At 42.8% G+C, this 144,179-nt stretch overlaps 1 protein-coding gene and 2 non-coding genes across 7 annotated transcripts; all 3 read left to right on the top strand.

The window, feature by feature from the left end:
* Positions 1–98,234: 98,234 nt before the first annotated feature.
* Trnad-guc (transfer RNA aspartic acid (anticodon GUC)) lies at positions 98,235–98,306 on the top strand. The gene has a single exon. It is a non-coding gene; the product is annotated as a tRNA-Asp (tRNA).
* Positions 98,307–98,863: 557 nt separating this feature from the next.
* On the top strand, positions 98,864–98,935 carry Trnaw-cca (transfer RNA tryptophan (anticodon CCA)). The gene has a single exon. It is a non-coding gene; the product is annotated as a tRNA-Trp (tRNA).
* A 14,220-nt stretch (positions 98,936–113,155) lies between these two features.
* Tmpo (thymopoietin) lies at positions 113,156–137,465 on the top strand. 5 transcript variants are annotated; one of them, XM_021626880.2, is made up of 9 exons: positions 113,167–113,680; positions 119,793–119,919; positions 121,550–121,705; positions 126,496–126,593; positions 131,435–131,554; positions 131,654–131,749; positions 132,174–132,284; positions 133,245–133,333; positions 135,318–137,465. In XM_021626880.2, exons 1-9 carry the CDS (start codon positions 113,405–113,407, stop codon positions 135,598–135,600), a joined length of 1,356 nt encoding a protein of 451 aa, XP_021482555.1. In that variant the 5' UTR covers positions 113,167–113,404; the 3' UTR covers positions 135,601–137,465. The 5 variants fall into 5 exon arrangements, with proteins under 5 accessions (XP_021482554.2, XP_021482555.1, XP_021482556.1 ...); XM_021626881.2 differs by lacking the exon at positions 131,435–131,554; XM_021626882.2 differs by lacking the exons at positions 131,435–131,554; positions 131,654–131,749.
* The last annotated feature ends 6,714 nt before the right edge of the window (positions 137,466–144,179 follow it).

Genomic DNA, 144,179 nt, shown 5'->3' with positions numbered 1-144,179 from the left:
GATGTCATTAGGATTCTATGCTCACACTTAATGCTTAAGCTCATCAGCCAGGAAATACGCCCCTGGATGTCTAGATTATGATTTAAAGGAAACCTAAATTCCAAGTTGCGCCTAGCCACTTTCTAGCTGCTTACACCATTCTCTCTGAGGTTTGCAACTTTTTCTTTTTAGCCACAAGTTCACACGCCATCTCTCTCGGTTAAGGATGGGACCTGGAGGCTGGTGGAAAGCTTAAAGAGGCACATGAGTGAAGAACAGGTTGTTAAGAGGCCATTATGAAGGGTTGGCGGGAGGGGGTCGGATGCGCGTAATGATTTTGCCATTAAGCTCTCTTTCCATTTTACAGCTTGGATTTATTTATAACAACAGGTGGTGGTATTTGTGGGGAATTGCTTGTTTTTTCATTTGAGAAGGGCAGTTCTGTACATCTGCTAGACAGTGAAACAAAACCTTTCCAAACGCCGGTTCCTTGCTTTGTGCCTTGCCATTAGGAAGGAGGAATTTGTAGCAAAAGGCCACCCTGCCATTATTTCTTCCTGATGACACTCATTTAGCTCCCATTAAAATGCAAATCGAACTATGATTTTTTAGATCACAAAATTAACATTAACGGTGGGATGATTGATTAAAGGTCATGGAAATGGTGTAACTTAATTTCTTAGATAATTGTGTTCGGTTTTCCTGCAGATTGTTTGGGTTTCCGAATTAATTTTATCTGTTGTTGAACACTGACAGGTGCTGTAATTGGCACAGTCTCCTTTGGGCTTCTTTCTTCCCATGAACCTGGCCTCCTCTGCTCCCTAAAGCCATCGCCTACAACATGGAAAAGAAGACTACACTGGTCTGCTCACATCAGCCGCTTGAGAACTTGGGTAGGGTCAGTGCAGGGGTATATTCATAGAGTATTGGAGCTCCAAATAGAACTCGGCTCTGTGGCTGACCAATTTTCCCTTGAACTCTCCCTGTGTGAGCGCACTGTGGTGTAAAATGGTCCCAGCCTTCCCTCGGGGGCTCAGACAAGCCTCCTCAGACCCTGCTGAAGGGTCTTACCTCAAATCTGTTTTGCTTTAATGCAGGCAATAAAGCCACGGACAGAATAGGTGCAATAAAAATGCTGCGGCTATCTTCTTCCTCCTCCACGCCAGAGTTCAGGCAGTGACCCAGGCAGCGAGGATGGAAAGTGACCTGAGATTGCTTCTATCTGCTCTGCTTCTCAAATATCATTATGGAACCCTGAGTTTTAAAACCAAGAATTCATAGGGCAGTCACTGCGGTGGCAAAAGAAGAAAGCTATCTATTACCACTGTTAGGTCTTAAGATTATTTCTCCTGCCTGTTGCAAAGGATTGTTTTATCATGACTTGTTTGTTGTTTTATTTTTTATTTGAGATGGGCATATAGATTCTAATTTATAAACTTCCATCCATCAGCTAAATTCTGACTCTAATCATATCCTTTTATGGGATTTTAGGCTAACACTGCACAAATAATTTGTAGTGAACTAGTCATACTCCCTGGGGGCTTACATCTTGTGGGAGGTACCCATGCACATAAAGTAATTAAAGAATAAAGGGGAATGCATGATTGACAGGATGGCTCAATGGTAAAGGCATTTTCCACCAAAGTTAACCACCTGAATTAAATCTCTGAGATCCATATGGCAGAACAAAAGAACCAAATCTTATAAGCTGTCCTCTGATTATAGATGTGAGCCACACAGATACACTTACACACACACACACACACACACACACACATAAGTGCATACACAAATCAAATGTAATTTTTTTAATTCAATACAAATCAATATTGAAACAGTGACCAAACAGGCCAGCCATGGCTCAATACCATTATTCTAACCCAACACCAATACTCAGCCAGACCATGTTCCTGGGACTTTGGATCCTCCATTACATAGGATGTCCCTTCAGAATGTAGCTGTGCCTCTCATGGAGACAGGGGGATGAGCAATAAGCCTATTCATGTTTCCAGATGAATTTTTTCTGATGTTGAACACTGAATAATGAACTGAAGTGCAGGTGGACGTCACAAAAGCACAGAACTGAGAGAACTTAGAGCAGGTTTCACATTCTGGACACCTTGGCAGAGCACAGAGGGTGCTGTGTGCGGCTGGTGAAGCCAGCATGTCTCCACAGCATCGAAGGCCAGGCTAGCGAGTTCACATCCTTATAACTCCTGAGGATACAGAATATAGATCTGGTCCTAGAAGGGTCCTCGGAAGGAGTGAGACCGGTAGACCACCACGTGACTACTCCAATGAACAACACTGACCGTGTTCCTGTGTGACATCCCCTCTTCCCGTAGTCCTTGTGAATAGTCATGCCTGCCTCAGCCCTCAGCCCAAAGACTGGGATTGGCTACCCACACCTACACACACACCTCACACCCCACCCCACCCCCACCCCAACACACAGGCACACCATCTCCCTGTCCACAATCTGACACCAGAGGCCCAGGGACTCCTTAGATGCCCACTTGCAGAATCCTATAAATCCCATTGCCCAACCCCTAATGCTACCTCACCTCCCAGATCCACCCCTGTCCCTACCCCATCCCACTTTCTATGCCCAACCTACACACACACACACACATACACACACACACACACACACCCCTACCTCCCAGCCCACCCTACCTACCCAACCCCACCCATCCCACCACGCTCAGGTTGCACTTCTGTTTCTGCGATTAAAAAAAAAAAAAAAAAAAAAAAAAACTCACAACAAGCACATAAAGGAGGAAGGGTGTATTCGGTTCACAGTTCCAATTTACAGCCCATCATGGCAGGAGAGTCACAGAGGCGAAAGCCTGAGACAGCTCATACCACATCTCCGCTGAAGAACAGAGAGAATCGAGCACCCCATGCTGCCTGCTCACCTGCCTTCAGCTAGCTTTCCTCACTCTTGCACAGCTCAGGGCCCTGCCCATGCAACGTCGTCACCCAGAAACTGAAGATTCTATCGATTCTATAACAATTAGCAATCAAAACACTACTCCTCAGACACGCCCTCCTGAGCTATCTAATCCCTCACCAGGGCTCTCCTCCCAGATGATGCTAAATTATGTCGAGCCGACAGTTAAAACTAACCATCACACACACACACACACACAGCTCCCTTCTATTTCCTACAAGACCCGCACTGTACAGCATAAACACTTGTTAAATGTGATGATGAAGCATGCTGTACTCAGTTTTTTAAAATGGGATGTATCCAAAGAAGTGAAGATGAAAAAAGACTTGTGTAGATCCCACAGGGCTGTGCAACACAGATGTAAACTGTTCAGGATACTGAGGGCAGGGCTCCAGGCGTTAACCCTTTAGTTCCTTGTGGTGGGAGAATGTGCTGTTCTGAAGCAAAAGCAAGCCTTGCAATGCTCTGGGGAGGCAATCATCCATCAATCAACATTTCAACAAATGGAAGATCCTATCAGAGGCTTTCAGCTGGCCGAGAGATCTCAGAAGGGAAAGGCGCACCCTGGGTACTACCTGTGCGTTTGTGGTCAGAAAGGGAGAGAAAGCATAACTCTCAAGCCGGGGCTTTTGATCTTGAGTTCAGCAGGCAACTCGGGAAGTCACTGCAGATCCCTAGAAGGGAGAAGAGGATACAGGCCAGATGCAGGTGGGACACCAGGAAACTGGAGGCGATACGGAGGCATCAGGCAGTACAGAAACAAGTTTCCTACCCTACAAGACCCATCTGGATTTCTCCTAGGACTTAATCTCCATGCTCACACACCGAGAGGCGGGTTTGAGTTTGTCCTTTTCTAGTCTGGACCCTAAAGGCAATTGTGCTCGTCCTCCCATGACGATGGCCGTGCTCAGCCCTCGGTAGACGTTAGTTGAATACCTAAATAAATGTTTGTGGAACATACATGAAATGCATCCCCTGGAGCCCATATTACTAGAGCCTGTGCTCTAACCCTTCCTCAAAAGAATCCCCCAGCTACAGCTTGTCTTTGATCACTTTGCCAAAACTAAAGGCAGCCTGAGCTTTCTCCTTACCGCCTCCGGGAGAGACCCCTGCCCTCTCTGAGAGTGCTGGAGACCCGCTTTCTGGCGCATGCTAACCTGGCGTGTTGTATTTCATAAGGTTAACCAGACTCATTACAGAGAACATATTTCCAGGAGAAATGTTAACGTCTTCCTCATACAAAGAAGAAAAATCAATGTCGTAAATCCAGGAAATCTCTCCTAAATGTCTCCCCCGTCATGGCTCTCCCACACTCTGCGTAAATACCACTTTGACAGGTGGGCTGTATTTCTGCTCCGGCTAGGCAATAGTGCACCGGCTGCCTCAGCGGTCAGCCGGCTGAAGGAACGCGTGTTGGGTGAGAAGTTTTGTTTTGCTTTGTTTCTCAAGATACTTTGTGACATTGGAATTCCAACATGTGCTAATGACTGTACCTTTATCTTTCAAACAAACCCCAGTCTTAATGGGTCACCTTAGGTCGAGATGAGCTTGGTTGGATGACCTGTAGATTTTCAACATGCATTAGAAGTAGATGAAAAGGAGCCATTTCATAGGCCGTGTTTGCGTCTCAGTGTATTCATTTTCCTCAAACATGCAGCAAACACCATTTATGCATGTTGACTGGACAACGAACTAAAAAAGTAGGGGCAGTGACATCAGTTTTTGCAGGAATGTTCAACTGAGGCAAGCGAATAGATTTTTAAACTGAGACTTTGGTTTCATTTAAACACAGGCACCCTTCAGGATCTAATAAATTCCTGTTCAGAAATGTGAACTCTCCAACTAATGTTTGGTTCCCCAATTCTGGGATTCCCCTCAACTTCATTCAACCCAGGGGGAAGAACATAGCTTCATTTCAGGTATAGACAAAAATCTAATCTTGGAAATCCTCCAAGATGTTGACCTTTGTTGGTGAGGATCTGTCAATCTGAGACCCAGGGTCTTGGATGGGTTATTATAAATTAAAATCTAATACTCCTTCCTTCTCTCTGGATCTATAATGCCCCGCTCAATCAGCAGCATCTGGCTTACATGTGCAATTCAGACCCCCTGAGCTGGACTGCAAAAGTAAGCACCGTCATCATCCCAAGGGCACGAGCAAAATTAATTATGGCATTGCCACCAAATATTAGCCCTCCTTGAGTCCCCTCCCCCAGCTTATTTCTAATTATCTCCCATTGAGTCATGTCCCCAATGAGCCAAATATTTTATTAGATTTTTAGAGCCTATCTCCAGACAGCTTCAAAGGATTTTTCTATTTTAGCATAGTTGATTCTCTAATATGCTTCTGTCTCTCGTCTAAATCTCTGTCCTGAACCATATTATAAAACCACAGAATGGGAAGAGTCCTCTGAGGTAACCTAGTCCAATTCCATCTGATTATAGACAAGGAAACTGAGGCATGAGGAGTTTGATGTCTTGAAAAACAGGCGTAAGTGGGCATTCCAGAAACTCAGCTCTTCGGAGGTAAAGTGTGAAGAACCATCAGTGCCAAATGGAAAGTGACCTTGGGCTAAAGGCCTGTGTGGGGCTGGGGAGTCGTGCAACCTAGGGAGCCAGCCTGGAGCAAGAGTAAAGTCGAGGTGTGTCAAAACCCAAAAATCTCATCTTGAGAGCAGCAAGAGTAGGGCTGTTCCCTCCCTGTCCTGGGCCTGCATGTCCCAGCACACAGAAACCTGACAGCCCACACTTTTGATACCCATGGGGCAGCCATGTCAGCTGGTGGCCAGGTTCCAGGTTAAACTTCCTCTCTCCTTATAAGGTCAAGTCCAGCAAGCACCTGGAATTTCTCTTCATGCAAATAAGGCATTCCCAGCACCTTGGCCCGGGCCAGGGATGTACACTCACCACAAAAGCCTCTACTCACTCCCCAGAAGTTTAAGTAGTCTTTGTTCCCACAATTAAATGAGCTTTCTCACTGAAGCTGCCTCCCGTGCTAACCTCCTCACCCCAGCCATTCTTCCCCTCAGAATCTGCCTGAGTGCACCTGGAAAGGTGTGGAAACAGAGCTTGTATAGGCCTGTATGGGATACTATCCAGAGGTTGGTCTGTCATCCAATCATCCTATATCAGCCATTCTATCAGCAAGCCCAGCCCCCACATTCAAGCACTGTAAGTGGCCTTTTGTGCCAGCCTCATGGGGACAATTCTACCAAGGAACTATCGTAAGAGGTATAAAACACAAAATACACACACACACACAAATAATTAAAAAAAAAAACTGGAGGGAAGGATAAATCTAGAAATAAAAGGAAAGTCTAAAAAATTCTCTAAATAACATTCTGTACATATATATGATGGAATGAAAGGAAATCTATGAGTGAGCTGAGCACTTAGATGTTAAAAATGTGGAAGCAACTCAAAAGGTGATAAAGATTTGGAGGCCAGGGAGAACCACCTTATAGAATGCAAAAGAAAGAAATAGAAAGTAGGAAAAAATTAAAAAATAAAAAAGAATGCTGTTAAGACCAGGCTGTGCCCTGTTTCTAAGTGACTCCATGTTCCGAAGGACAGCGATTCTGCAGGCTGCCCCTTGCCCTGAGAGGCTCCATTCTACAAATGACACCATTTTGAGGATGGAGGATGTCCATCCTCAAAATGCACCTGGGTGGACACGTGAAGGATGCCATCAGTCCAGCACAACCCACGCAGCACCGACTGATAAATGGCTTGTTCTTGAGAGGGGAAATATCCACCCCATAAATTCATCAGGATGAATTGAGCCTGCAGGAGCACGCGTACATATTAAAACTGTATCAGGGAAACCAGGCCTGAGAACGTATCAGACAGACCATACAAAGGAAAGGACGTAACTCACATATGGACCCCATAAAGAGGTGGACACTCAGTGCCGGCCATATATCTGTCCACCCCTTCCTTCATCTGGACATGAGCCGGCCCTCCTCCCTCTGCAGCTGCCCTCGACTCTACAGCTTTTCTCTCAAACCTGTGAGCTGAATTGACCCAAACTGACCTGAATCTGAGCAGCACCTTCTTCCCTGTAACTTGGCAGGTTCGTTGTTATCTTATCAAGACAGAGACTCTAGCATCCCTATTTCCCAACTATGGCTTCTCAGGTCTCTTTGAAACTCCTGCCTCCTTAGCCCTTTGTAGTCAGTCTGGAACCTACATGTATACACATTATATAGACAGATAAGTTTACTGTGTAATGGGTGATATAATCAGAGAGTTTATATTAATACTTAAGACTGGAATTTGCCTGTGTTTGGCCCCAGCCAGGGTTATCAAGGAAGTAGAAGTATATGACAATCTGCTCCCTTTGAAACTGCTGTATCTTGTGAATGTATTCTTATCCAATAAAATCTGACACCGAAGAAAGATGCAAACATATCCACCTATGCTTCCAATACATCACCCTCATGACAACGAAAAGTGGATAACAGAGAGAGTGTTCTACATAGCCAACAGGCATTCCTGGAACTCTGGGGGGGAAAAGTGAGAAGAGAAATATCAATGGCATTTTTTTAAGATTTATTTATTATGTATGTATTTATTATTATTGTGTATACAGTTTTGCCTGCATGTGTGCCGGCATGCCAGAAGAGGGCACCAATTTCATTATAGATTGTTATGAACCAACATGTGGTTGCTGGGAATTGAACTCAGGTCTTCTGGAAGAGCAACCAGTGTTTTTAACTGCTGAACTATCTCTCCAGCCCCTCAGAGGCATTATTTAGAAATAGAAGAACATATCATCTAGGGCTGAGGATCAAAGTCTCCACTTCCCACAACGTGGGACAGTTTGTGGGATTCTAGAAAGCCAGAGATCAAGATGAAAAGCTGGGAGCTGAAGATAGGAGTTTCTTTTAAAAAAGAAAAAGAAAAAAGAAGGAAAGAAAAAGCACTAGGAATCAGTGTGGTTTGGGTTTCTAATGCTGTAAGTAAAGCATTCACAGAGTGATGCCTCCAAAAATTCAGAACAGACTACTAATGTCTGACATCCTGAACCACCAAATGATGGATCAAATGAGAGGAAGGAAATGCCAGCACTTTCACAAAGCAAGATTCAGAACATGCATCTCCTAGGCATTCTTGAAGCATTGACCTTTTCTAAAGAAAGAGGGAGAGACAAAATAGAAGAAAACAGGAGATTCAGGAAAGTGACCCAACAATGGAGAAAGAGACAGAAGCCCAAGGGGGAAGCAGTGAGGCCTGCCAATGGAGAACAAAAGGAAAGGGGTCTAAACCAATAGGACAAGAACTAGTTGGTTCCCTGGCAAAGATGCTGCTGCTGACCACCTGTATGGCAGCCACTGCCTCCTTTGTCCATTCCACTGGCTTTTGTTGGGGTTGCAATCTGACCAGCTTCTAGAGATGAACAGAGGTTGGCCTAAACCAATCATGCAATCCAAGCTGCCAAGAGTTTATCTAAGACAGACTTGTGAGCAGGTCTGGTCTATGGAATAGAAGGGTAGAACTCAAGGGGGCGGAAGAAATTCTAAAAAAACACTCTGGCCTATAGTAAGAGTAAGAGACGAAGGTTCGATTTGGCTTCTACCATTTCCTTCCTACTTCTCACTTGTGTGGTAGGAGGACATGGCTGGATCTGCAGCAGTGGTCTGGGGATGACTGAGAGAGATGTGGACACTGATGAAGGCAGAGAAGGTCAGCGAAAGCTTAAAGGGTCCCCATAAACTTTGAGTCCACACGAGAACCATCACCAGCCAAGATTCTTCTGCTAGATAATTACAGCTATGCTTAGACTTCTAACAGTTCGACTTAAGACATTTTAGCTTTGCAATGACATAAAACTGAGAGGCACTCGGTAGGATTTTGAATTTTAATCTCCTCTGTCCTGGTATGATATGCAACCCTACTCTGTAGCCATGCTAAGGAACAGGCCACCACTCCATCACAAGGGTAAATAAGTTACTCTCTAGGGCATTGGGTTGCCTCAGCAAGCAAAGTGCTCACCATGCATGCATGAATGGATACCTGAGTTCAATCTTCTGAAACCACATTTAAAAAAAAAAAAATCCAGGCATAATGATGAATACTTGTACTGCCAGTGGTTGGGGGAGGGGCTTTTTGGACACAGGAAAGACCCCTGGAGTGTTTTAGCCAGCTAATTTGGCCTAAACCACAAATTCCAGGCCAGGCAGAAGACCTTGTCTCAAATAAACAAGATGGATGATACCTGAGGAACAACACCAAGACATTAACCTCTGGCATCCACATACACACTTTCACAAATACACACACACACACACATTCAAAGCCAAGCATGATAGCATATACCTATAATCCCAGCACCCAGGAGACCGAAACAGGAAGATTGCTATAAATTCAGGGCCCAGGTAGACCACACAGTGAATCACATGCCAGCGTGGGCCACAGAGTAAGATGTCCACATGATGGCTCATGACACTGGAAAAAATAATAATAATCACCTTAAACATTCCAGGAAAAGATACGCAGTTCTGGTAGGTATTTCAGCCTTTTCGGATAACAGCTTGACGAAGCTGCCCCAGTCGTAACCTCCGTTTCAGAACATGCACTCGGACTTTTGAATGTGCACCCAGAAGACACTTAGAAAATGTTCATTGCAGCACTGTTCTCATGGCCAAAACATGGAGAAAAACGTACTTTTACCAGTTGGGAAGATGATTCAGTCAAGAAAATGCTTGCTCTGCAAGTCTAAGGGGCTGAATTTGATACCCAAAACCAACATAAAATAAAATTTAAAAAACCTGACATGGTGGCACAGACTTGTAATCCCATTGCTGAGGAGGCAGTGGCAGAAAGACCCCCAGGCTCCCTGGACAGCCAGCCTAGCTAAGCTGGCAAACTCCATGCTCAGTGACCATCTGTCTCTCAAAAAGGATGGTAGACAGATACTAAAGAATGTCACCCAAGGTTGACCCCTGGCCTCCATGTGGACATGCACCTGTACACACACAAACACACATATGTACACACACAAGCACACACACACACATTTATACTAGTTACAGAGTAGTTTAATATATATTGGTACAATGTATACAATGAAATACCATCCATCAGCTTTAAAGAAAAAGTGACATGTATCAACATGAATAAAGTCCTGTCTCAAAACAAGACAAAGGTTATCTCCAAACTTAACAGCACTGAATTGTGCTCACAGGCTCTGTAGGCCAGGAGTTCATGAACAATGCAGCATGGATGGGCAACTCCACGGTGATAGAAGAATCCCTTGTGTGTCCAGACCCAGGAGGGGAGGAATGGGAAACCACAGTTTCTAACTCAGGAACCTACACCTGGCCTCGACCTGGTCCTCGCAGCCTGGGGTTGCAGGACAGTCATCCTTGAAACAAGGACCCGAGAGCTGCAAAGCTCTAAGAAATACGGTAGGAAACACATGAGCAGCCATAGCCCAACCTTCTGCCCTCACAGCATTCTCACTCCTGCCCTTCTCTGTTGTTCTAGCTGGAATTTGGATGGAAAAGACGCAGCGTCCATCTCCTAAACGGTCACGCAGCTACCTAGCTGGTGTTTTCCCCTGCTGCCTTCTAATAAAACTGCAGTTTCAATGGGCACAAGAATGGGCCCCCACTCCAGACAACGGATCATAACGATCCCTTTTCACTATGTCGGTCACTCTTGAGGCCAGGATTTCTGAAGAGTGGCTCTGTGAGCTGGCTCTGGCCAGTGATCTGTGAGGGGGGAATGTCTGCCGTGGGGTAGGAGGCATTCCTAGAATACAGTTCTTGCTTTCTGGACAAGAGGCTCAGACCTTGGCTGAGGATGTGTGAAAGAGCCCTTGCAGAGCCTGGGGTACTGAGTTCAGTCCTCAGCGCTGCACCAAACAAAGGAAAAAGAGGAGGAGGAGAGAGAGAAGAAATGAAAGGTGCTCATCACAAATATTTCCAATACTTGGAACTGTGAAAGCCACTTTGTATTCATGTGGCCACAGCCTGAGAATGAAGGTCAGTGCACTAGGAATGAAGGGCACAGTACGTTTGTGTGTGTGTGCGCAGGGCAGGATCCTTGTACTTGCTACTGAAAGCATTCTCTGCTAACCCACTCACAATTTCACTGAATTCTCCAAACCTATGACTCTCTGTCTCACACACCGGAGTGAGAGTAATGTCTCCACGGTCACAGAGCTGGAGATGGACGCCAGAATTCCCACCCAGGAACCGTTTCAGTCGTCAAAGGATTCGCTGCTGCTGCTTGGTGTCCCCTCGCCCCGGGAGGATCCCATTCTCCGGAGCCTGCTAGAAATGCAGACTCTCTGGCCCTCCTCACTGTATAGTCAGATGGGCTCAGACTGTCCAATAATTTAAGACCCATGGTGCTGCCGGTATGGCCCTAGAAGGAGGAATAGGGACCGACCGTTGAGACCTACAGGAGGCAAATTCAACTCACGGAGAATGGGAAATTTGTAAATGATTCCACCTCATTCTCATCGGGAAAGAAAGCGTGTGGTGGAAAGCAGTGAGCTCCCAATAACGATATGTCTGTCCATCATCAGCAAGTACCCCGGCCCCCGGCTGCCGAGGACGCTGCTGGGATAACCTTGAGGTGTTTCTGTCCTTGTGATTTTTTTTCCCACTGACCTTTCCTGGACCTGAGGTTTTACCATTAGAAACATCCCTAGATGTCATTATCGCTGAAGCTAACAAACAAATGCCTTTCTGGAGGCGCGTGCCCTGCGTAACAAGTACAGGTTTTCAGAGCCATGTCAGCAGACAGAGAAAAGTCAGAGAGGCTGCGAGTGGGGAGATGAAGGTCGTAGTGCTGGACTCCCTGACGGCCAGCCTTCTCCACACAGCCCTGTAGAAAGCAGAGGCAATGAATCGGGAGCTGGGACAGCTGAACCAGGGCAGCAGGCAGCAGCGAAGGGAACCTCAGGTGGCCCGGGGAAGCAAATTCGCACTATTGCCTGCTGATAACCACCTGCCGCTGGGTCTGAGACTTCCCCACGCTTTTCTCCGTGGCTTCCCCACCCCTGACTGAGCCCCGGGCGAAAGCTGTGAACTCCGCACAGACTTTGGAAGCATACACATGTAACCACATTCTCACCCTTTTGAATTTAATTCCACAGTATAATTAAGCACATATACTGCACACACATGGCTATAATGCCAGCTGTCTGTTCAATTTGGAAGTGTGCATTAAACAAATCCAAGGAAGGAGCAACAATCTCTGAGCCTTAGGCCTGGGGGAGGAGCCCCTCAACCAGCCATACAAATAAATATTTTCTGTGGCACACTGCCACCAAGTGGCCAGACTGGGGATGACAGCACAGTGATGTACTTAAATGGACAGTCAGTTTCTTGGCTGTCCTTGGACCCCTGGCACCTAACAAGCACTCAGAAATTGTTTTTGAACCAAATTAAATTTAACTGGGTTGGAATTAAGTGAAGTGAACTGATTAAGCATAAAATGAACAGATGTGTATTGGAACAATTATTAAGGTTTATTTGGTGAGCCTTCACATGTGCCTAGCATCATGATGATCTCCTAACAGAGAAGTAGAGGGAGGGAGGGGAATGGAGGTGGGGAGAAAGGGAGGAAGAGAAAAAAGACAAGTACTTTCACCGTCACACTGACATAAATTAAAGTAAGCCTATGGCCTTCTTTTTCTTTCCTTTTTTTTTTTAATTTTTTTGTTTGTTGTTTTTGTTTCCGAGACAGGGTTTGTAGTCCTGGCTGTGTGAAACTCACTCTCTAGACCAGGCTGGGCTCAAACTCAGAGATCGCATCTGCCTCTGCCTCCTGAGTGCTGGGATTAAAGGTGTGTACCACCCCCGCTACTGTGGCCTTCTTCACAGCACTCCATGGGGCGCTGGTGGCGGTGACAGGCAAGCTCTCCATGTCCTTATCTGATTTCAGTCAGAACCTCCCTTTGTTCTGCATTTTTGTGACCTGCCTGGCTTCTTCCTGGTTTTATGTAACTTCGGAACCCCCCACATGACGTGGCTTAAATACATGATGGTGTGAAATATACTTTGCAGTTGACAACCAAATCATTTTGGATTAACCTGAAACAGAGCTGCCGTTTTATGGACACGGACAGGGAGCCTGAGCCTCCTCACCACACACATGAAGTCTGCAGGTCTCCCTGGGCCCTGGGACTCCGCGCCTGCAGGTGGAGTGTGGCGGTGCCCCCTCACAGGCGAAACCAATGTGGGGCTGTGAGATGGTTAGCTGTGAGCAGCCTGAGGTCTCCAGCTGCAAAGCGGAGTCTCCTGCCTACACCAGGTCCCTCCAAGGCTGACCCCCTGCTCGGCCATGGCTGACTCAGTCTCCTCCTCCCAGGAGCTCACAACAACACCACAACCCTTCCAACCCATCTGAAGCTCCAAAGAACCCCTGCCCTGCACGGTCACCTTGAAAACTATTCACCAGAGAGACACTGACAGGCTTGCTGTTGTTGTTGTCGTTTGGTTTTGGTTTGGTTCTGGTTTCTTTTTTGGTTTTCTTGTTTGTTTTTGTTTGTTTGTCTGTTTGTTTTTGGTTGGTTGGTTGGTTGGTTGGTTGGTTGGTTGGTTGGTTTTTGTTTGTTGTTTCGGTGGTGGTGGTTTTCTGAGACAGGGTTTCTCTGTGTAGTCCTGGCTGTCCTGGAACTCACTCTGCAGACCAGGCTGGCCTCAAACTCTGAGATCCGCCTGCCTCTGCCTCCTGAATGCGCCATCACCACCCCATTCCACCCCAGCAGCTATTAGTCTTTTTTAAAAATATAGTAGCCATTTGAGGAGCTAGGAAGAACAATGAGGTATTCCTGGGAAGGATATTTAAATAAGCTTTTCATTTACCATGCTGATGAGTCCAAAATTAGAAGCCATTGCATAGTGAGAGTTTATCTAGCTATGTATCCAGATGTTTATATTCATCTTACTTTTTAGGAGTCTTAATTTTTTTAATTGTGGGGGGAGGGTGCACATGAGTATGCCCGAAGAGGCTAAAGGAGTCAGTTATCCCAGGGGCTGGAGTTACATTCGGCTGTGAACTACCCAAGGTGGGTGCTGGGAGTCAAACTCAGGTCTTTCAGAAAAATAAAATGCTTTATTAACCACTGAGCCACCTCTCCAGTCCTCATCTTGGGGGGAAAAATGATTCACAAAGTCTACCTTGCTAATCCAAAAGCATTCAAGGGCGACCTGTACTGGCACCTGAGGCAGAAGTACTCTCTCCCTGGCTGCTGCCATCGTCTCTTGTATACCACCTGCCTGACCAATGACTACACACGTGTTTGCCTCGCTCGTCCAGAGGTTTCCTAAGATCAAGAACAGTGTAAAAAAATAATAGTAATAACCTCACGCACGCTTCAGAGTAGAGAGAACAACCAAGATGATTCTAGAAAGGTGAGGAGATAGCTCAGTCCATAAAGCGCCGCCTAGCGGTGAAAGACTGGAGTTCGATCTCCAGAAAGCACAAGCATGAGCTTGTGATCCCAGCTCCGGCGAGGCAGGGACTGGCACATCCCAGAACCTCGATACCCAGCTAGACCCAAGCCGGTGAGAGACTGCGTCTCAAAAAAATAAATAAATAAATAAATTATGGTTGACTTTGAGGAACACCGTCCTTCAAAGCTGGTCATAAGCTCACAATTTTATCTAAACCCAGCCCTGATGCATAGGGCTAAAACTCAAATCTCTTATAAGTCTGTCACCCCCCCACCCCCAGCTGATGTGGCTGCTGCTAGGGTGGGCATGTGCCCTGGGAGGCTGCCCCAAAGACAATGACAAAAGAGCCTTTTATAAAGATAAAAGAGCCATCTGTCTCCAGCTGAGTCTGAAGGCTCTGGTTAACTCTTGTTGTTATTGTGCTTTTCTGTTTGTTTGTTTGTTTGTTTGTGTGTCTGTGTTTGTTTGTTTGTTTGTTTGTTTTTCAAGACAGGGTTTCTTTGTGTGTAGTCCTGGCTGTCCTGAATTTATTTTTTTAGACCAGGCTGGCCTCAAACTCACAGATATCCACTTGCCTCTAGGATTAAAGACGTGTGCAAAACCTGCAAAATAACAGTGTCTTCCCCACACACACTGTTTTTGTTTGTTTGTTTGTTTGTTTTGTTTTGCTTTGTTTTTCAAGAAAGGGTTTCCCTGTGTAGCCTTGGCTGTTCTGGATTTTTAGATCAGGCAGGCCTCGAACTCACAGAGATCCCCCTGCATCTGTCTCCCTGAGTGTTGGGATTAAAGGCGTGTGCCACCATGCCTATATGCTGGTAGTGCCGATTTTCAAGTTATGAACTTAGAAGCCCCTTGTGGGCAAGAATAGATTCTGCTTCAAAAATTTGTCGGTGGTCTCTACCTTTCTTAAGGCATGGGAACTATTGGATTTTAGAGACCCCAGTAAACAGCCCTGTGTTCTTCTCAATTCCAAATAAAATGAGAAACAGGACTTGGAGGTTATGGTGACAGAATTACAATAGCAACTGCTAATAAATGTTATCAAAACTATATATTGAACTGTGTGATGGCTCTGCCTGCACTTTGCAGGATAGGAAACGGTCCCTGAAGCCGAACCAGACGCTCAAGGCCATGCACTGAGCAAGAAAGGGGAACCGGGATTTGTCTTTGGCAGCAGCCCCACCCACAACCACCCTTCTGCACTTCCTCCCACACCCACAGCACGCAGGCGAGAGTGAGGCTTGGCTCTGCGGTGGAATGGGCTTCCTGAAACACCCTCCTGAACGGAGACCTAACAGCCCACCCTCCAAACTGTGAGCTTCCCCTGCAAGAACTGAATCTGGGGATGTATCTCCTCAGCAGGACTGGATACTCAAACTGCAAAGACTAGAGGAAAGAGAAAATACAGAACACCATGTTTAAAAGTCACTAATGATTTCAGACGTGACAGGAGCAGAGCATCGTGCCAAGCACGGAGCCCTTCATGGCACAGTGTTGTGTGCAGTGGCACAGATCTCACACCCATAAAGCTGCAGAGGAGCTCAAGCATACACCCAGTTCCCTCCAGAGAAGTTGTTCCGAGGGGCAGGAGCCAGGATGCTGAGGAAACAGAGGGAATGGTGTTCCTGGGCTCATCCCCCTTCCAGGGAACGGAATGAAAACTCAGGTCTGACAAAGGGGGACATGTGGGAGAAAGCAAGTTGCTCACATGCATGACATGCTGCATTCTGTGCGCTTTCACAGGATCTCAATCCCCTCAACTATTTCTCTATAAATTTCTCTGCTGCTGCAAGCATAGAAAGAGAAAAGGGTTGGTGAAGATCCTTTCCCAGTCTGTAGGCTGTCGTTTTGTTCTAATGACAGTGTCCTTTGCTTTACAGAAGCTTTTCAGTTTCATGAGGTCCCATTTATTGATTGTTGCTCTTAGAGCCTGTGCTGTTGGTGTTCTGTTCAGGAAGTTGTCTCTTGTGCCAATGAGTTGTAGGCAGGCTCTTCCTCACTTTTTCTTCTAACCGATTTAGTGTATCTGGTTTTATGTTGGATGTAACCTAGAACGCCTGCTAGGATGTAGCCCATGGTAGCTCAGTAACCAAGTGGGTTCTCTAGTAAGGAGAACAAGGACTATTTCTGACATGAACTCAATGGCTGGCTTTTTTACCTCCCCCCGCCCCCGAGGGAGGAGCAGCCTTGCTAGGCCACAGAGGAGGACTTTGCAGCCAGTCCTGAAGATACCTGATAAGCTAGGGTCAGATGAAAGGAGAGGAGGCCCTCCCCTCTCAGTAGACTTGGAAAGAGGCAGGGAGGAGATGAGGGAGGGAGAGTAGGATTGGGAGAGAATGAGGGAGGGGGATACAGCTGGTATACAAAGTAAATAACCTGTGATTAATATAAAAAAATAAAAATTATTAAAAATAAAGAAAGAAAGAAAAAAGGGGAGGTGGCATGGCTCTGCAGGTAAAGGTGCCTGCCGCCAAGGCTGACAGGCCTCGCAACCAGGGTTCAATCCCAGGCCCCATACAGTGTCCCACATGCTTCGTGGTAGGCACACACCACAAATGTGTGCGCGCGCACACACACACACACACACACACACACACACACACACGAAGTAAATAAATGTAGAAAAATAACTATTAATGTAATGATATCATCCTCAATTTTATCTTTTTTAAAAGAGCTGATATATATCATATATATCAAAGATATACATGTATACACACATGCACACACTTGAGAGACCCTCACAGCGTCTTTTCCAGCTCTAATTCTTTGGTAGTGATCATTATAACTTAATCCTCAGCTAATCTTCCTGAATCTTTAATCTCAGTAGTACTCTAACTGGCTCAGAATGAGTCATCTCACATTATCCCACAGGTAACTGCTATACTGCATCTAGGAATTTTCACCGTCACCCATGTCTGTCAATCCAGAAGGCCGGATTTACACTCGGTGTGGTCCGAGTTCTCATGAACTTTAAATTGCCTCCTCCTGCCCAGAGCTGGGACATTTAAAATCCTATCAAAGTAGTCAAAAAACAACCATCAATGGTTGAGCAGTGGGGGGGGGGGGGTGTTAAAAATGAATGATCCATAAGCCTAGAATGACAAAATAAATAAATAAAAGCAGATCTTGGAGAAGAAAGGTCTCCATTGAACACCCCACGGACAGCACCTGATTCTTTGTTGCTCTCCATTTGTGCTACACGTTGGTGAGAATGATGGCCATCAAGCGTAACTATTCAAATGTAGTGCTGGTTCTGAATGCCGCCTTGAAAATGTGACCAATAAAATGTTCCAGCAGTGTAGACTGTAACTTTTAACGGTTTCCAAAACAAAAAGGTCCCAAGGACTGGGACCTTAAATGTATTTTTAAGTGATGGTTTGCCTAGGTTTGTATAGGTCAGTTCTAAATAGATCAGTTTTCCTATACAGTCAGCCCTCCCCATCTACGAGGCCTGAATTTGCAGATTCAATCAAGTTTGGATAAAAAAAATACCTTTTTAAAAGGGGGAGATGACTCAGCAGTTAAGAATGCTTACTGTTCTTGCAGAGGACTCTCATGACCCACGTCAGGGAGCTCACAACAGCCTGTAACTCCAGCTCCAGGGCATGTGCATCTTCTAGCCTCTGCAGGGATCTGCGTACAGGATGTGCATAAACTTACCCAGCACACACACGTACAAATAAATAAAAACGATCTTTCCAAGAGGTCTGTGGCACCAATAAACAGTACAACCTCATGGAACCATCATTAAATACGTAGCCCATTATTAGCTGAAAGTTCGTTTTGTGATATGTGACTGTCTGTGGTAGTTTGAATAGGTATGGCCCCCATAGGCTCATGTCTGTGAAGGCTTGGCCCATCGGGAGTGGCACTATTTGGAAGCCTTGTTGGAGTAGGTGTGACCTTGTTGGAGGAAGTGTGTCACTGAGGAGGCGGTCTTTGAGGTCTCACATAAGCTCAAGCCATGCCCAGTGGGACAGTCTCCTTCTGCTGTCTGCGGATCAAGACGCAGAACTCTCAGCTCCTTCTCCAACACCATGTTTGCCTGCACACTGCCATGCTCGTCCCTAAGATGATAATGGACTAAACCTCTGAAACTGTAAGTCAGCCCCAATTAAACGTTTTTTCTTTATAAGAGTTGCCATGGTCAATGGTGTCTCTTCACAGCAATAGAAACTCTCGGACAGCGCCTTTCATGGTAAAAACATGGACTCAGGATCTCAATATGAGAAAGGGACCCTGTAGATAGCTGGCTCAAGACACTCACGGCAAAATCGATGCTCAAGAGGCAGACATGGCCAGCAGCAGCCCAGCATGAGCCTCACTGGAGTCATGGACACTAGTGTTGATGCCTTCCTGCTTCCTGGGCTCTGCTTGGAAGACTGCATGTGTGGGGCAAGGGAGCCAAGGGGCAGGGAAACCAGCCTAGAGCAAGAGGAAGGTCAAGACATGTCCAAACCCCAAAAGTCTCATCTGGAGACCAGCAAGAGTAAGGATTGCTCCCTCCTTGTTCTGGGCCTGCATGCCCTGAGCATGTAGCCCTGTGACCCCACCTCTGCCAGCCTTGAGGTGGTCACGTAGCCTGGTGGCCAGTTTCAGGTGAAAACTTCCTGTTTCCATTTAAGGACATGTCTAGCTAGCACCTGGAATTCCTCTTCATGCAAATGAAGCGTTCCTAGCACCTAAGCCCTAGCCAATGATGTACACTCACCCCAAAAATCTCTACCCACTTCCCCAAGGTTTATGTAGCTCTTAACCATTCTCCCCCACCCCCAATAAAGGAGAGCTGTTTCACTGAAAACTGTCTCAGAGGAACACACACACACACACACACACACACACACACACACGGGCACTCCCCTCTAGACTGAAATCCTGCTAACCCATCTGCCCAGTTAAACTTCATTCTTTCCAGCACCAGTGTGAAACAGAGTCCCAAGGCCAGAAGCAAACCCGGAATGACATGCATGCAGCTTACTTACATTTGTTTGCAGTACAATAATGATATCCTTTTGGTAGAGGAAGAAACTGAAACTTAGGAAGGTAAATAGCTTGTCCAGCAACTCAACGCTAGTGCAGGGCAAAGCCAACGCTTAAGCCCAAGCCTTTCACACTCTGTACTAATAATATGGATATAGTGTTACCATTAGCTAAAGCTTCTTTTTGCTTTTGCTTTGCTGTTCCCTTTCTCCCTCTTTGACTACCTTTCTTGACATTAGAGCAGACTGCTTCTAAATATCTAGAGTTTGCTAAAGTGGTTTAAATAAATCTGTGGGTCTCTGTCTCAATTATTTGGGTGCTAGCCAGGTCATAGAGTAGACCTCTGGAATTTAATAAATATTCCACAACAACTAGCATTTACAGTTCTAAATGAAGAATGAGGGACATCTTTCTGGTCTTGTTGATTGCTCTCTGCAGACTTGGTTCATGAGTGTCCATCCCAGAAAGGTGCACACTCAGGATGCCTGTGCACAATCAGGTTTCTGAGTATACAAAGCTAGGACTAGATACTGGACCATTATCAAATCTTCATGTGTTTCTGACAACCACCACATGCAAAGAAGGTAGAGGACACGAAGAAGTCGCTGGCCTACTTTTTAGGGACATGGAAGATTGGCTAAGTTCTGAAGGTGGGACAACCATATTATTTATTTTAATGGGAAAAAAATGAAGTGGTGCTTTGGGTGTGGAGAACTGGGAGACCCAAAAGGGACCTGTGGGCTCTTTAAGAGCCAAGACTATGCCTCACTTACATTCTAATATATTTCTATATCACCACCACCTTGAGGCATGGTAAGTGCTCAATAAATAGTTGCTTAATAAGTAAGCTGATTGGATGGGCTGGAGGTTTTCAGAAGTGTCAAAGAAAGAGTTGTTTGCCTAGGAAAATGAGCTAAGAGGACCAACAGGAGATGTTAATGACAAAACACCAGCTATCCAGTGCCGCTTTGTGTGCACCTGCCAGGGGAGGACGTTTTCTCCTTCACCTTTGTAGCTCTAGCTGCAAGGGACTCTGGAACATATAGTCTATCAGCCTCTGGCTCCTGTGGCTCAGAAGGTTACACAGTGGTGATTGGAAAGCGTAATGACTTGTGTCCGTGTGCCAAACCCCCACAAGCCCAGGAAAGTAAGCATTGAGGTTGCAACATCTCTTTTTAATAGATGAAAAACCTAAGTCCTAGAGATATCAGATTGCAAGCCCTGTTGTCCTAGACAGATTTCATTGTTAACTGAATTCATTGTTAATCATCTGAGAGAGAAGCTTTCATTGAGAAATCACCAAAATCAGATTGCCCTGAGCCTGTCTGTGGACAGTAAGGCTCCAGCCCCTCTGGGCAGCACCACCCACGGGCAGATGGTCCTAGGATGTACAGGAAAGCTAATTAGGATGTGAGGAAAGGGAGAAAGAAAGCAATTCGCATTCTTCCATGGTTTCTGCTTCAAGATCCTGCTTGATTTCCTACCCTGACTTCCCTCCGTGATGGACTGTAGCCTGTAAGATGAAATAATTCCTTTGTTCCTCTAAATTGCTTTTGGTCAAGGTGTTTTATCAAAGCCCCAGAGATGAAACTGAAAGACCTGTTGATCAGTTCCCCAAATGTTTTATGGAATGTGTGGTGATTGATGAGTAAGTTTTTCAGGCTCAAAAAGCAAGCTCCAGTTGAGGGTGTAGCTCAGTCGGTAGGGTGCTACCTAGCATTCACAAGTCCCTGAGTGAGAGCCACAGCACCACATAAACTGCGTATAGTGCACACACCTGTAACCCCAGCTTGAGGCCAGCCTGGACCAAATGAGATTCTGCCTCAAAGAAAACAAACAAAAAAGAAAACTCTTATCTTTTAAAACCCAAGTGAAAGAGTCATCCCTTGCAATGCCAAGGTTAATTAACTCCCAAGCCAAAGTTAATTCTTCTGTGTGTATATATATATATATATATACACACACACCAAAACAATTATACTTTCATGCTAGGAGATATCATGTGGTGATTTGAATATGTATGGCCCCAGCCTATAGGGACTGAGCAACACTAATAGGAGGTGTGGCCTTGTTGGAATAGGAAGTTTCTCTGTAGAGGCAGGCTTTAAGGTCTTACATGCTCAAGCTAAACCCAGTGTGACACACACTCTCCTGCTTCCTGTGGACCAAGATGTAGAACCCTCAGCTCCTTCTCCAGCACCCTGTCTGCCTGCATGCCGCCATATTTCTTGCCATGACGATAATGGACTAAACCTCTGAAACTGTAAGCCAGCCCCAATTAAATGTTTTCCTTTGGAAGATTTGCTGTGGTCGTGGTGTCTCTTCACAGTAATAAAACCCTAACTAAGACATATCACAATATACTTTTAAGAGCCAATTTACAGATCTACCTTAAATAGACTGTAAGGATCTCAAGGGCAAAGAGGGCATCTTAATCTACTCACCAACCAAGTGACTGGCCTTCTTAACTCATTAAAGGTTACGCTAGTAATTGGCCCGTTGACTTAGTAACTGTAGAGCATTGGGCTCTTTGCACAAAGCCATTCATCTTTGCATACTCTGTAGCTCTGCTTTTACCTAGCTTTCCCAGATACTCATTGACTTTGTTATTTGCTTATTCATTTATACCAAAAATTTCTAGAGAGCACCACCAACGAATCTGTGTTTGCCATGGGAAATGTAATAATGAGCAAGAAAACATTCAGCTTCATCTCTCATGGAGAATGTAGTCTAGTGAGACAGACAGATAGTAATCAACTTCTCACAAGAATAAATGCAAAACTACACCACAAAAGGAGGTGCACAGCTGTCTGGGGGTGTCTGTTGGAAGATTTGAACTGTACTGGGACATTAGGAAAGACTTTGCTACAGCAATGATGGCAGCTGAGATCTAAATAATAATAGAGTTATACCATACAAAGGGGATAGGAAAGTAAATCCCACAAGAGAAGGAATAGTTATGCAAAGACCAAGTGGAGAAGGTGAAGGAGCACAGCATAAAGCTGTACCAGATGGAGACAGAAAGCAGCAAAAGGCCAGGCCCTTCAGGACCCACAAGTCAAATGAAAGTCATTTTCTTTATTGTGTGAGGGAGAGGGAGTGACATGTGTACAAGTGACCGTCATAGAATTTCAAAGTGAAAAATAAACTGAGAGCTAGAGTTTGTACATTTAACAGCACACAGTGCCCAGGCCCTGAGCTGGGCATAGATGAATGGCCATCTTCAACAGTAGCCCCCATATTCTTGGTCCCTCTTACAAGAGCGAATTATAATTTGAGCATCACATAAATATATGCCAGCACAACAAAAGCATGCCCTTCCAAAGACTGTTTTGGAGAGAAATGACTTGGTTATGTCATTCACATACAGATGTATAAAGAGGTTTATATTGGTTTTTTTCACATTTAATTTGTTGTGCAGAAAGAAATTGAAAAGTCTTTGGGACTGGAGATTTTCTTTGAACTAACATCAAACCACCAGGCTAGCTAAGGCAGGTTCAGCCAGGCTTTGATATGCCTCAGCACACACAGCACCACTCCTGCCATGGATGTGCCAAAGGGGAGAAAAATTGTACCCGGCACCACGAATCACTGCTTATTAAAAATAATTAGTGGAGATAGTGCAGAAGCCACTTTTAAACTCCTCCTTTTCTCTAATTATCCCCTTAAATACACAGCAAGAATAATCCGTGAAAGACTGCTCAGGATGTTTTTTAAAAACTATCTTTTTATTCTACCCAACAAAAACTTAAGCAAGAAATTGCACTTGGACCAAACAAAATCATAATTAAAATGATTTTTTTTCTTGTTTTTAGGCCTTACTCCTTTACAGTTCTTAAGCTTTGACGCATGTGTTTTAGCTGTGAGATGTTTTGGTTCCCTCAAAGGAGAAAAAAGTTCTTTAGGAGATGTTGCCAGAACCACAGCCACCAGCATATTCTAATGGTGTTTATGTTTTCGGGAATCCAGCAAAACTTTAGTAAGCTTCGTACCATACGTTTGTGGGTTTGGGCTTTTGTTTGTTTGTTTGTTTGTTTTAATTATCCAAACCTTGAATTTCCATTCATCTTACCATCAATGCCACTAAAATCCATTTCACCTGGCTGCTCTCCTGACTAACCATGGAATCTACAACTCCTTTAACCTAAGTTTACTTGGCTTCCCTTTAAAATGAAAATAATAGATATCGTAAGTTTAAAGAAATGCTCAGGCTGGGCAGGGTGGTGCACACCTTTAATCCCAGCGCTCGGAAGGCAGAGACAAGTGGACTCTGTGAGTCTGAGGCTAGCGTGGTCTGCAGAGCTGATTTCAGGACAGCCAGAAAAAAGAAGGAAGGAAGGAGAGAGAGGAGCTGAAGTTGCTGCATCTGTCTTTCGGAGGAATATGCTACAAGGCTGAATTTTCTAGAACGCTGCCACGTGCCACCCTGTCCCATGGTAAAACAAGCCAGGCTTCTCACTGCTCGGAAGCCTCTGCAGACCCCTTCCTCTCTACCCCAAGTTCCGAACCTGTCTGTGTCTACATTTATGATCTCCTCTACATCCTCCCTGCTCTACATCTACGATCTCCTCACAGCTTCTCACCAGGTTATAATCTTTAGCTACAATCTCTGCTATTGCCCTTCCCAACTAGGTCGTTTGTTTTAGGGGGCATTAAGAATGGCTTATTTGGGGATCTGCGAAGATGATTCAGTGGATAGAAACACCTGTACACAAGTGTGAAGACCTGGGTTCAAATCCCCAGAACAAATATAAAAGCCAGACAGGTACATAGTGTGACTGTCTTAATTTGGGTTTCTATTGCTGCAACAAAACACCATGATAAAAAAAAAAAAAGCTGGGGAGGAAAGGGTTAATGTGGCACATGCTTCCACAGTGTGTTCATTGAAGAAGTCCAGACGGAAATTCAAACTGAGCAGAAACCTGGAGGCAGGAGCTGAGGCAGAGGCCATGGTGCTGCTTACTGGCTTGCTCTTATGGCTTGCTCAGCTGCTTTCTCATAGAACCCAGGACTACCAGCCCAGGGATGGCTCCACCCAACATGGACCAGGCCCTCCCACCTCAATTACTAATTAAGGAAATGCTCTACAGCTAGATCTCACGGAGGCATTTCCTCAACTGAGGCTCCTTCCTCTCTGATGGCTCTTGCTTGTGTCAAGTGGACACAAAACCATCCAGCACGAGTGTCTGAGATTCCAGCATTCCTTTGGGGAGATGGGAGTCGGAGACTGGAGAATCCCTGGGGGGTCACAGGTCAGCCAACATGGCGTAGACAACGGCAGAAAGAGACAATCTCAAAATAATATGGGAAATCAGGACCAATAGCTGAGGTGATTTTCTGACCTCCACACATGGGCAATGGCACATGAATACCCACATTCACACCCACAAATGCACACACATCATACACAATAAATAAATAAATAAATAAATAAATAAATATCTTATTTTAACTAGGAACATAGCTCAGTGGTAAAGCTCTTGCCAGGCATGTGTAAGACAGTTCCCACTATTATACACAAACAAGTCTTATTCATCCCTGTATCCTTAGCCCCTGTCATAAAATATGCATTGACTAATCAAAATTCCATTGTGGATATGGGAGGGGCTAACTAGGCCCCATCTCTAACTGAGGAACTCTTGGCAGTTGACAGATGCTGCAGAAGGGAAAGCCATTCTTCTTTAGGGGTGTGGCCAATGGCAGGTGGCTCCAGTGGATGACCCCACAGTCATACACATATGGGGAGAACTAACAGCACTCAGTAGGTTATGAAAGAAAGAGATAGGAGAGGGAGAGAGAGGACATGAACTTGGGAGGGGACTATTTAAAGGCAATCCAGTGGGAGTTAGAGGGATGAAATGAGAGTGTGGGGTATGCTCATATTGCACTTAATACGTACATAAAATCCTCAAAGAATAAATTTTTAAAGCATAAAAAGCTATCATTAACCAGGTACATTAATATGTGACAATGTGTAATAATAAGTCTAGCAGAATCTTGCAGATCAGGACAGTCTGGAAGTTGTGATACCATCCATCAGAGATTTACTGTGGTAGAATTTTAGCTCAAGGCGGACAGCCTCTGTTATCCAAGTCCACTGCATCTAAAGGCAGCTCTGCCTGTCTTATTCATCTTATTCAACACCCTCGTATTCCATCATAAGAACAATCATAATTTATAACAACTTCTTGTATTTGCTATTTTCTCTCTACTAGCTCTTGGTGACAGGGGTTTGTATCTGTCTTGATGAGGCCCAGTACCTCACAGGTGTTTAAAAGATGTTTGTTTAGAAAATGAGTGGAAGCCAGAACTCAAGCAGCAGCAGCACAGAATCTCTGCATTTCCTCAGTAACAGCATTATGCATGTCTATTTCTCTCTCTCTCTCTCCCTTCTTCCTTCTCCCTTCCTTCTCCCTTCCCTCCTTCCCTCTCCCTCTTCTCTTCTCTGTCTCCTTCAGTCATTCCTTTTTGGTTTGTTTTTGTTGTTGTTGTTTCTCATGCCCATGTAGTGCTGATCTTGAAGTGCTGATCCTCCCAAGTTCTGGGATTACAGGCATATGTCACTGTGTCCATCTTGTATTATATTTTTAACATAACTAAGAAAAACTAGGATCTCATTCTCAGGGGAAGGCTGTAAGGTCTCTTCCCCTCTTGTGAGCCAGCTTAGAAGCAAAGCAAAGGGTTTTGTAATTAAGGAATCAAAATTTGGGAAGGCAAAACTGTTCTACAGATTAAAGGTGCTTGACACAAAGTAGGACAGCCTGAGTTTGGTCCCTTAACCACAAGGAAGAAGGAGAGAACCAAATCCTGAAAGTTATCTTCTGACTTCTATAAACATGCTGTGGCACAAACATGCACAGGGGCACTCGCACACACACACATTCACACACACACACACATGCTTTTAAATTATTTTAAATACATAAAAACAATGGCATAAGCCAGGAGAGAGAGACAGAGAACTCATCCCCAAGAGCAGAGATTTAAGGCCCAAGCACAAAGCTTTTTCATCCATGTGCACTAAGCACAAGATGCCCTCACTTGGCAGGCAGAGTGAGTGAGGAAATTGGGATCCTAGCCCTGCTCCCCCTCACCCCACCCCCATGCGGATGGACACAACAGAAGTGGAGATGTTTCCCTCTCACGCCCTCACTTTTCCTTAACTCCTAATAGACTGTCAGATGTAAAGACTGAATTGGTCACATTCCCTAAATCTACTGGATGGATCAATATTGAAGACCACAAATTAGCATCACTAGCCATAGTGACATTAGCCAGATGCTCAGGTGCCTGAGGTATTGCAATGCAGGCATTTGACCACAATATCACTATCTAGTAATATAACTAAAGGGGAGGAAAGCCTACAAAATAAGTGTGTCACCTCTCCTTCATCTAGCTTTGCTTGCATGATTTGACAGCTGAAGGCTCTCCCAGACACCCCCCACCCGCAGAACCAGATGAAGGACAAGCTTTGCTTTTGTCAGAGAAACCACACGCACCCCTTTCTTAAACATTCAAGAACCTCTGTGCGAAAAATGGTTCTTCTCCTAAATTAATGGCTTAGATAGTCTGGAGAATTCTCCATAAACAGTAGTACTCATGCTGGCAAAATAACGTAAAAGCAGACGGGAGAGGAGCCAGAAAGATATCCTTAAGACTCTTACAGCCCAATAGGGTGAGAAGGTGGCTGTCTTAGAGTTTCTGTTGCTGTGATGAAACACCATCACTAAAGCAGCCTAAACCCCGACCCCAACCCTAACCCTAACCCCAACCCTAACCCCAACCCCAACCCCAACCCTAACCCTAACCCCAACCCCAACCCTAACCCCAACCCTAACTCCGACCCCAACCCTAACCCTAACCCTAGCCCAACCCCAACCCTAACCCTAACCCTAGCCCAACCCCAACCCTAACCCTAACCCTAGCCCAACCCCAACCCCAACCCTAACCCTAACGCAAGTTAGGATTTAGTTTGCACATCCCAAGTCACAGTCCACCTAAAGAAGCCAGGGCGGTAACTCCACCTGGGTGGGGCTGATGCAGAAGCTGCCGAGGGGTGCTGCTTACTGGCTCGCTCCCCACGGCTTGCTCGGTCTACGTTCCTATGGAATCCAGGATCAGCAGCTCGGGGGACTCCCACCCGCAGTGGGCTGGGCCTTCTACCCTGGACCTTAATAAAATTCCCTGGGGGCTTGTCTCCTTATAGGCCAACCTTCTGGAGGCATTTTCTCAACTGAGGTTCCTTCTTGGATGACTACAGCTCTTGTCAAGTTGGCATAGATCTAGCCATCAGCTTAGTGGACAAAGATTGATCCCAGGAACCCACATGGAAGAAGAGAATCCACTCCAAGTGGCCCTCTGACCTCCATGTGCTAACACTGGTGCCCATACTACACACATAATAAATATGGAAAAATAATAAAACACAAACAAATAAAGTCTAATTAATATAAAAAATAAAATTTTCATTAAAAAAATAATAGTAATAATAAAACACTAAGATTCTAGAAGCAAAACTCTAAAAAACATTTTCCCAAGATTACCCAAGCTACTGGGAACAGAGCTTTTATGGAAGGGATAAAGAGAATTACAGTTTGGACAAAACAAAGTGAAAAAGAGAAATTTTTGACAATTTACTCTTTTCGGAGGCCCACTTTTTAGTTAAAAGGGAGGGTGGGAAACAATGGGAATAAAGCTCTTAAAACTTCGAAATACGTTTGGTTTTTGTTGTTTGGTTTTGCGTTCACCTTTTCCTTGCGCAAAGCCCAGACTGCTCTTCCGGGCTAATGATGAGTCGCCGGGAATGGAAGTCGCTGCTGACCCTAAAGGAGCACCCTCTCCGCACCCTTCGCAGTGCCGTTTGAAATGTCTGCGCGGATTCAAGGAACGGTCTGCCATCGATTTCTCCGCGTTCCTCCCGCAGCAGAGCTCGAAAGCGACCCGGAGAGCATTGCTATGTGTTTTCTCATTACTGGGTCGACACCATCGGAAATGGTGATTAATGACTCTGTCCTGGAAGCTGCACTGTTGGCCTGGTAATTACCGTGAATCGCGTCCAGGCAGCCGCAAGCTTAACGTGTACACAGCGCCACCCAGAAGTGTGTCATTTAAACTTTACGGTTCCTGACTAAAAGCCTGTGTATGATGGGAATATCAGTTCCTTGTGTTACAGTTTATTTTAGTACTGTCTTCTCCCTTTTCTGTTAGAGTTAGCCTTCTATACACTCAGGTTCCACAACCATTTTTTTTTAATATTAGCCCCGTACTGAGCATGTGCAGACGTTTTTTTCTTGTCACTATTCTCCAAACAGCACAGTCTAACAGCTGCTGAAACAACATTTACCTTGTGATCAGTCATCTAGAGACAATTTTTTATATGAGGGAGGATGTACACAGGTTATACACAAATTTTGTAACGTTTTCTATGAAAGACTTGAGCATCCATGGATTCTAGTACTCATGGATGTCCTCGAACAAATCTCCTCTAAATGACGATAAACAACCCTCCTTCTCCTCCTCCTTTTTTTCTCCTCCTTCTCCCCCTCTTTTTTCTCCTCCTTCTCCCCCTCTTCTTTTCCCTCCTCCTTTTCCTCCTCTTATTCCTCCTCATCATCTTTCTCCTCCTTCTCTTTTTTTCCTCTTCCTCTTTCTCCTCATTTTTCTCCTCCTCCTCCTTCTCCTCTTCTTCCTCCCCCTCCTCCTCCTTCTCTTTTATTCCTCCTCCCTTTTCTTGATGCTTTGGTTATAATCTAAGTCATTCTCTAACCTTTCTTCTTCGTAATGAGTCAGGATTCTCCAACAATTTTTTTGGTTTTCCGTTCATTTTTTTTATCCCCTCCCCCCACCACTTTCCCTGTTTTCCATCCAGTTTCATTGTCTCTACCCCCTTTGGCTAGTCAATCTTTAGTTCTTTTTTCCTTTCTTTCTTTCTTTCTTTCTTTCTTTCTTTCTTTCTTTCTTTCTTTCTTTCTTTCTTTCTTTCCTGTCTTATTTATGAGAGATGCCATAGAATTCCAGGTAAGCATGGAAGCTAACAACCACAGTCTCTCTTCATTTGAAGAGTAGGTGGGGGAAGGGGCAGAGAGATGACTCAGCAGTTGAGGGCATGTATGGCTTAGGGTTTCTAAGAGAGCTGGAGTTCAGTTTCTAGCACCTAGGTTGGACAGCTCACAGCCACCTGTAACTAAAATCTCCCTCCTCTGGCCTCCGCAGGCACCTACGATCACATGTACATACATAAAATTAAGATGTTTGTTTAATATATGAGCCAGATGTGGTGATGCACACCTTTAATTTCAGCACTCACTTGAGAGGCAAAGGCAAGCAGATCTCTGTGGGTTTGACACCAGCCTGGTTTACATGAGTTCCAGGCCAGCCAGGGCTACATAAAGAGACCTTGCCTCAATAAATAAACAAGCAAACAAACAAATAAATAGACAAAACAAAACAAATATAAAGAGTTGTTTCCTTTAAAAAGATAATTGATTAGCCAGGTGCGATGTCACACACCTGGCAGGCAGAGGCAGGTGGATCTCTGTAAGTTCAAGGCCAGCCTGGACTACAAAGGGAGTCCAGGACAACCAAGGCTGCACAGAGAAAAGCCTATCTCAAAAAAAAAAAGATATATATATATATATATATATATATATATATATATATATATATATATATTTGAGGGACTGGAGAAATGGCTCAGTGGTTAAGAGCACTGTCTGCTCTTCTAGAGGTCTTAACTTCAATTTCCAGCAACCACATGGTGACTCAAAAACCATCTATACTAGGATCTGATGCCCTATTCTGGCACACATATACATATGTATAGAACACTCCTATACATAATATAAGCAAATCTTAAAGATACAATGTAGATAGGAAGAAAAGGTAATTACTTTGCTTTTGTATGACATGGCATATAACTGAACTGCTTCTAGCCAACCTGCAGAAGGAACTTTCACTCAAAATTTCATCTAAATGTCAGGACTAATAATAGCACACATGCATCTTGATTGCAGCCAGTCAAGCTATTTCTCTGTGCCACTTTCCTTCTGTCTGGCTACACATGTAACCTATTCTTGTGGTAGAGTGGAACACGCTGAATTAGCGTAGACTGTTGCTGGGATGTAGACCCTTTTATAATTCAAATAAACGTTAAGTCATCTCAGGAACTGTGTGTGGCAGCAAGAGGGAATGAAGTATTCTTGTACCTCTGAGCTTGTGTCTGGACTCATCCACACACGTACATTAATTCCAAAGGTCGACACTGGGTTTCCTCCTCTCTTGCCCCACCGTATGTGTTGAGACTAGTCTCTCACTGGACATGGAGCTCATTGGCTAAACTGGTTAGATGCGCCTCCTTCTGCTCTACCCAACACCCAGCGCTGGGGGTTTTAGACGCATGTGCCACATGCAGCTTAAGTCTGTCTTTTGCAGTTTGTATGTATGAGCCTGTGCGTCTGTGTACATAGTGCACTTGCGGAGGTAGGACACCTTGCGGGAACCGCTTCTCACCTTCCAGTCTATGGATTCCGGGAATGCAGACCAAGCTTGCAAACTGAGCAGCAGGCATCCTTACCAATCCAGCTGTCTCAGTAAACTCTAAATTCTCTTAACGTACCAAAAGCTTTATCTGCATAATTGATGCTTTTCTTGGAAAAGCAGGGCACATACCTCAAGCAGGCCTCAGAAAGGCTGAGGTTCCTTAATTTATTTAAGGACTATAACTAGGCTTCCCAGAGCAGACAGGAACCATCAGGGAGAAAACAGTGACCCTTTATTTGAAGTGCTTGGCCATCTACAAGATGTGACTTCAATAAAACAAAATTTATGCTCTTGTCCAGAGTCTAACGTTGCAGAGTTGCTGTAGTAATTGGCAACCCCTCCTTCAAATGCGAAAATCAAAGATTCCCGTGAACTTTAGAATAGCATTGAAGAAAAAGCACGTCCTGTGGACCTGGCTTCAAGCTTTTCCTTTGGTACTTCACAATCTTTCAAAACAGACTTTTATCCAACGGGGGTAAAAAAAATACTCCATCAATTTTAAAGTATATTTTTCTCTTATGTTTCAGTGACTCCTCCAAAAAAAAGCAAAACAACAACAACAAAAAAAAAAAAACTGGTTAAACTAGAACTACGTTTTACTTTCTGAAACAGGGTCTTGCTATGCTGCTCAGGCTGACACCAGACTTGTGATCCTCCTGCCTCCACCTCCACCCTCCAAATGCTGGAATTAAAAGCATGAGACACCGTAGCCATCTTCAAGTAATTCTGATCCCTGTTCAGACTCGTTGCTATCTATGTCACTGGCCCCACAAATACTCCTTATCAATGTAAATGACAGCTTTTTTCCTGCTAGTGTATAAAACAATGGAACATAATATAATTGCTGGCTTAGCCAAATGCAATGAGTTCACCTCTTAGTGAGCAGCAGGCAAAGAGACGGAAGGAGTGCTCTGAAGCACTGCACTCCTGGAACAAAGAAGGGGACCTGTATATATTTACATAGGAAAATACTTCATGGGCCAGCACATTCCTGAGCATGCTCAGTTAAAGAGTACAATTCTGAACACCCTAGTTCAAGATGTAAAGACAGCCTACGAATTTTTTTTTTTTTAATTATCTAGCCCAAGGTCATGCAGCAAACATGTGAAAAGTCAAAACTAGGTACAGGAACACTGTGGAGCATGCTCAGCTTGCCATCTCATAAAAGTAGAGCACAGATAGGCCAGGTGTGGTAGCACACACCTTTAATCCCAGCACTCAGCAGGCAGAGTTAGGCGGATCCCTGTGAGTTCAAGGTCAGCCTATTCCAAGATAGCTAGAACTACATAAATTCTGTGTAAAAAAAAAAAAAAAAAAAAAAAAGCACAAAAATGCCTCTGGTCATGCTCTGCTCTACTCTTTTCTAAATGCTTCCACTGGGTGGGGGAATGGAGGACATTTTAGTTGTATTAATGTAAATGTTTATCCCTTAAAGATTTGTCTCGGATTATACTACATATGATCCTTTCTTTATAGGGCTGTATTGAAGAAAAAATGTGAAGTTACTTTGTTTATTATGGACTCTCTAGATACCTCTGCAAGCCTCGGTTTTCTCATATGTAAAGTTGGAGTAATAGAAGCGCTGCCTTGAGGGCCATGTAAGACAGTGCATGTCAAGAGCTCAAAATATTGCCAGGCAAAATGTGTGGGTTTATTCTTCTGAATAAAAGTAATCAGAGTGATGGCTCTGCAAGTCTCCAAGTCCATATTCTCTCACTCATTTAAATCAAGTATTTGTTCTTGATTCCCCAAACATTGGATGTTCTGTAGGTTCCAGGATGGTCCTAGGATCATCTCAGTGGGGTGAACCCTTGCTCAGAATACTTTTTTATTAAATTTGTGCTGTTTTGTGCACGTGTGCACGGGTGTACCCATGTGCTATGGCATATGTGTGGAAGTCAGAGGACAACTTGCTGGAACCAACCAGTTCACTCCTTCCATCATATAGGTTCTAGGTATCAAATTCAAGCAGTTAGAAGGCAGCTAGTGCCTTTACCCCCTGGGCTAGCCCACTGGCCCTGCCTTGGACACATCAAACTCATCAATTTCCATAGATGCATGCAGGCTCCCCTTCTGCCTCTGTAAGAAGAGAAGAACTAGAGCGGCCTGGTCAGACAGCATTGATGAGCCTTAAGAGGCTCGGGCCTAGCAGTGCCTGGCAGGTGGAGAGGCTCAGAAAAGGAGGATTTTTACTGGACAGGTCTACTTTGAAGAAGCATTCGGTCTACCTGTAGAGACAGCCCAGCAATAGAGAATCACAAGTTAGAGGTGGCTCCTCTGTACATACTTCAGTGCCCTGGAGTTAAAGAGCTTCCAGAATTACACTTGATTCAGTCACATGCCTAAGCAAGCTTAGATCAGGAGCGCACTCCTAAGCATGTTCTCTTTAAGGTCAGAGTTCAAGAAAGAAAGACCGCAGTTCAAAGGAGCTGGCCTTGCTCTGTACTATGAGGAGCCCTCACACTGTGTGCAGCTATAAAGCAGATCAGAGATGGGGAGTTAAGAAGGGCTTATTATGGGAGTCGGGCTGTGTTAGCTGATTTGGAGACCAGCCCAAGGAAACAGGAATCTATGCTGTATTAAAACTGTAGGAATGCAACGATATTTAATGGTTACATCTATTTCCATTTCATGGGCAGAAGAATAAAAACAAGGCTGAACTTAGCATTGAAGAAGCAGTAATCTCTCCGGTTAGCCAGGAGAGGGAGGTGTTTGGTCATTTTTTGTAGTGGTCCATCTGTTTTTATCCTCACGAGGGCATAATTATAGAATGGTCTAGTGTTTTTCTCTTGTTCCATCACATTCTTGAAAAATCTCAAGACTGATATTAATGTTAACATCCAGCTTATGCTGATGAAAGGAAGATATGATCTTACCGATGCAAATAAGCCATCAACTAGCTGTCAGCTGTCCTAGCACTGAGAGGGTCCCTGAGACACAGGACTTTTAGTTCCTAAAACGGAAAAAATCACAGGACAACAAAGTAGAGTTTGTCCTCCCTCTTGGATACTGAGCTATGGGCCACAGAGGAGGACTTTGCAGCCGGTCCTGAAAGATACCTGATAAACCAGGGTCAGATGAAAGGGGAGGAGTTCCTTCCCTATCAGAGGCTTGGAAAGGGGCAGGGAGGAGATGAGGGAGGGAGGGTAGGATTGGGAGGGAATAAGGGAGGTGGATATAGCAGGGATACAAAGTTAACACACTGTAACTAATATTAAAAAAATTTAAAAAAAGAAATAATAATTAAAAAAAGAAATCTGTATCCAAACAATAAAGTAAAAAAAAAAAAAATAGAGTTTGTCATCATAACTGCTAAGGCTGCCTGCTTCTCTCTTTGCTGTCAGCTTTTTAACAACATGTCCTATGAATTATGAATTACCTTATTGGGACATGACCCCTTGACTCATTGTTCTGTATATGAGGCCTTAAGCAGGTTGCTCAATGTCTCTGACTCTTGGTGAAACTGACTAAGGACACACCCAAACGTAAACTCCCTAGTTTAAATTGTTCCCCAAGCCTTTCATCAGTAATTCGTATGAATAGGAACTGGCTCGTCCAATATAGAAATGCCCAAAAGACAAGTCATTAAAATCCCCTGCAGAGGATTTCAGTGTTCCATGCTAAAGCGAGCACAAGTTTTCCAACCAACTTCAGCGTCACCAGCAGCACCCATGACCTCCCTGGGTCTGACAGCAGGGACTTCCTTTGCCTCCATATGCAAAGTCAGCATACCAGCATCAGCTAGAAATAGCTGCAGAGACTGAATCTTCACCCCTCTTCAACCCCTTAAGATTAAAGAATGGAAATGTCAGGAAATGAGGTAGACTTTATAAGTGCTGGGCGGGGGGGGGGGGGGCGGCGCACCAAAGTGTGAAGTGTGGCAAGAGCTACTGCTATCATAGCTGTTCAGAGCTGTTTTACAGCAAGACAGGACGGCAGCACTCAAAGAATAAAGATGCAAGGCCACCCAAAACTAGCCAGAACCAACATGGGCTTCATTTCATTGTGCTGGCATCTTATAATTAGCCTTGCAGGATTTTCTGCTCCCAGAAGGGTAGCTGATGCCATGAATGTCCAATATCTCCACACCAGGAAAGAGAAAAGAAGTAAGCCCTCTCTTGGAAAAATACCAACTGGATTCTGGAATTTCCTCCCTGCTCTAAACTCATGAATAATGTTTTCCTCCATTAAAGTAGCCCATAAGAAAAGATACCACTCACCCAGAAACCCAGCAAGGCAGAACAAAAAAACAAAAAACCCACACCCCCTTCTTACTCTGGATGTGTGCCACTCTCTATTTCCTAATGAACCCCAACTTCTTCAAAAAAGAGAAAAACCCCATGAACTCAGAATATAGAGCTCAAGAAGAGAAACATGTACCCACTTCTTCCCCTTCTTCCTTCCCACAAATCTTCACACACACACAAAACGAATCAGGAAGGCAGATTGAGCCCTGCTATCGGCCAGTCACACAATAAAACTTCCTGTTTGGAGTTAGGGGTGGGGGAGGAGAGTTCAAGTTCAGTAGTATTGTTTCTATGTGAGTCAGGCAGCACAGCCTTAATACCATTGGTTTCCTCTTCTTTAAAATGAGTTGGAGCCGGGCATGGTTGTGCACAATTTTTTTTTTTTTTTTTGGTTGTGCACACTTTTAATCTCAGCGCTCAGGGAGGCAGAGGCAGATGGATCACTGTGAGTTTGTGGCCAACCTGGTCAGCCAAGGCTACACAGAGAAACTGTGTGTCAAAAAACAGACATGCAGACAGACAGAATGAGTTGGTACTTTAAAATGAACTACCTACCTTCCAGTCCAGCCTGGGCTACAGCGTGCTACTGTGTAGCCAAGGACGACCTTGAATTGAAAGTCTCTGATCTTCCTGCCTCTACCCCATGAAAGATAAGGTTTCTCTGTATAGCCCTGGCTGTCCTGGAACTCACTCTGTAGACGAAACTGGCCTCAAACTCAGAGATCTGCCTGCCTCTCAAGTGCTGGGATTAAAAGTATGCACCCCCACTCCTTAACTTGAAATTTTATTTTGATAGAGTGTTATCTTTATTTCTTTTCCTTTTCTTCAGCATTTCCACATGCATCTTAGGCTACTCTATGCCTTTTTCCCCACAGGAAATTCAAACCTGTAACAAAGTTTGTATTTCTAGGGCCCATTGTGGCTAACAAATTACTTTTTTAAACAAAAGGGTTCTTTTGTTTTTGGTTGTTGTTTTTGTTTTTTGTTGTTTTCTTTCTTTAAGGAAAAAAACTGAAAGCTATTATTATGCTTCTGTTTACAAAGCTAGCAGGCTAAGGCTTTGAGAAGTCTCCCTGGCCCAAGGCAGCAAAGCCAGCAAGAAAAATCAAGCCAAACCTAGAGCCTCTCAGCTCTACGCCAGTTTTCCCCCAAAGCTAGAGACTGGTGAATCCCATTCCTCACATACCAGGGGTCCTAAATGAGGCCTCTGGACCAGATGTTGCAATTGAACTATGCAGCTGTCATTTGTAATTTCCTTTGCTGTCTCCAGAGTCCACAGTTTCATTTCACTTTAATTCCGGCAAGCTCTTGCCAAACCAATGAGACAATCCCATTTGAGGCAGGACCACTGAAATCAGATCCAGGGCTCTCTGTTAATTCTCTCTGCCCCTTCAGCATAAGCCCTGGCAGCTGGGCTCCAACGCAGCAGGAGAATTCTTGACTCTCCATCCCCTTCCCTAAGAAAGAATGTCCCAGTAGACTCACACTTGTCACCCTTTGGAATCAGTTAGGTATTAGAACCGAAGCAGAAATCACAAATCGGGCTTTGCATTTAAATCAGGCAGACACCAAAATATTTCCCTGCCTGCCTGGAGTTCCTCCGTGAAGAAAGCACGCACAGTATGCGCATGGAGGGAGTGGTGCTGGAAAGACGCCCAAGAATGTGAAAGCAACAGCCATGGCCTACTAGTCGAAAGGGTGTGAACACAGAAATCCTTCCAGAATAACCCAAACAAGGTAGGGGTTAGGGCCAGACAGGTTTGAAGGCCAGTTCCCGTACTGGGGCAGAGTGTGGTGGGGCGCAGCACGGGGAGCGTGCTGTGAAGAACTTTCTCTCTCTCCTCTGCGCAGCCCCACCCAGCCCTTCTCCTCAGAGGGGGTCCAGAGCATAACAGGTGTGGAAGCTCTTCAGGGACCGAAGATCGTCTGCTAGCGATGCAGTGCAAGCTTCCAAAATTGGTGACATGTTTTTCAGACAGGTTTTCTGTGCATTCCAGTTCTCTTTGGTCTTTGTTTTTCTTCCTGGTTCTTTGATCCTTCACACTCTCAAAGTCATCAAAGAACAGACCTGTATTTATTTCATAATTCACATGGTGTTCAAGCAGCATTCCAACCCAAAAAAGCAGTCCAAGGAAGTACAGGACCCTGACAAGTAGGAGAAAAACACTCAAGACAAAAATCTGCTTTTTTTTTTTCTTTAGTCTAAAAGGAAATATTTACACTTTGAGACAGGGGAGGGAAAAATCAGAAAATTAAATTTCAAAATTAAAAAGGAAACAATTCTCAAACAATGGCATTCCGGGAGCCAAGGACCATTGGGGGGAGGGAAATGTGCAATATGATATCAGGAAAACTAAAACAACACCGAGATTCTATCTCACCCTAGGCAGAATGTGAATGCCTACCATTAAAGAAAGTAACAAGCATTGGTGAAGATGGGGACTGGGCCCCTTAGACTCTGCAGATGGGAATATAAATTAGACCAGCCACCATGGAAATCAGTACAGCTGGCCATTCCTCAGAAAACTGAAAATAGAATTACCGTATGACCCAGCTGAAAGGCTCTGGGACAACACTGGACAGAGATATGTACACGTGTGTTTTCCTTGAAGCCTTGTTCACAAATAGCCAAATTCTGCAATTGGCCTACGTGACGCCAACAGACCACAACAGCTGCGGCAAAGTCCCAGGAAGGGAAAACCATGTCGAGGTTGAACTCTGCGGCCTAGGTAGGTTCCAGTTGGGCAAAGTCAGTGGCTGGCTAAGGGGCTATCCCTCAGGAGAATGGGACAGCCCTTAGTGAAGCCAGGCCACCCAAAGCCACGCTAGCAGTAGGCACAATGACTGGTCATTTCGTGAGATCACATACTTTTTCTTCCCCCTGAATGCAGTCGCTGAAAGCGGCCGTGACATCCCTCGGGTGAGCTCACCTATCTGAGTCCTGAGATTCCCTTTTTCTTGTTCCTGTATCCTTCTTTCTGATACTGGCCAGAACCTAAGTATGTCTTTTTCTGGTACTCTGGATTCCCTCAATCTTTCCCTAAAGGCCCCCACCCCCTGCCATGTGGCTGCCAGCTGCCATGCAGGCCAACGTGCCCACTTAACTGTGGGGCTCTTCTCTGTTCTCCTCTTCCAGGCAGCTGCTGAGATTTACAGCTTCCCTGCCCTGCACTTTTATTATTTTATTAGCAAGACTATGAACCCGAGAAGGGAACCCCAATTCCCCTGGAATTTTTGGCAGCTACAAGCAGACCCCAAAATGCTGCTAACAAAATGAATGTCTAAAGAAAGTGTGTCAATTATCATTAAACCAGCCGAGTACCTAACTGCGTTATAAACACTTACCCTCCTATCCACAGCTAAGTGTAGTTCTGACCCCTCATCAAAGAAGCTTCTTTTGCAACAGGTAAAAATCATAACAGGAAGCCCCAACCAGCCGAAATGCAGAGAACCGCTGACTGCAAAGTGGTCATCCCCAATGAAGACAACCTAAAACCCACCCTTACCCCTAAGACTCAGGGTGTACCACAGAAGAGGGGGCAGAATGGACTGAAAAGCCAAACCATGAAATCTTAACAATATGATTACCTCAACAAGATCTACATGATGGCAAGGCCAATAGACATGCCAATATGGATGTGGAAAATGAAAAAAAAAAAAAAAAAAACTCAGACAACATCACCTGTAGATGAAGAGCTACCTACAAGTAAAGACTGCCAGGAAAGTCTGTCTTTTCCAGGAATGAGTCCCGTGGCCAGTGATCTAATTCTTAAACACATATGAACAACAATAAATGGACTCAGAAGGTTGTATGTGTTTATGCATAAATTACACATATAATCTGACATGTGTAACAATAACAATTAAAGAGGAGGCTGAAGAGATGTCTCATTGTTTGAGAACATGGACTGCTCTTCTAGAGGACTCAGGTTCGAGTCCCAGCAGCCACAGGTTGCCTCACAACCATTTATAGCTCCAGTACCAGGGGATCCAATGCCCTCCTCTGGCCTCCAAGGCCACTGCATGCACACAGTACACAGGTATGCATGTAGGCAAACACTCATATAAATAAATAACAGATAAACGAATAAAGCCCACAATGCAGAACCCAGGGAGCTGCTTCCCTGCCTTGCAGCCATGCATACTGCTCACAAATTAATAAGTGTAAAAAAAAAAAAAGCTAAGAAGCAGAGGTCATAAACCTGAGAGGGATTGTGGGGAACTTAGGAGGAGTTAGAGGAAGAAGAAGGAGGGGTGAAAATGATGTAATGCAGTATTCATGTATGACATTTTCAAAAATTAATAATGTAAATGTGCCATGTGTGCACAATGTAGCTTTATTCAGCCATGAGGAACAGAAATTTGTCTTTGCAAGAAAATGCCACTGGAGATCATTACATTAACTGAAATAAGTCAGACTCAGAAAGACTTACAAAGTTAGTAAATAACGTTGACTCAAGAGCTGCCTGGCTTTGTTTTGCTTTTTGAAACAGGCTCATGGGAGCCCAGGCTGACCTTAGACTCTTTGAGTAGCAGAGGATGAACCTTGCTCTCCTGATCCTCCTGCCTCCAGTTCCCAGAATGCTAGGATTATAGGTGTACACACTAGGATTACATAACAGGCTGAATCCAGCACAAACTGTAAATCTACAGCTTGGAAAGATAAAATCGTTAGGCAATGTCACAACTATTTGCGTATCTTTGCTACACAAAGATAAATTTCCTTGTTGTAAATCAAATTACAATTCTAATGGATTCTTGTCTTTATGTAGAAATTTGTCCAGGCAAAGAGAGATTCTTAGAAAATATGATTCACCTATTGTTTCCCACATCTTATACCACCTTGATCCACACAGGGGTCGGCGTGTTTTCTGGGAACCGACCATGTTGTTAATTAATAGTATACAAAGGTCTAAGACTGGGAAAGTACAGATAAGAGTCTATATCTATGTACTGTCCTCAGGATCTGACCCTACTTTAGCTCACATATACCCCATGCTCTCAGTTTCCATTGTGCCCTTTCTGTTCTAAGATTTGGAACGGCATCTGTCAACAGGTGGCATTTTGTACGTGAGCACACACACACTGGCTGTGCAGCGTAAAAACCAGCTTTCCCTCCATCTCCCTTGCCCCACAGTAGGCCTGCAAGACAGTCCTACTTGTCCTACTTGCCTCACTACAGATTTGATTGAATTTTCTAAACTTTCGTTGATTAGAATCATGCAACAGAGGTGAGGGTGGAGACAGAGAGAAAGGGAAAGAAGAAAGAAAATCTTTGGCAACACTAGCCAGCCAGTGTATAATGGAATGTGCATTTGGCAGCAGAACCTTGGACTTATTCCAGTTCAAGAAATACCAACAAATGTGCCAGAGGCAAATTTAGCTTTCAAGACCAGAGGGGCCACCATGCTAGCAATGCAAAGACTGGGTTTCTGAAATCAGAAACTTTCTAAATGGCCACCAGATGGCCTCACTTTTCATAACCATATTCCAGAGCTTGGTGCTAGTCCTGTAAGCCCTGTGAAGAATGACTTCAAAATTGTGATCAATAAGTGACAAATTTCCTGATTGAAGGTTACCAAAAACAAAGGAGGTAACTATTATTAAGGTCTCGTGTGGGAAAATAAAATAGCGTGTATTTTTAAGGTGATAGATAATGAATTCCTTTTTTTTTTTTTTAATTGGTGTTTTGCCTGTATGTCTGTGTGAGGATGTTGGGTCCTGGAGTTACAGACAGTTGTGAGCTTCCAGGTGGGTTCTGGGAAGTGAACCTGGGTTCTCTGGAAGAGTAGTCAGTGCTCTTAACTGCTGAGCCATCTCTTTAGCTCCTGAATTTACTATTTTTTTTTAACCTAACATTATATACTTCAGTTGAATCTTCTTGGAATCTTGCCCACATTATTTTCAACCTACCCTTTAATAAGAATGTTCTCATATTTCAAAACGTTTGTGATGCAGAAGGCATCGCAGGGTATCATAGATCACCTCTGCAGAAGGCATAACTCACATTGCTTCCAGGCAATGTGGGAATGTCTGTCATCTGCCCTTGTCACTAAGTAAGTAGGTTTCTTCTGCTCCCTTCAGGATCTCCTCAGAGAGTGCTTGTGTTACGGATTTTTTTTTTTAAAGATTATAGCACATGAAAAAAAAAGATAGGCTTAATTCAAAATCAATTTTCAAGCCTAGGGTCAGTTTGATAGGAGCCCCTACTCATTCCCAGTGTCCATAGAGAAACATACTGACCATGCGGGACCCCTGGATCTCACATGACAAGCATGGCTGGGCAGGCCTATCAGCTTTCCAAAGAGCCTGATTTATTTAGAACACCAGTTGCCAGCACCTGGACATTCTAGAGCCTGGGCTCTTTCAGTATTCTGTCTCCAGTTTCCATTCCACTTTTGGTAAGAGAGGGTACTATAGTTTGAATCTGAAGTCCCCCCAAGAAATTGGCTCATGTGTTACAATCTTGACACCTAACAGTTATACTGAATGGGAGCTTAGGACATGGTGTTTGGTTGAAAAAAGCCAGGTCACTGGAGAAAAGCCTTTGCAGGGTACATCATATATCCAAAACATTTTCCTGTCTCTCTGCTTCCAGCCTGTCAGAGAAGCTCACTAGACCCCCCAGCTCTGGGCAGATATAGATCTTTACCAAACCAGTCATCACAGGTCATGCCTTGGCCACCAAGAGCGGTTTTGTAAGAGCGGTTTATGGCCCAAATCAATGTAGCCTGAGTTAATTTCAAGTCTCTTTCTATAAATACTCACATAAAAATAATCCTTTGCTGGACTCAACAGATCATGCCTATAATTAATCCTTGAATTTGTGAGACTTAGACAAAGCTTTATGCTAGATAAAGAAAAACAAAGGTAAGGGGTGGGGTGCAATGATAGACAGCTTTTCTGGCACGCCCAAGGCTCAATACTCAAAGATAAAACTACACTAATTTTTAAGTCCATTTTTCTAGGGCTGGAGAAAAGACTGCTGAGAGTTGATCTCCTGCTGCTGTGTATTCAAATGCTAAGTACTGGCTCCTGAGATTGGGTTGCCACCCAGAGGAGTACATCCTCACATACACCAAGGACATTGCTGTGTAAGCTCTGCTCACCAATATTCTCTGACTGGTTAAATAAAGTTGCTGACAGCCTATAACTGGGCAGAAGAGAACTAGGTGGAGCTTAGGTTTGAGGGTTTGGGATTTGGGGTGGGGACCATGAAGCCAGGAGGAGAAGAGGGAAGAAAGGAGAGAAGGAAGAACCTTGACAATAGATGGGACATACCAGGAGCAAGTGACCAAGAAGAGCTTGCCCTGAGGACAGCCTGCCCGAGCAAAAGCTGCCCAGGAATCACCAGATTGGCAAGTGATGGGAATGTATGTGAGTTTTATAGTAGGATTAGATTAGTTTAGAACCTGCCCAGCATAGAGCCTATAGTTTATTAATAAAATATAATGTTTCTGTGTTGTTTACACAGGAACTAATATGGGCAAAAGTGGGGTAGATAACCCCCAATAGATAAAGGAATAAAAAGGAATGAACCAACCCCCCCCCAGAAAAATACCACTTTCAATATGACTCAGCAGGTAAAAATATGGACTGCTCTTCCAGGGGACAAGAGTTTGATACCCAGGACCTACACCAGGCAGGTCACAACTTCCTGTGATTCCAGCTGGGGGGGTCATACTTTCTTATGGCCTCTGTGGGCACAAACACACAGATACACACACACACACACACACACACACACACACACACACCATACCCATACATAAATTAAAACATGTTTTAATCATATTTTATTTTTTCTTGCTAAATAAAGATATTGAAGAATTGACCTCAAGAGTAAAAAGCCATCTTGGGGCTCCAGTTTAGAGTGCAGATCATGAAAGAAGAGTAAATGTAGTTGGTCAGCCAGATCACGCCTCATGGGACAGGTACCTACTTTCGGATTCTTCAATTAAGAAAATCTAAGAATATAGTGAGACGCACACATGGTAAATTCTCTCATCATTCTTATGGGTCAGATGTCCATTCTAGTTGCTTAAAACTCATGCATCACCAGCCATTCCACAGTTTTCACATCATCCTTATGAGGGAATAATTATCCTTTTCTTTTCCACACACACTTTAAGAAGTTTTGTTCGAAAGGATTCCTGATGATCTGGGAAATCATCAAAAATGCACATACTTTAAACATTTTGCTTTTAACTTAAAACATGTAAGTAACATGCATTTGCCAATTTGAGGAAATGGTGTATGGAGGCGTGTTGCTGCCCTTGTCTCCGTTTCTCCAATGGCACATGGTAAAACTGTGCTTCCTAGCTTGCTTCGGTGTTGCATGTGGCTGAGCAAAAAAACTTAAAAGCAAGTGATGGAGCCTCCTTCTGGGCCTGGCCTGGCTTTCAGACTCATGGGTGGAACGACTCAATCTTTTTCTTTCTTCCTTCCTTCCTTCCTTCCTTCCTTCCTTCCTTCCTTCCTCTCTCTCTTTCTTTCTTTCTTTCTTTCTCTCTCTCTCTCTGTATGAATGTTTGAATTTGAAAGCATGGGTATGTGCATGCCCCAGCCGGTGTGTGGAACACTGATGACAGTCTCTGGTGTTGGCTCTTGTCTTCCACTTTGTTTGAGACAAGGTCTCTTGTTTGACACTGTGTCTGCCAGGCTAGCTGGTCCATGAGCTTCCTGGGATCCTCCTGCACCCCACCCCTACCATTTTATTGTAGGAGCTGTGGGATCACAGACATATGCTCCCATGCCCAGAATCTTATGGACTCTAGTCTTCCAAACTCAGGTCCTCATACGTACACAAATGCTTAACCCACTGATTCCTAGTTCCAGCCCCGTGGGCCTCTTCATGTTCTCTCCTATCTGTGCTTAAAGAACACAGCCACCCTAGAATCCATATGTTGGAAATGACAGAGCCAAGAGATAAAATGACCATTGAACTTAATATAGCTGGGAAACTGTTTATTGTATGAAGCCAGTGAGGCTTGAGGTTTGTCTAGTATGGTAGCTAGTGCTGTCTTAGCTGGTCATCCTTAGCTGGTCAGCAGTGCCTTAACTAATGACACTAATGACCCTCTTTAAATATGAGTTTCCCGTAGAAATTCTTTGCCAACTTTCTTCCCTGAGTTAAACCCCTATTAGATTAGCATTTCCCTCTTAAAGTTTACACTTGCAAACTGTTCTTAAAATAATTGAGTTCAGCATCCAAATGTCACTGTTTCATCACCATTTAGTTTATGCTTTAGTGACTTCACTTGCACTGAGTTCTTTCAACACATTCCATTTAGCTTCCATAGGAACAATTATTTTTTCCATACCCATCACATCAGTTTACATAAATATTTAATTAGACTTCATAAATATAGTAACAAATACAATTAACAAAAACTGGTTTGGAACCTGTTGTTGTAGGAGCAGAATACTCAGAGTACACAAGAGAAATCAGCCGCAAGCAACCATCTGTAGATATCAGTCAAAATGTGTGCCACCACTAATGAATTGGGTTAGTGGCCATCGATCAACTGAATACATTGGGCTTAATTTCCTTACTATTTCACTTGGGTTTTTTTCCATATATCTTTATACACAAAATTATTCTACACCTTGATATTTTCGTTAATTATATATCAGGTCTCTGTAGTAAGGTTGTGCCAACTTTATCAAACAAATTTCATTATGTTGTTATCTCCCTATACCTTTTTGCTTATTTGTTGTTGTTGGTTGTTTGGTTGTTTTTGTTTTTGTGAAAGCATCTCTCATGTAGCCAAGGCTGGCCTTGAACCCTTGAGCCTCCTCCCTCTATTTCTCAAGCACTGGAATTACAGGTGTGTACCACCAAGCCCAGCCAGATTCTTTTTCCAGTGTTGGGACTCCAACTCAGGGTCTTGTACATGCCAGACAAGTGCTCGTCCTTATTTCCTTATAACTTACAAAGCATAAGATGCATTGCTTGAGGGACTTATGAATAGAATATATGATTTTGAACTCTCTTTAGAGGGAGAATTTCTTATTCTCTGCTAAGATTGTTGCTCTATTTAGAATGTTCTTCTTTTTTAGCTTTTTTTTCATTTATTTATTGTTATTTTTGTGGCACATGTGCACCACAGCACAAATGTGGAGATTAGAGACCTCACAGGAATCCATTCACTCCTTGCACTGTATGGACCCCAGGATTTAAACTCAGATCAACAGTCTTAGAAGAAATTCCTTTCACCTTCTGAGTCCTCTTGGATTTTTGTTCACTTTCTTTGTATTTTCCCTTTATTGTTATTCTACGTGTATGGGTATTTTGCCTTCATGTATGTCTATGTGCTACGCGGTCCCCACAGAGACCGAGAGAGGACGACAGAGCCCTGGGGATTAAAGTTCGTGACTGATGCCAGCACCCTGTGAGTGATGGGAACTGAACCCAGGTCCTCCGGAAGAGGAGTGATCAGAACCACTAAGCCACATTCCCAGACTGCCCTTTCTTTATTTCACTGTGTGTGTGCCCTTGGGGTGGGGAATGTAAGTACTCGCAGATGCAATGAGGCCAGAGACGGTCGAGCAGCTAGCACGAGACATAGAGATGGTGGCGAAATACACACCGTGGGTGCGGGATCCTGACCTTGGGTCTTCTGTGAGAGCAGCAAGCGCTCTAACCCAGAGAGTCGCCTCTCCAGCCCCCGCACCATTCCCCTCTTGAATCAGATTCAGTACCGAGTTTTCGCAGAAAACCATCCATTTCACGAGGGAGAGCCAAGCATGACATCCTCTTCTAAATGCTTCGACTTTTAATTATGGGAAAGTTTAAGGACACATAGAACAGATATACAGCATAATGAGCCCCCAACTGCCCATTTACCAGCTTCAGTAGCAATCAACATTTTTGTCAATATTCTTTCGCCTATTCCCCAATCACCCTTTTAAAACAGAACACTGTAATCGTGAACAAATCCCAGACTTCCGATCATGACACCCTCATAAACTTCAGGAAATCCTCCCACAGAGAACTTCCTTAGAAAAGTCTGATACTTTCTATGTCTGTAATTACAGTGTTCTTTCTTTTTTTCCCCAAAGACTCCCCTGAAGAAGAAAAAAACTACATTGTTTTTTGTTTGTTCGTTTGAATATGTGTTGAACTATAGCTCTATAGTTCTTCTAATTTTCTTTCTTTTTTTTTTTTTTTTTTTAGGATTTATTTAGTTTATTTGCAGGGGAATTTTGCCTGCAAGGCATGTATGTACACCACATGCCTGTACCCATGGAAGCCAGAAGAGGGTGTCAAATCCTTTGGAACTGGAGTTACAGATGGCTATCAGCCACCACGTGGCTGCTGAGAACCAAACCCGGGTCCTCTGAAAGAGCAGCCAGTTCTCCTAACCACTGATCATTGTCTCCAGCCTCAAGTGTTTCTTTATTTCAATGCAAAGACAGCTGCTACTATTTTGCCCTTAGTCCTCTCATTGATTGGCTCATTTGTTTTCCTTAGGCGGAATGCTTGCTTACTGAGCCATGGTGTCGCCTGGATTATCAGTGTGCTACTGAAAATAATGTTAGCCTCATCCTTCACAACGCTCCATTTTCCATGTTTTCTATGTGGTCTATAACTGCAGTTTGAAATTTCTGCTTTAAACCATAAATTGTTTGATTTTTTTTTTGTTCTTTAAAAATTTTTTCTTTCTCAAAAATACAAACAAATAAATGGATAGATATTAAAAATGTTTCCCTCTTTTGTAAGTTCAAGGATGCTATTGTATTAAATATTTATATTAATTTTATGGCATTTATTTGCCTTTACCATCCCATGACCTTATGTTTGTTATTTATTATATTAGCATTAATATCTATATATTAATAATATTATATTTTAGAATATAAAAATTATATTCATGTATATATACATATACAAATTATATTCTTGTATATATACATATATAAAACTCCAGAGAGTTATTTTTAACACCTTCTCAGTTCTGTAAATGTTTGCAGTCACTTAAATGATATTTAATAAGTTTCAACACCCCTTCTTTAATATTATAATTTTCCCAGTCACTGGTGTGGTGTGGCGTCACGTGTGTGGCATGGTTCGGCTTGAGACAGGGTCTAAGGTAGCCACGGCTGGCCTCGGGCTCACCACGCAGCGAAGGAACTTCTGCTCTTCCGATCTCTGACTGGGAAAGGTACTGGGATGCTGAGTACAGCTGTGTGCCTGTCACACGCGGGTAAGACCCAAACCCAGGGCTTACACAGTTGGTAGAGCGCTGCATCCCCAGCCCTGATTTTTCCAGTCTCCAATTTTTTATTTGATATTCCTCTCTGCCACAGGCATCTTTAAGACCCTTCTTGTCAGAACAGCGTCACTGTAAGTGCGTAGTTTGAGGGCCTCATCTTTGCTCGTGTGCATAAGAGAAAAAAATACAAGAACAAAACATCTCAACTGGAAATAGAACGCAGAGAAGTAACCGGTCGAAACAACCAGCCTGCTAGGTTTCCGGTCAGAAGCGGCTGGAGCTGCAGGAGGGCAGTTTCTGGGGTGCTCACAGAAAGGGTTGATGTGGGCATCAGTGACTAGCAGCACAGACACTGGCCGGTGACGATGGACTCAGCCCCGAGCAGGGTAAATCCTGCATGTAAGCGAACAGCAGGGCCCTGTCACACGCAGTCTCCACAGCAACAAGAAGAGCAGTTCCCCATGGGGGGGCCAGGCTTGTGGTTTAAGACCAGAAAAACTAAGGGGAGCTCCCAGCTCAAGAAAGGAGGCTGGAAACAGGAGCTGCTGATCACTGTGGGTCGGCTGCTTCTGTGAGGCTGCGTACTGGGGAATGCATACCTCCAGCTCAAGTCGGTGAAAAGCTACCACGGCTGCCGGACTATACCCGTGATATCTCAGAATCACTATAGAACAGGAAGGAGCGTCAAGCTGCTCGTTTAAGGCCTGGGATCATCATTTTATATTACATGCTGACATTTTTCTTAAGAGGTACAATATTATGAGGTATGAACAACCTCAAAAATGCTAGACTCAAGGAAAAGAAGGAGCAAAAAAATCAGAGAGAAAGATAGTTTTGTTGTTGTTGTTTTGGGTTTGGTTTGATTCAGTTTTTCGTTTGTTTTTGTTTTGTTTTGTTTTGTTTTGAGACAGGGTTTCTCTGTGTAGCCTTGGCTGTCCTGGACTCGCTTTGTACACCAGGCTGACCTCAAACTCACAGTAATCTGCCTGCCTCTACCTCCCCAAGTGCTGGGATTACTGAGACTGGCTCACAGCTAGTTTTTTAATTGAGTTCGCCAAGGTCCTGCAAACTAAAATCCAGAAAACAAGTAGAAACCAATATGAAGAAAAGTAATGCTATAATCCCAGCACCCAGATGACGTTAGCAACATAGGATTTCAATGGTTATATCTCCAAACTTAGTCTCAAAACACGGAGAGACCAGTTAGGTATGAAAGAAGAAGGAAAGGAAGAAGGGAGGAAGGCAGGGAAGGAGGGAGGAAGGGAAGAGGGAGGGAGGGAAGGAAAAAGGGGAGGGAGGGAAAGAGGGAGGGAATGGCCCATAGCACACTCAGTGGTCCTACAGTGAGTTCAGGGGCAGAAAAAATAGAATCCTCAGAAAGTTCTAGACTAGCCATCCTGCTATACAGGGCTATGAACAAGAAAACCTGCCTCACAAGGATGTCCTCTGACCCTCCCATGAGCATGGTGATACACATACACCCAACACTCACACACAGACACTCATACACACATACAGAACAAAATTTTGGAACACTGGCTACGACTGTAGGTGAGAAGCCAACAGTGGTCACCTCAGCTCTCTATAAAAGTTTACTAAAACAACCTAAAAACAAGACAGTAGGGCACTATTAAGTTTGTTTTGGGGACGAGATCCTCATTTTATATATGAACACACTCTTTCTCCAGTTGGATCGTTTCCTGTGGTACTAGTCCTCTTCAGTGTTGAACTGCCAGACTTCAGTTAGGACAAGCCAGGCCTTATCGCTCATCTTGACTTCAAAAAATGTAAAGGTTGAGCATTCTGGAAAGACCACCACTAAGCTGACACCACTGTCTGAGGCCTGTATTGGTCTACAGAGCTAGTTCCAGGACACCCAGGGCTACAGTGAGAAACTTGTCTTGGAAAATCATCATCATCATCATCATCATCATCATCATCGTCGTCATCATCCAAGGACTGAGCTCAGTTGGCACAGTGATTTTTTTTTTGTTTGTTTGTTTGTTTGCTGTGAGAAGAAAAGTTATGCTAAAATCCCAGCACCCAGATGGCATTAACAATATAGGATTTCAATGGTTATGTAGCCAAACTTGGTCTCAAAAGACACAAAGAAGAGATAGGGTGGAAGGAAGGAAGAGGACACTTTCCTCTAGACACTTTAATGCTTAGAGGACACTAAGTTGATTTGGTTTCCATCCACAGCACTTCCTTAACTGGGTGTAAAGCCACATTCCTATAATCCCAGCACTCGGGGGGAGGGGGGTTGGGAAAGGAAGACCAGAGGTTCAGTGTTACCCTCAGCTAAGTGCTGAACAGAGACCTGCTGGGCTATATAAAACCCTGTATATATATATATATATATATATATATATATATATATATATATATATATATATATGTTCTGGCTCCCTAGTAAGATAGGCTAGCTGGATATGGCCTGAGGAAGGAAGATTTTCCTCTGGCTTCCCAGACTGTAGGCGGTCCAGATAAACACAGTTGTCTAAAAAAAGTAAAATAATAAAATAAAAAATGAAGCTAGTGGCCCTATCCAAGTATAGGAATAGAATTCCTTTTTTCCCCCTTATCCATCAATAAATTTTCCCCTAGACCTTGTTTTGTTTCGTGTCATTATTTTCTTTTATCCTAAAGAAAGATTATCTTTATTGGTATTTCCCAATACTTAGAGCCCTACAATCTGCCCACTGCTCACAAAAGAACACCTGTTACATGTCAGACACTTTACCAATCACATCAAGCTGGAATGTCCACCATGGGACAGTGGGCACGTGAAGGACCTAACAGAGGTTTGAACCTCTTTTGGGTGATTTGGGGGAGAGCCCAAGACAGCAATGACTATCTCTGGATTCAGCCCCTACAGAAACCAAGGGCAACTTTCCAGTTAGATGGCTCATATGTCCTATTAATTAGAAAAGCAGCCTAGAGCAATCCTAGAGTGATGGTAAGTAGAGAAGTGGCTGTCACTCATTTTATATGAGAGAGAAAGACATCTGGCATCTTATGGCTCATTCCATGCTTATGTTCCTTGTTAAGAAATGACAGGAGCTCCACAAGGAGAGCAGCAGAACCAAAATATCTGGGCACAGGGGGCTTTTCTGAGACTGATACTCTAACCAAGGACCATTCATGGATATAACATAGAACCAACCCCTGCTCAGATGTAGCCCACGGCAGCTAGATATCCAAGTGGGCTTCCTAGTAAGGGGAACAGGCACTGTCTCTGACATGAACTCAGTGGCTAGCTCTTTGATGGCCTCCCCCTCCCTTACCAGGCCACAGAGGAAGACAGTACAGCCAGTTCTAATGAAACCTGATAAGCTAGGATCAGATGAAATGGGAGGAGGACCTCCCCTATCAGTGGACTTGGAAAGGGGCATGGGAGGAGATGAGGAAGGGAAGGTGGGATTGGGAGGAAATGAGGGAAGGAGCTACAGCTGGGATACAAAGAGAATAAACTGTAACTAATATAAAAAATAAAAATTAATTTAAAAAAATGACTACGGAGGACTCCTGGCTCTGTTTTGAAACCTAGTGGTCACAGATGGCCTTAACTAAGTTTTGTAAAGGTGTTTTACACCATAAAGAGCACATCGAGACCTTGTTGTTCTTAATATGTCAAGACCTGCTTTTCTGTTTCTGACCACTTAGGCACTGAGATAATTCCACTCCGAAAGCCGGAGGAAAAGCAGTGTGGATGGGAAGTGTCCTTGGCTCTTTTCCCAGGATTCAGCAGACGCTCGTTGAGCATCAGTCCATCTCCACTGCCGTTGCTCTGATTCTGAACAGATGTGATGTGCTCTAACTTAAACTCACGCTGTGGCTTGGCTCCAAGACAACATGCACCATGTCCAATCCCTTCCTGCTGTCTGCATTTCCACTCTGGAAATACTCATGGTATCCTGAGAAGCACGTGCCAGCCCTTCAGTAAGCAGGACCCACACAGGAAAGATTAAGATGAAATGTCATCTGCCTTGAGCCGTGGTATACAGGCATTCTTCTAAAACCAGCGGGTTGCTTTGCTGATGCTTCTTGCTAGCCAGGTAATGAGAATTACAAAAATACTTGCATTTTATTTCTCAACCCATTTCTATGGATTTTTCAATAGAGGAAGCTCTTTCCGACTCTACCAATTCAGCAATGGTGGTTCTAATTTTTGAAAATGTATTGCCTTTTCCATTCTTGAAGACTATCTACTAAGATTTTTTTAGATGGGTCTCTTGTTTATTTGGTGTGTGTGTTGTATGTCCATGTATGTAGTGTATATGTTCATGTGTATGTCTGTATGTGCTGTGTGTGTGGTGTATGTGTGTATTTGTGTTGTGTGTCTGTGTGTTTTGTGTTTCATGTGTGTGGTGTGTGTCCATGTGCGTGTCTGTATGGTATGTGTATGTACGTGTGTGTGTGTGTGTGTGTGTGTGTGTGTGTGTGTGCATTTTCTTTCAACCAGAGCCCTGCTGTGGGTGGGCTGGTGCTGTATAGCCAAGCGGCCCTAAATTCATAGCAATCTAGTGCCAGGATTATAGGTGTGTACCTCATGGCTGGCCTCCTCTTCTTCTTCTTTCTTTCTTTCTTTCTTTCTTTCTTTCTTTCTTTCTTTCTTTTTCTTTCTTTCTTCCTTTCTTTTTTTGCATAACTTTTAGTTGGAATCCAACTTTTAGTTGAAATCCTGCCAATCTAGTATTTATTGAAACAGCCATGTCTTGTCTACCTTCCCATCCAGGGAGCTTGTTTGTTTGTTTGTTGTTTTTGAGACAGATGCCAAATTTTTCTTGCAAATCACACAAGAGAATAGATGACCCACCGAAGTTCACTGAAATCACTAACATATACAAAACAGGGACTGCCAACCTTTTTATAAATGAACCAAATACTATTGTAGTCATGGTCTGCAGACATAGGATAGAAAATATAGAAAATAACTGATTTTTTAGAATGTTTTATTTATTATTGTATGGGTGTAAGTATGCATGTACATATGTGTCATAGTGTGTGTGTGAAGGTCAGAGAACAACTTTGTGTAATCATTTCTCCCTTCAATCTTTATTTGGGTACCAGGGATCAAACTCAGCTTACCAGCCTTAGGCTAGTTCATCCACAAGACCCTAAATTCTTTCCAATCTTAAAACGTAATTGTTGCAGGATATTTGATCCCATTGTGAACCTGGAGACTGTAAACTGGAAAAATCTGTTTCTTGTTGTGGTGTGGCTCAGCCCTAACACGCATCTTTAATCCAAGAGCTAAATAAAGTCAAACCATAGGTCAAGAGGCAGAGCAAGCCAACATGGCATGAAATAAGTAAAGAGGAAGGAAGGACATTGAGTTGAAGGGTATTTAAGACACTGTAGAGAAAGAGTAAAAAGGTTGTTTGGTTGGTTTGTTTGTTTCCTTTTGGGATGTCAGCTAAATAGGAAGGTCTGGGTACTTTCTCTGCCTCTGAGCTAGTAGGTTTTCATCCCTGCATCTGGCTCCTGAGTCTCTATTGGCAAAATCTAACGATTGGAATTTTGTTTTTAAAACACTTACTCATTCAAAAAGCCAAGGATAATAGTTTACACCATAATCCAAAACTCAGGAGGCTAACACAAAAGGATTGAAGGTTCTAGATCAGCCTGGACTATGTCTCAAAAAAATAATCTAAAGGAGGGCCAGGGGAGGGGCTGCAAGATGACTCAGCAAATAAAAGTACTTTCCACCAAACCCTAATGACTTGAATTCTATCCCCAGGATCTGCAGGTAGGAGAGAACTGACTTCCACAAGTTAACTCTGGCTTATATATTCTGTCTCTGTCTCTCTGTATCTCTGTTTCTCTGTCTTTGTGTTTCTCTCTCTCTCTCTTTGTCTCTCTCTGTCTCTCTGTGTGTTTCTCTCTCCCCCTCTCTCTCTCTCAATCAGTCAGTACATAAGAAAACCAGCTCAGTGTTAAGAGAAGTTATTGCTCTTCCAGAGGACAGACAGAGTTCAATTTCCAGAACCCAAGTCAGGTAGCTCACAACCACTTGTAACTCTACCTCTAGGGGATCGAATGCCTCTAGCCTCCAAGGACAGTCTCAGACATGTGCACATATACACAGACATATGATTAAAAATAAAATAAATCTTCTTTAAAGAAAAAAAAGGGGGCTGGAGGTGACTCACTGAGCAAAGTGAGTGCTGTACAAACTTTGGCTGCAGGACAAGAAAAAATAAAGCATTCATGAGCAGAAATCTTCCTCCCTAGCTTTCATTCTCAGTAGCCATGTTTACCCAGTCAACACTCCTGCACAGATGGAGGGGGGGCCTATGGGTCCCCACTCCTAACTAAGGAGCCATTGATAGCTGATGACTTCTTGAAGAAGGAGAAGTCAGTTTTCTTTAAGAACGTGACTCCTGGTAACTCAACCATGCTCCAGAGGATGGCCACATATCCAGAAGAAAATGGACAACACAAGTTAGTGTCAATGGATTATAAATAAAATAGGATGAAAAAAAAAAAACAAAAGAAGTTAGGAAGATAGGTAGGTAGAGTGACTCTAGGGACTCTAGGGTTTAAAAAAAAAAAAAAAAGACCAAAATACATTGTATGAAATTCTAAAAATCAAAAAATGGATGGAGGATGGCAGGAGAGATGGCTCAGAGGTTAAAAACTCTGGCTGCTTACCCAGAGAACCCAGGTTCAATTCCCAGCACCCATATGGTAGCTCACAACTGTTTTTAACTCTAGTCCCAGGGGACCTGAAAGACAAACAGGCAAGCAAAACACCAAAGCACATAAAATAAAAATAAATAAATAAATTGGGTTTAACTGGTGGCTCAGTGTTGTAATGACATAAAATTTCAAACCTTCCTTTTTAACCAATGAAGACTCAGGAGCCAGTTTCAGGGGTAAAAACCTACTAGCTCAGAGAGGCAGACAAAGCACCCAGCTGACCTTCCTACTCAGCTGACATCCCAGGAAAAGCCAAAAGCTAAAAGCCAAAAGCTCCTTCTCCTTCACACTGTCTTAAATACCCTTCTCTCAATGTCCCTATTTTCCATTACCTGGTTACTTGTTCTACCTCTTGACCTAGGGTTAACTTAATTTCATCCTGAGTACAGAAAGCTCTTGGATTAAAGGTATGTGCTAGGGCTGAGCTATATACCAAAACCACCTGTTTACAATAAACAGAAAATTCTTGGATTAAAGGTGTGTGCAGGGCTATGGTACTACACAACTAAAAACATGTTTTTACACTTCACAATCTCTGGTTTCACAATGAGATCAAATATTCTGCAACAGCTCAGTGGTTAAGAGAAAAACCTTTCTTGTAGAAGACCTGAGTTCAGTTCCCAGCACGCGGCTGGGACAGCTCACAACTGCCTATAACTCCAGCTCCAAGGGCTCTGACACCCATCTGTCCTCACTCATATGAAGACATGAACATGTGTTAGGGTCCAGAGTTTGCTGAAGAAAACACCCCAGACTCAAATAGTATGCAAACAGCAAAGAACATTTTATTCTGCAGAAATCCAGAGTGCAAGGATCACCATTCAGGCAAAACGGGAACCCTGGGGTTGGCTGGCAGTCCAAATTAAAAGCAGTGAGGGGATTTCCAGGGATAGTTAGGTCATCTTTATTCTGCTTGCTGTAGGTTAGTAGCACGGGTGCAGGTGTTTTGGGGATAGGCTTGAGCCAGGTCAGGAGTCAGTCATGAGTTAGGGGCTTGAAAAATCAGCAATTGGGCAACTTTATTTCTCTCCAGCCAGATGTCTTGGCCAACTCTGATTGGTTACCAGTTCTCTTTGGTCATTCCTGTGACTAGGGTTCCCATTTCTGGGAAATGGAAACTCAAGCCTGCTCTGCCTTAGTAAGAGAATAAAGCCTGTCATGGGGTCAGTCAGGCTTATTTAACTAGGTCTTCTCACATGTACACATAAATAAATAATAATAATAAACAAGTTTTTAAAAAAGAAAAATCTCAAATTGATAAATTAATAAGATTAATTTATTAATACAATTAATAAAATACTATGTTGTACAAATCTGACAACCTGAGTTCAGATCCTCAGGGCCATGTAAAGCTGATTGCAGGACGCACATCTGTAATCCCAGCACATCAAAAACAATACAGATGGGAGGCAGAGGCAGCAGACTCCTCCAAAGCTTTGGGCCAGCTAGCCTGGCATACACAGGCTGAGCAGCAAAAAGATGCTGTCTCAAACAACGTGGATGGTAAGGCTGTGTCTGACCTCCAAGCTGAACGTCATGGCACCCATCCACACACACATAGGCATACACAAATACCCAAGCACACACATCATACACAAACACAGAAAAATGCAAAAGGGGGCCGGCAAGGTTGCTCAGTGGGTAAAGGGACTTAACTGCCAAGCAGACAGCCTCAATTTAATCTGAAGAACACACATGGAGGAATGAGAGAATTGACTCCCACAAGCTGTCCTCTGATATCCACATGCTTGCAGTGAGAAGCATGCACATGTACACATACAAACACACACAATAAATGACTTTTTAATCTATCAGATAAGAGGGAAGCCACTATTTGCTCCATCCCCTTCACTCTTTCATCTTGCTACTCTGTCTTTTCCAGAGGAGGGAGAGCATTAGAGAGAAAAGATCAAAGATATTATTATGCCAGATGCTATTGGAATACAGTGGACCATGACTTTAATGTAAGAATCCATACGCTGATGCTTTCCAAAGATTTATTTATTTATTATGCATGCAATGTATGCATGCACACCTCCACGCCAGAAGAGGGTATACATGGTTGTGAGTCCCCATGTGGGTGCTAGGAATTGAACACAAGATCTCTGGAAAAGCAGCCAGTGCTCTCTACCTCTGGGTCATCTCTCCAGCCCCCCTCTTGGTTTTGGGGGCAGGAGCTCACTAACTGAACAAGGCTGGCTAGATATCAAATGCAATTCATGCTCTGCCTCCCCAGAGCCGGATTCTGGAACACAGCACCAGTTTTTCTTACATGGGATCAAGTCCTTGCACTCCAGCAGTAAGCACTTTACCATGACCGGTCTCCCTGGCTTTAATGAGATGCTTTTGAAAGGCTTTCTAAGGTTCATCATGGTTGGCGGACCCTCCCCAATACCAACGCATTCTCCAACTTCTCCCAGAGGAATCACACAAACTTCTCAACTCCTGACCTCGCCCCACAGGAAATCCTCCTGGCTCAGGGCCAGCTATTTTCCATTGTAGCTCCTGGGAAACAGATACCCTCATCACTACAACTGGCCCCCACTGAAGTCCTCCCATTTAGAATTCCAGTCAGCTCACCAGACAGGAAACAAGCCGTAGTTCCTATTCATTTATGGCCCTGAACTCAAAACACATGTCCTCCACATGAACTCTCCCACCCTGCTCTCCTCCAATCTCAGGACACCCCCAATATCCCCCCAGTTCTCACAAGGCTTTCCCTACAAGAGAAAAGAAAATCCAATGATGGCTCTCCACTGCCCCTTTCTCCTACTTCACCCTCCGGCTGGCGTCCCATCATACAGATGTCCTGAAACCTGAAGATATTTCTCACTTTGTGTTCTCAGCTCTGACACTCCCCATGAAATTTCAAGGTACCATAAAAAAACAAAACAAATAGACAAACAAACAAAAAAACACTAGCCTACTACATTGAGACACACAACACCTTCCACGTGTGCTTTGGGTCCTCCACAGAGCTGTCTTCAGGCTTCTCACAGTGGGGAACATCATAGCTGTGACTGTTGGCTGAGTCCAACTTCTAGGTTGCTGAGACAAGACCTTGAAGAGATTCAGACCACAGTTCTTTTTGCTCTAGTTACACAGTTGTTCTGGCCTGCCCTTTTGCTATGAATGCATGCCAACATTGGGCAATCAAGGAGCCCAAAGAGAGTTGCAAATGATTTGTAAAAATGACCTTTGAGGATCTGAAAACATATCGAATGAGAAAGGGATAATCAATTAGGACAGGAGGGTTTGTATTCTTAAAAGCCAGACCATGGAGGAAGGGCTTAAATCCCTCTGGATCAGCCCGAAGTCTGCTTTATGGAAGTTTGGTGTTCCATAATATTCCTGTAGCCCCAGTGGTAGGAGCTCAGAAGACACCAGTTCCTAGAATGCAGCCCCACCCTCCATAGTGGAAGAGACTAAATGTGTCACTACAGCATCCCGTGAGGAGAGCTGCCCTCAGACTACAGCAGGCATGGGCAGACACATGGGAATGGGCATCCAGGAGCAGCCAGAGGACTTCCTCAAAGATAGGATCCCCAGAGTTCTAGGTGAAGAATGACCATTTCAGAAAAGAAGGAGCCCAGCATACAAAGACACACCTGGCTTTGAAAAGTTCCAGAGCAGCTCTTCAGAACAGAAAAAAAGACAAGTAGGAAGTAACAAAGAGATAGGAGCCACGTCATGGAATACTTCACATATAATGCTCTGGCCTGGAGGTTGGCAATTACTATCTTCGAAGGACCAGACAGTAAATCCTTTAGGCAGTGCCAGCCATATGGTCTCTGCCTACAGTACTTTCGATCTCCCATTGAAACATAAATACAGCCCTTACAGACAATACACAAATCAATGGGTGTGGCTATTCTGCCAACCATACGTTATTTAGTGGCACTTGAATATCATGTAATTTTCATGTATCATAAAATACTTTTGTTTTTTTTATTTAAAATTTAAGGCACATGGAATCACACAAAAATGAATAAATAAAAACAGACAACGGGCTGCATTTGACCAGCAAACTAAATTTTGCAGACTTCTGCTCTGGACTGGTAATTCCCATAACCTCTGCAGATTAGAATCACATGGAGATTAATCACGTGGGCCTTTGCTCTTCTCTGCCTAGCTTACAAGGAACGCAAGCTCATAATGGTATCTGGCCATAGGAGCCAAGTGGCTCCAAGTTTTAAGATGCCAGATGGCTCAAGGATAGGACTTCAAACTCTGAAAACTATCACTCTAAACTAAAATAACCACTGAATAGATTGGTGACTTTAATAGAGGAATGGCACACAGATTTGGATTTTTAAAATGGCACTCTGAAATGATGGAGAGATATACAACTGATATGAAAGTATATTTTCACTGTGTATATTGTGTATATCAGCAAAAGAGCAGGCTATGGATTATATATTATGGATCCATATTTTTATATACATATGCATATATATTTAGCAGTAATAATTGGTGCTGAAGAGGCTACCAATTTCAGAGAGAGAGGATGTAGAAGAGGGGGCTTGTGAGGGGCTAAAGGTAAGAAAGAAAAGGAAGAAAGTAATGTAAATATAATTGAATTAAAATGTATAAAATTTTAAAATAAATAGGGGTCTTTTGTTAGAAAAAATAGAAATAGGAAGAAAAAGGTTTAGAAAGCAATAATAAAAGGTAAACTTTATTTCTAAGTACTATAAGTAATATATTTTTCTCTTTTGTCATTTATTTCTATCTTACAAAAAAATGTTCCTTTTTCCCCAGTGTCACAGAGTAGAGCAGGGCCTTGCCCATAAAGCACTCTAACACTGACCATATCCTCAGTCCTTGGTGTGTTGGACAGGGTCTTAGGGTAGGGTTTGGGTCAGACTGGCCTTGAATTCACTATGTGGTCCAGTCTGATCTCACACTTTCAGTCAGTCCTCTGCCTTCTAAAGTGCAGAGCTAGCTGCAGCAGGAGAGCCCCATTCACCCACCTTGCTTTAAAATACACACTTGTAAACATGACCATAAAAAAAATTATTAGAAGAAGAGAGAAAGAAAGCAGGGGAAAGAATAGGGGAGAAGAAAGGTGTTTGAGTCTACAGCTAAGAATTCCTCATATAAAAAAAGCAGAAACTTGTAAAGTCAAAGAGCAACGTGCTGGAGGCAGATAGGATCAAGAGACATTGCATATGAGTTTGAAATTGCCAAAGAACAAACAGAAGACATTCTTTTAACACAGTCTCAAAGCCAGGTGCCCTGGAGCACACCTTTAACCCAGCACTCAGGATGACAGAAGCAGGCAGATCTCTGCGGGCTTGAGGCCAGCCTGGTCTACAAAGCAAGTCCAGGACAGCCAAGGCTACACAGAGAAACCCAGATAGATAGATAGATAGATAGATAGATAGATAGATAGATAGATAGATAGATAGAAACAATCTTAAATTTGAAGCACCACACAACTCCAGACTTCCAGCCAGATGGTGTTGGCACACACCTTTAGTCCCAGCAGGTGGGTCTCTGAGTTTGAGGCCAGTCTGGTTACATAATAAGCTCAAGGTAAGAGACATTCTATCGGGCTGGAGAGATGGCTCAGAGGTTAAGGGCACTGGCTGCTCTTCCAGAGGTCCTGAGTTCAATTCCCAGCAACCACATGGTGGCTCACAACCATCTGTAATAAAATCTCATGACCTCTTCTGGTATGCAGGCAGAATGTATAAATAAATCTTTAAAAAAAAGAGAGAGAGAGAGAGAGATTCGATCTATATTCACCCAACACAAGAGATAAATCAAATAGGTACAAGAACATAAATAGAAAAAAATTAAAAGGACACCAGTCTGAACTAAAATTGTGGCAGTGGCAAAAGAAATTGAACACGCTTGGAAACTAATACATGTTCAAAGATTGTCCAAGTTGGCTATGAGGAGGAGGAAGAGGGGAGGCAGTGTTGGCAATAGCTTTGCAGCCGAGTCAATCGCAGTAGCGTCAGAGGCAACTCTGAGTTCCAATTTCCTTACCCACACACCACTAAAATCAAGTTCCCAGCGTGCCTCAGGATGGGGGCCTCATGGGGTCTGACACTGATTTTCCCCCCTTTGGTTTTTCGAGACAGTATTTCAGTTGTCCTGGAGCTCACTCTGTAGACCAGGTTGGCCCGGAACTCAACAGAGATCCGCCTGCCTCTGCCTCCTGGGTGCTGGGATTAAAGGCACGTGCCACCACAGCCCTGCTTCTGACACTGAATGTAACTTAACTCCAATCTCTACGGGAGTGGTAATTTTCTAAAAATTAAAACAACAGAAGGTACTGTAAGTGAGATGAACATTAATATTATCATGGAAAAATGCAAAGCTGTGGTAAAACAAAAATCCGAAAATTGAAATGAATACAGCAGATCAGTTATAACCAAGATTTTTACCAAGATTCTCCAGAGGAACAAAAACAATAGTATAATTAATAATTACTATTTGACTTTATGAGGGGGGTTGTTAGATCAAAGTATATAGGCAGAGGCTAGATAGTCCCACAATGGCTGGCTCCAAGAGAAAACCAAGAAAAGCCAGTTGCTGCTCAGTCCCAAAAGATGGAAATCTCAGAACAAGAGGGATCAACGGCAGGGCACAGCCCAGCTCTGAAGGCCTGACGGCCCCTGGGGAATTGCTAGAGCTAGTCCCCTGGGAGAATCACTCGCATGAAAGAGTGAAGAACCTGGATTCCGACACACACAGGTACTAGACGCCTCCAAAGGACACTGGTGCGAAGCGCGTTGAGCATGCGCACTCCAGCTTCCCAATTCTGCAACTTTCTGTTCCGTCCAGAGCCATCCAGAATAATACTGCCCCTCTTCCAGGGTATCTTCTCGCTTAGTTCATGATCCCCACACCAATATGGTCTGGAAACACCCAGAAGTGCCTTACCAAATTTCTAACCATCGCTCAATCCAGCTGAGTTCGCAACCAAGAATATCACTTTTTTTTTAACAAGCCAGCTTTCTGTTGCTGTAAAGAAGTAATTTTTAATCTTTTTAAATATTTATTTATTATTTATACAATATTTTGCCTGCATGTGTGACTTGGATGCCAGAAGAGGGCACCAGATCTCATTACAGATGGTTGTGAGCCACCATGTGGTTGCTGGGAATTGAACTCAGAACCTTTAGGAAGTACTGCCAGTACCCTTAACCTCTAAGCCATGTCTCTAGCTCCTAATTTTTAATCTTTAACTTAAAAGGACAAAAGGTTTGGGTTGGAGAGACAGCTTAGAAGATAAAACATTTGTCAAGCAAGCACGAGGTCCTGAGTTCTGACCCCCTCCCCATCAAGAACGCCATAAAGCCAGGTCTGGAGGCTTGTGTCTGTAAGCCAGGGCTCAGACAGCGAGATGGGAGGGAAACACGGGAGAATCCCTGGAAGCTTGCATGACAGCAAGACTAGTAGTGTACCTAGCACAGACTAGCAGAGACCGCAGGCGACCCTGCCTCGGGCACGGTTCAGTCAGTTAACCGCTGGCCTTGCGAATACAAGTACCCGAGTTCAACCCCAGGGCCCAGGTAAAAAGCCACCTATGATGGCATGCACTTGTGACCGCAACACAGGAGAAACAGGGGCAAGAGGATCCCTGAGACTCTGTGACAAGCCGAACTAACCTAGCTGGTGAGCTCCGGGCCAGTGAGAGAGCCTAGCTCAAAAGGAAAGTGGACAGCTCCTAGAGAAAGACAGCCAAGGTTGCTGGCTAGCCTCCACCCACGTACGTGCACACGTGTGCACGCACAAACTCACCACAGAAGAAACATGATAAAAATTGTTTTGTGAGCCATTCTATGAAATTAGCTTTGAATTTGCCACGCAGATTGTAGCATTTAAACTATCTGTCCTAAAATACCACAGTCAGGAGAGGCAAAAATCCCTTGGAGATTCAGCTGTTAGCAGGAAACCTTCCTATACATCCAACACTGAACAAAGAACTCAAGCTAAGGTTTGTATATGAAAATACCAAATAGCATAAAGAGCATCTCTGCGTGACCTGCATGATTCAGACTCGCGGTTCCCTAATTTCTGCATATTATAAAACTTAATTAGAGAGGTAACTTTTTCAAAAAACATTTTTAGTGCTCAAAATATTATTAGTCTCATATACTTCTGTTATATTTTTTTACAGAAAGATTATTCAGTATACTTCAAGGAGTAGGGGGCATAGCAATAACAGAACTACTGGAATAGGTTGTTTGTTTGTTTGTTTGTTTGTTTTTATTTTTTTCTTTTTTCTTTCTTTTTTTGTTTTTTTTTCTTTGATTTTTTTTTATTTTTTTTTGTTTGTTTTTAAATAGTGTCCTGTTGTGTCTCTTTCCTGGGGCTCACAGCTGTGAGGCAGCAATTGGGGTTTATTCTAAATGTTCCAACTCTGCTTTGTGTGAGTCGACCCAAAGTCAAGAACTAGTCTAGAACAAAGTCTAGAACAGGAGAGACCAAAGCCATTCTCCAATCCCACTTCCGCACCCAATTCCACCTCCAGAACCATCCCGGAAGCTCCCGCCCTCCCACACACAGTTCCTACTCATGATCAGGACGTCTTTCAGGACTGGTAACACGCATGCCCCATGGTTAAAACAAAGGGAAAGAGAGGCTGCAAGCATTAGGATTTTTAGGGCAGGTAACCTTGGTAAGCTGCAACACATTATATTCTGGCTAATGTTTACAAATATAGGGCCAGCAGCCAGGTGTGGGGGCACGCTCCTGTAATCCCAGGGCTTGGGGAAGCAGAGGCAGGTGGATCTCTGTGAGTTCAAGGTCAGCCTGGTCTACAAAGCCAGTCCAGGACAGCCAAGGCTACACACACACACACACACACACACCCCTACTTAAAAAAAAACAAATATATATACATATATATTCAGTTTTTACTTATTTCTGGCAGATTTACACCTAAGCAAGTGAAACTAGATCAAAGATTATATTTGTCTAAGTTAAGATTTCTGTTGCTGTGAAGAGACATCATGACCACAGCAACTCTTATAAAGGAAATCATTTAATTGGGGCTGGATTAAAATTCAGACGTTTATTCCATTATCATCATGGCAGGAAGCACAGCAGCATGCAGGCAGACGTGGTGCTGGAGAGTAGCTGAAGGCTCTACATCTGGATCGGCAGACAGCGGGAAGCGTGAGCCACACACAGAGGCTGGCTTGAGCATCTGAGACCTCAAAGCCCACCCTGACACATCCACTCCTTCTAATAGTGACACTCCCTATGGGTCTATAGAGCCATTCTCATTCAAACCACCACATGTTAAAAAAGAAAAACAACTGTTTTCATATGATGGGAGATGTACAATTACATCATTCAACTAGATTATTAATCAGATAGAACTTAAAACAAAACATCAGAGGAGAAACCTGGAAACCACTCTGAAGGATGGGGTCCTGGGGGCTGGAAAGAGGCTCAGAGGTTAAGAGCACCGGCTGCTTTTCTGGAGGTCCTGAGTTCAATTCTAAACAACCACGTGGTGGCTCACAACCATCTATAATGAGATCTGGTGTCCTCTTCTGGCATGCAGACATGCATGTAGGCAGAACATTGTATACATAATAAACACATAAATCTAAGAGAGAGAGAGAGAGAGAGAGAGAGTGGGTCATATGAGATAAGTGTACCAGTATGTGGGGAAACAACAGAGGAGGAAGACCAAGACTGATAAGAAACCCAGCCCACCTGGCACATGCTGGAAAAGATGCGCCCCACCTCAGATGATTAACTGTCTGATTGAGTCATCTTTGTAAATTCCACAAGTACCATTCTCTGAAAGAGAGAACTGAGTGAAAGAAAAAAAAAGAAACAAACAAACAAATAAGGAAGTTCATGACTGTTCCTGGGAATGGAGGAGAACTTTCTTGTAGATAAAAGGAATTGCATAGCCAGAAACAGAGACATCAGGGAGAGTCCAGAGTAAACACAAGCCTGAGCCAGGCCACGTGAGGAGAGGGGTGAGGGAAGAGCCAAGAGATTAAAGGGTAGAGCAAAAGGAGGGAAAGGACCAGGCATAGCAACATTTCTGGGTTATATAGGGAAGGAAAAGGCATCTGGGGAAAGGACAGCTCGGCCCCTGCACTGGAGAAGTTATAGACAGAATACAAGGTATGTGAGAGAGCCATACCCTGTAACAGGTAGGAACTGAGGGATGCTGGGAGAACCTGGTGGCCAGCTCTACTTTGATATTTTAAAAAGGCACCCCAGCCATTTGTTCTGGGTTTGAGACATAACATGGGCCTTTAGCTCCACAGCTAATAAATAATTGATCTCCTAAGGAAGAATATCCTACATTTGTCCTTATTGATCATGGACATACCCTCATGAGGCTGAGCTCACAATAACTTCCTTTTCACACTTGTGTGTTTCTAGTGTCTTGTTTCTTCCTTCAAGTACCACCATCCAGTCAGGGGCATTGTGAAGTTCAGGGTTCAGGGGAGACCATCTCAGATTCACTCCTCAAAAGGAGAAGGAACTGACTATATTTTGGTTTATTTCCCTTCACAAATGTGTTTGTATGAAAACTACTGATATTTAATATTCCTTTTAAGAGTAGAACTTTTAGAAATATTTTAGGTTAAATTAAGTCAATTTCAGTCAGGATAAATGGGTTAGTGTTGCCAAAACAGTATTGGCAACACTAACAGTCACTTCTTGTGCCAAACTACCAATGTGCGGGTCAGCACAGAGCTTCTGCTCAGCATTCTAAACAAAGTCTCCACCTGTAGATAGTCCATCTTAACCCAATCCCGCCACAAGTCCCAGGGCCGAAGTATAGGGCACCACAAAGCACTCAACTGCCTCATAAGTTTCCCACCAGGGACAGGCACCTAACATTTCAACTCACTTTGCATTGACTAGCATGGGCACAGGCTCAGCCAGTCCACATGGGACAGACCTTCAACTTAGCCTGAGTCAGGTAAAGGTGCTTAGTGTTCACGCCTCCACGTAGGCTGGCCATTCAGGGCAGCTACCCCTCAGATGAAGATCCAACATGGTTCTCTTCAGCCAGGGGCAATTCCTGGAAAGGGCTGACGTATGGAGAGTATCAGTTGACTGTGTATGGTCCCAACAGCTGGAGGGACGTACCCTTCAGCCCTAGAAGAGGAAAGGGGATGGTATAACATATTGGCCATGAATTACATCTATTTCGGCCTGCATCCCCCGAACCCCCAAACAAACCTCTTAACACAAATACATTAAAAAAAAGCCAAGAAAATGCATACATCCGTACATATGTATATACCTTGTAGATGAGTAGATTTATGTAACAAGTCAGTTTTGTATGATAGTTTCCCCCACTTTGGTTTTTCAAGACAGGGTCTCTCTGTGGAGTCTTGGCTGTCCTGGACTTGCTTTGTAGACCAGGCTGCCTTGAACCCACAGCGATCAACTTGCCTCTGCCTCCTCAAGTGCTGGGATTACAGGCCCACACCAACATGCCCTGCTTTTCATGATAGATAGTATTGAATTTTTTTTTTTTTACTTCTATTACAGAAACTGTTCGTGGAATTCATTTGTAACAAACAGTTCCAAGACAAACTGATAATCAAAAATGGTTTTATATATTTACCTGAAATGTATCTGCTATGTAAACAAACTAAATATCAAATTAGTTTAGCACTCTTGTTAGCAAACACTGTTAGCAAACCCAGATCGATCCTTTCTTCATCATTTTTAAATTATCCTAAATAAAGAAAATGCATCCTAGCAACATAAGGTGTATATAATAAGTGTTATAACTATTGGCCTAGTATTGTGACTGTGCTAAACAATGTGACACCCAATCCTTCTCACGCAAACTCCCAAACAATGCAACTATTAAAGACCAGATGTTAGCTCTAAGGAAAACAACTGCCCATCACTTAACACTTGAAATTCATGAACCTATATTTTTGGTTGTGAGCCTAGCCTCTAACGGCTGAGTCATCTCTTCAGTGGCTCACGTCTTTAATCCCAGCACTCAGGGAGGCAGAGGCAGGCAGATCTCTGTGAGTTCAAGGCCTGGTATACAAATTTAATCCAGGACAGCCAGGGCTATTATACAGAGGAAACCCTACCTCAAAAAACACCAAAAAGCTCAGACGAAGCCCATGGCAGCTCAGTATCCAGGTATTCCTTAGTAAGGGGAACAGGGACTGTCTCTGACATGAACTCAGTGGCTGGCTCTTTAACCTCCCCACCCCCAAGGGAGGAGCAGCCTTGCTAGGCCACAGAGGAGGACATTGCAGCCAGTCCTGAAGATACCTGATAATCTAGGGTCAGATGGAAGGGGAGGAGGACCTCCCCTATTAGTGGACTTAGAGAGGGGCAGGGAGGAGATGAGGGAGGAAGGGTGGGATTGGGAGGGAATGAGGGAGGAGTCTACAGTTGGGATACAAAGTAAATAAACTGTAATTAATATAAAAAATTAAAATTAAAAAAAAACACCAAAAAGGAAAAAAGAAAAAAGACAAAGACATATAAAAAAGAAAGCAAATAATTTACTCTGTGGAAGAAAAGACAATGAAATGACTCTGTGAATAAAGACACATGCCACAAAACCTGACCACCTGAGTTTGGTGCCAAGATCCGCAAGCAGAAAAAAAGAGAACCAGCATGCACAAGTAGTCCCCTGACCGCCACAAGCACGCCGTAGCATGCGTTCACCCCCAGGTGCGCGCGCGCGCGCGCGCACACACACACACACACACTGAAAAAAAAGAAAAGAAAAAAAATTAAGAGAGAAATTTATGAACACTGAGATGGCAGCATATAAAAGTAGAAAAAAAAGCCACAGTAACATAAAATGCAGAGAAAGAACCACAACTAATAGGAAGTTGGCTTTATCTGTGATTCCTCGAGGGCTCCTTGCTCTGCCCCTAGTGCTTTATCACAACTCACCTCCCATGCTGCTCAACTCTGTGTTTGTCACCTCTGTTAATTCTGAGACTCACAAGACAAAAATAATTCTACAATTTCGAGTCAAATTTGAAGCAAGCTTTAACTAAATACTGACCAGGATGGACTCTGGTCAGGTCCGTGCTCTGTAATCCCAGGGTGTTGTCACGTGTTGTAGGGGCTTTTTTAAGGACAAAACCCACGGGGCCTTTCTAGTTCCCATTTGTTACTTTCCAAGAACTACAACTCCCAGCATTCCAGGACGTTACCCGGTCCTTGGGCAGGTGGGGCTCACATGTTGACTGTAGTGAGAATTTTACAATTTTGGTTTCTTTAAAAAACACAAAAATATTGTAAGAATATATTTTCGTTTTAATTCCAGGAGTGGGGTATGGGGCTTCTTCATAGCAGCTATGATTTGCCTCGTGTTCTAGCAGGGGCGTGATTTTGCCAGCTGCAGATAGTTTTCTGTGATTGTGTGACTTTTAGAATTCTGGAGACTTTCCAGGGGGTGTATAAATACAAGCACCCCAAGAGGTGAGGCAGGTTGTTGGTTGGTTATTGGTTGCTGTTGGTTGCTATTAGTTGCAGTTTGTTAAGTAGTTTTGTGCAAAGAAGAAACCATATATCCTGATGGTAACAATCAAAGTTGCCCCATGTAGCCTGATGCCACTAATCAGTGGGAAGTAGTCTAACAATAATGTCACCCTCATTCTAGCCCCTGCGTTTACCCAGGGGTCTCTTTCCTTTCCTCTCTATCCTTTTTTTTTTTCCTCTCATATCTAGTGTTAGACGGTTGAAAGGGCAGAAGAAAGAAGAACCCACAAAAGAGCAATAGATAACTACAGTTGACTTTGGCTCTTACACCCACATCTGAGGGCACTAATTATAAAATGGTATGTCCATCAGCCCAGCTGCCAGAAGCCCTCACCCCACTTCCACACTCAGCAAAGCTGTCTCAGATGAGTAAGGTTTTGATGTTTCAAGGCTAGAGAAATATACCAACAGATCAGTCCCCACATAAGTTTTGCAAAATGTTTATCACTGTCCCATTTTATGGGATGGTGTTTATGTTTATGGGAAATGATGTCGTTCATATTTCATTCAATGACACAGGGTTGATTGAGAATGGAGATAAGAGTTGACTCAGAAGGGCTGGAGATATGCCTTAGTAGACAGGAGCACTTGCTGCTCTTGCAATGAACCCACGTTTAATTCCCAGCACCAAAACAGTGGATCTCAGAAGTTATAAGCTCTAGTCCCAAGGGCTCTTACCCTCACCTGGCTTTTATGGGCACTAGGCATGCACACAGTATACACATATACATGCGGACAAACACTCTTACTCATAAAATAGTAAAAAAAAAAAAAAAAAATTTAAGTTGACCCATATCTGTAATGCTGCCCTATCAAAGCAGCCTACAGACTACAAACAGCAAGGTTCCCAGGCAGATGCTTGTATCAAGAATCACACCATGTTTGGAATACCTCCCTCCTCCTGTGGGTTCGTTTCCTTGATTTTCTAAATCAATGCCCATTCTGCTACCTGTGCTGCCTGGTTTTAAGTCAACTTGACTCAAGCTGGAGTCATTTGAGAAGAAGGACTCTCAATTTAGAAAATGCCTCCATAAGATTTGCTTGTAGGCCAGTCTGTAGTGCATTGTCTTGGTTACTAATTAATGTTGGTGATGGGGGACAGTGCCATTCCTGGGCAGGCATAAGAGAGCAACCTGAGCAAGCCATTGGGAACAAGCCAGTAAGTACCATTTCTCAGCTCAGCCTGGGGAATGAGCCAGTGAGCAGCATTTCTCCCTGGTCTCTACTTCATTCCCTGCTTCCTGCCTTGCCTTAGTTCCTGTCTTGGTTTTCCTTAATAATAGACTGTGATCAGGATGTCTAAGACAAAACCCTTGCTTTCTTGAGATGCTTCTGGTCAGTGTTTTATTACAGTAACAGAAAACAAACTAATATACTGCCCAACCCAGTTCAATAAGTAGACTATGACCACATTTTTTTGTAATTTGGACTGGAGGGAATAGTTCAATGATAGCAAGCCTGCTTAGTGTGGACAGAACTTATGTTTGATCTCAGGGTGGGTAGGGGAGATTTTTTTTGAAGTTCCAAAATACACTGCCCAAAATCGTCTCACATCAGATAGTCAGTGGTTTGCAAACCACACTGTGGGGATAGGCTTTAGTGTGTCCAACATTTGCAGGCATGTGGGCCCTGTTCCAGCTTTAAAAGCATCACATTTTACAATCCATATGGTTGTACTTCCCCTGCTACATTAAAGCCAATGGGCGTTTGAAGAAATTAAAAACTAGGTCTCTTAAAGAGGCTTGATGGTCTAGTTTTAAGAACTCAGGAAATGCTATCACCCTGTAGGGTTTCAAGAACTGTTTTCAGAAGACAGTACTCACCAGTAGTGAAGTACATGACCCACTCTTTTCTGAGATCAGGGTAAGACAAAACCCACCCATCCAAGTCTAAGTGGTCGAGTTTAGGGATTTATTGAGTTTTCTCTCCAAAGAGAATACCAAGGATGGTAAGGTAGATTTGCAATACAAAAGAAAAAAAAAAAGCCGCGAGGTGCACCTGGACATTGGTGAAACTACATCTTGTGCAAAAAAGCAAGAAGCTGGGAACAAGATAAACAGGAACCCGGCGTAAGCCCAAAGTTTCAGCCAGAGAAGAACTCAGAGGCAGCAGCTTTTATGACCACTAAGCCTCCTGCATGAATCACGGGTTGGATGAACTTGGGTTTTCTACTCGAGATAATACTCAGTATACTTAAATATTCTAAAAGCACCTACTTAAGCATTTTCTTCCCTTCTCCCTTTTTTTCTCTGTTCTAAAGATAAAACCCAGGATCTTGCACCTGCTAGGCAAGTGGTCCATCAATAATCTGGCCCCCTCAGCCCCCAACTCTTTTTGGAAAAACATACATTGGGTAATGTAAAATCTCAGGAATACTGTTTTTGTTGGTTTTATTGATATTTCTTATTTTAATTTAGATGCTGATTAATTTGCTCCCTGTATTAAACATTATAATTGACCAAAAATGTTACAGAAGAAACCACCACAAATGAAAAATCATCAGATGATGGAGAGTGATTTATTTTATAGGCCTAATACAAAATATTATGAGATATGCCCAAGAACAGATGCTGCCCTTGGAAAAAGATTGTCAGTGAGCATACTTCCATAAACACATATGGTGTAGGCTCTCACATACATACCACCTCAGCATTTTACACTGAATTAAATCCTTCAAGATGGCATAAGCAGATCACAGAAATGCAATAACCACTCTGAATAAATTGGGTTACTGCCATAAAAAAATAACTTAGAACTTAATAACAAAAATCCCTAAGATAAGAGGAGAAGGCAGAGTTCCCAAAGTGGAAAATTCAATATTTGTTGGGAAAAGGTTGAAGTACAAGATGTGACTAGCCTGAACCTTGTGTTTCTGCCCACAGACATAATCTCCAGCAGCAGCCTAGACTTTTATGTCTGAGTGACTGCTGGCTTCGAACAGTTCGTGCCTCTGTAGGGACCATCACCCAGGACCATTGCCAACAGAGAGCTTGCTAAAAATGTTCTTGCACAACTCCCCCCGAGTCAGATAGGCACCTCGTGGGAAAACGTGTTGCTATGCTTTTTAATCACTTCTACATGGTCATGATGTGCACTGCCCAAAATCAACAGGACCAGCTCCAAGTGGAAATGTATTGCTTTGCCAGAGACTGAATTTTTAGCAGCCCCTATCTGAGAGGGATGGAGGAGGGGAGAAAGGGCCTGTGGTGGGGAAGTGGGAGTTCTGCTACTCCTGCAGTTTATGCTTTCTGCCTTTCAGAAATTCAAAGTCAGCCTCAGACAGTGAGATCTCAAGGGAAAGACTCAACAGAAGGGGCCTTGGGTTGGGCTTCATATGCACACCGGGAGTCCTGGCACTTGCAAGGCAAAGGCAGGTGGATCTCCGTGAGTCCAAAGCTTACATGATCTACACATTGAACCCCAGGACAGCCAGACCCTGTCAGAATGACCCAACCAAATCAAACCATAGAGATGGTGTGAGAGCATAACCTTTTATCACTGTTTAAGCCACTAAGTTTGGGGCCAATTAGTTGTGTAGCAACAGATAACTGGTATAGGGCTACTGACCTAAAACACAGCACTTTTCTTTTGGCTTGTTTGTTTTTATTAGCACGTATTAATTACAAATAATGGGTTTTACTATGACATTTTGATACGTGTGTATAATATATTTTGGTCACATTTACCCCATCACCCTTTTAAAAAGGGACCTTTATTCCCACTTTCTTTTTCTTTCCTCTTCCCATTTACTTTGACTTCTATTTTCCATGCCTTTTTTTAATGACACAGAGTTTCATTTAGGATTGCTCATAGGAGTGTGAGTGAAGGGTTATTTGGCAGCTTGCCAGAGGCTATGCCACTGAAGAAAATGTCTCTCCCCAGAAATCAACTGTCTATATAGCCCCAGTGAGGAGCTGAACCTTCTGAGCACAGGCCATACCTACAGTGTTAAGGAAGGACACCTAAAGTGTTAAGGAAGGACAGAGCCTCATCGGGCCCTCTGATTCCTTGTGCTTTCAGTCATTTTTGTCAATTATCAAGCGGCTTTCCTGTGGAATTTATTTTTATGTTATTCTATCTCTGTGTATAAAGTTGATTGGTTAATGTATTTCAACCTAAAAAAAAAAAATCAGCCACAACCAGTAAGAACCACTCTCTGAGATTTTTGTAACTAAAGCAGGAAAGAGATTTATTTCCAGTGGTGAGATCAGTATTCCTTGCCTCCGGATACATCATACATATTCCCACGTAGCTCTGTGCCTCAGGCAGCTCCCCACTCAGGACACTGGCTGCAATTGCTGGCTGTCTCTCTACCTCTCTGCCTATGTATTGTGGCTTCAGGCTCACCTATTCTGTCCCTCAGAAACTGCGTTCCTGAAGACTGTGGTAATCGTGTCTAATTGTCAGGTAAGATGCTTTACTCAAACTGAGCCAGTTTCTCTTCTCCATTTCAGATGCTCCAGCGAGCAATTCAGAACTGAAACATTCAGAGACTGGACACAGAAACCCCTTCGTGCTAATAATAGCACTCATAAAGGCAGCTGCAAATCTCTGGCCATAAGGGTCCCCAAGCTATCCCTGTCCCTCCCTCTTCTGTGAATTTTCCAACAAACTCCAGCTGTCTTCCTACATGCTTACAAAGTCTCTTGGCTTCCAAAACCAAATGAAATTATACACATGCCTCCATCTACTATGTTGTCTGTGTGGCCAGGAACAACCTGTTCATCCCTTTATCTTCAAGGCCATGGTGGTCATTAAGTATGGATAGATGACAAAGCACAAAGCTAGACACCCCAGGTTGGAGATGCTGTTCTTGCCCTCTTTTCTGTCCTGGCCCTGCTTCTCTCTGACCTGTTAGTGATGGGAACTGTGTGTCCTTCACAGTATGTACTTCACATGCCTTGCTCACTCAAGAGCCTCGGGTCATCTGTAAAACTTTCCCCTCACTCTGTGCACAGGATCCTCGGTTTATCAGCCTGGCTTCCCTATGGACCTTGCCTATTCTGAACTAGAGTCATGAAAACCAGCAGTTGTGGCTGGAGAGACAACTCAGAGGTTAAGAGCACTGATCGCCCTTCCAATGGTCCTGTGTTCAATTCCCAGCAACCACATGGTGGCTCACAACCATCTATAGTGAGATTTGGTACCCTCTTCTGGTGTGCAGGTGTACATGCAGACAGAACATTATATACATAATAAGTAAATCTTAAGAAAAAAAGAAAAGAAACCAGTCAGTTTCCATGAACAGTGCGGGCTGGCTTTTGTCTGACAATGCCATGTGTCTCAGAGGCTCTGACACTCTGTATCCTTTAGTTCTTGGTTTGTTTTTTGTCTTGGTTTTTTGTTTTGCTTGTTTTTGTGATTCGTTTTATTGTTTGTTTGGTTTGGGATTTTTTCATGATTTCCTTGTTTTTAATTGCTGAGTAGTATTTCATTGTGTAAATGTACCACAATTTCTGTATCCATTCCTCAACTGAGAGACACCTGGGTTGTTTCCAGCTTCTGGCTATTACAAATAAAGCTGCTACAAACATGGTTGAGCAAATGTCCTTGTATGCAACTTGAGCATTTGGTTATATGCTTAAGAGTGGTACAGCTGGATCTTGAGGAATCACTATTCCTAATTGTCTGAGAAAGCGCCAGATTGATTTCCAAAGTGGTTGTACAAGTTTACATTCCCACCAGCAATGGAGGAGGGTTCCCTTTTCTCCACATCTCTCCAGCATGTGTTGTCACTTGAGTTCTTGATCTTAGCCATTCTGATGGGTGTAAGGTGAAATTTCAGGGTCGTTTTCGTTTGCATTTCCCTGATGACTAAGGACATTGAGCATTTCTTTGTTTCTCTGCTATTCAATATTCCTGTATTGAGAATTCTCTGTTTAGCTCTGTACCCCATTTTTTAATTGGATTGCTTGATTTGTTGCTGTTTAACTTCTTAAGTTCTTTATATACTCTGGATATTAGCCCTCTGTCAGATATAGGTTCGGTGGAGATCCTTTTCCAATCCGTAGGCTGTAGATTCTCCTAACTCTGCTTCCCAAGTGCTGGATGCTGGAACCTGAACTCAGGTTCCCATGTTTGCACAGTAAGCACTTGGAGTAGAACAGCAGCCCACTCTTCTCCACTGCGCCATCTCTCCAGTCTTATTTTTAACTAAAAAAAATTTTTGAGGTTGGGGATGGAACCCATGGCCTCTGTCATACTAACAAGCATCTTCACACTCAGCTACAATTCCAGCCCCTAATGCTCAGGATTTAGAAGGTAAATCCCTTTGTTATGTGCAGGATTTAACCAGAGTTAAAAGGGGGCCATAAACCAAACCCTTGATTTAAAAACTGAGACCCTTTATTAGAGGCAGGTCACAGACAGTGCAGTGGGTTCTCTGTTTCACCAGAAAGTTGTAAAGAAAGGACACCTGTTGTGGAAGTTTTGGTTTGTGATATATGAGCTTGTTTTAATCCCAGGTGTGGGATATAGGACTGATTCAGATTATCCACAGCAGCTAATTATTTGCCTGGTGCAGGCTCGGGTGGGGGGGAAAGGGGGACTCTTTGCCAGCTGCAGGTAGTTAAATTCTGAGACCTCTGAGTGGGAAAGAGGGGGGAAGGGAGAGAAAGGAGGGGGGAAGAGGGAAGGAAGAGAGGAAGAGAAAAAGAGAGAAGAGAGGAAGAGGCAGGCCCAAAGAAGAGTGTTGCTGGTGCTTCCCCCCTGCTGCTCCTGGTTGCTGTTGATGCAGCATGATGAGAAGAAGTTGGAGATATCATGAAATGAGGATTAGGTTTGACCCAAGGAACCCAACGACGCTGCTAAACAGCAGAAAGTAGCCAAAGAAAACTATGCCCCTTCTCTCCACTAACCTTCTTTCTCTCCTACCTGGTGTTGGAAGGTGTTGGAATGTTGGAAGGGACTGGGGTGGAGAAGGGAGAAAGATCTAAATAGTATAAATGAAATAGATTTAAAAAATACGCCTTCAGGCACCTAAAATGATCAATCAGGAACATGAGCTTGGGCCATCATGAAAGGGAAGAGCTCCTGCTCTGCAGGAGATAACTATGTACCAGCTATTTGTACATCTCGTGCTGTCTTTCCCTGTTCAAAATTTGGAATCTGAAAAGAGGGAGAGAAGAAAAAGATTGGTAACTATGTCGCTTGGACTTTTTGCTAAATTTAAACTGAAATTCAAGCCATTGTTCATAAATTGCTACTGTGTGTGTGTGTGTGTGTGTGTGTGTGTGTGTGTGTGTGTGTGTGTATTGGCAATCAGTTCTTGCAGGGCTGATGGAAAGCCCAACCAGGAGAAAATGCCTCAAGACACTGGGCATTCGGTCTGCTTTTGAGCCTTTCCCTATGCTGTTTCTGTTCATAAAACAAATAAAATAGTCACAAACAGAATGAAGGAGAAGATGCAGCAATATCAACTGTGCTACTTGGGAGGCATTTCTTCTTTTTTTCTGGGTGTGTGCATGGACCATTTTTTCACACTCTTTTATACTTAGGATCATGTGCTGGTTCTGCTGAGGTGAATGTGAGTGGAGGTGATGAAAGCCATTATCAGAGCTGAACTATAAAATCTGTCTCTGGAACACTCCTGGACCCTTGGGTGACATGTTAAAGATAGTGGAGCCACAGGAGGGAACTCAAGTCTCAGACCACAAGTGTGGAATAAAATTCTTCATCAGTTACGCTCCACTGATCAGTGATGTAGGTAATAAATAAACCTTATGAAAACATGATGCCAACAGTTGAAGTTTTATCTGTTAAAAATAGCAAGCGGTTAGGTTCATTGGTCTTACTGTCTAGCTGCCTGGCTGACAGTAATAAGCAGTAAAGGTCTAATTTTTAAAAATGACAGCAGCGTTGTGACAAACTCCTTTGATGCTAGCGCTGGAGAGGAAGAGGCAGCTTGATCTCTATGAGTTTAAGGACGATCTGCGCTATGGAGCTAGTATCATGGCAGTCAAGGCTATATAATCAGGCTCTGCCTCACAAACAAAAACAAAAGGAAAAAAATGACAGCCCAGAGTGGCTCATATCTGAAATATCAGTACTGGGGAGGCTGAGAAAGGATGATCGTGAAGTAGAGGTCAGCCTGTGTTCCATAGTGAGCTTCAGACCAGGCTGGATAATACAGAAAAACCTTCCAACAGCAGCAGCAGAGAAAGTTTTATTGTGTCTCACGCAACGTTCCATGCCTAGGTGTCTGTGTAAAACTGGCTCTGGGTTTTAATGGAAACCATTATGCTTTATTTTTATTTTTCAACGGAGTCTTCCTGTGTTGCCCAGACTTACCTGGAACTTGAACTTCTAGGCTCTAGAGATTATCCCCCTCAGCATCCAAATAGCTAGGATTACAGGTATGCACGAGTGCGAAGGCCTAAGGAAGCCACGGCATCTTGATTATGAAGCTTAACAAGTTCATGAGCGCAAGTTCCTGGCACATAGATGGGCTGGATCTGTGGACCTGAAATTTTGGAGCTATGCACATCTTGTCACTCACGGGTCGGCTTCGGCAGAGGCTGTGATGCAAAGGGAAACACAACTGCTTGAGGAGGAGTCAAAAGCAGGACTGCGGGAGGAGAGCGTTCCCTGGAAGGACACGCACCCCACCCCTCACTCTTCCTCTGGGACTCTGAGAAACAGAATGACTTTCTGTGTTTTCCTGTGACATTGATCATCTCCCTCTCCTTTCTGGTTTTGCTACTATGAGGGGCAGACAGAGAGAGAGAGAAAGAGGGAATGGGTTCTGTACGATTCAGCACTTAGTAGAACTCTCTATAATTTTCCAACATTCAGCTTTTAAGGTAGATATAGTGAGTGCATTTTTATTTGTTTGTGAGTAAATCAGACTTTAAATAGAGCAGACCAGATGTGACGACTTGAAGAGTAGCCCAAATGCTGACACATTAGAAGATTATTTTACATTTTGTAAGGTGATATTTTTAACTATTCTTTAGATTTCTGACAACTTTGGATGTGTACCTACTAACGGTGCCTGTGTAATGGTGTATGCCTCTACTCTCGGCACCTCGGAGGCAGAGACAGACAGATCTCTATGAGTTCCAAGCCAGCCTGGTCTACATATTGAATTCCAGGCCATTCAGGGCTACATAGCGGGACCCTGTCTTGAAAAACAAAAAAATGAACTTTCTTGCCCATCAAGTAAAACACAGGGCTGTGCTCTAATTAAACCAGCTTTAAGCTTGGCGGTTGCTATAACCAGAAAGACTCCCCCTGATGGTAGGTCACTGACGTAATAAAAGGTGGCTGGCTTGGGCCCTTCAGGGTTTCTCTTCACAGCTAACCACAGAGGAGGGGAGGGTTCTTCAGAGAAACCCTGAGTACTTCCGGGAGCCACGCGGGTGGTGCCGGACATCCAGCTTGCATCTATCTTGCAGCCCTGCAGCTTTCTGCTCTTCAACCACTTCTCAGCAAACTGTGGGGGTATTCACCAGGGAAGACTGTTGAGATATGAGTTTAAGCCAATAGAAAGTCTTTACTAGCTAGCCAGCAACTACACTGCTTGCTCAGTGTCACACCAAGTCTTTCTCAGGACGAGCTCTCTGGGTTGATATACTTCAGTTACCAAGAACAATTAGCCAGAAGTGGAACTATTGAAGCCAAAAAGCAAGGTTAGTGCCTCTAGGGACTTTCCCAGAACTATGGCTTTGATGGATTAGGTCTTTGTTTTCATTTTTTGGCAGGTGGTGCTGTGTACGTGCTCTGAGGTTTACAACCTGAAGGGCACTTTCTTCATGCTAAGGTCTAGGGGCCTACTAAGGTCTGGGGTCCTGTTACACAAATCACACATTTACAAATTATATTTTAGCATTTGTTAATGAGGCATGCAAAATTTCATACTTGAGATAGAAGTACTTATTTTTACATAAAGAATTAAATCTTAGGAGCTGGAGAGATGGCTCAGAGGTTAAGAGCACTGTCTGCTCTTTCAGAGGTCCTGAGTTCAATTCCCAGCAGCTACATGGTGGCTCCCAACCATCTATAATGAGATCTGGTATCCTTTTCTGGCATGCAGGTGTACATGCAGACAGAACATTACATACATAATAAATAAATCTTAAAAAACTTTAAAAAATTAAATCTTGGCTGAGTATTTAATACTACAGGAGACAACATCTTTGATGTTTCTTGGTTGGTCAAACTGAGAAACATGGAGGATGTTCTGAGTCCTGCAGTAACAAATATTCAGCCAAAATTTAATTCTGTATGTAAACCTAAGCACACACATCTAATTAGTATGAAGCTCAATCAGATGGGGTCTCAAGTAGCCAAGTCTGGCTTTGGGTTTATTATGTAGGTGAGGGTGGCCTTGAACTTCCAATCACCCTGCTTTTACCAAATATTGAAAACAGGGTCTCATGGTACTAAATTTGGCTTACCGGGTGCTGGTTATATTGTACCCAGGGCCGGGTGCATGCTGAAGGAGAACTCTATAAGGTAAACTCACAAACATCCTAGTATTTTGATTCTATAACTGTTGATGCACACTGGACTGTGGTGGTACACGCCTTTAATCCCAGCACTCAGGGAGGCAGAGGCAGGCCCATCTCTTCGAGTTCAAGGCCAGCCTGGTCTACAGAGCAAGTTATAGGACAGCAAAGGCTTCACAAAGAAACCCTGTCTCAAAACAAACAAATAAAAAAAGAAAGAAAAAAAGGTATGATCCAATCTGATATGATAAGGAATGATGATATAGGCAAATTTATATGCTTGTGTTTCAACAAGAGCAGAAAACTTTGTATGTATAGTAAAAACCCTGAAATCAAATCTGAGCCGAGATATGCCAGGCATAATTTGCTGGTATTGAACAGCATGTTGACATGTGCAGTGTTCAGTGTTCAGAAACGATTCTAGGGTGGGTGATGAGCACAGGACAGTGTCACCAGAAACACTGCAGACTGATTATGCTTTTGATTTAGATTAATTTTTGGTCACTGTTTGTTCAGAAATCTTTTACTGTTGCTCATTTCTTTTGCAACTGTCCCACATTCAGTTATGAATTCTCATATAGTGTTGTGATCCACAGATGAAGAAGTTGGGACTAGAGCAATCAGATGTGAAGGGCAGGTGGGGTGTGGTGGTACACAATGGCAACTCTAGCAGTCAGAAAGTGGAGGCAGGAGGATTGTGACTTCCAGATTTGCCTGGGTTAAATAATGAGACCCTGTCTCAAAAAACAAAACAAAACAACCCCATACAAACAAACAAAACAAAAACCCAATAGCACAGGCTCTAAGATCAACAATCAATAAGTGGACCTCATGAAACTGAAAAACTTCTGTAAAGCAAAGGGTACTGTCATCAGAACAAAATGACAGTCTACAGATTGGGAAAGGATCTTCACCAAACCTGTATATGACCAAGGGCTAATATCCAGATTATATAAAGAACTTAAGAAGTTAAACAGCAACAAATCAAGCAATCCAATTAAAAAATGGGGTACAGAGCTAAACAGAGAATTCTCAATATAGGAACATTGAATGGCAGAGAAACACTTAAAGAAATGCTCAATGTCCTTAGTCATCAGGGAAATGCAAATCAAAACAACCCAGAGATTTCACCTTACACTCATTAGAATGGCTAAGATCAAGAACTCAAGTGACAACACATGCTGGAGAAGATGTGGAGAAAAGGGAACCCCCCTCCATTGCTGGTGGGAATGTAAGCTTGTACAACCACTTTGGAAATCAATCTGGCGCTTTCTCAGACAATTAGGAATAGTCCTACCTCAAGATCCAGCTGTACCACTCCTAGGCATATATCCAAATGCTCAAGTTGTATACAAGGACATTTGGTCAACCATGTTTGTAGCAGCTTTATTTGTAATAGCCAGAACCCGGAAACAACCCAGGTGTCTCTCAGTTGAGGAATGGATACAGAAATTGTGGTACATTTACACAATGAAATACTACTCAGCAAGTAAAAACAAGGAAATCATGAAATTTACAGGCAAATGGTGGGAACTAGAAAAGATCATCCTGAGTGAGGTATCCCAGAAGCAGAAAGACACACATGGCATATACTCACTTATAAGTGGATATTAGACATATAATATAGGATAATCATACTAAAATCTGTACACCTAAAGAAGCTAAGCAAGGAAGACCCTGGGTAAGATGCTCAATAATTTTTAAAGATAAACCAGGCACTGTGATACAAAACTAATCCCAGAAGTTGGGAGGTGAAGGCAGGAAGATCAGGAATTGAAGGTCACCCTTGGCTATATAGCAACTTATGGATCCTGGACTACATGAGACCGTCTCTCAAAAACACAAAATGCAAATGACAGTAATAATAAATTAATAAAAGCAAAAGACATCTCTATGAGATTTTTCCATTAGGGACAGTATCAGACAGATTTCCATTACTGTGACAAAATGCCCAAAATAATCAACTAAAAAGAAAGAAAGGTTTATTGTAAATCAGGCTTTTGAAGGTGTCAATCTGTTGTCACTTGGTTCTGTCACTTTGGGCCTGTGGTGACATGGTACCTTATGGCTCAGAGTACAGCAGACCTGGTCAGTTGTGACTGTCAAAAAGTTCAGATTCCAGCACCTGCCGGGAGAGAAAAAGAAGTTGGGACCCCAGTGGTCTCTTCAATGAGTACCTCCAGTGGCCTAAATTCTTTCCAGGAGGCCTCATCTCATAAAGGTTCCAACACTTTCTGACACTGCCCTTTTGTGCATGCCTCTAGGGGACATTAAATATCCTAACTGCAGCAGGGACCTTCACTGCAAATGCAGGCACTACACAATTGTTTCATTGACATCTCTTTTCCAGTAATGTTGAACACCGAGGAAATGTGTGGAGTTGGGCTCAGTGGTGCATGTCTGTAATCCCAGCACCCAGGGAGGCAGAGGCAGGCCAGCTTCTGTGAGTTCAAGGCCAGCCTGGTCTAAAAATTGAGTCCAGGACAGCTACAGGTACACAGAGAGACTCTGTCTCAAAGAGGAAGAATCGGGGGAGGGGGAAGACAAAGAGAAGAAAAGAGGGGAAGAGGAGGAGAAGAAGGAGGTGGTGGGAGGGGAGATGAAAAGAAGAGGAGGAGGAGAAGAAGACATGAATAAATATTCCCACTCCAGAGTAGCACCTCCCCTGGGCCACACAGTGGAGCTGGAGCTGGTGAAGAAGGCACAGGTGAGCCAGCCCTGAGGGGGTGAGAGCAGGAGAGCCGGCCCAGCCTTTCACCAGCTGCAGCACTTGAGAAAGTGGGCCCCAAGTCTCAACTAAGCAGCATAGTAGAGCTGGCCCTGGTGGTGTGAGTGTGGGTGAGCTGGCCTGAGGGCTTGAAAGCTGGAGATCTTATCCTGCCCCCTACCTGCATTGCCAGCATTGGTGAGCTAGCCTGGGCAGTGCAGGACAGTTCACCGTGGTGGTGTAAATGCAGGAAAGCTAGTGGGCTGACCAGCTCAGCTATCACCCAGGCCCAGATCCAGGGCTTTAAGTTGGCTTATCCTAATATCTAGCTTATCTATGAACTTCTGGAGCACATGAAAGAGCCAGTCCTACAAATCAGAAGCTGCAGGATCTCTGTGACACAGGAGATCTGAGAAGAGTCCTGGTTAGGATCCAATATTAAGGATGTAGCAGAAGCCCAAGGCCTCAGACCAGACCAAGGACTCATTGCAATGAACATTTGCAAGTAAAGATGTGTGGACAAAGAGTATACTTCGTACGATACACTATAACAAACTACAGCTTCCACAGTAAGATGTATTTTATGCTTTGTTTAGTTTTGGATTTTTTTTTTTTTTTTTTTTTTGGTTGGTTGATGAGCTTTTTTTTTTTTTTTTCTTGCTTTGTTTTGTTTTTTATTCTCTTTTTGGGGAAAGGATGCAAGAGCAAAGGGCAGATACAAAGGGATGGGGAGATGAGTGGGACTGGGGTGCCTGATGTTTTATTGACTAACAGAGTCAATAAAAAGGTATTTTTTAAAGTGTATGAATATTAAAAAATAATTCAGAGCTGGTTATAGCAGTGCAAGTCTATGATCCCAGGACTCAGGAGGCAGAAGCAGAAAGAATAGGAAAAGCCCAAAGCCAAACTGGGCTACATCAAGAATTCCAGTCCTTTTATGGCTACACAGAAAGACTTTGTCTCAATAATAGTAAGGATGATGATGATGATAGCAATAGAATTATTTAATTATTATATCACTTCATTCTGTAGCATCAAAGCTATAGAAGTCTACATAAATTGAGAAAATCTGCTCTAAATATTTTAATATTATAAACAGGAAAAACCTTTATCTACAAATACATTATTTTATATATTTTTACAATTAACTTACAAAGTAATGAAAATATTTTTATCCTCCTAATTAGTGAAGAAAAATTAGTTGATACAAACCTTTTGAAATTAAAATGCTGTGGCTATTTAATTTTTGTCCCTCTTGTGGCAGGGCCTCACTATATGTCCCAGACTGACCCTGAACTTAATACATATTCCAGGCTGGCCTCACACTACCAATTGTCCCACTTCAGCCTCCTAAATACACAGCCCTGTACGACTAGACCTGTTTTTTAAATTTTGCTTAGCCTAGTTTGTCTTAAGTCTCCAGAGTGGGAATATCCGGAAGGAACAGGTTTGTTTAAGAAAAGTATGCCTGTAACCCCAGCACTTGGGGAGACAGAGGCAGGTGAATTGTTGTGAATTCAAGGCCAGCCTGGTCTCCAAAGCGAGCCTAAGACAGCCAAGGCTATGCAGAGAAATCCTATCTCGAAAATCAAAGAGAAGAAGGGAGGAAGAGAGGAAGAAAGAAACAAAGAAAGAAAAATACATGAACTTTTTACCCTACCTAAACATCCATTTCTAGATGACTTCCATAGCTTAGATCCTGGAATTTGTACTGATGTCAGCCATCTAGAAACTTCTTCTGTCCCTCTCTTTATGTAAGCTTTCCTTTGATTTACTTTCCAGTTGATAAATTAATTGGCTTAAAACACAAAATCAAAACCACAAGTAAACACATGCCCATGATCCCTTCCCAGGGCTCTGACAGCCGACACATTTTCAAGATTGCTGCATCTAGGGGAATCTTCCTCTGCTTGGTTGTCCCAGAATGACAAGCTTTCCCTAATTAGATAGAGCTACCATCCCAGCAGTGAGGAGCCAGTTCTGGGCTGAAACAACTGAGCAGAGATTGCCAAGAAACAGCCTCCCTTCCTTTGGATCACATGAACCAAATCTGTAACACAGACTTGGATCCAGATTTTTAACAGCTCCCTATTTACATTCCGGACTACAGAGCCAGGGTTTTTCTGACCTAAGACTGACCCACTCAGCAAGTTAAAACCTTGAAGTAACCTAAACTAGGAACTGCTTCTGAACTAAATCAGCGTTTACTCTTCCCCCGGCGACTTCATTAGCCTGGAGGACGCTGGTCAAAGAAGCCAGGTGTGTTGACTCAGGCCTGTAATCCCAGCATCCCTGAGACTGAAGCAAGATTGGCCTCCCTGTGTCCACCTGGGTTTTGCTTGGTTTTCCGCTTTGATGTGCAAAGGGCTCACGTTGACATGACTGACACTCATAACTGGTGGTAGACAGATAATACCGGGAGATGTAACAAGATAGGCACCCACAACTTCTCAGAATTTGGGCAATAACCTCTCTTGGTTTCCTTTTAACCAAAAAATGAAAAAGAAGGCTCTAAATTTAGTATTTGAATTGTAATTCCTACCTGGAACAAAAATATATCTGATGTTCTGTACAGAGCTGTGTTTTGTCATCATCTTTGAATGTCCTCCATCAACAACAAGACAAACAGGATGAAGGAAGAGTAATGTGAGAGCCCGGTGTGGTGCACACCTTTAATACCAGCACTCGGAAGGCAGAAGTGGATCTTCGTGAGTTCGAGGCCAGACTGGTACACAAAGTTAGTCTAGGATATCCAGAGCTATTACACAGAGAAACCCTGTCGCAAAAAGAAAAATATAAAAATTAAAAATCAAATTTAAAAAATCAGAAAGTAGCATTTTCATGCAAATGAGCCACAGTCATAGCAACTGAGGAACACAGGACAACAGAACCTTCCAGCCTGCTGAAGGCACACATTGTTTCAGCCTGGTTCTTCTATTTTTACTTTTTATGTATATGGGTGTTGCTACTGCATGTCGGTCTGTGTGAGGTTGTCAGAATCCCTGAAGCAGGAGTCACAGACGGTTGTGAGTTGCCATGTGGGTGCTGGGAACTAAACCCAGGTCCTCTGGAAGAGCAGCCAGTGCTCTTAACCACTGAGCTATCTCCCCAGCTCTCTAGCTTAGTTCTTAATGTCACATGGTCCTCAGAGATGCTCTAGCAAGGTCCTCAACAGCTGATGTTGTGGAGTCCTCGCTGTAGTCTTGAAGTCACTTGTTTCTGGGGACCAAGCCATCAAGTTTTCTCTGACCCTCCCAGAATTTTCCCATGAAGACAGACAGACCTTAATATATTTTGTTTCTCCATAAGCCAGATGAAAGTTTTGTTATATAACACTAAGAACCTGGTTGGCACAGATGCAAAGAACACAGAAAGTATCATATCAAACAGACTATGAATACCTGTTTCTTTTTTTTTTTTTTTCACAAGCCAGAGTCAATTTCATTATTTTATTATTGATGCTTTGTTTTAAATGAACATAACTTTTCCTGGGTCTTGTGATAATTCATCAAAAGCAGCAGAACAAACCACCTTCAACTGTGTAAGGAAGCCTGCTTTTTTATCAGCTGGAAACTAATCCTTTTATGAGCAGAAATTTAAAAAAAACCCTTCAAATACATTTTCCCCTCTGTGTTTTCTTTCTTTGTCCTTTTTGATGTTAATATTAATGTAATGTATCTTGTTATTACTGTGAATTTAATCAAATTCTTATTTTATTAACTTATTTCCTAAGCCAAGTCCCGAGACTACTGCTAAATCTGTTCAGTTTCACTCTTTTAAAATACCCTCATTCTCTACCTTTGTTCAGATAGACTGACCACCGTAATTTAAATGGCTCAGTGGCTAGCAGCACAAACTGCTCTTACAGAGAACTGCAGTTCTATTCCCAGCATCCACACTGGGCAGCTTACAACCGCCTGTAACTCTAGCTCCAGGGTGCCTGACTACCTCTTGTGGCCTCTGCGGGCAATTACACTCACATATTCACAAGCCCCTCCCCCACCGTGCGTGCGCCTGTGCGCACACACACACACACACAATTTAAAAATACAAATCAATCCTTAGTATTACATAATTGTGAGGTGCTCAGAACAGTTTCTATCTTGCTTTTGCCTGCCGGTTTTCAAGTTGTCAACAGTTTGCAGTGTTCTTTGTGTGGTGCTTATGTGAAGAGCAAAGCAGGCAATATTAGTTGCCTCACTGACAATCATTTCCACCTTATTTCTTGCTTCCAGAGTCCAAATTTGTGCATGCAAAAAGCAGAAATAGTAGTAGGCTCTTCCCCACAACTCCATCTTTAACCTCGAATGGCGTAAGCTTCCTTTTGCTGTACTTGGTTTAGTGGTGGGAATGTGGCTGACACAAATATCTGACCGATCATGTATAACGGTGCTTAAACCCAGAGTGACTTGGTTTCCTGATAGAGATACACATAAATTCAAGCATTGGTGCTTTGTTCTTCCTGTTCTGTATGGTATCGTGTGGCAGTGTGATGTCACAGAAAGCATTTTGTGACCATGAAGGACATTTAAAATTTTTCTCAAGTGCCAGGTCAAGTGGTGCACACCTTTAATCCCAGAACTCAGGAGGCAGAGGCAGGAGGATCTCTGAGTTCAAGGCAAGCCTGGTCTACAGAGAGTAAGTTCCAGGAGAGCCAGAGCTACATAGTGAGACCCTGTCTCAAAAAAAAAAAAAAAGAAGAAGAAATTTACAAGAGCCAAACCAAATAATAATAATAATAATAATAGAAGAAGAAATAAAAGAGAGAGAAGCATCACTGGGTATAGTACTACATAGCAGAAATCCAAATACTCAGAGAGGATCATAAGTCTTAAGTCAAGACCAGCCTAAGCTACATAGTTAAACCTTATCTCCAAGAAAAAAGAGGTGAACTGGGTGTGGTGGAGAGCATCTGTAACCCCAGCACTCAGGAGGCAGAGGCAGGTGGATTTCTGTGAGTTTGAGACCAGCCTAGTCTACAAAGGGAGTCTAGGACAACCAAGGCTACACAGAGAAATCCTGCCTAAAAACAAAAACAAAAAAAGAGGAAGGAAAGAAGAAAAGGGAGGTGGAAAAGGAGGAAGAGATTTGCTTGAAGAAAACAGAAACTGAAAAGGGGAAAAGCAGCTTCAGAGCATGCTCTCTAATGTTCTCACCAAGAAAAGATAAGGCAGTGTTTTGTTTCCTTAAAACAAGAAGCAAACACTATTCCTAAAGTAGGATCTAAATGTGAGAATGAGCATATGAAACTTTAAAGCATGAAAACAGAATCTAAAAATCAAAATAGAGGCTGGAATATAAATGTGTAGAGATCTGTCAGAAGTACAGCATGAAAACCAAGCCAAGGCTGATCCCTGCAGCTCCCTGGCCAGCTAGTCTAGCCAAAGCAGTGAGCACCCGCTCCAGGTGGAGGCCCTGACTCAATAAAAAATAAATACATTTAAAAAGTGAAATGGCTTCTACACCCTGCCCCCCCACACACACACACATACCGTAGGAACACACAGATACCATACAGACTTTGACAGGGGCAAGGAGAGAATCACATGCTCTTCAACGACTCAAGCTTCAGACCTGCTAGATGTCAAAGCAGGGTACCCTGTATTTCCCAAACTCACTCATTAAGACCGACCCCTGCTTCCCCAGGCAGGGCTTTTGTCTTCTCAGAGGCTTGCTGATGTTTATCTCCATGCAGAGATGTGTTCAACTTATTTAGGAGTCTCATGCAAGTGGAGCAGTGGTGGTGCATGCCTTCAATCCCAGCATTTGGGAGGAGGAGACAGGCAGATTTCTAAATTTGAGGCCAGCCTGGTCTACAGAGTGAGTTCCAGCACAGGCAGAGCTACACAGAGAAACCTGGTTTTGAAAGAAAAAAAAAAAAAGATAGATAGACAGACAGATAGATAGATAGATAGATAGATAGATAGATAGATAGATAGATAGATAGATAGTATTTAAGGAATTATATAGGTTGTAAGATATACAACAAGTTTAAGAAATAATTATCAAAGAAAATCAGTGGTTACATAATGAGGAGGAAGAATAATATGATTCCGGTAGGTAGTGCACACAGAAAAGTTCAAGTTATTGACACTGAAATCCTGGTCACCTGGGCAACAAGCCTTTATTTTTAACCCTAGTCGTTAAGTTCCTCATTCTTAACATACAATTACTTTTAACTTACACTTAACAAATTCTTAACCTAAGTTAGCCTTTGTATAAAGTGAGGATGGAGGGCTGGAGAGATGGCTCAGAGGTTAAAACGAGCACTAGCTGTTCTTCCGAAAGGTCCCAAGTTCAATTTCCAGGAACTGCATGGTGGCTCACAACCATCTATAGTGAGATCTGGTGCCCTCTTATGGAATGCAGGCACATATGCAGGATAAACATTGTATAAATAAACAAATCTTTAAAAAATAAAATAAAATAAGGTTGCGGGTGCTGCAGAGATGGTTCGGAAGGTAAAGGCATTTGTTGCTTTTCCAAAGGGTTCCCAGCTCCCACATCAAGCAGCTCATACCCATCTGTAACCCGAGCTCCAGAGGACTCGGAAGACGCTAGCTTCCCCAGGCACTGCACGCGTACATATACCCACTTACAGACCTACACACAAACAAACCAATAAAAATAAACTTTTAAAATGTTTAAGGCATAAAATTACAAATTTAATTTTTCTCCTGGTTTCTTTGTCTTTGAATGTCATTCTTTTTATTGTTGTTGTTATTGTTTGTTTTGTTTTTAGAGACAGGGTTTCTCTGTGCAGCCCTGGCTGTCCTGGAACTCTGTAGACCAGGCTGGCCTCCGTCTCTGCCTCCAGTGTGCGGGGTTTAAAGTTGTGTGCCACCCCTGGTACGTCATTCTTCAGAACCTTTTCGAATGTTAAAAGTGCTATAGTAAGTAGCAGTCTTTGACAGTCAGGAACATGTTAAGAGTTTTCCTCAGCGGAGAAAAGATAAAATATTTGTAAACAACATCATATTATCTATCACACACAAATTAATTCAAGATGGAGGGCTAGGGATGTAACCTGGTAATGGAGTCTTTGCCTAACACAGAGAAAGCCTTGGGTTTAATCCCCAGCACCACAAACAATCATGTAAATAACTACAGAAATTCCATAGGGGAAGGGGGCTGGTGAGATGGCTCAGTTGTTAAGAGCACTGTCTGCTCTTCCTTAGAGGTCCTGAGTTTAATTCCCAGCAACCACACGGTGGCTCACAACCATCTATACAGGTATCTGATGCCCTCTTCTGGCATACAGGTGTACAAGCAGATAGAGCATATATATAATTTTTTTTTTAATTCCAAATGAATCAAGATTTCCAAGGAGTACTCAAAACTTAAAAGTAAAAGAGAAGTTGGGCACAGTGATGCACACCTAGAATCCCAGCACTCAGGGAGGCAGAGGTAGGTGGATCTCTGTGAGTTCGAGGGCAGCCTGGTCTACAAAGCGAGTCCAGGAGACCCAAGGCTACACAGTCACACAAAGAAACCCTGTCTTGAAAAACTACTAATACTAATAATAATAATAACAAATAAATAAATAAATAAATAAGAATGTAATAGAGGAAAATGTGGGAGAATTATTCTGATAGATGAAAATAGGAAAAGCATTTTTAAGCATGATACAAGATCTAGAAGCTGTAAAAGAAAAAAGGCTAAATATAAATTTATTTGTAAAATCCTGCTTACCATCACCACCATACATGACTCCAAACACATGAAAATCTGGTAACTATTTGCATTCTCAAAAATTGATAAGAAAAAGACCAATATTTGGCTTTCAAAAAAAAAATGGGCAAAGGATAAGAAAAAACACTTCTCAGGAAATAAATTACATATTGCTTTAAAACATGAAAACATGCTCAAACTTCGCTATAATAAGGGAGATGCAAATTAAACTTCCAGATTGGCACAGACAATGATTTTGATAACACCATGTGGATGAAGGTTAGGGAGACAGATGCTCAGGCATATTGCTGGTGGGAGTGTAAACCGCCTCTCCCCCTGTGGGGAACAACTTGACAACATCTATCTAAGTCTCAACTGTGTGTTTTGGCAGGCACCATGAGTTGTATACCCCAAAACCGTTCCTTCATAGTTGTTGCTAACAGAACCCAGTTGCTCAGGTGGCCATGAGCCAAGCAATAAGTCTATGCATTGACTATTTATGCTTATTAAACACTTGCTGGGTACCAGGCAGAGTTCGATCTCAGAAAACACCAATGAAGGACACCAAAGCCGAACTTTATGACAACCCAGCACGTACAGGCTAAATGACAATGTAACTTTGAATCTGGACTGCGGCTTTTAAGAGGGAATTGAATGAATGCTGATGTAATATGAACTGGCAACATAGCACAAACTCGGGTTAGTACAGACAGACTAGAAAATTGAGTTCTCCTTCTTAATTCTAAAATAATAATCATGTCAACACTGTTTCCATTGCTGTTTTTTTTTGGGGGGGGGTTGGTTGTTTATTTTTTGTTTTGTTTTTTGTTTTCTTGAGACAGGATCTCTCTGTGTAGCCTGGGCTGTTCTGGACTCCCTTTATGAACCAGGCTGGCCTTGAACTCACAGTGACCCTCTGCCCTGCCTCCCTGAGTGTTGGGATTACAGGCGTGTGCCAACACACTGAACTCCATTGCTGTTCTAAACAATGCCTTTCCATTCTAAACCACCCCACCAAGGATCCCGTACCTGAAGTGGCTCTGGAAAAAATACAACCTCCAATTAAACATGAAACTATGCGCACCCTCTTTTACAATGAGGGAAGCTGCACTCTGGCCAGGGAAGCATGTCCTTTGGTATGTATCATGGCTTCCAGTCTAGCATGTTTATGGGACTCCTGAGTGTGTCAATGAGTGAGTCTCTGTGTCTTTATCTGGTTTCTTTTGCCTTTTCTTCGGCTCTTTTCTTTCTGTTTGCTTGTTTCATTCTAGTCTGATGTGTTAGTCTTTGTTTTATCTTTATATATTTTATTTTTTTATTATCCCTTAGAAGCCTATTTGTTTTCTAATGAGAGACAGAAAGGGGGTGGATATGGATGGGAGGTCAGATAGAAAGGAACTGGGAAGTAGAGGGGGATCGTAATCAAGATATATTCTATGAAAAAAAAAAAACCCTATAAATCCAAGCAGAGGAAAGTTGGAATAAGGTTACTAATAAGATCCAAATCCTTGGAGGGGGTTGAAGACAAGGAGGCTTTTGAAATAGTAATGCAGTGTTTACTTCTCCAGGCATATCCCCCGACACAAAATGATTAAATTATTATTATTGGCTCAAAGGAAAAACCAATTACACTATAGATTTTGGCTCCTGAAAACAACACAGAGCTCTAAAGCAGTGGTTCTCGACCTTCCTAATGCTGCAATCTTTTGATAAAATTCCTCATGTTGTGGTGACCCCCAACATAAAATTATTTCATTGCTACTTTGTAGCTGTAGTTTTGCTACTGTTATGAAGCGTGATGTAAATATCTGATTTGAAGGCTATATGATACAAGACCTCTTGTGATAATTGCTCCTCTGAAGTATGAAAAAATACTAGAATCACTTGCTGTCTTCTGACCTTTGCTTAATTGTCACTTGCTGGATCTCTTTGGAACCCAGTAACAGCCTAGCCAAACAAGGACAAATCTACCGGGACTCTGGGTAAGCCTCCTTGCAGCTAACAAGACAAATTTGGAAAGTTTGCTGGGACTGGCTCTCCTCTCAAATGCCAACCGGCAGGACTCAGCTTGTGACATTTGTAAAATGGGAAAGTTGATAGGCTAACGGTTGAGAAGAAGGAAGACCCAGAAGAACAAGAAGGAGAAGAAGTCTCCCATTGCTGTCCCACAAACTAGAGTTAACTGCAAGGACAGACTTGCCTTCACAGATGGCCTGTGGGCATGTCTATCAGGAGTTTCCTTGATGGATGACTGATGCAAAAGGGCCCTGCCCATTGTGGGTGGTGCCAGCCCTAGTTTGAGGTTTGAGGTTGCATAAGAAAACATCAAGCCATAGAAAGCAAGCCAGTAACAGCGCCCCTCCATGGCCTCTTCATCATCTGCTACCTCCATGGTTTACCTCCAGGTACTGGCCATGGTTTCCCTCAAAAACAGGCCATAACTTCTAAGCCAAATAAACCCTTTCCTTCCCAAGTTGCTTTTGGTCAGTGTTTTATCACAGCCATAAAGGACCAAACTAATCTTTTAAAGACTTTAATGAACTGCCAAGCCAACCCTGACATCAGTTGAGTTATAAGAGAATAGTCTTATCTACATACCTTTTGGTACTTTTGAATTTCATTATATCTGCATTGTGTTGCTTATTCAAATACTAATAACAAATGATAACTATAATATTATGAACCAAACATTTAAACCATAAATTTGTCTACATGCCTTTAATCCCAGCACTGAGGAGACAAAAAACATGTAGAACTCTGTGAGTTTGAGGCTAGCCTGATCTACAGAATGGGTTCTAGGACAGCCAAGGATACACACAGAGAAACTCTCTCAGAAAACAACAACATCCCAACACTCAGGGAGGCAGAGGCAGGAGGATCTCTGTGAGTTCAAGGCCAGCCTGTTCTACAAAGTGAGTCCAGGACAGCCAAGGCTACACAGAGAAACCCTGTCTCAGAAAACACACACACGGGGAGAGAGAGAGAAAGAGAGAGAGAGAGAGAGAGAGAGAGAGAGAGAGAGAGAAATTGTCTATATTTTAAAGAGAAATACATCTTTTTAAAAAACCTCATAACATTTAGTTAATTAGTTAGTTTTGGGTTTTTGGGACAAAGTTATGTATTTCTGGCTGTCTTGGACTCGCTTTATAGATCAGGTTGGCCTCAAACTCGTAGAGATCCACCCTTCTCTGCCTGCAGAGTGCTGAGATTAGAGGAGTGCATCGTCACAGCCAGAATAACTTGATATTTATAACACAGTAAAGCAGGGAAATCTGTCTGTGGAGGCCTCGTTGCAGCACCTGTTGGCACCACCTTCCCCACGGCTCCTCCCTTTGTGCAGGCTCTTTCCTCTCCTTGGAGGAGCCTACGTGCTTGTGGTGGCTGGTCCACCTCAACTGCAGACTGTTCTGGGCTTTTTTCTCTGTCTTGCTGATGACCTGCTGACTTGTCAGGATTAGTAGCTATATGGACCCGCTCAGTCCTAAGACAAACACAACTTCACAATGCCTCCACCCTCAGCCCCCAGACACGTCTTCAGCTGCAGCCCCAGCCCCAACCGTTAGTATTTTGGCAGCCTGCTTATGATGTCATCATGTGTCACTGGTCAGGTAGCCACACCTGGCAGGCGTGGTTCTGTTGCTCCTTAAAAGGATCAACCCGCCACTTTGTCCCTCTTCCTTTTCTCTGTCGGGGCGCCCCTTCCCTTTCTTCCCCCTATCATGTCTCCCTCTCTCCTCTCTCTCTCTTCATCTGCATTCAATAAACCTCTTTCATGTAAAATCTGCTGTGCACATCATCCTTGTTTTATTTGGTCCTAACACACACATCCCCAATCAGAGGTCCTGGGTGACTCTTGCTCTTTCCTAACAGTCTGGCAGTCAGTTTTCAAGCTTCTGAAAAGGACAGATTCATTCTGGGTATTTGGAGGTAGGATACAACAATTTCCACTTTTTTTTTTTTCTTTGTTCTTTACCTGTTTACTCTTTAAAAGCAAAGAAAGAGGGACTGGAAAGATGGCTTAGTGGTTAGGAGTACTGGACGCTCTTCCCAAAGACTTGGGTTTGATTCCCAGAATCCAAACCAGAAGGTTATTTTTTTTTCAACAGCTTCTTTCAGCCTCTTCATGTGGGCAACACTCATCTATATTTGAAAGGAAGAAAGAAAGGAAGGCAGGAAGGGAGGAATAAAGGAAGAAAGAAAGAAAGTAAAGAAAGAAGGAAAGAGAAAGAAAGAAAAAGAAAAAAAAAAAAAGCTGAACATGGTAGCACTCACCTTTGGTCCCAGCATTCAGGAGGTAAAGGCAGGCAGATCTCTGTGAGTTCAAGGCTAACCTGGTTTGCAAAGCAAGTTTCTGTAAGCCAAGTGCTACTTTAAAAGTTTTTTTTAGATTTGTTTCTTTTTACCTGATACGTGCCTGTATTTGGCCTCTGCGTATGTCTGTGCATGAGTCAAATCCCATTAGGACTGGAATGCAGACAGGTGTCTGCTACCACATAAGCCCTGGGTCCTAGAGCAGTCAAGCTTTTAACTACTAAGCCATCTCTCTAGACACTCTCCTCCCCAAATAAAATTTAAACTAACAACAACAAAAAAAGGCAAGAGGAAAAAAACCCTGCTTCTAGTCTAAATGCACAGCTGGTGTTCAATGTTGCTGGCTTAATAAAGAGGTTGCAGCAGGAAGAGCGGTGCACGACTTCAATCTCAGTCCTTGGGAGGCAAAAGCAAGAGCATCTCTGTGAGTTCAAGTTAACCTGGTGTACAGAGCAAGCTCCTCAACAGCCAGGGATACACAGAGAAACCGGATACACTGAGAAACCCTGTCTTAAGGGAGAAAAAAAAAAGTTAGTAAAATAGTGATTTATATCGACTCATTTTGTTAGTTCTAGAACCCATAAACTTTTACCAAATGCTTTGAGAACTGATTTGTATACTATTAGGTTTCGGTTTTGTGTTTGAGGTTAGTGGGAATCAAACCCAGAGCTTGGCACAGGCTAAGGCAAAAAGCACCAGAGCGACGATCTCAGCTCCTACAACTCTCCTAAATACCTGCCTCCCAGGCACGGTGGGGTTTTGCTTATTCTAATCTGTATCCACGCTTATAAATTCTGCGGGCGTGCGATTCCTCCAAGCTCCCAGGCCTTGTGCTCGCTCAGGCACCGGTTCTGCGAAATGGCCGCGATCTTGGCGGATTTGGTCTGGTAATACTTCTCTGGGACACCAGAGGGCGCGAGGACACGCGGCTCTTGTTTTTCTTTCAATCTCAAATCCTGGTGGGTGTGGAGAACAAAAGATGCGGGACACTGGCCTTTGAGACAAAGGGACCCGGGGAAAAGGCCGCCTGCCCCGTGTCGGATTCAGTTCCTCACTCGCCTTGGCCCTGGCTCCTTCTTCCCTGGCTGAGCTCAGAAAAACAGCATAAGCTCGCGACGATCAGGAAACAGGCGAACCGCAGTAGAATTAAACAAAAAAAACACAAAACAGAGGCTAGCTAAAGAAGGGCATTGGAGCCGTTTGTTTCGCCTAATATTGGTAATTTTAAAGTATTATGTTTTTTAGTTCAGGATAATCACAGGCATAGAGTAGAAAACTCGGAAACACAGATTGACACACACCCCTTTGTTTGTTTGTTTATTTTAGATCTGAAACCCCGGACAAACGGCTGAGGAGCTTATTACATCTCAACGTGGCCGCTGGCCGCCTGGCTCTCCCGGCTTCCCTCAGCACCGCACCTGTTGCAGAGCCCTGGCTCTCCTCAGCCCTGACCCTGACCTCCAGCCCCGAGTTTCGCTTTCCTTCCCCAGCTCCTCTTCCCCACAGAGCTCATCCATTTGGCTGTGTTCCCTTTTGGTGCCCTTGGCCGGCTTGGCTCCTGGTCCTCTCTCTCCCTCCCTTCCTCTTTCGTTCTCCCTCCCTCTCTCTGTTTCTCTTTCCTTTCTTTTCCTCCTCCCCCTTCTCTCTCCTCTTTTGGCCGGGTTCAGCCTGTTGAGGCAATTCAGCCCCTTCGGGATGCCTCTGGCAGGCCTCCCCCTCATGTCTACCTAAACCTCTTCAACCGTACCTTGGAGCAGTCAGACCTTTTTTTTTTTTTCATCAACATTATTCTTCTTTTCGTTTTTTTTTTCTTTTTCCTTTGAGACAGGGTTTCTCTGTGTAGTCTTGGCTCTTCTAGAATTTACCCTGTAGACCAGGCTCATTCTAACACGTTTTCTTCTATTTCATTCCAACTTCTCTAAGTGTTATAAGTGCATAAAGAGCAGAGCACTTTATGGTATTTTCTGACTGGGTGTGAGCGTCACTTTATGGGTCTTTGTCTTTGACGGGCTCCCCTCCCGTAGCCAGGGTCCTGAGATTCAGATGGTCCTCCTGCTAGGCCTCTTGAGATGCTGGGATTGAAGGTGTGAGGCACCACACCTGGCTGACAGTGAACTCTTATGCTGACAATAGAGGACAAAATCTCAAAAGTGCTACTGATAGCTTGTTTTTAATTTTGGGGTTTTTTTTGGGGGGGCGGGGAGGTTGGTTTTTTGTTTGGTTTTGTTCTTTGGGGATTTTTTTTGTTTTGTGTTGTTTTTTATTTTTGTTTGGTTTGGTTTGGTTTTTGGAGAAGGGTTTCTCTGTATATCCTTGGCTGTCCTGGACTCGCTTTTGAGACCAGGTTGGCCTCAAACTCATAGAGATCTGCCTGCGTCTGCTTCCCAGAATACTGGGATTACAGCCTGCACCACCACGCCTGGCTCAGACAGTTGTTTGTGTGTTTGTTTGTTTTTTAATTAATTATTTTTTTTAGTAATTACAGTTCATTCACTTTGTATCCCAGCTGTAGCCCCCCCATCCTCTCCCGATCCTACTCGTCCTCCCTCATCTTCTCCCGACAGCTTTTTTCCCCTTCGACCTGCAAGCAACTTGAAAACCATATTTGAGCTTTGTACCTGAAGCAGGAATAAAGTAGGGTTGCTTTGTTTAGCTACCCTACCCAGCCCACTGTAGGTGGCACCGTCCCTACACAGGTGGGCAGGGGTGTTAGCAGCCTGTGACATCATCAGCCTGAGAGTGGCTAGTTAAACGGGTATGATGGCTGCAGGTAAGCTTAGTTAAGAAGTGAATATTGGGGCTGGTGAAATGACTCAGTGGTTAAGAGCATGACTGCTGTACCAGAGGACAGGAGTTTGGTCCCCAGCACCCACAGTTAGCTCACAACCGTCTGTAACTCCAGCTCCAAGGGTTCCATTGCTGTCTTCTGACCTCTGCACTCATGTGAATATGCTCCACACACACACACAATTTAAAAATGAAAGTTATCTGAATAACAACAACAAAAGATACGAGTATTTCCCAAGGCTCAGGGAGCATCCCAGAACACGGAGGCAGAAAGAATAGGAGAGCAGTGCTTTGAAATGCTGTGTTTAGATGGGAGATGAACTCGCAGCAGCTGTGACTACCTGCTTGAAAAGCCCGTGCAATCTGAGGCCATCAGTATTCCATCAGCTCCCAGAAGGCCCCACCTGCCTGGAAGGAGAAGGTATAGTCACTGGTAAATAGTCCTTGTCCACCCACGCTTATGCAAGCAACTGTGACTAAATGTGCAGGGGTGGGGAGTGATGTAAAAAGGGGAAAGAAAAGAAGGGCTCTGGTGGGAGGGGAAGGGGAGTGGGAGACAATGTCAAACTGCATTATGTATGTGTGTATGAAACTGAATGGAACTGAAAAAAATTAAGTTTTAAAAAGTGATTACTTGAACAAAAGTGAAGAAAGTTAAGTGTGCTTTGTAGTCATGTAACTGTTTCAAAGGCAGGTGGACCTTGGGAGATGTCATCCTAGGATTTGGGCTTCCAACCTAAGTGAAAGGGAAAGTTCTTACAGAGGCTTGTTTGTTTGTTTGTTTGAGAGAGAGTCTCTCTATCCCTGGCTATCCTGGAACTCACTATGTAGAACAGGCCAGCTTTGAGCCTACAAGTAATATCTGTTTGCTCTTTCCCTGTCCTCCAGTTATGGAACTAAACACAAGTGCCACAGAGCTTTGAGTAGAGAATGACATGGTATGATTCATAGTTGAGAATCTTTGTGCTAGTTTTGGTTTTGCAAGCCTGTAAGCCTAGCACTTGGGGAGGCTGAGGCAGGAGGATTGTAAATTCAAGACTAGCCTGTGTTGACCTGGGCTATAGAGAGGGAAGGGAGTGTGAAGTGCCTCAGTAGAAGTCAGAGAGGAGAGATACCCAGGTGAAGAGAGAGAGGAGAGCCGTGTATGCGGGTGCCTGCGTCTTTTACCCCAGCCCCTGGCAGTGAACAGCTGTCTGTAGCACTTTTGGGATTTTGTCCTCTATTATCAGCAACGTGTCCGGCTTGCTTTTTAGTCCAGGCTGGCCTGGAACTAACTGAGATCATCCTGCCTCTGCCTCCCTAAAGTGCTGGGATTAAAGGGGTGCACCACCACGCCCTTTGTAACCTGTGGTTTCTTCCAATGCTGACAGTGAGGAATCTCCCACGGGCCCGGGGTTAATTACCAGCTCTTCCTTTCCATTTTAGGAAGCAGACAGCAGGTGCTGAGTCGCATGCTCCCTGATTTGAGCTGACTCAGGCTCCAGCTTAGCTTACTCCTTAGCTTACTCCTTAGGGAGTAAGGATCAACAGGGTGAAGCAGGCATGACCTGCCTCTTCTCCATACATAGGGCAGGGCAAACGGGTGATTTCATCTGACCTGGGTTCATGCTTCCTTGTAGCTCTGCCACAAAGACCCAGGGCAAGTCCTTTAAAGGGCACCCAGAGAAGGGCACCGCCATAGTTACCACATGGCCCTTTGGACCTAATAAGTTATTGAAGAGTGAGAAGCAGACACACACTACGAGATATGGAGGGGTTTGCTTTTTGAGGAAGTTAGTGTAGTTAGGGTGGGGGAAAAACACACACACAAAAGGGCCAAAACACCCCTCAGAAATTGCCATTCTGTCTACATTAAACAAATAAGCCCTAGCAACAGATTCTTTAAATGATCGTCTAATTTGTGATCTATAAAAATGCACTAGTTCTTAACACACTGCAAGAACAGGACCCTTCAGATATGCTAGTGAAAGTTCCAACATTATATTGTTTCTGGCTGTCTGGCTTCTGCTGTAGCATAAGCACCATACGATCGAGATTTATCCGTGAGGATTTCCCAGTGCATCTAAGGCAGTGTCTGGTGCATTATAAGTTCCAGGTGTCCCCTGGATCCTTCCCCATCAGGCCTGCTCACCCATGCCTGCATAAATGCGCTCGGTGACAAAGTTAAAAGGTTGTAAGTGGTCCCCTCCTTGCTGCCCTGGGGAAATAGCTCAGGGCATCCCAGACTCTCCCGTCGGTCCTCTTGCTGTATTTTCACAGTCCTGTGGTAATCCATGGCGCATCTCTGTTTTTAATTCTTTAAACAAACTTGTTCCCGTCATATTTATGCAGGGGCATAGGAAGAGTCAGTACAATTTCATTTGAAGGTAGCTCTTCGAGTGCACGGATCCCGTGTCCTGAACACGGACAACGCTTTTGAAAACACACAGAGATTCAGAACAGCTCTGGTCACAACAGAGGTCTGTCCCCATACGAGACACCTGAACTTCAGCTGCCAAACGAAAATACGAATTTGTGAGGATCCTTCGTCACGACCAGTCAGACACTAAACAGCCGGGAAGTTTGGGAACGCTTCGAGCTCTGGCAAGCTGTTTTCACGTGGTTCGCTGGCGTGAACTCGGCAGGGTATTTTATTCTAAAGAGACTGCGAGGAGGAGCGACATGCTCAGACCAACAAGTGCAGCAACCGGTCCAAGAAGTCCGGTTTTCAGGCCTCATTGCCGGCTGGGAGGCGATGGAATGAAGAAGCTTCTGCCTCCTTTAAGAGAAGACAAGAAAAGCCAGCCCTCACAGCTCCTCGTTAGTATAGTGGTTAGTATCCCCGCCTGTCACGCGGGAGACCGGGGTTCAATTCCCCGACGGGGAGGTTGTAGGACTTTATTTTTATCCTGTTGATGATCAACCATTTTACACTTCTATCGAAGAACCATTTGTAAACCAAAAGCTGTGTCCTCAAATAACCGCTTCTAAGTGAGAAGAAGACCCGCTCTCTCTGAGAGAAAACGCTCCGCGCTCCTGGCAGCCCCGCAGAGCGGGCAGGAACTGCTGGCGTCGGGCGCCATTTGGCACCGGCCCGCGCGTGCGCGGTGGAGTCCCGCCAGATTACAAAGCGAGGTCGCCGCTCCCTGAGGCCGCTGGGGGCGGGGCGAGGGCGGCTCCGCCCCTAACGGCGGGGCGGGGCGGAAGTGGTGGGGAGGGAGAGGAAGGCCGGGCTTCCTCCGACCCAGCGGGCGATTAGGCCAGGCTCCCGCCTCCGCCGGTTACCGCCCGACCGAGCGCGGGCCGTCAGGGAGAGCCGGGCGCTGAGTGAGCCCGCCCCGGCTCCGCCATCTCCTCAGGGAAACGCGGGGAGCGGCGGAGGGGCGGGCTTCAGCCGCCATGTTCGCGCACTCCTAAGAAACCGCGCGAGGCACAGCCCAGCAGGACCTCGTGGCGCAACGGTAGCGCGTCTGACTCCAGATCAGAAGGCTGCGTGTTCGAATCACGTCGGGGTCATGGCTGCTTTTTGTTTGCTTTTCAATTCGCTAGCCTAATGTGAACCGTGTTGTGTTCCCGCCGTTTTTCAAAAATGCTTTTTGTGCTCTAAGGCTTCGGTCAAAAGTTACCGTAATACTTTTAATTGCTGATAAATAAGGTTTATCAAATATTGTGGCATCTGAGAGCTGGATTTAGGCCTTGTAAAGTGAGAGCTCTTTTTTTTTTTGTTTTGTTTTTGTCATTAATGTAACAATGCCTTGAGAAATGGTCTTACTGCAGTGCATTAGGCTTCTGAACCCGCTGTGATTTTTCATAGCAATTACACAATATTGCGGTACAGACTCTTTCTCAAAAAAAAAAAATGGTTTCAGTCTGATTGCTTTCTCAGTGCAATATCGCATACAATTTATGAAATGATACAGGTTTTGAAAACAGTTCTGTCAAAAGCCACTGGTTGCCATGTGTTGGAAAGTGGCAGGAAAGTTGATTTAACTCTGCCCCTGGCCTTTACTGCACATTGCAAGGTGATAGAACCTGTTCTGTCTGCATCAAAAAGCTGAGATTGCGTGCAAATGAAATAATACGTTTGGCTCCAGCTAAGATAAAGAAGTAAGAGAAAAGTGGAAGAAAGGCTAAACGCTGAAGTGTGTATTCAGATTTTTAGGGTGGAGCCCTAACTCACTCCTGCCCCCACCCTAGTAACTGGAAGGTGGCTGTTTGGAGACAGAGTTGATTCAGTAAATGAGGCTGTTAGATGGAGTCCTAACGCAGTCGTGCGTCATGCTTTTGGACACTTGTCAAGGACGTGCATGTGGAAAGCTGGCGTTAGGCTGGAACAAGAAGGCAGCCACCCTCACGTGAAACCAGTGTTGCCTGCTTCTACAGGGAAGGGGAGAAGTAAATGAGAGGCCCACCATGCAGGGCCGTGTGTCCTTCCAATTCATCCTGAGGGAAGCGCAGTTGTTATAATTTGAGACTTTGTTATTCATGACTTTGACAAGATCACAGAGAACATAAAACATGGCCTAGACTTTTTCTGGACTGCACCCTGAAAACACAGGAAGGTAAAACTGAGGTTCCGTTTACCATACAAGTTAAAGGGGTCAAAGGCTACATACAGCAAAATGCTATCTAGGTCATAAAGCAGTGGTATATTCTGTTTTCTGTTTCAGTTGTGTTGCTGTGATAAAACACTCATACCAAAAGCAATTTGGGGAAGGAAAGGGTTTATTTCAACTTATAAGTTACAGGCCATCATTGAGGGAAATGAGGGCAGGAACTCAAGGGAGGGACTTGAAGCAAAACCACAGAGAAATGCTGCCAGCTGAACCCCTCAGCTAGCAATGCTTACCTAACAATGCTTAGTCATTGTTCTTACACAGACCACCTGCCTAGAGAATGGGACCGCCTATAGTGGGCCTGCCCTGGCCTGTATCCATTAACGAGACAGTTTGTTAGACAGTTCCAGGCAGTGCCATATGCTAATCTGGGCAATCCCCCAATGGCCACAACTCTCTTAGATGACTCTGGGCTATGTGAAATTGACAAAGCTAACTAGGGCAAATATATATACCTGGCTGTTTTTGCTTGCTTGTATGAAACAGGATCTTACTATGGAGCTGTCCCTCTCAGAACTCACTATGTAGACCAACCAGGCTAGCCTCAAACTCACAGGGATCACCTGCCACTGCCTCCTGAGTGCTGGGATTAAAGAGGTGTACCACACCTGGCCAATGACAATTTTTTTTCCTAGAACTTCAAGGTCCTAGTTTTTTCCTCCAAAGCTGGAGCTGTGTAGTTTCTTAGAATGGCTAATAGGGTGGATTTAATTTAGAAGCAATCTAAACTGCATTTTAACTAGGCTACACTAATTATATAGGGATGATGTGAAAAGAAACTCAGGAATACACACATCCACCTTTGAATCTTCAGTCACATTTATTTATTTGTTTAAAAGATTGTGTGTGTGTGTGTGTGTGTGTGTGTTGTGGGTGATGTGGGTGAGATGGAGGTCTTTATGGCCCTGGGTTTCAAGACTCTGGAGGTGGAGTTACATGTTGTTGGATGCCTAACAGTTCAGGACCTGTGGAAGAACATCAGGCACTCTTAATGCTGAACTATCTCTCAGTTTTCTATCCCTGAATTTTCAAAATCTGGACGACACAGAATAGCTCTCTGGCTTTGTGCTTTTTCATTAAAAAAAAAAAAAGTCTAGTATTATTTATCCCAAAAAAGGGATTTATCTACTGGTGCAGTATAATCTGGTTATGTGTTCACCTGATTAATAACCTTTCTTCTGAGATTATTTTTAAGTCAATTACCCAAAATAGATATTCTCTGGATGAGCTGAGAAACTGAATGTTTTAATGTGCAGCATTGAAGACAGACTTTGAATTCTGATTAGCTTAATGATGCCTTTATTTTTCACTTTTTTTTTCGGCCCCGGGGTGGGTGTCTTTGTCTGCCTCAGCCTCATATTCCAGGCATGGCTCACCACACTTAGTTCTCATACTAATTTAGTTTTTCCTAATTAACACTTCTTTGTCTTTTTTCTTTTCTTTTTTTTTTTTTTTTGTGGGGGTGGGAGGCATGCTGGTACCATCATCATGCACATGGAAGTAGATAAAAACAACCCGTGGGAATCAGCTCTCTTCTTTACCCTGTAAGTCCCAGAGATGGAACTTGGGTTATCAAGCTTGGCAGCAAGTGTGCCTTTACCTGCTGAGCCATCTGACCAGCCCTCTCAAGAGTAATTTTAAAAGAAAAATATTTATGATTCAGATTCATACATGTTCCCTGTGGAAATCTTAGGAAATATAGAAAAAGAAGAAAATAATTCACCTGTGCCTCACTGCCCAACAGCCTGCTTTATTTTATTGGGTGAAGGTGTTAAGGTATGCCTAAGGCAGTCAGAGGACAGGGTACCAAGTCAGTTCTCTCCTTCAGTCTCAAAGGTTCTGGTATCTCAGGTCAACGGGAACCTGCTGCGGCATCTTTTGTTTTGTTCTTCTCAGACAGGGCTTCTCTGCATAGCCATGGCTGTCCTGGAATGTGTTCTGCAGAGCAGGCTGGCCTCACACTCACAGAGCTCTGCCTGCCTCTTCCTCTTAAGTGCTGGGATTTAAGGTGTGCATACCCTCTGCTCAGCCTGCTGAGCCATCTTAATGCTTCATTTTCCTAACTGGAAATGGTACAAACGTTACGGTCAGTAAGGATCTAGTATTTGTTACTGCCTTGATATGAAGTGTCCCCTAATGATCCATATGCTGGAAGCTTGGTGCACAGCTGCTGGCTCCTTTGAAAGCACTAATTCATCAGCGAGATTAATTCATTGATCAGTTCATACTGAATGTGCTAGTGGGTGGTAGGGCCTGGTAGATGGCCGTATGTTAGATTTGTTTATTTTTTAAATTTATTTTATGTGCATAAATGCTTTGCCTGCATGTAGGCCTGTGAATAACATCTGTGCCTAGTACCCTCAGAGGTCAGAGGAGGGATTGGATTCTGTGGAGGCTGCAGTAAAGGATGGTTGTAAGCTGCTGTATGGGTGCTGGCAGTGGAGCCCTGGTCTTCTGCAAGAACAGCTACTGCTCTAAGCCCCTGAGCCCTCTGCAGCCCACTGTCTCTCTGCTTTTTGGCTGCCACGAGGTGAGTGTTCCTCCACCATGCTGTTCCGTGGTAATGTTTCTGCCGATCACAGAGTGAAATCTCTGAAACCGTGAGCCAGCAGGAACCTTTCAACTTGTGAGCTGATTTGCTCACATATAATGTCAATGTGACAACAAATGACTCACAGTCATTTTCTTTGCGAATTTTTTTTTTTTTTAATTTTTAAAAAGGCATGCCTGTGTGGATTTGTGCATGTGAGTACAGTACCTGCAGAGGTCAGAGGAAGATGCCAGGTCCATGTGATCTGAGTCACAGGCAGTTGTAAGGAGCCGGATGTCCAGTCCTCTGATAGAACAAGTATTCTTAGTTGCTTAACTATCATCCCTCCAGCCCCCGGGGTGGTTTTGATTTTATTACTGTTTATTTATCATTATGTATACACATGCCTGATGTAGGGGCCACAGAGAGGTCAGAAAGCAACTCTCTTTGGTCAGTTCTCCCCTCCACCTTTTATGTTGGTTCTGTACATGGAATACACAAACTTGATTGAGTCCCCTGATATAGGCTATGTACACCAGGCTAGCCTCAAACTCACAATCAGCCTTCCAAGTGTAAAAATTACAAACTTGTAAGCCTGTGCCACCTGAGCCGGGTCTCACTTTGTAGCCCTGGCTGTCCTGGAACTCAGTGTGTAAGATCAGGCTGGCCTTGAACTCAGAGAGATCCACTGGCTTCTATTTCCCAGCTGCTGAGATTAAGGGCATGAGGCACCACACCTGCCACATCCTTCCTCTCTCCCTACCTCTCCCCCCTCGCTGGTTGCTTGGCTGGCTGGTTCAGTGTTTTGAGAAATGGTTTCCCTGGGTTTATAGCTTTGGCTTTTCTGGAACTCTGAAGACCAGGCTGGCCCTGAACTGAGATATCTACCTGCCTCTGCCTCCTGAGTGCTGGGATCAAAGATGTATGCCACCACACTCAGCTCTGTTTTTGTTTTTGACATATTCTTTTTTCTTTTCATTTTATATATAAGTGCTGTTTTCTTTTTTCCTTTATAAGATTTATTTATTATGTATACAATGTTCTTTTTGCATGTACACCTGCACACCAGAAGAGGGCTCCAGATCTCACTATACATGATTGTGAGCCACCATGTGGTTGCTGGGAACTGAACTCAAGACCTTTGGAAGAGCAGCCAGTGCTCTTAACCTGAGCCGGCTCTCCAGCCCCAGAGTGCTCTGTTTTCATGCACACGAGAAGAGGGAATCAGACTCCATTATAGATGGGTCCATGTGTAGCTGGAAATTGAACTCGGAACCTCTGGAAGAGCAGCCAGTTCTCTTAAGGGGTGCAGCATCTCTCCAGTCCCAATGTTTTCTTGTTTATTTTATTTCATTTCATTTTATTTTATTTTATTTTTATTTTATTTTTATTTTGTTTTTTTGAGACAAGGTTCTCTGTGTAGCCTAGACCATGTTGGCTGTCCTGGACTCTGTAGATGAGGCTAGCCTCAAACTCAGAGCAATCCGCCTGCCTCTGCCTCTCAGAGTGCTGGGATCACAGGCCTGCTTACCACGCCCAGCCATGCCCCAAAGGTATTCTTAAGTAAATGTCAACAACATGTTTCTGTGGCCCTGCAGTATTTCCTCACACAGATATGTCAGAAGGTATTCGTTGTGGTTTGAATCTGGAATGTCTCCCGTGGGCTGGTTTCCAGCACTTGGCCCCACCTGAAGTCGGTAGGAGATGGAGCAGGGTGGCAGAGCTGAGTCGTTAGGGATGAGTTATAATATCCATGAGTCCGAAACCAATCCATGTAAGACAGTCTTTAAAAAGTCAGGTGCACATTTACAGCTTGAGAAAGGGCCAGTTATCCAAATGGTTGAAGAAGATAAAGCTTTGGGAATGGCAATATGGTTAAGTGTTATGTACAGAGCCTCAATTCAACCAACAGCAACGAAAAATAAAAATAGGCAATTTTTATGACAAAATATTTGCACCAAATTGTGTTTTTCAAAACTTTTCAGTCAGGCACAATGGTGCATGCCTGTAATCCCAGCACTTTGGGAAGCAGAGGCGGACAGATCTCTATGAGTTCGAGGCCAGCCTGGTCTACAAAGTGACTCCGGACAGCTAGGGCTTTTGTTCATTTTTTTTTGTTTTTGTTTTTTTAGCTTTACTTTATTTGGGGTACCTTAAAGCCTCTCCCTTCCAACCCCCCTACCCTAGGCAGGAGAGAGGAGCACCACAGGAGACAATTATCAGCTGTGGACAAACTAAAGCCTAAACTGAAATCCCATATTTGGGATTAAAAATATATCTACATAAAAATATTAACATAACTGGGTTTTTAAAGAAATGAAAACTTCCATTGTAAGGGCTACACAGAGAAACCCTGTTTCAGGAAAAGAAGGAGGATGAGGAAGGAAAGGAGGAGGAAGAAAAAGAGAAAAAGAAAAAACACAACTTTACATTAACTTTAAAATATTTTTCCATTGATTCTCAAGGTTTTAGACATCACTTATATTTTAAGGTTTTAGTTTCATACACATTTCAACATTTTATATATATTACTTTTAGGCAATAAAAGTCTTTTGTTGTTAAATCAAGGTCTCACTATGTAGCTCAAACTGACATCAAACTTGCCATCCTCCTGCCTCAGCCTCCTCAATGCTGGAATTACAAGTGACCAAACCCAGCTGTCATAGAAGTCTGACTTAGGAAAGAGGGTATAACAACAAATTAGGTGCGCAAAATCCTAGTGGTTATCAGTGGGGATCTTCAAATAGAGATCAAGAAGGGCAGCAATTAGTGATGAAGGCTGAGTCTAGCCACCACAGCAGAAGAGCTGTGAGGACAAGCTGGTGGCGACAAGTAACAGAAGACCCAAGAGGCAGTAACTGATGTTTCTCAGGTCAGCCATACTGACTTCAGGGACAGGAGGCTCAGAGAAACTTAAAGCCAGGAGCTCTCAGTCTCTGAAAGAGGCCCCTAGCCTGCAGAGTCAGTCTCAAGATAGCCAGGGCTACAAAAGAGAAACCCCATCTTGAAAAACCGGAAGGAAAATAAAAAGAGACAGGCAGATCTCTGTAAGTTTGAGGCCGGTCTGATCTACAAAGCAAGTTCCAGGATGATACAGAGAAAACCTGTCTTGAAAAAACAAATTGATGATAATGACAATGATGAAGCAGGATGTGGGGATGCACCTCTTTATTCCCAGGCCCTGGGAAGTAGAGGCAGTCAGATCTCTCTAAGTTTGAGGGCAGCTTGGTCAGCAGTGTGAGTTCCAAGACAGCCAGCACTACACAGAGAAACCCTACCTCCAATAATAATAATAATATTAGTTGTGGGTTATTAATATTCGTTATTGATTTATCTTTTAGTTAAACAGTGGCTATTCCTAAACCAGCTATATTCACAAATCACCACACAGAGACTAGGATTTATTTAATTAACCCAGAGCACAATGCTGAACAACAGTTACTCCATCCTAAACCTCCAAGCCCACATAGCTTCCCCCCATTCAGATTTCCAACATTATACTTGCTTTTAGTCATATCTTAGGTCCAGTTCACCTCTCCTCATGGTTCCAAGTCCTGTCCTCCCGATCTCTGCTCTCCAACTCCTTCCTCCCACTGGCTTTCTTCTCCTCCGCTCCGGACCAGGATGTCTCACCCTATTCTCTCCATTACCCAGCATTGGCTGGTTGTTTTATTGAAATTAGAGAACAAATGGTGGCATGTTTACACAAACTTGAGACAGGTGCTGTTTAGAATAAACATCACAATGCAATGTCGGGATTGAAACCAGATAGTGGGGTAGAGAAATCAGCATTTGAGTGAACAAGGGTAAATTTAAATTGTACACATTCCACAAGAGCATTATACCAACATTTCTCCCTTTAAATCCAATAAAAAGCCTCTTTTTCTTTCAATACAATAATAATTATAAAATTATGAAAACTATTAGGTAAGGTTTACATGTGCAATGTTCAGTCCATGTGCATTTGGCAAAGTAGGAGAAGATATTTGATTATCCTATCTTGACAAGTTTAGAGCTCTATACTTGTTAACTTTTATCCTTATTGGTATTACCTATATGAAAATTTTTTCTTAAATTCTAAACAACTTAAGTTTAGTTGTGGAACTATAACTATTTGGTCTTCAATCCCACCAGAGACTTGAGAAGGAATAAAATTAGTTACTGGAGTAACTAGGAAGTACATGTTAACTGCTTCAAAAAAAAAAAACAAAAACCTGACAGTTTGCTGCCTGAACAATCACCCCAAACTCTCTATAACATTGGAGCATCATCTTCAGCCTTCTGGGCCAGTATATTTGACAGACATATGTGAAGCAGAAACTATTTAGGCCCTGTCTTGGCAGAGTTCGGCAGTCAACTTGTCCTGCATTTAAGCTTGCCCATTTTTGGCAGAATTCTGTGTGTCCTAAAACAAAGACATTTTCTTTTTGCCCAGGTGGCTCATCTCCAGATGGAGGTTCCTTGATGCTCATCATCATCTTTGAGGTAGGCAGGGTGCTGCCAATAGATGACCTGTCTCACCGTCAATGAGTCCTTAAAATAATAGATATTTTAAAACACCATATTCTGTAGGTCTCTGAAGTTTTTGAAAACTTACCGATATTTATGTAATCGAAATGTCAACAAAATCATATCTATGTTAAACCTAGGATGTATATTCTTGTGACAAATTAGACTAATGTCTGACGTGACTATGAGTTGATTAACTAGCAATAAACTTTCATTACCTAATACTCTAAAGAGTTTGTAATAGCACTTTAAAAGTATTGGAAGTAACCTTGAATTTGTATCAATATACTAAAATTTACCAATGTATGAAAAATACTTATTTTTGCATCAATATACAAAATCCTATACCAGAGTTAAAAAATAACCTTATATGAGAATAACAGATAAAGCCTTGAGTAGATTCAATGATCTACCTTTTGTCTTATTATTCCTATATCTCTGTATTCCCCTTTCTTTCAACCCCTTTTCTCCTTATCTAAGAAAGATAGAGAAAAGAAAAAGGAATAGAGAGAAATCCCTGAGTCTAACCTTGTTTTCTCTCTGAATAAGACCATTAATAAATTATAACCAGCTCCCAATGACAATAAACAATCATAGCCCCAGAAAACAACCAAAAGCCTACCCAACCCCCTTTAAAGGAAGTTGGACATCATCCTCATGGATTTTTTCCTAGCTGATTTTTGGACATGCAGAAATCCTGTTAGGAGACCCAAAGGAAATTGGGGAAAATGCTTAATTAAGCAAGCATTTTAACATTTGTGGTCCAGTCTTTGAATACAGAGAATTTTTAGACTTAATAGAAGTCCTGTTTGGAACAGTCTAAAATGCTGGACCAATTGAGATTAGTAGCTTCCTTCAAAGCTCTTTTGGGAGCAGGCTTTGATAAGAAACAGCAATTGAAGCAGTCGAGGAAGGAACAAGCAGAATGCTGGAACATGCAAGATTCTGGAACAGATGTGTCAACATCTCAGCATGCTGGAAGGATGAATTCTGTCAGGTTTGACCAGCATCTCCGGTGTCATTCCTTTTGTTTTGCAAACATATAATTTATTACTAGCATTATACAGTCCTAAAATTATAAATATATGAGATGTGCAGGATGAAACTAAACTTTAAACCAATTTTATCTATGCCATTAAAAAATGGCATATAAATGTTGAGGATATTGTAGCCAAGGATTTACTGGCCATCTATTATTGAAGTTCTGGCTGGAGACATTTTTATGTCTCAGTCACTTTCAGAGTTGTTCCCATGTAAAGGGATCAGCACTTTATGTTACCTGTTCTGTTTAATCTTCTTGATTTCTCTCTTCTTGTGTGTGGTCAAGATCCTCTAGTGGTCTTCCTCTCTCATATCTGATCTTTATTAGTTTTGATGGAACCCCTAATTTCTCTTCTACTGTATGAATATACGCAAAACCTTTTCCCCAGAGTAACATAGTCCCTGTTCTCCATTTTGAAATTAGGACCTTTACGTGCTGCTGTAATTCAGCAGTCCTTTCTAAATTCCACTGTGTCTTAGCAGGTGTGCTACTAATCTCATTTAAACATTTTAAAATGGATAAGTCATTATTTAATCTATTTGGAGGAAATATATTTTCTGTTTTATGACCATATTTTTTAAATTACTATTAGATATTTTCATAATTGTTAGACCTATAGGATTACAAATTATATGAATTTCAGTGGATATACATGCTGAAGCACCATCAGCCCCAATTTGCAAGGGCATTTCCAAAACATTTACCATCTCTAACAAATGTGTAACCTTAGGCTCATGCTCTCCAGAATTTAAGGCAAAAGCCCACTGGAATTCTGAATATGAATCTATGGCATGGTGCATGTATTTTGGTTCTCCAAACTCTATAAAATGGAGCATACCAGCCACTGTATGACCTTGTTCCAAGACAACACTAAATAGGATCTGCATTTCTACTTTAGCATATAGACCTTCATCCAGTAATTGAACCTTAAGAATACACATATAATCTCCAGGCTGACCAAGTTGACCTATAGCTGAAGATTTTCTCTCCAACACCTCAATGGGCTGCCATTTAAGCCTGGTTGGACTTTTCTTATCTGGAACCAACTCTTTTGGTATTATTTTAAGTACCAGATTGGATTGTTCTGAAGGCTATTTTGATTCAAAGATTCCCCCAACCTGTTCTATGACCTTTAATTTAGCATCTATTTTTTCAGTCTCATTTTTTTCTCCAAGTCTGTCTTATCCTGATCTTTCCCAAAGAGGATATACAAAACTGAAATTGTCACTGAAAAAATTATCTGTATGCTAATAGAAACAAACTCAAATGGTCTCCAGAAGCACAGTGTCATTAGGCCCAGCTTCCCTTCTAAGAAGACTGTACCAGTTTAGATGCATGAGGTTTCTCAGTCTGTCTCTGGCTCCTGCTTCCAGGGAGAGGTATTTTTTTTTCTGCCTCCCTCACTGGATCCTAACCCCTTCCTCACTCTGGGAAGTTAAGGTCCACAAATGTTTGCTCCTCAGTCCGGCAAGAACCCCTTTTCAAAGGGATTTCTCTTTCTGCCTTGGCTAGCAAAGTCTGGCTTTGAAAAGCTTCCTTGTTAAAAAGCCACTTTCTTTTTTTTAACCTAAAAAAAATCCCAGCCTCTCTGGGATTTGTATGTATCAATTTTTGTTTTTCTGCAGCCTGCCGGAGGCTTTGTTGCTCTGAAGGGGGTCTGTCTACTCAGGAATCTGTGAGCTCCTGGTTTAGAAACTGCCTTTGCTTTGTTTTTAAGGACAGAACTAAAAAACTGCTCTATAGTTTTACTTTCTGTGTAAATTCTTGCTAGATTACTGTAAATTCTGCCCCACATTGGGCGCCTTTTGTTGTGTATTATTAATATTTATTATCGATTTATCTTTTAGTTAAACAGTAGTTATTTCATAAACCAGCTGTATACCCAAATCACCACACAGAGACTAGGATTTATTTAATTAACCCAGAGCACAAAGCTGGGCAATAGTTACTCCATCCTAAATCTCCAGGCCCACATAAATTTCTCCCATTCAGAAGTCTGGTTCTTTTCACGGTTCCAAGTCCTCTCCTCCCACAGGTTTCCTCTTCCCTCCAGGCCAGGATGTCCCACCCTATTCTCTCCATTACACAGCATTGGCTGATTGCTTTATTGACATTACAGAGAACAAATGGTGGCATGTTTATAAAAATTTGAGACAGGTGATATTTAAACATCACAATGCAATGTCCGGATTGAAACCATATAGTAGGGTAGAAAAATAATCATTTCAATGAACAAGGGTAAACTGTATACATTTCACAAAATCATTACACCAACAAATAATAATAAATCTAAAATTTACAAAAAACTCAGGCTCAACAGGTGAATTCCTATAGTGGGTTTTGGTCTTTGTGTGTGGAAAGGTGGTGGTGGTAGGACTCCCACCCAGGCCAGGACCTCATACATGCTAGATAATTAACGTATTCTTAAACACTCAAATGGTGGATTTTTTAAAAAAATATAAATTGGTTTGCTCAAAGGAAAAATACAATGTGTTATTATTGCCTCTAAGGATTAAACTCCCTGGAAATTTTCTGCTACAAAAGCCCAAAGGAGAAAAAATTAAAACAAAACAAAAATCAGAGTTCAAAAACATTGTCTTCAGGCAGTGCTCTGAGTAGGTACCCCGATTCCACTATTGCATTTTCTTAAATCAAACGTAGGTAGAAGAACATTATCCTCCAATATCACCAATACTTCTTCCTCCTCCAGAGATCTGCTTCACTGACCTCGCTACCCCGGTTCTCTCACCGAGTAGGGCAGCAGTTAGCCTGGACACTCCTATGTATTCCATCTTTGGTCAAATCTAGCCCTGTTAACTGAACCATTTCAGTTAGAACAGCAATTTCTGTTTACTAAAGTAAAAGCAAACCACAGTCAAATTCTTCAGTTACAAAAGTAGCAGGATAATTTACTAATTGGAGGACCTGCGGTCTGGCAGGGGGAAAAGTTTCTGGACTTTGTTTCTCTAGTTTTAATTTTAGACTTTACTGGAAAAGAATAACTTGAGCTACACTGCACATTGGGACAGTCCCACACAGACGTGTTGGGGTTACTAGTCTGGAACAGCAGGCTTTTGATAATATGTTTAATTCCACAGGGAAATAAAACACTTCTCTCTGCACAAAGGGATACTACGGGGGCAGGATAACTTTTACAAGATATAAAAATCTATTAAACAACTTGTTAAAACATTATTTTTAATTTGTATTACTGAATAATGAAGTTTGGTTTTTTTGTTTTATTTTTATTTTTTAATTTTTTTTTTGTTTGTTTGCTTGCTTTTTAAGACAGGGTTTCTCTGTATAGCCCTGGCTGTCCTGGAACTCATTTTGTAGATATCTTGAACTCAGAGATCTGCCTGCCTTTGCCTTCTGGATGCTGAGCTCAAAGGAGTGCCTATATAGCTCAGGACCTGAAATACTGAGTTATTTAAAAAGAGGAACTACTACAATAAAATTCTCCCTAGGAAACTAGTCTAACATTAAAATAACGTTCTACCAGGCACTGGTGGCACACACCTTTGATCTGTCCTCTCAGAGGCAGAAGCAGAGAGATCTAAGTTCCAGGCCATCCTGGTCTACATTGTGAGCACTAGGTCAGCCTAGACTAGAGAACCTTGTCTCAAAAAACCAAAATAAAACGTTTCTTCAAATTTACAGGTCTATTTTTAGTGAAGGTTATGCTTTTCAATTTCTTCCAATTTAATCATGTAGCATAGGTACATCATAAATATTGCTTAAACATGTTTCTGTTCATATTTTAAATTTTGTCCATGTTTAAAATTTAAGATTTTTTACATAGCATAATCTAGAGCTTAGACACGGAGGAAATGATTAGGATCCTCTGAATCTGAGCTCAGCTACTTCCTCTCCTGAGAAGTATCCCGAAACATTTCCTGTGTGTGTATACACGTACATACATTTATTGTTTAAAAAGTATATACATTGAAACATTACACGTTTTCATTAGCACTTAACATGTCTTATTGTGACTTTTTGCACATATAATAACTTCTAAATCATTCAGCTATATACATAATTTATATTAATGAGTAACATTTGCTGTAAAGACTTAGAGGACGTTATAATTGTAACATCTGAGACTCTTAGCAAGTTCTAACTAGAATCAATAGCATGAGATTTATAGGGTTCCTGGCTTCCTCTAAATTAAAAAATCTAGTTTGCAGCACTACATGCATATAAAGTTGACTATTAAGGAATTTCTAAACGTTGCGTTTCATTACCAAACATTAGGTTTGATGAAGTTATGGTGAGATCCTTAGTGTTTGGCGGGAGGGGGGGTGTCTTAACCTAGGAGGCTTACCAAGAACACAAAGCAGGGATTTGTTTCAAGCCCCAAGAAACTACTTGAAATCAAAGCCTTTAGTGATAGGGCAAGAAGCGAATGGGAAACTTAAAAACGCAATTTTGTAACAAATTCAAGAAGTAGGAAACCTCCAGTGTGGAGGTCTGGCTTTCCCTAGATTCCAGAACAAAAGAGCATTTGCGAAAGGAGGGGGACCTGACTCCTGCGCTGCCCCCTTCCACTCCCCACGTAGTCCCCCAGGGCACGAGGAGCGCCACAGCCTGCCCGGCTTCTGTGCTTCCCTTCGGGGCCAGCCCTCGGGGGAGGCCAGCCTGCCGCCATCCTTCGGGGGGGTGGCTCGCTGTCCCGGGAGGGAGCCAGGCCCGGCGAGGGGTCCTCCACAGCTGGCATGGAACTCCGCCCGGCCCAGGGCCATCGGGCCCGGCGCAGGGTTCCCCCGGGGCGGGGGACAGGAGTGGAAACGGTGCGCAAAAAAATAAACAAGTAAAGCACAAAAAGCCAGCGCCGCCCGTCCCTTATCAGCGGGCAGGGGAAGGGCGGAGGGCCGGGGAAACAGCGGGCCCAGCGCCCGAGCTCCCGCCCGAGCGCCTTTTAAACTGCGTTTCTGCACCTCTCGCTCTGCGCCGCGGCGGCTGGAACCCGCGCGAGCCGCCTGGCCAATCGCCGCCGCGCTTCCTGCCGCCGCCGGCCAATGGCGGCGCGCGTTATTGGGGCGTGCGCAGACGGGCCGCCCCCGCCCCCGCCCCAGCTTGTGTGTAGGCTCGGCGCGCTGCGGGTTCCCGGCTTGGCCGCACTTGCTCGCTAGTCGAGCGCTCCGGGCTTTTGTGTCCGAGTTCTGCGCCGTCCCGAGGCGCCGCTCCCGGACAGGGAACCTCCCCGCCGCCGCGACCCCGAGGCGGAGGGCGCAACCCCGGGACCAGCGAGGCGAGCGCGGCGGCGGCGGCGAGGGGCCGAGCCCGAGATGCCGGAGTTCCTGGAGGACCCTTCGGTCCTCACCAAAGACAAGTTGAAGAGCGAGTTGGTCGCCAACAATGTGACGCTCCCGGCCGGCGAGCAGCGCAAGGACGTGTACGTGCAGCTCTACCTGCAGCACCTCACGGCGCGCAACCGGCCGCCGCTCGCCGCGGGCGCCAACAGCAAAGGGCCGCCCGACTTCTCCAGCGACGAGGAGCGCGAGCCCACCCCGGTGCTGGGCTCCGGGGCCTCCGCGGGTCGCGGACGCGCCTCCGTCGGCAGGGTAAGGCCGCCCGGGGCCGGGGAGCGTTGCTCGGCGGCGGGGGTCCCCGAGCCCGCGGCGCCGTAGTCGCGAGGCCGCCTTGCCGTCCTGCTGCGCGGCCCGGTGCTGCAGGCCCGGCCCAGTCGGGGGCGGCTGTAGGCGCAGCCTTGGAGCCGTTTCCTGAAGCCCCGCACACAGGCTTGGCCCCGGCACGGGAGGTGAAGTTGGAGCATTTTTCCCGCTTTAGTACCGTAGTGGCTCGCAACCGAGTCTCAGAGCGCTCCCTGGAGGGCAGTTAGCGACATGGTCATTTCTGCCCCCCCTTTTTTTAAATAAAGGCATTCCCGCCTTTTTTATATTTTTTGCATATGGAGGGCTTTTTGAACTGTTTGTTTCCTTGGTTGTCTTGCTCTTTTTGCAGTCAACAGACCCTGTTTTTAGTGGGTAGTGGGTTGGCTTTACTGTGAATTGAATGCTTTACGCTGCATTTGAAAAAGATAGTTCTCGTTGACATATTGGAGAATCCTAGTTAGGAAGAGTTTTGAGTTTGTTTGTCGTTTTAAGATTTTGCTTGTGGAAGTAAAGAATCGGAAGCCCCCCCCCCCCCAAAAAAAAAGTTTATGGAGTACTGATGTATCCGTATTACAATTTGAAGCTTGAGACCAGTGAAATTTAAGACGGGTTCCCGCAAATGTTTACCATTTTGCTTTTTTGTTGTTCTTTGGGTACATTTTAAATGGTGTTCTGTAGGTTTATACTTAGTTAACAGAATTCAAGTCATTAAAAATTAGCTAAGTTTTTTTGTTTGTTTGTTTTTGGTGTAACATAAAATCTTGAGAGACACGGTGAATGTTTTTGGTTGGAATTGTTGCTATTGTTTACTGCTATAACCGAAAACGATTGAGGCTTGCTTCTCGTTTTGTCGTGGGAGTTGAACCGAAAGCCGCTTCTGTGCTTAGTATGTACTAGCGCGGAGCTACACCTCAAGTCAGTTGCTTCTTTGAAAGTGTTACAGTGTTTTGTTTTTTTAGCGTCAATTCAATTTTCTTTTTCTTCTGATTGCCCGAATGAAAGTGAAATGCACGTCACGCACGTGTGGACTTAGATGAGAAAACTTTACTCTGGCCTTTCATTTCTCTAAATGTCCTAAATCTGGCAGGTAGCACTGTCGAGTAAGCACCAGTGTCGCGCGCCTGTGATCCCAGCTGTCGAGATGTAAGCCGGGGGATCAGGAGTCCACGGCCATCCTCAGCAACTTGAGCTGTTGTCTGAAACTAAGTAGATACTGTCCGGCCTGTTACTGTCTTCATTTTTATTTTTTTTATGTTCATTGGTGTTTCTCTTGCAAGTATAGCTGTGTGTGGGTGCCAGATCCCCTGGAACCAGAGTTAGGGACAATTGTGAGCGTGGGTGCAGGTGCTGGAAATTCAAATTCAGCCCAAGTCCCCTGGAAGAGCACCTGGCCCTCTTAACTGATAAACCGCCTCTCCAGCTCACATTTTATTGTGTGTTGAATTATCAAAATAATAGGTTCCATCTGAACTTTTCACTTACTGTATATCAAGTTCTTTCTGAATTTTCTCCCATTGGCTACCTTACCTGCCCCATTCTCCCCCTCACACTAGTCCGTTTTTACTCCCTTCAAAAAGTTGATACTGCTTTTAATGTGGATTCTGCATTGAGATAGGATCTCTTGTATGTAACCCTGGCTGCTCTTGACTTCATTGTAGTCAAGGATGAGTGTATATATACATTTTCTTCAGTGACTCATTTGTTGGATATCTGGATGGATTCCATGCTTTTTGTGAGCTTACAGCCACTCTAGGGGCCTAGGGAAATGATGTGTCCTTCAAGCAGGAGAGTCTGATACTGCCACCCACATAGAAAGCTGGGCACTGCAGTGGAAGACACACTAGCAGAGCTTTGTGTCTCAAATCTGTAATCCAGCATTCAAGATGCTGAGATGGGATCCTAAGAGTTTGAGTCAGCCTGTACTGCATGGTGGGGCTCTCTCTAAATTCTCTAAGAATTGCAAATTTGTTTATTTTTAAGAAAAGTTTTTTTAAGCTGGGGGAGGTGGCCCATGCCTTTACAGCACTTAGGGAGGCAGAGGTAGGTGGATCTCTGCAAGTTTGAGGCCAGCCTGGTCTACAAAGTGAGGTTAGGACAGCGAAGGCTACACAGAAAAACTGTGGAGAGATGGTTCAGTGGTTAAGAAGTCTGGAGTTCAGTTCCCAGCAACCACATGGTGGCTCACAGCCATCTGTAATGTGATCTGATGCCCTCTTCTGGCATTCAGGTGTACATGCAGGCAGCACTCGAGAAAGAGGGAGAGGGGGAGTGTTAGGTTTTGAGACAGAGTTTTCCTGTAACTACCCTGGCTGTTCTGGGACTTTTTTTTTTTTTTTTTTTAAGACTGGCTGGCTGGCCTTGAACTCACAAGATCCATTTACCTCTGTATCCCAAGTACTAGGACTAAAAGTATGGGTCACCACACCCGCCTTAAGTGTATCCCTCCCTTATGTGTTTTTCTCTAACTTGTTGTTTTCTAATTGTATATGTATGGATGTTTTGCTTGCATATTGTATGCTCATCATGTCTGTGTGCTCTCATTCCCCAAGGGGGCCAAAAGAGGGCATCAGATCTGCTGGAACTGGGGTTAAAGGTAGTTGTGAGGCCTCCTAGCGGGTGCTGGGAACCAAACCTGGGTCCTCTGGAAGAGCAGCCAGTGCCCTAACCACTGAGGCATAATCCAGACCCTTACCATCAACTCTTTAAAGGTCATACTTAAGTTAAAAAAAAAAGCCATTTCAAATGGCATGTGGTGGGATAGGTCTTATTAAATCATCTAAGTGTTTGTCCAAGTATATAAATCTTTTTGGTTGTAAAAATTAAGTCCCAGTTCATCTGGTGGGGGCAGGAGGAGCAGGAGTTCAGAGTCATCTGCTACAAAATAGGTTGAAGCTTTCATGATTACATGCACAAGACTTTACGGCAAAGCAAAACCAGTCCTGTTGGAGCCCATGTTTGAGTTCTTAATGTGTGCCGATTTTGTTTGTGACATTGTTTCTAGTGAGCCCTATCTTAGCCTTCTGAGTGCCCACAATAAAATGTGAGCCACCAGGTGTGGTCTCAACTACTACAGACTGATTCTGCACAGCTATTATTTTTTGTTATTATCATTAACTTGTGCTATTTCCTCATCCCAGCTCAACTTACCTTTACATAAAGATCCTCCCCTTTTTTGAGCAGCTATTATGGGCCTAGGCTGTCCCTCAGGAATAGAGGGACGGTTAGACTGCTGTGTGCGCTGTGTTGATACCCAGCACTTTGCGGGGAGCCAGAGCACTTCTGTATCCCATGGCATGCTATCTCCAAGGTAGCTTTCTATCGCAGGGGTTCTCTCTATGTGGGTCTCTAATTATAGGTCTGTGTTCTCTACCTGCAGTATTTGAACATTTTTAAATGTATAGTTTTGATGGGACTCAGTGATACCAACTACTTGAAAAAATAATATTGGTAATCAGTACACGAATAAAGTGAGTTCTGATATAGGAATCTAAATTAACACTTAAGTTAACTCAGCAGATCTCTTGAGAAAAATATCTTGAATTTCAGAAGAAATGTGACTGCTTGTATAAAGTTATTCTTAAGTTTTTTCCTGCCTTGGTCTCTTAAGTGCTAGGTCACTGGCATGTGCAGTTAAAAAATAAATTGTTTCATATGTATCACCATCACAGTATTTGACCTTGGATGCATATGATTGGTATAGTTTTTTGTGGGTGGGTTCCTTATTGTTAGGCTTTTAATCGAAAGCCTTGATACCAGTATTTTTAGGTGTTAAAGTCATCTGGATAGTAGACGTAAAGAGTAAACATTTGGGGAGCTTGCTTCTTGTTAGAGCGTGCAAAGCATGCAGGCTTAGCTGTTAGGGACCCAGTGGAGCATAGTGACCTTCATGAGTACCTGTCAGGAGAGATGGTTCTGTTTTGTGCTAGGGGTTGAAGCCAGAGCTCCATGCATGCTTACTCATTTGGAATACATTTACTTACTCAAATTCTTGTTATTATAGCCCAGGCTGGTATTAAACTTATCACCATCTTCTCAGGCTCCTTGTGCTGGGAGTTCGGGTATGCCCCTATGCCTGGGCTGCTGATGAAACCTGTGGCTGGCTTGTTGGTTTTTCCTCTTTTGTTTTGGGTTATTTTGAGAGGGTTTCCCACAGCTCAGAGTATAATACAGGACCGTGACCTTGAACTCCTGAGCCTCAACTGCCTTCACCTTCCAAGAGCTGGCATAAGTGCCTTTGTATTCAGTAAATTATTACATATGGTTTCTGATTTTTTTCCCCCCTTCCTTTCTTTAACTTCAGGCTAATGCAGTGCAAAGTTACTCTAATAGGAGTTTTCCATGAAAGGGTGTATATGAAAGAGTTGTAGAAGTAATGTCTGAATAAATGTCACTGGAGAACACATTGAAGATTTACTAGGTCAGTCAGGGCCTCGATTTCCTCATTTTGTGATATGGAGATATTAATGGGTCTATCTCATAGGATTTTTAGGAATCTTTGGGGGGGGGGACTCAAAACAGGGTTTCTCTGTGTAGCCACTGGCTTATCTGAAATTCACTTTGTAGACCAGGCTGGCTTCAAACTGGGTATTTTTATTTTTCGAGATACCTGGCTTTTCCGGAACTCTGTGTAGATAAGATTAGCTTCCAACTCAAGATATCTCCCCTGCCTGTGCTTCTGCTGGGTTTAAAGGTGCATGCCACTGTGCCTGACTAAATTTTTAGGGTTCTTTAAGTTAGCACAAATAATGCCCTTAAAATGCAACTGGATACATAGAGTATGTTTGGTGGAATGTTTTATGTTAGGTGGATGTGCTAGCTCATGCTTCTGGTCCTAGAACTTAGGAGGGTGGCTGGGAGTTGATGGGTTTTACAACATTTAATAGCTCTTGCTGGTCTTGCAGAGAACTCAGGTTTGCTTCTCAGCACTGGCATGATTGCTCACAATTTGTAACTCCTTGTTCCCGAGAATCTGATGCCCTCTTGTGGCCTCCGTAGGTACTGTATGCACATAGACTACACGGTACAAGGGGGCAAAAGCACTCATTAATAATTGTTGGCTTGAAGTTTGTGTTTTTTGTTTGTTTGTTTTCATTATGATTTTTTATTTTTCAAGACAGGATTTCTCTTTGTAGCCTTGGCTGTCCTGACCTCAACTTTGTAGACCAGGCTGCCCTTGAACTCACCACCTGCTTCTGCCTCCCTAAATTCTGGGGTTACAGGCCTGAGCCACCGTACCTGGCAGCCTATGTTATTTATTTCAGTGTCTGTTTTTTTGTTTCCCTTTTCTGAGGGGAGTCTGGACTCCACAGCCTGCTAGGCAAGCACTCCACTATGGAGTTAGTCACAGCTTCATCATGTCTAACAAGTTTTTATAATGGCTTAAATTTTTCTTACTGAATTGCACTTTGAGTTATTTGACAAAACAACTTCTCTTTTAGGCTGTTTTTTGTTGTTGTTGTATATGTGAGTGTTCTGCCTCCTTGTATGTTTGTGTTCCACTTGCCCAGTGAGCACTGAATGCTGGGGATCAAAGAACAGCTGGTGTTCTTAACCCATTTCTCTGGCCCTTTTGGTCTTGGCTTTTGGTGCTCGGAATAAAAATTGATGTTGCCTTTCTCAAGTTCTCTTATATACTGTTTTCAGATTACACAAACTACTTATTAAAAATGCTAGCCCAATATGACGAAGTTTATTGGGCCAGTCCTAGAGCAATTCCAGGACTCCAAAGAATCTGTAAGGTTCATATTAAATGTGATGTTCAATGTTAATTTATCTTACTTTGCTTTCATTTGCTTGTGGATACTTGACGCTATTACTGTTTCTTTAGTTAGACAGGGCCTTGCACATGTCCTCCGCCTCCAGCAGTGTTTCTAATACTTAAGTTACTATGTATTAGGCTTGTACATTCTACCGTTGTACTTAGAAAAGCCTCCAGATACTAGTTTTTAGTTTCGTCAAGTTGTTGTGGCTAGTGTAGCAATAAATCACCTTGTTGATTGCATAGAGTGTCATGTAAATGAATAATTTTCATGTAGAGGAGTTAACTGTACTTTATTTACAGAAAGCAACAAAGAAAACCGATAAACCCAGAGTAGAAGATAAGGATGATCTAGATGTGACAGAGCTCTCTAATGAAGACCTTCTGGATCAGCTTGTGAAATATGGGGTGAATCCTGGTCCCATTGTGGGTAAGTCGATCAAGTCTCAGATATCTTTTCCAAGAAGCAAGACCTCCAGATCATTAATGGTTAGAATTGGGGTCTTCGGGGACCATTTGTCATTATTTATAAAACCAGTCAATAATATTAGTTTCCTTAACTCTAAATAAAGAAGCTAAAATGAGAGTTTCAGGAGATAATATATAAAATGACCCATTGTTGATGTTGTCCGATTCAGTGGCCATCTCCTGCTATTCAGTAAGCTGTATGTATCTTATCCGGCAGTTGAAGAAAATATAGCCAAATCATCTGAATCAGTGAGTTATAGAAAGAATGAGTACAAATTAACTAAGTTCCTAACAGTTCCATTTCCTAATTAGCATTAAAAGATTTTTTTAAGTCTGTTGTGATACCCTAAAGAACAAACAACAAAAGGTATGCAAGAATTCAATAAATAGTGTAAATCTATCATTTGCTTTTCTAGGTAACCCTGTGTTTCTGCCAAGTTGATTATGCTTTTTTACAGAGTGTGGGCAAGAACTTCAAGATGGGAACACTCCAAACAGAACTTTAGGGTGTACAAAAATTTGAACACTGGATGGAGATTGGGTGGTTTTGTTAGAGCAATAGTTGGAAACAGTGATTTTGTTTTTTGTTTGTTTGAGTCTGGGTCTCACTGTGTATAGCCTGCCTAGCTTTGCACATGCTGGAGTTAAATGGGTGCTCTTCGTGGGCTACCAATAGACATTTAATATCTTTTGTAAAGTTTTAAGAGAGACACTAAAAAACACATATTACATTATGAAAATATGCCAAATTACGATAGTGTATCAATTGTCTTAAGACCACTTTTATCATTCCTGGATGAGTATTGTTTATGAAAGATAGACCAGTTCTCATATCACCTGCCAGAAATTAAGGAAAGATATATACAGTAATGTAAAATAGAAAAGTAAGGATATTCCAGTGTGATTTACAGAATTTGACACCTATGCTTCAGTGAGGGTTTGTAGGCATGCTGATCTTAGTATTGTGAAGTATCATTTTTGTTCAGGGTTCCATCTGTTTCTTTTAAAAGATCTTCGGGGAACCTCGGAGATGAGTCAGCATTTAAGAGGACTAGCTGCTCTTCCTGAAGACCTATTTGATTCCTAGCACCCGTGTGGCTAAAAACTATCTGTAACAGCATACAGCACCCTCTTCTGGCCTACCAGGCACATGGTGCACAGACATACATGCCAGCAAAACACCCACTCAAATAATAGATTCTTTTTTTTTTTTTTTTTTAAGATGTAATCTTGTATTAACATTCCAGAGGAAGAGCTCTTTTGGAAAAGAGTATTATTTATTATCTTTAATCACTTACTTTAGACATGGAAAGCATGTTGCTTAAAAACTGGTTTTCTGTAGGGCCTGGAAAGATGGTCCCAGTTTAAAGAACCTGTACTGTTCTTGCCAAGGGCCTGGGTTTTGTTCCCAGAACTTACATAGGGTGCTTCACGATGGCTTGTAGCTCCAGCTGCAGGGGACCCAGCACTTGTGGTCTCTAGGCATCCGCATTCATTCATGTATACACACACATATACATGACATCTATGTATTTTAATCTTTTAACATACAGTTTTATGCCAATACTAATGGAACTTTTGCCTCAATACAGGAACAACCAGGAAGCTGTATGAGAAAAAGCTGTTGAAACTGAGGGAACAGGGAACAGAATCAAGATCTTCTACTCCTCTCCCAACAGTTTCTTCTTCAGAAAATACAAGGCAGAATGGAAGTAACGACTCTGACAGATACAGTGACAATGATGAAGGTAAAATTTAAAGCAATATTGATAAGATATGAAATTTAATATTCTGTATAAATAGTCACTTAACTTCTGCTTCAAATGAAATTTTTGTAAAGACAAAGTTCTCCTTTTCTTTCCTTATTATCAACATCTATAGAAGGAATCATTCATTTGATATAACTTTCCGATTCATTTTTTTTTTATTTAAAGATCAGTGTGAATACATACTGCTTTGTTTTTTTAAAGATTCAATATAAGTGATAGGCTGAGTCTTTTATGTGTTATTTTGTTCAGTGTTATGTCTTTTTGGACCTTATTATATGTTTATTCTTTATAATTAATATATACTGTTAACATTTAAATGTGACATACTTTCTCTTCTCTATTGATAGGCAGATGAATTGTTTAAAAGATTTGGCTCACATAATTTGATTTCATGGCAGTTTTGACCACGATTTTAAGTATTTTTGAGAACAGGAAGGATATTCCTTTTTAAAATGAGAGTAAATGCAAAATTTGATCCTTAAAAAGTTTTAGCTCGTAATTTGCTAATTTTATAAGTATTTAACTTGGTACCTTATACCAGATTGGTTGCTGAGAGTGTGAAGTATAGGGTCCTTTTCATCAACAGCACTATATTAGCAAGGAGGCAAAGAATAAGACCAGCCCAAACCAGTCATGCTTAAACTTCCTGCCTCTTTTGCCTCTACAGGAAAGAAGAAAGAACACAAGAAAGTGAAGTCCACTAGGGATTTTGTTTTTTCTGAACTTGCATCTACTCCCTCTGGTGGATTTTTTCAGGGTATTTCTTTTCCTGAAATCTCCACCCGTCCTCCTTTGGGCAGGACTGAAGCGCAGGCAGCTAAGAAAGTGCATGCTTCTAAGGGAGCCCCACCTAGGGAGCCTCTTACTGACACAGCCTTGCCTGGGAAGGGACAGGCGCAGAAGTTAGCCCCTGGGCGGAATTTATGCATTCCTTCCGAGTCTAGCTATGATAGATGTGTAGAGAAGAGTTCTTCGCCATCTTCTCAGCATGAACTCACTGCCAGGTTGGCCTCTGCTGCAGCTTCTCCTTCCCTGATGAGAGAGACCACCACTACTTACTGTAAAGACACAGTAGAAAATATTTACCGTGGCAGGAGAAGTAGAACTCAGCCATCGTGTACTGAGGGGCCAGACGTCTCAGATCAGTCAGTTCTCTCTAGTGAAAGAGAAGTGCTGCAAGAGTCAGAGAGATCACAAGTCATTTCTCCACCACTCGCTCAGGCCATCAGAGATTATATCAATTCTCTGTTAGTCCAGGGTGGAGTTGGCAGTTTGCCTGGGACTTCTAAATCTTTGCCCACACTGGATATAGAAAACATATGTAAGAGACTCAGCCAGTCAGACCATCAAGAATTTGAATCCCTGTCCCCTTCTCGGAAAGTTCATAGACTCAGTAAGAAGCCAGTAAAGGAAGGGGATTCAGGCTCATGTATGGCATTTCAGAGTATACCTGGATCCGAACATATGTCTTCTTTTGGCAAAAGCGTTGTCTCTCATTGTCTTAATACTTTAGGAATAGAAGTGCCTAAGCAACCACAGCATGATCAAATAGACACCTCTGAACTATCTTTCCCTCTCCATGAATCTATTTTAAAAGTAATCGAAGAGGAGTGGCAGCAAATTGATAAGCAGCTGCCTCCACTGGCATGCAAATATCCAGTTTCTTCCAGCAAGGCAACACAGATATTATCCGTTCCAAAAGTAGATGAGGAAATCCTGGAATTGATTCCTGGAGCCACCCCACAAGCAGCCATTCGGGCATCCTCCACTGAGTCTTGTGATAAACATTTGGACTTGGCTCTCTGTAGATCTTATGAGGCTGCAGCATCAGCATTGCAGATTGCAGCCCACATGGCCTTCGTAGCTAAGTCTCTGCAAGCCAACATAAGTCAGGCCGCACAGGTTATTAATTCAGATCCTAGTCATGCACACCAAGCACTTGAGATTCTGAACAGAACCTATGATGCAGCTTCGTATCTCTGTGATGCTGCATTTGATGAAGCAAGGATGTCTGCCCGTACCATGGGGTCTTCTACTATGGGTCGGCGCTGTCTGTGGCTGAAGGACTGTAAGATTAACGCAGCTTCTAAGACTAAACTGACTGCTGCCCCCTTTAAAGGTGGAACATTGTTTGGAGGGGAAGTACCCCAAGTTATTAAAAAGCATAGAAATAAATAGCAATAATATTAAGAACAAAGATAGAACCTTATCTTTGATTTGGAGAATTTATAAACCTTTCTAGGAATTTTAACAACTTTTATGCCAGGATTTTCTTTTGAGTTCTTACTAGTTCCCTAATAGAGCTAATTTCAATCAAGGTGATAAGCTTCTACTCATCAAATTACAGTATAATTGCATCTATAGAAGCCCAGTACAGTTTAAGTTTTATAGATCACACGTCTCATAAGTTTACAGTGTCCTGTTTTTATATAACACTTTTACAACGCTTACATATAAAAAGAATTCTAGCACCTAAAATAGCAGTAGAACCTCACTTTAGTAATGCCATTCACATATTTCTTACCCTAGGTCAGAGGCACTAGAAACACTGAATTTTTTTTAGTGTTTCTAAAAGGAATTTATTTTGGAAAGTCTAGTGTATAGGGATGCCAAGTCTCCCAGCAATGAAATAGGACACTGCCATTGTGATTTCCGTCTGTTCAGCTTAATTCAGCTACTTATTTTCATTGACATAAGTCTCTTTTACTAAGAGGCCTTTTGTTGTTCACTCATTGCAAGAAATCTACAGATGACCTTTTTGTAGCTTAATTTTTTTTGTCACTCTTGGCTTAGTATCTACACAGCCTTAAAACTTTGTCCACATTCTTGTTTATGACTTTTGTCTGCAACAAACTTCATAGATTACTGTAACTCTTGAAATGCCAGTACACACACTTTCTGATTCACAGATATGTGTATAAGAACCAGAGGGAAAGGGGCTGCCTCTGTGGTAAGAAGCAAGTTTAATAAAAGAATTTAAGTCCAGAGATACTTCGTAAGCAAATTATGAGATACATGACGTAACATGTATATACATATATACACACACATATGTATATATGGACCTTTTTAGTAAAAAAAAAAAAAATAAGCAATGTAGGGTTGATTGTACATTCTGATAGGGATGGTAGCCCGCAATTCCTGGGTCATACCACTGGATGGCACACATTTGAGGAACAAAGCTATGTGGAGATGTTCTGATACAGTCCATTCAACATGACTATTTTGTTAGATGAATACGACATTAGAAGTATAGGGCTTTTTACCTTTTACATGTATTTAAAGGTGTGTTGTACATCCTATATAGTTAAGTCTCAAATCCAAATGCTAAAAGCAAACTTGAATTATTTTCTAAAAGCCTTAACTTTTATTATACCCCATTGTCTGTGAAGCAATGTATTACCCTGTTATTATTTGTATGGTTGTAAGGTAAGGTAGCTTGATTGTAGAGATATTATGGTAATAGTCTTAAGCATAACCAAATACAGTCCCTTGAGTGTACATGTCTACCACTATCATGTTTTTAGACTGCACATTTCATCGCTGCAGCTTTGTTAATTGTCTTCTAAAATGTACATGTATACATGTACCTGTTAAGTCCTGTGTGATTTCTTTAAAGCAATGTATTTCTGTAGAATGCTTCTACAAATTCAATAAAGTTGTTAAATTTGAACAGTTTTGTGTGGTCTCCAGAAACATGTTTTATGTGTGCTTTATTCTTGGAGTTTCAACAAGTTGAATATTTGTGGGTGAATGTGCCTTTTCCATTTCATCATTGAAACAGTCTAGTAATATGACTTGAAAATATTCCAGTTGTTTTATGTCCTTTTCACTATTTGAGGACCATATATTTAACTGGCCGTTAAAATCTCAATTTGAACAAGGACTTAATTTGTAATAACATAGGCTATTTGTCTAATCAGTTTCTGCTTTATTAGTAGTTTTTTTTTCTTTGCTCAGACCTATCTAAAGTTTCCTAGATTCTGAATTAAAAAAGAAAAATGATTTTTATAATGCCAAGGAGTATTGATCTAGTGACAGCATTGGGGATAGAGCTGGTTGCTTGGTCGTAATTGACCTGTTTGAACTACTTTGGTTAAAATTCTCTATCATGGGGGGGCCAGGTATATTTGGACTAATAGGTTAGACTGGAAGGTCAGCAAGGCACAGAGCTATCTTGAGCAGTTTAAAAAGCAAGGCAACATTAAATTTGTATTAAATTAAGCTTTAAGAATTGATTCTATTTTTTAGTAAGAAAGCAAATTTTTGGAACTACAGTTTTAACATTAAGAGACCTCATTATGTTACATTAACATTGGCAGTTAACATTCAATACTACATGATAGGAGCCACACAAAAACTTAACCCCTTCCACGTGCAAAATTTTAATGTAACAGCTCACCTTTGCTCTCAGTAACATACCGCACATTTGCATTGGTTTTTAGTGAAAAGCTCCAGAGGAACAGTTTGAATCTTTTATTTTTAAGGTTATTCTAGGGGTGGGAAAAATAGAAAGAAAAAAAAAAAAAAACAGGAGAAAGTAATCAGATTAAACTGTGGGAAGGGATGAAAATGGACTAAGATTATATAAAAGTGGAGGTCTGGGTTCTGTTTTCTGTAAAAGAGGGTTTGTTTAAGATAAATTTTGCCAAACAGTTTTGCTCTGTTGAGGTGAAGATTATCCTGTGTACTAATGTGCCCAAAACCAGGGTTCCAAAGTAATACTGGTACAACATAACAAATAATGGTTTCTTCGATGTTGTTTCTAGACTCTAAAGTAGAGCTCAAGCTTGAGAAGAGAGAGCCACTAAAAGGCAGAGCAAAGACTCCAGTAACACTCAAGCAAAGAAGAATTGAGCACAACCAGGTACTTTTAGTTTTATGATCACCGTATACATGCGTGAGTCATCTGACCAGTACTCATTGTCTTGCATTTTTTGACCTTTGGTAAAGAGTTGGCGCACACAGTCCATCTCACTCACTCCATAAACTTAGTTTAATTGTTAAATGGTTTGGATAATACATACTTTGTGAGATCTGTCATTAAAATAGCCTGTGCTGTTTATCAAACCGTGCTAAGCAGTGTAGTGTTGGTCAGGCTGCCTATTTTTACTTTTGGTGCAGCGATTTTGAACCTGGGATCTCAAGTGTGCTAGGCCGGTGTATAATGGGACTCTTTGGACTGCCACCAGGTAGAATGAGGGAGACATCTGTTATGTAGCTCAGGCCTTAGGGTAGGCTAGTTCCATCTAGCTTGTGTAACTTAACTAGTTTATTCAAATCCACATTTGCCATATGGCCCATTACCTCTCACGCAGTCCTGGTATGTCCTCCAGTGTCTGGCTGTTGAATCTCTTGCCTCTTAATTCTGTCTCTGGTCAGAAGTCCTGCCTTTCCTTTCCTATGTAGCTCTAGGCTCTCACCTCATCATTAAACCAATTGGAAGGTGAGGGAGGCGTATGTTTATGAAATGCTAAGGCTGGTGATGCTTCATAAAAATAACAAGACCAGCAAAGGCCTGTACTCAACTCTCTGCTGGTACAGAAATGAGCATTTGAATAATAATACAGAGACCACCTTCACACAAAGAACCCCAGCACCAGCATACACTCCATTGTGAGAGAGTTGCTTTAGAAGATTAAAAAAAAAGTTGATTCAGCTTCTTTGAAAATCAGAAAAATAGTTTTATATTTGTCTTTGTGTCTGACTTTCTGAATTTGAATTTACTTTCCTTCATAATTTGTAGCTTTTTCTTTCACTTTGAAGCTAATATGTTACATTATTTAAGATGAAAACTTTGCTTTTTTTGTTGGCATGGGAAGTACAAGATAGTTTCCAAAAGGAAAATGGGGAGAAAATAAGCATAATAAAGTATTAACAAATAGATTACAGAGGAAAATTACTGGCTCTAATTTGGGTTTAGTAACCAAGATTCTTTTCCTCATCTATTCTTTAGCTAAAAAAATCTGTTACTTTGTTACTAATCTATCTTTTCCATGTTCAGTGCCTCTGATTTCTGTGGTGGTTTTGAAACAGTATTTCACAATGAAGCCCTTGGCTGTCCTAGACCTTGCTTTGTAGACCAGGCTGGCCTTTAATTTGTAAAACTTGAGCTTCCTAAGAGATGGTATTACAGGTATACACTACCAGGCCCTGATTCCTTTCTTTTGTGTGGTTGGAATGGAGAGGAATGTGCATGTACTGCTCCCAGCCCTTTTGCCTGTTTCTCTCAGGTGCTGGGGTTATTGGACTGTACCACCATTCCTGGGCAGAAACTGTTGGAATCTGAATTAGTCTACACTAATTCCACTGTAGCTGCTTTTTCCATTTGGCGACCATAATTAATCATGACAATATTTCCTACATTCTGGAGGTGGTAGGTTGTTTCAAATGCTTCATTTGTTTCTTTATATCCTATATAATCTAGCTTACAGGGGATTGTGTGTGACAGTGAAGTAGGCTTTTTTTTTTTTTTTTTTTTTTTGGTCACAATAAAATGTTTTTGTCAGTGCTAGAGTAGCATTCTTGACAGTATAGTTGAACTGTTGGGGACTACCGAATGGGACAGCATAGACCTAAAGGATTGGTCTGAATTTAGATTCTGCTTCTTTGACAAGAATACTTCATGATGTTATAGCTTTCCTATTGATCTTTTCAGGAAACACTTAAGTTTTCTTTAAAAAGAAATACTAAAATTAGTTAACAATAGCTCAGATGTTGAAAGGTGATAGAAATTCTTGAGTCCTGAGTACTGGGGTTAAAAGTGTGTACCACCACTTCTCAATTTATGCTATAATTTTTATACTCATCAACTGTAATGCAGTCATTACCCCCATCCTACCCAAAGCCTGCAGCGCCCCATACAATCACTTTACTACTGGCCCCCATTCCGGAACAAATAGGAGGGGTCTAGAGTCTCATTACCTTGTCTCCTTTCCTCTGTCTTTAAGGCTGTTAAATGCAGTTCAGTGTATTTTTCTCATTTGTGTCACTAGGTTATAAAGTAAAAGACTGTGCTCAAAATACTTGCTTTTTCTAAGCAGTAGTTTAATGTACCGCTGGAGTTCTATGGACAGGATTGATTCACTGCCCCCAAGTTTTACTTTTATCTTTTCTTTTTGGAAGTACTCTACCTAGATTGTTTATATTTGCTTCTTTCCTCCTTTACGTGAGGCATCCCTTCCTTTCAGTCCTAGAGTTCACTCCCAAATCAAAATATTTTGCTTGCCCCCATTTCTTATGCAGCTACATCATGCATATTGAGATTTGTCGATTTGCTATAATTTATTCAGGTGCTTTCCTTTTGATGAATGTGTAAGTTGTTTTCACTTATGAACTGTTTTTGCAAAGACAAGCAGCCTTTTGTAGGTAGTATTTTGTCTTTGTCAGTTTGCTGATGACAAAGTGAAAGTGCTTTATGTTTTTTTATAGTTCGTTACCAAATGTTTTTGCATCATAGCAACACTGATAGAGTTCTGTTCTCTACTGTAGTAATACAAGTTAGTGTGACTATCTGTTGATCATGCTTTACCTAAGTGTGGACAGTTAATGCTCTAGAGTAATAACAGCTTTTTACTCTAATTTGGTGTTTATATATTCATTTCCCTTCCTCTCCCTCCCTCCCTCTGTCACCTTCTGTCCTGAGAACCAAATCCAGGAACTCTTACACGCTAGGTACCTACGTTGAGAAAGAGTCTTATGTAACCTAGGCTAGCCTCAGGCTCCTCATCTTACTGCCTCAGCATCCTGTGGTTTACATGTGTGTGCCACCATGCCAGACTTGTTTATGTCTTACTGTAAAGTAGTTTAGTGCAGGGTTTTTTGTTTTGTTTTTGTTCAGAGCTTAAATTTTTGTTTAGAATGAATTAGTAGCCTTTGATAGCCGACTTATTGCTCATGGAGTGACTTCGTCAATTCAGTGAGAAAAACGCTTTTTTTTTCTTCCATTTGTCTCAATGATACATCAGGACTTTCTAGGGAACATCCTTATTGACAATAGATGTAACTGTGAATTTTATTTACCTTCAAAGCAAAGAGCACTCACATTATATATAGGCTTTATATATATGCTAGTGAACTAGTCCTCTGTGTAATTGTTTGCTTCATCTTCTAAATTCTGCCATGGAATGGTGACCATTTTTATTCATATTCTCAAAGTCAGTTGCTGTGAGTGGTGATAGGTGCTTACAGCTGTAGCACTACTAGGCAGGCACAGGAGGATGGTGAGCTGGAGGCTGGGGCTGGAGTCACAGGTATGTGTCACCAGGATTAAGAGCACAGACTGAGGCTGTGTCCTCTGTTGACATTCTCGGGAATTTGACTGTTGATAGGATTTTATTCTGTTCTTATATTAAATGGCTTATTTATATAATGTGTCTTTGACATTAATTTTACGTTCAGCAGAGATTTCCTAACTAATATCAGGATAAGGAACCCTGATATTCAGATTGTGAGTCAAAAAAAAAAATTTAGGATGCTGGTGCTGAAGAAGTGGCTTGGTGCTTGAGAGCTATTGCAAGGACCTACACTGGGTGCCCAGACCCCCATCATGGCTCACAGCTGCTTGCAACTCCTGCTCCGGGGGACCAACACTCTCTTATAGCCCCTGATATATGTTTCTCTAAAAATAAACTTGCCGGGCAGTGGTATCACACACCTTTAATCCCAGCACTTGGGAGACAGAGGCAGGCCAGTCTCTGAGTTCAAGGATAGTCTGTTCTATAGAGCAAGTTCCAGGACAGCCAAGAATGCATAGAGAAACCCTTTCTCAATAAAAACAAAACAGTCAAAATAAAAATAAGCATGACATTGGATTGGGGTGCTATTTTTGTGCCGTTGTAGGGATTGGGTGATAGTGCTGCTAGCAAATCAGCAGGCTTACCAGAGGATCAGAGTTTTAAAAAAATAGCTCCATAGGCTTCATAGGTGTTTCTTATGTGGTGCTAGGGACGGAACATGGCATTTCCTATGCTATGGCCTCAACCCTGATTTACTTTTTTTTTTTTTTAAGTCAGTCTCATTATGTACCCTAAGTTGTCCTAGAACCTGTGACAGTTCTCTTCCTTCTGTCTCCCTGAAGCAAGGACAAGTGTTGTGCCACTGTGCTTAACACTGAAGTGCTTTTGAGGGGGAAAGTTGAGGGTTGTTTTTTTTTTCCTTCCCAGAGAGAACTTAACTTGGGGCTGGACAGCAGCAGCTCTCTGCTTTGTGGTGGTGGGGCGGGGGGGGGGGGGCGGATATAATTAAAATTCAACAGTAACTTGTTAGGGGCCGGAATTCCAGCCTAATTGTTTTCTAAGGGCACTTAGGAAATTTTGAGTTTGAGGAGAGGATTGATTTATAATTTATCCTTCTTTCTGTCTTTCTTTGTTTTTAAGGGACAAATAAGATATGTATAAATCATGATCAGTCTGGTTTTTATTTAAGCAAAGAGATACGGCTACAGTGCTAGGGTCAGTTACCAAACTGCAAGTCACAGGAGAAGCCAGTATGAGCTGTAAATACTCGAACTAGACTCTTATTTATTTTGTTATCCTTTGCTGATGAGTACAGAGCAGCAAAGTCACTACTTTAGAAGTACTTTGAGGGCATAGCATTGTTGTAATCGCTGGCATTTAGAGAGATCTTAGTTTCTCAGTATGCTAACATAGTCATTACTAAGGGGTTTGTGTTAGACTATGACTTTTTAACGTGTCAATGCTTGACTAGAGCTATTCTCAAGCTGGAGTGACTGAGACTGAATGGACAAGTGGACCTTCAAAAGGCGGACCTCTGCAGGCATTAACTAGGGAGCCTACGAGAGGGGCGAGAAGAACTCCGAGAAGAAGGGTGACGCAAGGCTTATTGCTTAGACTTGGGTTTTCAGATTGGTAGGGTTTTAGTGATTATTTTACATTTATTGTCTTTGTTCTGTTTTCAAACTAACAGGTGGAAACATCACAGCATTTTCGTATAGATGGTGCAGTAATTTCAGAGAGTACTCCCATAGCTGAAACTATAAAGGCGTCAAGCAACGAATCCTTAGTAAATATGTTTCATAAACTATCTAAGTGCTGTTCTTTTAATTACCCCTTAGTTGGAATTTGGGAGGTGGTGAGTTATGGCAATTTGAAAATATGTATTATTATTTTGAACTAATTTTCTCGAAGTTTGTGGATCTTAGAATATTTGAATATAGCTGTTACAAATGAATTTAATTCATTGCACAAGAATCCTAAATACTGTGAAGATAATTTTTATCAAATATTTGAATAATTCTGAGGGTTCACATGTGAAGCACTGAATGTGTTTCTAGATCCCATTACCTAAGTTTTTATTAGGGGAAAAATCAGCTATTACAGAAGTGGATTATCTTCCTCTTTTCTTTTCTTTTCTTTTTTTTTTTTTCATTTTAATGTCTTTGCTATGTTTGGATAATTCTGAGTCTGAATAATTTGAATCTTGGCAGGTTGTCAATAGGTTGACTGGAAATTTCAAGCATGCATCTTCTATTCTGCCAATCACTGAATTCTCAGACATAACCAGAAGAACACCAAAGAAACCATTGACGAGAGCTGAAGTAAATGGATACAATTTAGCCCACTGCTATCATTCATCTTTCAGATTTTTTTCTAAGTGGGAGGGGACAGACCTTTACTGGGAGGTTTATGTATCTATTTGTGTGCATATATGGTTTAAAGACTAAGTTGTGAAAATGGAAAATAATATAGTATGGCATGCTAAAAATACTATGCTCTTGCTGTGTGGCTCTTTTGCAGGGGTGTTCATGTGCTGCTTATAATATGTTCTTTTTGTCCAAGTTTAAAATGCTACTTGGGCTGTGAAGGAAGCTGCACTTGTTGAAAAGTCAAATGATAACTTTCAAGTATATTTGTGTGGTAAACTCCTGTATAACTGATCTTTAAAATGCTGGCTGCATGGCTCATTAATCTTTAGCATAGGAGATGATTGGTTGTTTGTTTTGTTTTGTTTTTTAAGTTGGAATGGTCTAATTGATGGCATCTTCTATATTTAATCATTCATATATCACAGAATTCCTAGCAGGAAGAAACCGTGCACTCTTGGTTTGAAACAAGGGGATTCAGTGAGGGAATTGACAAGCCTTGTTAAGTTTCCGGGTGCTTCCCCCCTTGTATGTGTGGCAATTTCCCTTCTAATACTACATTAAGATACTGTATGTTCCAGGGCCTGGAGAGCTGGCTCAGTGGTTAAGAGCACTCTCTCCCTGCTCTTCTGAAGGCCTGAGTTCAATTCCCAGCACCCACTCAGAACTGTCTGATGCCATTTTCTGGAGTGCAGATGTACATTGACAAGTATCCCTATACACAAAATAATTAAACATAAAAACTTTATATTAAAAAAAAAAAGATACTGTTCCAGTGATGAAATTTGAAGAATCTTGGAGCCTTGTGAATACCTAGATAATACCAAAACTAGGCCAGATGAGAGGCATTTGTTTTAATTATTGCCTGTTTGTACTAAATTGTAACTTGTGGCTGTTTCTTTTGTTTCTTACTAGGTGGGAGAAAAAACAGAGGAAAGAAGAGTAGAAAGAGATATTCTTAAGGAAATGTTCCCCTTTGAGGCATCTACCCCAACAGGAATTAGGTACTTGGATACATTGAATCAAGTGTAAATATTCTTCATCACAACATTATTGTAGCTTTGTTCTCCGAATCTAGTGGTTCTTTCTCAGTACTTCCTCTCTGATGCAGGGGTTCACATCTATGAAAATTGAATCATTCAAAATTTACTTTATTACATGTAACCCTTTTGGGGACAAATTGACAAGGTTTGGTAGTAAGTACTTGAGATCAAATCCAGGGCCTCATACATATTTGGAAAGCTTCCTGCCATTAAGTCAGATATGAACACGCTCCTCTGCTTTTATTAAATTGTACATATTTTGTGTGTTCATGTTTACTTATGGAAGCCAGAGGTAGGTGTCAAGTGACTTCCTCTGTTGCTCCGCGCATACTATTTTGAGACAGTACCTTTCATTATAATCTTGTTGGCTAGAATAGCTAATCCACAGCCATCTCCTCGGCCCCTCCTCCCTGTATTTTGAAACAGGGTCACTCACTAAACCTAAAACTTACCAGTTCGGCTAGATGAGCTGGCCAGCAAGCTCCCAGCAACCCTCCTGTCTTCTGCCTACCTGGGGGCATACATTGCTGCCTTGTCCAGTTAATTATCAGTTAATAATATGTGCACCAGGGGCCAACTCTTGGAGCTGGTTCTCCTGCTTCGCCCTGGGTTCTGAGACTCAGAATGTCAAGCTGGTTGACAAGCAGTGAATGCTCTTTGGTTTTTTGAGACAGGATTTCTCTGTGTAGCCTTGGCTGTCGGGACTGACTTTGTAGACCAGGTTGGCCTGGTCTACACAGAGAACTCAGAAATTCCCCTGCTTCTGCCTCCTGAGTGCTGGGATTACTGATGATGCTTCTCACTAGCTGAGTCATTTGACTATATACATACATACTTATGTGCACTGGGAATTGAACTTGGGTCCTCATATTAAACGGCAGACATTTTGTTGACCAAGCTGTTGTCCTAGTTCTGTCTGGTCTCAAATAGCCCAGGTTGTCCTTGAACTCATTGTGTTGCTGAGGCTGACTTTAAACTCTTGATCCTGGTGCTTTCATCTAAATGCTTAGATTACAGGCATATGCTGCCAGCCAGGTTTTGTTTCTGTACACAGGCGCCCATTTTGAATCTAGATAGATCCAGTGAAAGGGTTGTTTTTACATCACCTGAAGGTCAGAGATGGTTTCTCCTTGCATATAGCTTCTTGGGTCATTAGGCTTGGTGGCAAGTGTCTTGCCTCACTGAGCTGTCTCACCTCTGCCAGCTCTGGGATTTTGGTTTTTGTTTTGTTTTGAGACAAGGACTCAAGTAACCAAGCTGACCTTAGATTTACTGTTTAAACAAGGCCGATTGTAAGCTCCTGACCCTCTTCCCAACTGCTGGGATCATAGGCACATAGTACCATATTCCATAGCTGAAAAAATATGGCCAAAACCTTTCAAAAGCGTTTTAAGAGTGCGTTTATCCAGTTTTGTTTTGTTTTTGTTTTCAAGACAGTTTCTCTGTGTAGCCTTGGCTGTCCTTGAACTTGCTCTGTACACACCAGGCTGGCCTCAAACTCACAGAGATACACCTGCCTCTGCTTCTGAGTGCTAGGATTAAAATTTATCCATGTTTTAAATATAACTTTATAATAACTGATGCAGCTAACCTTTTTGTTCAGGGTTTTTTGAAACAAGGTTTCTCTGTAGCAGTCCTGGCTATTCTGTAACTTCCTCTGTAGACCAAGCTAGCCTCAAACTGAGAGCTCTGCCCACTTCTGCCTCCAGAGTGCTGGGGTCAAAGGCATGCACCACCTAGGTATCTGAAGATACAGCTCTGGGTGGTAGGAACCAAACTCTTACTTACCTCCTACTTACCTCCCGTCACCACCATGGACAAAAAAGAAAATACAGAAAAGGTCCTTTTATGTGCTAGTTTCCTGCCGCTGCTTCATGCAGTGTTTAGAAGTCACAGTACCGTTGACCTGAGGAATAACTGTCCGAAACTCTTTTGCTTTGAACAGTGCTAGCTGCCGCAGACCAATCAAAGGGGCTGCAGGACGGCCGCTGGAGCACGGTGACTTCAGGATGGAAGAATCGTTCTCCTCTAAATATGTCCCTAAGTACATGCCCTTAGCGGATGTGAAGTCGGAAAAGACAAGGAAGGGCCGCCTCGTGCCCATGTGGATAAAAGTGTTCCTGTTTGTTCTTGTAGCAGTGTTCCTGTTTTTGGTCTATCAAGCTATGGAAACCAACCAAGGGAACCCCTTCTCTAAATTTCTTCCAAAGAATAAGACATCCGACTGAAGAAATTACTTTGGCACATTCAGCTTGATCTCCTGTTTTTAATAACTGTGTAGAAAAACATTTGTGTCCACTTGTTGACTGAAGAACTAAAATTGTGATTTCACCTCAATAAAGTTAGTACTGCATTGAAAAGCAAACAAGATGCATACATGGACCTCATTTCAATACTTTGGACTTTGGAGATCACATTGTGCCATAATGAAAAATTTTTTTAGCTCTGGAACTTTTTTTGTAGGCTTTATTTTTTTAATGTGGACATCTTATTTCACTTTTTGGGGGGAAAATGCATTGTTTTGTGTATTTCAAAAATAAGGCAAAAATGGTGATCTAATGTGAAGCTACACATTAAATACTTGGAATTCTTACAGAAAAGATTTATGACTATTCTCTACTGAGTGAAAATATTACAAATGTGAATGAAGTTCAGTAAGAGAAATGGTCATGTAGCTGTGCTTCCTGTACTGCAGCGGTTTGTTGGTCATGGAATGTACAGCAGTAGCTTCTGTGGCCTCTGTTAATGGTGGTATTGCTGTTGCAGCCTATCATACTACTTTCTAGATTATTTTTTTCATATCATGGAAGTCCTGCTTCATTAAAACTGTTTAAGTGTGCTTGATTTTCCACAGGGATCTTCTAGGGTGACATAGATACATGTTTTAGGGAATTACTAGCTGGCTATACATGTTTGAAAGAGCTGTAAGCTAGTTAAAAGACTGTCACCGGAACCTTGTACTTTTTATTTACTGCAGAGCATTTATCCTGTCAATCCAGCTTTTTATGAAAATATTTTTTAGATAAATAAGTGTGGGAGTTATTTGTTTCGAAGTTAGAAGCTAAACACTGGTCCTCTGTTTCATTTGGATTTGTTGTTTTTCATTGTCTTCTATTCCCACCACCACCGAAGGTGTTTTTGTTTTTGGACCAGGGAATTTTTGTTTTGGTTAAGAGGCGGTGTTGAGGTTTTTGTTTGTCTTAATCATATAATTCCTGATGTAATTTGATTTAAAAGTATAACAGACTTTTAAATCACATACACAGTACCTAATATCTAATTTGTAATTTGAAACAAGGTGGGCATTATGATTTTGTATACTCTTAAAATGATTAACAGTATCCGCATGATTGTCTTATCTTTTAGCTGAAATTTACCTCATGTATGGCATAGATGAAATTGCAGCAAATTTAAATTTTAGTAAAGATCAAGTAAAACATAAAAATTTTAAATCACTTAAGTTGCAATTTTACAGTCATTGACCATAAAGCACACTAAAAATGTAAATTATTTTTAATAACATCCAAAATGTAAAGATTTTTAATTTTTAGAAAGGAGGAAGCCGAAGATGAATATTTAGACCAGCACACAATTTTGAATTAGCTATTATTGTATTTAGATTTTAGATATTTTGTAGACATTTCAAGTAAACTCTTGCCATTGAAACCAGAACATGCGGGTCTGGTCTTTCAGGGCATGTGGGAAACTGGCTTAGATCTGAAGAGCTTGCCTCTCTTGAGAAAAAGTCTCTTTTGCAGTGAACCATAGAGAGGCCATGCTTTACCCAATTTTTCCACTATAAGGTAATAGCCATCTTTCTTCCTTTGTGTTTAGACATTGCTTCTCCTATTGCTTTCAGTCTTTTGTTTATAATAAAAAAATTGTGAGAAGCCCCATTTAATGTTTAAAAAATAGGGGGAGATAAATCAGACTTCTCATATATGTAAGGTCAGTAAAACGTGTTCTTGGTCTTTTGTGTGTGTCTGTTTTATTCCGCTAGAGTAAATGTGTCCTTGTATTAAATGCAAAGCATTTATTAATTCATAGTTGTAGACTTTACAATATAATTCAATAATAAAGTAATTAACCCCTAGTTTTGTTGTTGTAATAAATGATTTTCAGGTATGTGAATTTTAAGATTATAGCCCTCCTCGTGTGGTATTTATAGATTAAGCTTTAGTTCTCATTTTACTCTGTTCCTCCTTTTTTTAAGATTTATTTATTTATTATTTATGCAGCATTCTGCTGGCAAGCAAGAGGGTATCAGATCTCATTATAGATAACCATGAGACACCATGTGGTTGCTGGGAATTGAACTCGGGACCTTTGGAAGAACAACAGCCAGTGCTTTTAACCTCTGAGCCATCTTTCCAGCCCTAGTCCTTTAATTATTGTAGTAGTTGGGTCCTTGTCTGTTCTATGTAGTCACTAGAGAATGGCATTCACAACCTCCCAAAGCACCTTTTCTCTTTTTTTTCTCTATTATGTATTATTTTCTAACCATATATCCATGTTTTCAGTCCCCATCTCTCTGTTTTGTGGGGGTTTTTTTGTTTGTTTGTTTTGTTTTGTTTTTGAGGCAGGAACTTACAGTGTAGCACTGGCTAGATTGGAACCCAAGAAACCTGCCTCCTGAGTGCTCACTGAAGCAGTATACAATCACCCCTGGCTCATATTTACTGTCTTAACACTCAGGACTGTTGGTCTTGATTGAGATTAAACCACAGTATAACTAGAAGTCGTCCTAGCCTGTGTTTGGGAGGTAAAGGTGCTGGTTTTCTCTTTGTCATGTATGTGTCCCTCCTCGACTTTATTTAAAATTATAAATCTCAATGTATTCTTTGTATTCTTAACTTTGTGGTGGGTGCTTTTTTATGCCCTCCATATGTATGGACTTTTGACTTCATGATATTCTATGGAGTAGGTGTTTTTCTTAATTTCTCATTGATAGAGGAGATCTCAACCAGAGCGGTTGAGAAGGTTGAGGGGGGTCTCTGTATGGCTGGAGGTCTCCTCTGCTTTGCCTGCTTCTTATTTAGCTTTGACGGTGCCTCAAGTCCAAGCCTCCTACGTGCTTCTCAGGTGTAAGTAGCTCACTTTCACTTTTTTTTTTTTTTTTCCTTTAATGTATATGAACAAATGTTTGCATGCATGGCTGAATGCCAGAAGAAAGCATCAGATCCCAGCATAGATGGTTATGTTTGGTGGGAATTGGGCTCAGGACCACCTGGAACAGCAGACAATGCTCTTAATTGTTGAGCCATCTCTCCACTCCCTAATTTTTCCTTTTAGTTTTTGATTAATCACATTTGGTTTTAAACTTTCTGTGAACATTTAAGCCTTTCTTACTTCTGCTAATTTGTTTTGTTGTTTCTAGTCTTTTCCTTTTACTATCTCTTTTATCATACAGTTTTTAATTCCTTTATTAGTAATAGAGTCTTGGCAGGAAAAGGGTGATTACGTCATCAGTCTGAAATCTTGAATTGTACTCACTGAGCTTTCCATGGTTTCAGGAGGTAGGATCCTTCTGTTTTCTGTACATTAACTACCTCAACTCTAGGTGTTCTATGGCAGAAAGAAACAATGTTAAATACTGCTTCAGTGAATAAAATTCTTGTGAAATGAGCACCTGAGCACCTGTCTAATCCCAGTACATGGGAGGATTGTGGTAAATTGAGAGCTGCAGTGAGATTATCCCGGTGTATACCTCATTGGTTATAGTGTATGCTTGATATAGACAAGGCCCTGGTTTTGGTGCCTAGTTCCAGAATAATTTTGTTGCTGTGTGACCCAGGATAACTGTACTGACTGCCCAGGCTTCCTTTAGGTTTAAGGCCATTCAGGGATTACAGGCCTGTACCCACCACGCCTGTCCTAGAACAAACTTGGGGTGGGGTAGCCTGGAGCTCAGGATCTTCCTGAGGCGTGGAATATTGGTAGAGCACCAACACCACTGTAGACGGTTGTTAACAGTATTTGATCTGACTCATTTGAGTCAGTTGATAGTATAAAAGCTCAGTCTTTTTAAGGTAATTGGTAGATTTGATTAGATCTGGGCTAAGGGGTGAATAGAAAATAACCTAGAAGTCTTCAACTTGGCTTGCTGGAAGGTGGGCTGGGTGTTCTGGCAGGATTTCCCAAGAAGACCACATTTGGAGGAAAAGTAGACCTTGTGTTTGAAAAGCTTTCACGCTATCATGATGTGCTTGGGTACCCACCAAACAGTGCTTTGTGTTCACCCTGGTGAATGGCCACAACAAAAGGCAGGTCCTTGAGGCTGGTGGCAGAGTTGTGACCACAGCAGGCATACAGCCCGGACAGCAGGCTCCGACCGAACCAATCCCAGGTTTAGGTACTTGTCCCCGCCTATCCCACAACTGGGTTGGCCACTGAGCTCCAGGCATGCAGAAGTCTCATGGTGCTGACATGTACCACGTCTGTGTTTGAAAGTATTGCATATGATATAGTGCAGTGCGTTCTGGAGCCCAAGCTAGTGGTTAGCATACGGTAAGCCTCATGTACTCAAGTGCTTGAGAGCCTTGGCTATGAGGATACTGAAGCCTGGGAGAGAAACTTTAACATGGGCAGTCTTTTAATATAAATACGTTAAAAACGCTGGAAATACACGGGTATCCCTAGAATAAAAAGACAACCCACAGGGTCTGATGTTGATGATTAATTTATCTTTTAGTTAAACAGTGGTTATTCCTAAACCAAATGACACAGGGACTAGGATTTGTTTAACTTACAGCACAGTGTTGGGCCATAATTACTCCATTGTAACTTCCTCCCATTCAAATTTTCAACATTATACTTTACACTCGTGCCCTCCATCTCTCCTGGTGTTTCTCGGCCCTCTCCTAGTATCTCTCCTACTCCTTTCTCCTCCCCCCTCAGGACCAGGATGTCACACCTTATTCTCTCTATTGTTCAGCATTGGCTGGTTTTTATTGGCAATACAGAGAACCAATGGCTGCATGTTTACACAAACAAGATAGGTGATGCTTATTCTAAGCATCACAATGTAATGTCCTGATTGAAACCAGCATTTGAATGAACAAGGGTAAATTGTATACATTCCACAAGTACATACCAACTGTCTAGGGAGATGACCTAGCAGTTGACACTTAGAGCTTTTAAAGGGGACTCATGAGCCAGAACATTATAGAGCTTAAAACACACAAATATCTGCCAAGTTACAGTTACAATTTTCTATCAATCAGAATCATTTGTTCTTTCACAATTAAGAATAAAAATGTTTGGGGAAACAAAAGGATGAGGAAGCTGGCTAGCAATCTGGAAAGCTCCCTTAGAGTCATATGAACATGAACTTTATTTTACTTTATGATCAAAATGGAGTCTGAGAACAAAATGTCAGTACCTAAGTTAAATCTCATTTGTTTGATCCCAACACCACCTATTTTGCAGCCTAAGGCAGGAGAATTCTTTGAACCCAGGGTTTAAGGTCAGTCTGGGTAACATTGTCAAAATCAATACTTTCTTTTTTTCAAAGATGCACAGATAGCCCTGAAGCAAATGAAAAGGCTCTCAACACCATTATTCATCAGGGAAAAAAATGCCTCTGCTCCATCAGTCTCCTCAGGGCGTACTTCCCTTGGTGCTCCTAGTCCATCCATCCTGTCTACTGGTGAGCTCCTCCTCTCCAGCCCTTCTCTCTCACTCCCTCCATCCTGGCCCCCATCTCCCTGTAAGCCTGGGGAACCTCAGCTCTGCCTTCCTCTCTTCTACCCAGTCACAGGCTTCAGCAACAGTGACTGGGTAGAAGAGAGTCACAGACTTCAGCAAATGTATTAACCAGTTAACTTTGAATTAGATAGAGTAAAGTTTACACAAGATCCGTGTTAGGGGTGTACTTGCCTTGACTGCAGGCAATAATCAGCATTGGAATACATAGCTCCAGACCAACCCCCAACACACATATTTAGAGGGCAAAGGACAACTTTATTGAATTGTGTCTCTTCCTGTATGTGGGTTCCAGATTAATGATTTATTTATTCATTATGTATAAGATGTTCTGTCTGCATGTACACCTGAATGCCAGAAGAGGGCACCAGATCTCATCATAGATGGTTGTGAGCCACCATGTGGTTGCTGGGAATTGAACTCGGGACCTCTGGAAGAGCAAGCAGTGCTCTTAACCTCTGAGCCATCTCTCCAGCCCTTGGCAAGTGTTTTTAACCCTCTGGGGCATCCACAGAAACCTTACTACCAAGTCATTTTCAGCGCTCACAGCAAGACTGGTTTCTAATCTCAAATCTGTAATAGCTTGAAGATGCAGGCCGAGGGCAAGGGCTGGGCTCACCACCGAGAGCAAGGTTGAAGAATGCTTGGTTGACCTTGACTATAATCCAAAGGGTTTTGTTTTTCTTTTTCCAGATAAAGCATAAAGTTCCCTGCTTAACTGTACATTTTGAATTATCTAATTCCTTTACAATAATTATATCAGTATTTTTAAATGTTCCCTATGGGAATTGGGTAAAGAGACACTGGAGAACTGGGACAAAGAAGTCCGAGGCTACACACACAGACAATCCATGAAGGCAGCAGCCCCCACCCCTGCTACAAGGGGCACAAAGGGAGGATGTGGGGTTCGTGGAACTTCACTATGGGCAGGGGCGGCGTCTCAGACCACGCAGAGGTTCGCACTGTCAGGGTAAAGGCAGCTGCAGTTACAGATGCACTTTCTAACCACTTAGAATACGTAGAAAACACAGCAGCTTGAAAAGGGAACATTAGCACTGGAAAGGTGGCTCCCAGCAGGGCTGATGGCCTGAGTCTGATCTCCAAAACCCACACGGTAGAGAGAGTCAGCTACTGCAAATGTCTCTCTGACCTGTACACCTGTGTGTGTGCTCAGGTGTATAGACTCACAAATTTTAAATAAAAAAGGGACACCAACAAAGAACTTGTTAGCCAGTTTTTTTTGTTTTGTTTTTTTTTAGATTTTTCTTTTTTATTTTATGTACATTAATGTTTTGAATGTGTGTATGTCTGTGTGAGGAGTTACAGACAGTTGTAAGCTGCCATGTGGGTGCTGGGAATTGAACTCTGGTCCACTCAAAGAGCAGTCAGTGCTCTCAACCTCTGAGCCATCTCTCCAGCCCCTTTAGCCAGGTTTTAATCCAATATCATCAGTAAACTGAAGGGCAAAGAAATCTATTTTAAGCTGAGTCAGTGATGTGATAAGTGGCTACAACAAAAGAATGCAGAGACTGTTCCTGCTTTGTGGCAGCTCTTGACCTTGGAACAATAGCTCAGATATCTCTGAGCTGTCCAATGGTATTTATGGAACACTTTTTATACCTGTGCTAAGAATCCTCTAATGAGCAAAAGCAAGCAACCCTTGTAGGGTATATTATTTTATTTTTTTAAGATTACATGTATATGTATTTCTGTGTGGGAATTTATAGACAGTGCAGGTGCCCAGAAGAGGTCATTGGAGCCCCTGGAGCTGGAGTTAAAGGCACTTATGAACCAAACTGAAGTGGGTGCTGGGAATCAAAATTCAAGTTTTCTGTAAAAGCAGCATTTACTCTTAATCTTAGAGCCATCTCTCCAGCCCTCTGTTCCTCCTTCCATTGTAAGTTTTATCTTACAGATGTGCAGTAAGTAACCACTTCTCATCTGAAGCAAATGGCCTTAATTCAGCTCTGCAATTTGGAACAGTGGGCCCAAGTGGATCCAATAGTGTAAGTCCTAGCCAGGTATGGAGACATAGGTCTGTAATCTAAGCACTCAGGAGGCAAAAGGACTGCCATGAATGAGTTTGAGGATCACCTGGGATTTATGCAAGAATATGGCTCAAAAAAAGAAAAAAAAGAGTCTTGCCTTAAACAATTATTATGGCAAGCCCAGGTTTTGGTTCTGGGGTACCAGGATTTCTTAGAAAAGTACTGGCCCAAGGGCTAAGAAATAAAGCTTACAAGTGAGCCAGGAATAGGGCTAGAAAACTGGGCATGGTGGTGCACACCTTTAATCCCAGCACTCGGAACATACTAGGGGCATGCTTTGAGGTCTCAGACATCAAGCCCAGGCTCAGTGGTACAGTTTCCTCCTGCTGCTTTGGGTCCAGATGTAGAACCCTCACTCTCAGCTCCTTCTCCAGCATCTTGTCTGCCTGCACACCTGGCCATGCTTTTCATCATGATGATAATGGACTAAACCACTGAAACTAAGCCCCAGTTAGGTATTTTTGTTTATATAAATTGCAGTGATCATGGTGTCTCTTCACAGCAATAGAAACCCTAGCTAAGACAAAAGGTAATGATTGATTCAGGTAAAAATCATGAGTGGGAAGTCAAGTATGGGGCCTCATGCCTTTAACTAACTCCAGCACTCTAGAAGCTCAGGTGAGAATTACAACAACCGTGAAGCCAGCATGGGTTATAGAGTCTTGTCTCAAAAAAAGAATCGTTTATTGATATGAAAATTAGTGAGTGAAGGGCCGATGAGCAGACTACCTCATGGTCTAAGAACTCTCTCCCCACAGTTCACCTACGACTTCAGAGGAAAATGGAAACGTTATAACGAAAAGGCTCTGTTCATCAAAGTTCACCTCACAAAATCAACACCCAGTGCCTCTTGCAAGTCACCCAGAACCAGGTCCTCTGTGTCATCCCAGCGCCCATGTGCAGTCCAATCACATCATTCAAAATGTCAGAGAAATCTGAATGGACGGGCATTCTCCACAGTGTAACCTGTGCTTCTCAAAATGCCAAGGCCACGAGTGATGAAGGACTTTCTCCAGACCAACGAGAACTAAAGCAGCAGGAAAAGTAATGCTAAA

The sequence above is a fragment of the Meriones unguiculatus genome, chromosome 2 (assembly GCF_030254825.1).
Source record: "Meriones unguiculatus strain TT.TT164.6M chromosome 2, Bangor_MerUng_6.1, whole genome shotgun sequence".
NCBI classification, from domain to species: domain Eukaryota; kingdom Metazoa; phylum Chordata; class Mammalia; order Rodentia; family Muridae; genus Meriones; species Meriones unguiculatus.
The sequence above is the reverse complement of the archived record's forward strand: the minus strand, read 5'-3'. Positions and strand labels throughout refer to the sequence as shown.

Bases quoted from the DNA above. Each gene is read 5' to 3' on its own strand.
- Tmpo (XM_021626879.2), top strand. From the start codon at position 113,405: ATGCCGGAGTTCCTGGAGGACCCTTCGGTCCTCACCAAAGACAAGTTG. The intron at 113,681-119,792 runs GTAAGGCCGCCC...CTTTATTTACAG, and splicing joins GACGCGCCTCCGTCGGCAGG to AAAGCAACAAAGAAAACCGA. The intron at 119,920-121,549 runs GTAAGTCGATCA...GCCTCAATACAG, and splicing joins GAATCCTGGTCCCATTGTGG to GAACAACCAGGAAGCTGTAT.